At 41.4% G+C, this 128,367-nt stretch overlaps 8 protein-coding genes across 10 annotated transcripts; 2 read left to right on the forward strand and 6 right to left on the reverse strand.

The window, feature by feature from the left end:
* Nucleotides 1-14,523: 14,523 nt before the first annotated feature.
* Nucleotides 14,524-20,141, forward strand: LOC135474080 (neurogenic locus notch homolog protein 3-like). The gene is made up of 8 exons (XM_064754083.1): nt 14,524-14,656; nt 15,294-15,527; nt 15,891-16,031; nt 16,242-16,343; nt 17,025-17,162; nt 18,770-18,910; nt 19,213-19,314; nt 19,966-20,141. The coding sequence occupies exons 1-8, from the start codon at nt 14,572-14,574 to the stop codon at nt 20,085-20,087; spliced, it is 1,065 nt and encodes a 354-aa protein (XP_064610153.1). The 5' UTR covers nt 14,524-14,571; the 3' UTR covers nt 20,088-20,141.
* An 849-nt stretch (nt 20,142-20,990) lies between these two features.
* On the forward strand, nt 20,991-33,443 carry LOC135474053 (deoxyribonuclease-1-like). Of its 3 annotated transcripts, none has more exons than XM_064754044.1 (9): nt 20,991-21,108; nt 23,573-23,784; nt 25,277-25,365; nt 28,701-28,784; nt 29,234-29,331; nt 30,085-30,200; nt 30,567-30,721; nt 31,360-31,456; nt 33,297-33,443. In XM_064754044.1, exons 2-9 carry the CDS (start codon nt 23,620-23,622, stop codon nt 33,342-33,344), a joined length of 852 nt encoding a protein of 283 aa, XP_064610114.1. In that variant the 5' UTR covers nt 20,991-21,108; nt 23,573-23,619; the 3' UTR covers nt 33,345-33,443. The 3 variants fall into 3 exon arrangements, with proteins under 3 accessions (XP_064610114.1, XP_064610116.1, XP_064610115.1); XM_064754046.1 differs by having other exon boundaries at nt 21,043-21,108; nt 23,475-23,784; XM_064754045.1 differs by lacking the exon at nt 20,991-21,108 and having other exon boundaries at nt 23,449-23,784.
* A 1,655-nt stretch (nt 33,444-35,098) lies between these two features.
* LOC135473726 (uncharacterized) lies at nt 35,099-47,656 on the reverse strand. Its single transcript, XM_064753593.1, has 7 exons — nt 47,622-47,656; nt 42,280-42,664; nt 40,493-40,685; nt 39,819-40,060; nt 37,060-37,418; nt 36,275-36,530; nt 35,099-35,496 (listed from the first exon to the last, which is right to left on the reverse strand). The coding sequence occupies exons 2-7, from the start codon at nt 42,662-42,664 to the stop codon at nt 35,429-35,431; spliced, it is 1,503 nt and encodes a 500-aa protein (XP_064609663.1). The 5' UTR covers nt 47,622-47,656; the 3' UTR covers nt 35,099-35,428.
* A 1,228-nt stretch (nt 47,657-48,884) lies between these two features.
* Nucleotides 48,885-59,450, reverse strand: LOC135473973 (deoxyribonuclease-1-like). Its single transcript, XM_064753945.1, has 8 exons — nt 59,327-59,450; nt 58,735-58,823; nt 57,293-57,376; nt 56,081-56,193; nt 55,716-55,831; nt 53,599-53,753; nt 50,265-50,361; nt 48,885-49,007 (listed from the first exon to the last, which is right to left on the reverse strand). The coding sequence occupies exons 1-8, from the start codon at nt 59,426-59,428 to the stop codon at nt 48,960-48,962; spliced, it is 804 nt and encodes a 267-aa protein (XP_064610015.1). The 5' UTR covers nt 59,429-59,450; the 3' UTR covers nt 48,885-48,959.
* Nucleotides 59,451-64,823: 5,373 nt separating this feature from the next.
* On the reverse strand, nt 64,824-68,418 carry LOC135472911 (toll-like receptor 6). Its single transcript, XM_064752640.1, has one exon. The coding sequence runs from the start codon at nt 68,067-68,069 to the stop codon at nt 65,481-65,483; it is 2,589 nt and encodes an 862-aa protein (XP_064608710.1). The 5' UTR covers nt 68,070-68,418; the 3' UTR covers nt 64,824-65,480.
* A 12,694-nt stretch (nt 68,419-81,112) lies between these two features.
* LOC135472354 (protein artichoke-like) lies at nt 81,113-84,161 on the reverse strand. Its single transcript, XM_064751822.1, has 2 exons — nt 82,146-84,161; nt 81,113-81,928 (listed from the first exon to the last, which is right to left on the reverse strand). The coding sequence occupies exons 1-2, from the start codon at nt 84,159-84,161 to the stop codon at nt 81,272-81,274; spliced, it is 2,673 nt and encodes an 890-aa protein (XP_064607892.1). The 3' UTR covers nt 81,113-81,271.
* Nucleotides 84,162-120,874: 36,713 nt separating this feature from the next.
* On the reverse strand, nt 120,875-122,077 carry LOC135472358 (uncharacterized). Its single transcript, XM_064751830.1, has one exon. It carries the CDS (start codon nt 122,075-122,077, stop codon nt 120,875-120,877), a length of 1,203 nt encoding a protein of 400 aa, XP_064607900.1.
* A 278-nt stretch (nt 122,078-122,355) lies between these two features.
* Nucleotides 122,356-124,157, reverse strand: LOC135472976 (leucine-rich repeat-containing protein 15-like). The gene has a single exon (XM_064752730.1). The coding sequence runs from the start codon at nt 123,823-123,825 to the stop codon at nt 122,356-122,358; it is 1,470 nt and encodes a 489-aa protein (XP_064608800.1). The 5' UTR covers nt 123,826-124,157.
* Between the last annotated feature and the right edge of the window lie 4,210 nt (nt 124,158-128,367).

The raw sequence follows: 128,367 nt of genomic DNA on the forward strand, positions 1-128,367 counted from the left end.
AATGTAGAAGTTACATTGTCGGTCTGTGGTCCCATCTGCAATGTCCGTATAGATAATGATGTATGTGAGACAGAGTGTAGAAGTTACATTGTCGGTCTATGGTCCCATCTGCAATGTCCGTATAGATCATGATGTATGTGAATGTAGAAGTTACATTGTCGGTCTGTGGTCCCATCTGCAATGTCCGTATAGATCATAATGTATGTGAATGTAGAAGTTACATTGTCTGTCTGTGGTCCAAGCTGCAATGTCCGTATAGATAATGATGTATGTGATGGTCGAAAAGACATTGTCGGTCTATGATCCCAGCTGCAATGTCCGTATAGATAATAATGTATGTGAATGTAGAAGTTACATTGTCGGTCTATGATCCCAGCTGCAATGTCCGTATAGATCATGATGTATGTGAATGTAGAAGTTACATTGTCGATGTATGATCCCATCTGCAATGTCCGTATAAATCATGATGTATGTGAGACAGAGTGTAGATCTTACATTGTCGATCTGTCATCTCATCTGCAATGTCCGTATAGATAATGATGTATGTGAGACAGAGTGTAAAAGTTACATTGTCGGTCTATGGTCCCATCTGCAATGTCTGTATAGATAATGATGTATGTGAATGTGGAAGCTACATTGTCGGTCTATGGTCCCAGCTGCAATGTCCGTATAGAAAATGATGTTTGTGAATGTAGAAGTTACATTGTCGGTCTATGGTCCCATCTGCAATGTCCGTATAGATCATGATGTATGTGAATGTAGAAGTTACATTGTCGGTTTATGATCCCATCTGCTATGTCCGTATAGATCATGATGTATGTGAATGTAGAAGTTACATTGTCGGTCTGTGGTCCCATCTGCAATGTCCGTATAGATCATGATGTATATGAATGTAGAAGTTACATTGTCGGTCTGTGGTCCCATCTGCAATGTCCGTATAGATCATGATGTATGTGAATGTAGAAGTTACATTGTCGGTTTATGATCCCATCTGCAATGTCCGTATAGATCATGATGTATGTGAATGTAGAAGTTACATTGTCGGTCTATGATCCCATCTGTAATGTCCGTATAGATCACGATGTATGTGAATGTAGAAGTTACATTGTCGATCTATGATCCCAGCTGCAATGTCCGTATAAATCATGGTGTATGTGAGACAGAGTGTAGATCTTACATTGTCGATCTGTGATCTCATCTGCAATGTCCGTATAGATAATGATGTATGTGAGACAGAGTGTAGAAGTTACATTGTCGGTCTATGGTCCCATCTGCAATGTCTGTATAGATAATGATGTATGTGAATGTGGAAGTTACATTGTCGGTCTATGGTCCCAGCTGCAATGTCCGTATAGAAAATGATGTTTGTGAATGTAGAAGTTACATTGTCGGTCTATGATCCCATCTGCAATGTCCGTATAGATCATGATGTATGTGAATGTAGAAGTTACATTGTCGGTCTATGATCCCATCTGCAATGTCCGTATAGATCACGATGTATGTGAATGTAGAAGTTACATTGTCGGTCTGTTGTTTCAGTTGTGATGTCCGTATAGATCATGATGTATGTGAATGTAGAAGTTACATTGTCGGTCTGTGGTCCCATCTGCAATGTCCGTATAGATCATGATGTATGTGAATGTAGAAGTTACATTGTCGGTCCATGATCCCATCTGCAATGTCCGTATAGATCATGATGTATGTGAATGTAGAAGTTACATTGTCGGTCTGTGGTCCCATCTGCAATGTCCGTATAGATCATGATGTATGTGAATGTAGAAGTTACATTGTCGGTCTGTGGTCCCATCTGCAATGTCCGTATAGATCATGATGTATGTGAATGTAGAAGTTACATTGTCGGTCTGTGGTCCCATCTGCAATGTCCGTATAGATCATGATGTATGTGAATGTAGAAGTTACATTGTCGGTCTATGGTCCCATCTGCAATGTCCGTATAGATCATGATGTATGTGAATGTAGAAGTTACATTGTCGGTCTGTGGTCCCATCTGCAATGTCCGTATAGATCATGATGTATGTGAATGTAGAAGTTACATTGTCGGTCTGTGGTCCCATCTGCAATGTCCGTATAGATCATGATGTATGTGAATGTAGAAGTTACATTGTCGGTCTGTGGTCCCATCTGCAATGTCCGTATAGATCATGATGTATGTGAATGTAGAAGTTACATTGTCGGTCTATGGTCCCATCTGCAATGTCCGTATAGATCATGATGTATGTGAATGTAGAAGTTACATTGTCGGTCTATGATCCCATCTGCAATGTCCGTATAGATAATGATGTATGTGAATGTGGAAGTTACATTGTCGGTTTATGGTCCCATCTGCAATGTCCGTATATATCATGAATGTGAGTGTTGTAGAAGTTATATTGTCGGTCTGTGGTTCCAGTTGTGATGTCCGTATAGATCATGAATGGTGAGTGTTGTAGAAGTTATAGTGTCGGTCTGTGGTTCCAGTTGTGATGTCCGTATAGATAATGAATGTGAGTGTTGTAGATGTGGTATTGTCGGTCTGTGGTTTCAGTTGTGATGTCCGTATAGATCATGAATGTGAGTGTTGTAGATGTGGTATTGTCGTTCTGTGGTTCCAGTTGTGATGTGCGTATAGATCATGAATGTGAGTGTTGTATATGTGGTATTGTCGGTCTGTGGTTCCAGTTGTGATGTGCGTATAGATCATGAATGTGAGTGTTGTAGATGTGGTATTGTCGGTCTGTGGTTCCAGTTGTGATGTGCGTATAGATCATGAATGTGAGTGTTGTAGATGTGGTATTGTCGGTCTGTGGTTCCAGTTGTGATGTCCGTATAGATCATGAATGTGAGTGTTGTAGATGTGGCATTGTCGGTCTGTGGTTCCAGTTGTGATGTGCGTATAGATCATGAATGTGAGTGTTGTAGAAGCTATATTGTCGGTCTGTGGTTCCAGTTGTGATGTGCGTATAGATCATGAATGTGAGTGTTGTAGATGTGGTATTGTCGGTCTGTGGTTCCAGTTGTGATGTGCGTATAGATCATGAATATGAGTGTTGTAGATGTGGTATTGTCGGTCTGTGGTTCCAGTTGTGATGTCCGTATAGATCATGAATGTGAGTGTTGTAGATGTGGTATTGTCGGTCTGTGGTTCCAGTTGTGATGTCCGTATAGATCATGAATGTGAGTGTTGTAGATGTGGTATTGTCGTTCTGTGGTTCCAGTTGTGATGTGCGTATAGATCATGAATGTGAGTGTTGTAGAAGTTATATTGTCGGTCTATGGTTCCAGTTGTGATGTGCGTATAGATCATGAATGTGAGTGTTGTAGAAGCTATATTGTCGGTCTGTGGTTCCAGTTGTGATGTGCGTATAGATCATGAATGTGAGTGTTGTAGATGTGGTATTGTCGGTCTGTGGTTCCAGTTGTGATGTGCGTATAGATCATGAATGTGAGTGTTGTAGATGTGGTATTGTCGGTCTGTGGTTCCAGTTGTGATGTCCGTATAGATCATGAATGTGAGTGTTGTAGAAGCTATATTGTCGGTCTGTGGTTCCAGTTGTGATGTCCGTATAGATCATGAATGTGAGTGTTGTAGATGTGGTATTGTCGGTCTGTGGTTCCAGTTGTGATGTGCGTATAGATCATGAATGTGAGTGTTGTAGATGTGGTATTGTCGGTCTGTGGTTCCAGTTGTGATGTCCGTATAGATCATGAATGTGAGTGTTGTAGATGTGGTATTGTCGGTCTGTGGTTCCAGTTGTGATGTGCGTATAGATCATGAATGTGAGTGTTGTAGATGTGGTATTGTCGGTCTGTGGTTCCAGTTGTGATGTCCGTATAGATCATGAATGTGAGTGTTGTAGAAGTTATATTGTCGGTCTGTGGTTCCAGTTGTGATGTGCGTATAGATCATGAATGTGAGTGTTGTAGATGTGGTATTTGTCGGTCTGTGGTTCCAGTTGTGATGTCCGTATAGATCATGAATGTGAGTGTTGTAGATGTGGTATTGTCGGTCTGTGGTTCCAGTTGTGATGTCCGTATAGATCATGAATGTGAGTGTTGTAGATGTGGTATTGTCGGTCTGTGGTTCCAGTTGTGATGTGCGTATAGATCATGAATGTGAGTGTTGTAGATGTGGTATTGTCGGTCTGTGGTTCCAGTTGTGATGTGCGTATAGATAATGAATGTGAGTGTTGTAGATGTGGTATTGTCGGGAAAGCTTCCATGAGGAGATTTATAATAATGTGATTACTTTCACTTAGACTGGACGTTCCGGTTTCGGATCAAAGAGCTCAATGCCTCTCAATGTCGCACATATGGCAAATGCCTGTAAAGACAGGCATTTGCTATATGTGCGACATTGATTCGAGTCATGGCATCAACAGCTAGGGTTTTTAAGTTCTGGTGTCCGCCTTTTCAGGAATTTCCACACTATTTTTATGGTATGGACTTTCATGCACTCATACCAAATCTACACAGACAAAGATCAGAGCTTGACCATACCGTTATCTTTAAAAAACGTTCTGCGGAACGTTAGCTGCGAAAACTTTGGGAATATGTGCTGCCCTTTCTTCGGTTACTCTGTCATTCTGGGGTTTATGGAATTGCCGTTAACCTTACTGCATTGTTTCTGTACTTACTGCTGCATAGACCGTGGATTGCTACTATAAATTTCCAGATTACTGACATGTATCTGACTTTGAATGGACTAAGAAATGTTTAGTTTTATCAGGGGTTTATGAGCACTCAAGTGGATATATTTCGAGACATGGCTGAGGATTGATTTGTTTGGCTGGATTAGGCGTACCCACCCTTGTAGTGTAGACAACGAGAGATGTTTAACAAACTTGAAATGTCAGACATGGTGTTGTGTTGTAATTATGCGCCCTTCCATGTAACTTCAGTTCTGTCGTACAGATTCGTTGGGAATTACGAATACTTTATACTTCATGGCGATAGAAATGCAGATCGTATTTGGTAGACTATTAATTCGCTTTCAGCACACAAAGTTGTTGTTTTACCCGGAAGCTTTCCAGCTGTGTTAATCTGTACGTACATTCCGTGTTTACTTTTTTCAGCTGGTATACAACACGACTGTGCGAGTTGGATGTGGATATGCTAAATGCAAGATTTCTGAGTACTTGGAAATGCCATTTTACTTCTGCAATTACGCCCCTGGGTAAGGATTCGTCATTCGTTTTTCTTGAAAACAATTTTCATCCACGTAATGCTAAAAGTGCGAACATTCTAAACAGTAGGTTACGATCACAAATAGTAATTTGGCAGTGAGAGATGTGATAGAGGAGTTTGCTACGATAAGAATTTTACTGGCGTTCGGAAACATGACAAATGTAGTTTGAGAAGATGAAAAGAATTTCAGATTTTGCCTTAACATGCTATTGCATGGTATGAGTTAGGAATTTGTCGGTCTTTGCAGATTTTGGAATCTGTTATAACTTGGCCTTGTTTGTTGAATGTACTTTTGATGTGAAGTGCTCGACTTTTGTTCATTTTTCAGTCAAGGCTTGAGATCGGACTACCCTTATATTCAATGGTACACAGTGTAGCGCCTGTCCGGATAACTGTGAAAAGGGCGTCTGTCGTAAGTCTCTTATAAAGGACAATGACGACAAATACTACAGATTGCTGTATTGACTAACCTAGTATGCGATGGACAAAATGATTGATGAAGTATGGTATATCGGATAAACAGAGCGTGGATAAAAAGACACTTTTACCAAACACTGACCGAAGTGTTCTCAGCGTCACATTAAGAGTGGGCACTTTTTCATAACTCTCACCAAAGTTTGTCCTTCAAAGACTTGAAGCCGATTTGCTGCACCGACGACTTTGACTAGTCGAATGAAAATGAATTACCAATATTTCATAAAATGTGTAGAACTCGGCATATGATAAATCACACAGTAGGACCTGAGCTTTCATATATCAGTCACCAGTGACGGCAGTTCTCTCAACACCCTGTTTATTGTTTAATTTATTCATTTTTATTGGTGTTTTACTCCGTACTCAAGAATATTTCATTTATACGACGGCGGCCAGCATTATGGTGAGAGGAAACCGTGCAGAGCCCGGCAGAACCCGCGAGCATCCGCAGGTTGCTGGCAAGACCTTCCCACTTAAGGCCGGAGAGGAAGCCAGCATGAGCTGGACTTGAACTCACATTCATCGCATTGGTGAGAGGCACCTGAGTCATTACATTGCGCTAGCGTGTTAACCAACTGAGCCACGGAGGCCCCCCTGTTCATTGCTTCAGCAAACGCGTATCTTTGTGTATAGGTTTACGACTAGCCCTACTTTAAAGGGGTTCTGTAAGGAAGTGTGATGTTTTAAAACCAAAAACTAACGTGTTGTCTGAGTTGATGTCACAAACCGTAGATTGTGGACGCTTACTATATAATGGGCCGATACCACGGTCTTAAACATTCAAACATTTAGTCAGGGCCTAACATATCTCGCTTCAGCAGCACTATCATCCTACACTTCTGGTATTATCCCTTTGTCATTGTTAATCCGGAATATATGATAAATAAAAAGACTTATTGCATCTGAAAAGGTTCAGATTATAGAGGACAATTATCCATCCGGAATCATCTCAGTGACGTCACACAGCTGAGTTCTGTAAGATGGATTTAGTAAAACTCTTAGGTAAACAAAAATCTTAAAAATCACCACACATTCTTGGCGTGGATACATTTTGGTATCCGATGAATTTTTCACACTGCGTGTTTTTCAGAATGTAATGGCAAACTTTGCCGCAACCACGGAACTCTTAACGTGACGACATGCCAGTGTGAATGTCAACCAGTGTATGGCGGGGAAGAGTGTGAACAGGGTGAGTACAGCATGAAACCTTTGATGTCACGACATGTCAGTGTGAATGTGAACAGGGTGAGTACAGCACAGAACACTTAACGTCATGACATGTCTGTGAATGTCAACCAGTGTATGGCGGGGTGTACTGTGGAGAGGGTGAGTACAGCACAGAGCCCTCAACGTCATGACATGTCTGTGAATGTCAACCAGTGTATGGCGGGAAGGAGTGTGAACAGGGTGAGTACAGCATGGAACCCTTAACGTCATGCCATGTCAGTGTGAATGTCAACCAGTGTATGGCGGGAAGAGTGTGAACAGGGTGAGTACAGCATGGAACCCTTAACGTCATGACATGCCAATGTAAATGTCAACCAGTGTATGGTGGGGAAGAGTGTAAACAGGGTGAGTACAGCATGGAACCCTTAACGTCATGACATGTCAGTGTGAATGTCAACCAGTGTTTGGCGGGGAGAGTGTGAACAGAGTGAGTACAGCACAGAACACTTAAGGTCATGACATGTCTGTGAATGTCAACCAGTGTTTGGCGGGGAAGAGTGTGAACAGGGTGAGTACAGCACAGAACCCTCAACGTCATGACATGTCTGTGAATGTCGACCAGTGTTTCGCAGGGAGGAGTGTGAACAGGGTGAGTACAGCACAGAACACTTAACGTCATGTCATGTCAGTGTGAATGTCAACCAGTGTTTGGCGGGGAAGAGTGTGAACAGAGTGAGTACAGCATGGAACCCTTAACGTCATGACATGTCTGTGAATGTCAACCAGTGTTTCGCAGGGAGGAGTGTGAACAGTGTGAGTACAGCACAGAACCCATAACGTCATGTCATGTCAGTGTGAATGTCAACCAGTGTAAGGTGGGGAAGAGTGTGAACAGGGTGAGTACAGCATGGAACCCTTAACGTCATGACATGTCAGTGTGAATGTCAACCAGTGTTTGGCGGGGAGGAGTGTGAACAGGGTGAGTACAGCACAGAACCCTCAACGTCATGACATGTCTGTGAATGTCAGCCAGTGTATGGCAGGGAGGAGTGTGAACAGGGTGAGTACAGCACAGAACCCATAACGTCATGTCATGTCAGTGTGAATGTCAACCAGTGTAAGGTGGGGAAGAGTGTGAACAGGGTGAGTACAGCATGGAACCCTTAACGTCATGACATGTCTGTGTGAATGTCAACCAGTGTTTGGCGGGGAGGAGTGTGAACAGAGTGAGTACAGCATGGAACCCTTAACGTCATGACATGTCTGTGAATGTGAACCAGCGTTTGGCGGGGAAGAGTGTGAACAGGCTGAGTACAGCATGGAACCCTTAACGTCATGACATGTCTGTGAATGTCAACCAGTGTTTGGCGGGAAGAGTGTGAACAGTGTGAGTACAGCATGGAAACCTTAACGTCATGACATGTCTGTGAATGTCAACCAGTGTTTGGCGGGGAAGAGTGTGAACAGGCTGAGTACAGCACGGAACCCTTAACGTCATGACATGTCTGTGAATGTCAACCAGTGTATGGTGGGGAGGAGTGTGAACAGTGTGAGTACAGCACGGAACACTTAAGGTCATGACATGTCTGTGAATGTCAACCAGTGTTTGACGGGGAAGAGTGTGAACAGGGTGAGTACAGCACAGAACCCTTAACGTCATGACATGTCAGTGTGAATGTCAACCAGTGTATGGCGGGGAGGAGTGTGAACAGGGTGAGTACAGCATGGAACCCTTAACGTCATGACATGTCTGTGTGAATGTCAACCAGTGTATGGCGGGGAAGAGTGTGAACAGGGTGAGTACAGCATGGAACCCTTAACGTCATAACATGTCTGTGTGAATGTCAACCAGTGTATGGCGGGGAGGAGTGTGAACAGGGTGAGTACAGCACAGAACACTTAACGTAATGACATGTCCATTAACGTCAACCAGTGTATGGTGGGGAAGAGTGTGAACAGGCTGAGTACAGCACAGAACACTTAACGTCATGACATGTCTGTGAATGTCAACCAGTGTATGGCGGGGAGGAGTGTGAATAGGGTGAGTACAGCACAGAACACTTAACGTCATGTCATGTCAGTGTGAATGTCGACCAGTGTTTGGCGGGAAATAGTGTGAACAGGGTGAGTACAGCATGGGACCCTTAACGTCATGACATGTCTGTGAATGTCAACCAGTGTATGGCGGGGAGGAGTGTGAACAGGATGAGTACAGCACAGAACACTTAACGTCATGACATGTCTGTGAATGTCGAGCAGTGTTTGGCGGGGAGGAGTGTGAACAGTGTGAGTACAGCACAGAACACTTAACGTAATGACATGTCCATTAACGTCAACCAGTGTATGGTGGGGAAGAGTGTGAACAGTGTGAGTACAGCACAGAACCCTTAACGTCATGACACGTCTGTGAATGTCAACCAGTGTTTGGCGGGGAGGAGTGTGAACAGTGTGAGTACAGCACAGAACACTTAACGTAATGACATGTCCATTAACATCAACCAGTGTTTGGCGGGGAGGAGTGTGAACAGGGTGAACTAGAACCGTTAGAATCTAACCCTAAATGAGGTAAACTGAGCCAGATTTGTTAACCATCAGACTGGTGGTAGCAGACTGAGACTTTCGTTGCATTATCTGGTGGTTACCACTTGATACTTGCTCAGTTACATCTTGATATTTTCTCAGTTACAGCTTGATACTTTCTCAGTTACAGCTTGATGCTTGCTCAGTTACAGCTTGATGCTTTCTTAGTTACAGCTTGATATTTGCACATTTACAGCTTGATACTTGCTCAGTTACAGCTTGATACTTTGTCAGTTACAGCTTAATGTTTGCTCAGTTACATCTTGATACTTGCTCAATTACAGCTTGATACTTGCTCAGTTACAGCTTGAGTCTTTCTCAGTTACGGCTTGATGGTTGTTTAGTTACAGCTTGATGCTTGGTCAGTTACAGCTTAATGCTTGCTCAATTACAGCTTAATGCTTGCTCAGTTACATCTTGATACTTGCTTAATTACAGCTGGATACTTGCACAGTTACAACTTGATACTTGCTCAGCTACAGTTTGATACTTGCACAGTTACAACGTAATGCTTGCTCAGTTACAGCTTGATACTTGCTCAGTTACAGTTTGATGCTTGCTCAATTACAGCTTGATGCTTGCTCAGTGGCAGCTTGATACCTGCTCAATTACAGCCTGATGTTTGCTCAGTTACAGCCTGATGCTTGCTCGGTTACAGCTTGATACTTGCTCAGTTACAGCTTGATACTTGCTCAATTACCGCTTGATACTTGCTCAGTTACAGCTTGAGTCTTTCTCAGTTACGGCTTGATGCTTGCTCAGTTACAGTTTGATGCTTGCTCAATTACAGCTTGATGCTTGCTCAGTGGCAGCTTGATACCTGCTCAATTACAGCCTGATGTTTGCTCAGTTACAGCTTGATGCTTGCTCAGTTACAGCTTGATGTTTTCTCAGTTACAGCTTGATACTTGCTCAATTACAGTTTGATGTTTGCTCGGTTACAGCTTGATACTTGCTCAGTTACAGCTTGATGCTTGCTCAGTTACAACTTGATGCTTGGTCAGTTCCAGCCTGATACTTGCTCAGTTACACCTTGATGCTTGGTCAGTTACAGCTTGATACTAGCTCAGTGACAGCTTGGTTTAGGTCGGTTGATAACCATTTATGTTTTACTGTAATCATGAATGCAAATTGGTGACTAATAAAAGAGTTCTACGTTGGAAGATACCAATCTGCTCCATTTGGTAACTGATTGGTTACCAAGTACTTACACTTTAATTTTCAACTTGATAAAACATGTAAACCAGTGTGTGACAGTCTATTTTATTGTATTTTGCAGTGTTTTGTCCCCCGGAAGACGCTTGGTTTTGCGGTTCCTCATGGCTCCAGTCTTCCTGTAGCGAGTACGCCAACGCCCCGTCCCTCTGCCCGTACCTATGTGGACTGTGTCCAGGTAATCAACTATCCTCTTCCTCTCAACAACCCGTCCCTCTGTCCTGTGTGGACAGTGTCCAGGTAATCAACTATCCTCTTCCTCTCAACAACCCGTCTCTCTGTCCTGCGTGGACAGTGTCCAGGTAATCAACTCTCCTCTTCTCCCGTCCCTCTGTCCGTATTTATGTGTACTGTGTCCAGGTAATCATCTCTTCTCTTCCTCTCAACAACCCGTCCCTCTGCCCGTACCTATGTGGACTTTGTCCAGGTAATCAGCTCTCCTCTTCCCCTCAACGCCCCGTCCCTCTGCCCGTACCTGTGTGGACTGTGCCCAGGTAATCAGCTCTCCTCTTCCTCTCAACGTCCCGTCCCTCTGTCCTGTGTGGACACTGTCCAGGTAATCAACTCTCCTCTTCCTCCCAACGCCCCATCCGTCTGTCCTTACCTGTGCGGACTGTGTGTCCAGGTAATCAGTATGTTTCACCGTCGTCGTTACATAAACTTTGGTCCTTTTTTCCTTTTTATGTCAGCCTTCTTTGACAGGATGTCTCAGTGAGTCAGTTTTAAGGCTGTCACAATAAAAACCTGGTTGACAACAAACGTAATGTTGAAAAACGATAATTAATCCAAATTAGTATACAAGCCGTCAGTCGACATTCTTTGGCTGTGTTAAGTAGTAAATTTTTAATACACATAGTAACCATAAATTAAACAGGGTTTAATTTGGGATTCTAGTCTTGTGTGTGGTCACTACAAGAGCAACTGACAGGTGTGTAGATGGGACGTTTCTTGTACATATAACCTCAGATACCTTCACACAATACGGTAAGATCAGCAATTGTGGATTTGCCCTTGGCAGTGCTTGACTATATATGTCTGCAACAGCAGCATCTCAAATAGACCCATTTTAGGGAATACTAACTCAAGCCCATCTTACCTTATGCATAAGACTTTGAAATTAGTAACCTTGGTGCTTCTCTGGCATTGTACTGAGAATAATTGGATGAGACAAGAACTGGTCAGCAGCTAGGTTATGTCTAACATGTTCAAGTATATCCATAAGAACAATTTTTGTCTCATGTATTCGGCATCACGTTCCATACATAATGCATTGAACGTGCCTGCGAAAGGGTGATCGTCATAAGACAGAAACATTCCGCAAGTCTTTAAACTTTGTAATTCTTCATTCTGTTTAACAGTGAATGGTTCAGACGCCAACTTCACCACAACAGCTGATGTGGCGTCAACGGAACTCGCTCCGGATGTTATGTCATCTATAGAAGTCAGTTCGGCAGAAGTTACAAAATCTATGACTTCATTACCTACAACCTTCAGAAGCACGTTGCCAACATCAGACACAAAGTCCACACAGACAACAACATCAACACCTATAGTCGAAACAACGCTAGTTATCACAACAACAACAACAGAAGAGACAACAACAACGATACAGCTTCCTGTGACGACATCCTCGCAAACTGCGTCGACGGTAGCCATCACGGACGCGATGTCTGTAGGTTCAACATTATCAGAGGCGCCATCAGAAACTGTCATATCTGGAACTACGTCGACACTGGAGGACAAAGGTACGATGTCTAAAACAACACCACCACCAGGTGAGCTTTATACGCCTGTTTTCACCAAATGAATGCACGTGATCTCTTACACATGCTCGTACCACTTTGTTTAATCTTGGATCATATACTTTTTCGACAAAGGTAACGGAAATTAAAAACAGACCTAAGGAAATGAAATGTCACAAAAGCGATGGATTCATTGGCGGAGCTAAATAGGTTCAGTTCAACTTGCACTGCAAGTAGCCTACACCAGTGTGCTCGTTTGTTCTTCTCAGGTGTTACTTGTCACAAAGAAATACCTTTCGGTTTGTTACCCAGTAATTTTAAATACTCTTTCAGATTCAACAAACCCCACGGCAACTGTTTCGCCAGGTATTCCAGAAGTGACGGCTACAAAATCAACAGCACAGCCAATTATCACTACCACCGAGAGAGAGGTGACGATTTGCCACTATTCCGGGAAGAAACATGACTCGGGTACTGTGTGTAGCCCTTTACGTCGAGATGGAGATTGAAGAATTCGCAGGAATGGGAAATATTAGCATCATACTGATAAAATGTTACAAACGTTTTACCTAACTGACATGGTTTGGTGTGGCAAAATCTTTCTGAAACTGTCTTTTTATCATAAATATTTCTCACCCACCATCAATGGCGTTTTGGTAAAAAATTTTTTCTGAAGTCCAACATTCCTGCCCAATCATGTCGCGTGTCCCAGTGTGACGTCATTGCCGGAAGTTCGTCACTGGCCATGCGCGTTGTGGAATGTTTCCCTAGTCCAAGCTCTTTCATCTTTAACGTGATCTCACATTTAAGCTTAATGCATAAAATAAATAAATCGTACATAAATAATTTTACGTTCAGGATATCCCCACATTCATCAGAGATGTATATTGTGTTTCTAAACCAGACACGTGTTTGGGGTTCGGGACCTGGGGTCAGGATCGTGGAGATTGCTTATCACGTGGTGGACCGTGGGGGTGCGAACAGTGTGTTGCAGACCCGGAGTTTGCCAGGGGATTCTGCCCTGTGATGTGCGGAATCTGTGATCGTGAGTATCAAGCCACGGAAGGTCTTTGGGAACAGGGTTGGCTTACTGGTGTCCAGCAAAGATCGAAGTTTCGGGGTGTTGTTCAACAAAGCGATCGTAACTACGAAAGGCAACGTATATGTATCGTAACAACCATAGGCCCGCTAGTTACAATAAACAACCAACAATCAGCCATCCAATGGGGGCTGTGTGGCCGATGTGGTTAGCGCGCCAGCTTGGCGCAATGACACAGGAACCTCTCACCAATGCGGTCGCTTTGAGTTCAAGTCCAGTTCATGCTTTCTTCCTCTCCGGCCGTACGTCGGAAGGCCTGTTAGCATTCTTGGGATGGTCGTGGGTGTTCTCATGGCTCTGCAGAGTTTCCTCACAACATAATGCTGGCCGTCGTCGCATAAGTGAGACATTCTAGAGCTCGGAGAAAATACGAATCAAATAGATAAATAAATAAATCATACAATCAACAAGGCCTGCAATCAGTCACACAATCAACACCACTTACAATCAGTTGTACAATCAACGCGGCTTAAAATCAGTCGTAGGGCCTACAATCAGTAATACAATTAACACGGCTTACAATCAGCCATACGTCTTACAATCAGTTATACAATCAACTCGGGTTACAACCAGTCTTATGGCTTACAATCAGTTGTACAATCAGCATGGGTTACAATCAATCATACGGCTTAAAATCCGTTATACAATCAGCACGGCTTACAATAAAGCATACGGCTTACAATCAGTTGTACAATCAACACGGCTTTCAATCAATCATACAGGCTTACAATCCGTTAACACAACTTACAATTAACCATACGGCCTACAGTCAGTTATACAATCAACACGGGCTACCACCAATCATACGGCTTACAATCCGTTATACAATCGAAACAATTTACAACCAATCATACGGCTTATACAATCAACACGAGTTACAATTAATCAGACAATCAACAAGGTCTACAGTCAAATATTTTGTGAGAAATGAATCCAGATTTGCTTATCTCTCCCTATTGGAACATGCTGCAAGATTAAGACCTAGGAACTTCTGGGGTCGTAGTGTGCGTGTTGTATTTTTTGTTGCAGCTATGTCAAAAATCTTGTGGAATACAACTCAGTTATCCTAAAGATGTAACTGATGTTATTGTAGCCCAGTGTGACGGGTTGATGTGCGAACATGGCGGCACGCTGAACATAGACGAATGTGAGTGTATCTGCCCGAGGTATTTTAGCGGAGACCGATGTCAGACAGGTATGTAAAACATTATCATAACGGCATACAGACTAGAATCGCTTATCACACTTACACTGTGTGCACGGGTTTTCTTAGATGAAATAACTGTAATGTCTATTGATGGGTTAGGTGTAGACGAAGCTGACAAATGTGTAAGTTGTGAACCTGTTTTTGTATTCACATGAATTATTACAACCAATTATACGGCTTACAATCAGTTGTACAATCAGCATGGGTTACAACCAGTCTTACGGCTTACAATCAGTTGTACAATCAGCATGGGTTACAATCAATCATACGGCTTAAAATCGTTAAATACATTCATGTGACCTGCCTTAGAAAAGGGGTGTAAATATATTCCGGTTCAGACGCAGACTCTGATAATAATGTCGTGGGTTCGAATCCAGCTGTCACGTCGTTTTTACAAACTCAGCGTACTTTCTCATACATTCTCTCTTTGTCTAATCTCGGAAGGTATATTAAATACATAAGTGCTTTATCGATGGGGAGGGTAAATAGTAACTAAAGTCATAAATCTAATGACGTGCCTTTGAAGTAAAGCACTTGTTGAGGGAGAGATATAAATTCGTCTGCGCTACTGCGGTACATACAAATGCCGCTTTCGAATTGATGGACTTGCGGAATGCGGTTTCAGATTCCAGATCAACAGTCTCCGCAGGTGAGAAAAAAGTGACAACAACAAGAGCAGCACAAACAACTACCCAGACAACAACACAGGCAACAACAGAGACAACAGTACAGGCAACACCCCAGACAGCAGCACAGGCAACAACCCAGACAACAGCAAAGGCAACAACCGATATAATGACTACCATCACAGAAAGAGAGGTGACGATTTGTCCCTATGCCGGGGAGAAACATGACTCAGGTACTGTATGTAGTCGTTCACGCAATCAGTCATAATATCAGTATTGATCCCATACTGATGGTATTTACTATAATTGCATCTGTTTGACTTGGACTGGTGAGCTATAAACATTAAGTTTACAAACTTAAGCCCAATGAGGTAGCTTGTTCCAACCTAGCGTTTATTTCCGGAAGTTTGTGGGTTGTCTTGTGCTTGGAGGTTTGCCCGGTCCACGCTCCAAAACATGAAGTCCATCATAGGAATAAAATCCACTTCGGCACATCGTAAAACATGAAAAGATAAATACATGAATAAAGATAAGCAGATTCACTTTCAGAATACCCCCGCATTTATCAGAGATGTATACTGTATTTTCCAAACCAGACACGTGTTTGGGGTTCGGGACCTGGGGTCAGGATCGTGGAGACTGCTTATCACGTGGTGGCCCGTGGGGGTGCGAACAGTGTGCTGCAGACCCGGAGTTTGCCCGAGGCTTCTGTCCTGTTATGTGTGGAATCTGTGATCGTGAGTCTCGGGACCCGATTGTTCATTTGTGTATTACCTAATAAACGTCTTAAATTACATTATAGATGAAATATTTTATCGGAACTCAGCAGCCAGTGCGTTTGTCCAACGCCTAAGTGTAACAAGTGTAGATTTAGTTCATGTTTAAATGTAAAGCTCTTTGTTCATAGTGGTACTGGTAGTTTAAACATGTAACTGATGTCATTGTAGCCCAGTGTGACGGGTTGATGTGCGAACATGGCGGGACGCTGAACATAGACGAGTGTGAGTGTATCTGCCCGAGGTATTTTAGCGGAGACCGATGTCAGACAGGTATATACAACATTATCATAACCCGTTCGGACTAAACTAACGGTTACCACTCCGATACTGTGTATTGGGGTTTACCGGAAATTACTTAGATCGATGTACCTGGAAGCACATTGTACACAATGACGTGAGCGTTTTCTAACATTTTACACCGACGATAAAGTCCAAATATTCGGGGTATTCTTTTCTTAGCGGGGTATGAAGCCTTACTGTTCGGACATGAGGTTAAGTGTTCAAAGACTCTCCCCGTTGAACCGTGCACAGCTCTCATTTTCATAGCAAAGGCTCCCTTTAACGTTCTTACACAGGAAGATCTTCCACCAACGTGCGGATATCCTCCCACCATTATGCTGACCGTCCTACAATATGTGAAATATAAGTACGACGTAAAGCACCAATCAAATAAATAAATAAATAAGTAAATATCGAATCAAATAAAGAAAAAAAGTTGTCACTGGAGGAAATGTTTACCTCCAACAGCCACATTATCAGGTGATCTCTGGTCACGGGCGGTTTTACAGAAAGAGGATGCTTTCTCACTTTGTTTGATCTGGAAAAGCATGCTAATTTAAGTTTCAAATCTGAATTTTTTGCTTGACATAATACGGAAGAAAAGCACAAGAGTCATCACGACACATAAATATCATCCGGTTTTCGATTAAGTGATCTGGAATGCGGTTTCAGACACAAGAGCCACTATTTCGTCAGGTATTCCAGAAGTGACCACTATAACAACAGCCCAGACAACAACCCAGGCAAGGGCTACAACCATCGCGAGAGAGGTGACGATTTGCCCCTATTCCGGGGAGAAACTTGACACAGGTACTGTATATGCCGGGGGAAAAACATGCCCATGTAATGCATGTGCTGGGGCGAAAACATGACCCAGGCACTGTATATGCCAGGGAGAAACACGACCGAGGTACTGCATATGCCGGGGAGAAACATGACTCAGGTACTGTACATGCTGGGGAGAAACATGACTCAGGCACTGTATATGGCGGGAGAAATATGACTCAGGTAGTGCATATGCCGGTCAGAAAAATGACTCAGGTACTACATATGCCGGGGAGAAACATGACCCAGGTACTGGATATGCCGGCGAGAAACAAGACTCAGATACTGTATATGCCGGGAAGAAACATGACTCAGGTATTGTATACGCCAGACAGAAACATGACTCAGGTACTGCATATGCCGGGAAGAAACATGATACAACCACTGTATATGTCAGGGAGAAACATGAAGCAGGTACTGTATATGCCAGCGAGAAACTTGACTCACGTATTGTATATACTGGGGAGAAACATGATTCAGGCACTGTATATGCCGGGGAGAAACATGATTCAGGACTGAATATGCCGGGAAGAAACATAACTCAAGTACTGTATATGCCGGGAGAAACATGACCAAGGTTCTGCATATGACGGGGAGAAACATGACTCAGGTACTGTATATGCATGGGAGAAGCATGACTCGGGCACTGTATATGCCGGGGAGAAACATGACTCAAGTACTGTATATGCCGGGAAGAAACATGACTCAGGTACAGTATATGCTGGGGAGAAACATGACACAGGTATTGTATATGCCAGCGAGAAGCATGACTCAGGTAATGTGTATGCCGGGGAGAAACCTGACTCAGGTACTGTATATGCCGGGAAGAAACATGGCTCAGGTACTCTATATGCCGGGGAGAAACTTGTCTCAGGTACTGTATATGCCAGGAGAAATATGCCTCAGGTAGTGCATATGCCGGGGATAAACATGACTCAGGTACTGTATATGCCGGGAGAAACATGACCGAGGTACTGCGTATGCCGGGAGAAATATGACTCAGGTACTGCATATTCCGGGGAGGAACATGTCCCAGGTACTGTGTATGCCGAGAAGAAACATGACACAACCACTGTATATGCCGGGAGAAACATGAATCAGATACTGCATATGTCGGGAAGAAACATGACTCAGGTACTGTATCTGCTGGGAAGAAACATGACTCAGGTTCTGTATGTTGCCGTTTACGCCCTAGAGATGGTCCACTTTTCTAAACTTTCTACTAATTTTATCTAACTGACTTGTTTTGTTTTTGACGAAATGGTTTGCATGCTAGCGCTGAGCCAGGAGCCTCGTTGAAATGGTTTGCATGCTAGCGCTGAGCCAGGAGCCTCGTGGGAAGGTCTAACGGATAGTCATGGGTTTCCCCTATATAAGTCAAAATGATTTTGAGTAGGTCGTAAAATACTATTCAAGCCAGACAAATAAATTGTTTTCTAAAGTTCACAAATCCCTGCCCATTAAATCGCTTGTAGCCGATCTTCTTGGCGTTTGGGTTTACATTAAGCCATAAATAAGTGATTCTTGGCAGCAGATTCACGTTCGGAATATCCCCACATTTTCAAATATGTATATTGTATTTTCCAAACCAGACACGTGTTTGGGGTTCGGGACCTGGGGTCAGGATCGTGGAGACTGCTTATCACGTGGTGGCCCGTGGGGGTGCGAACAGTGTGCTGCAGACCCGGAGTTTGCCCGGGGCTTCTGTCCTGTTATGTGTGGAATCTGTGATCGTGAGTCTCGGGACCCGATTGTTCATTTGTGTATTACCTAATAAACGTCTTAAATTACATTATAGATGAAATATTTTATCGGAACTCAGCAGCCAGTATCTGAGATGTCTGAGATATTGTCTTTTTTCTCCGTTATGGGCGATCTAAGTACATATGTTTTCAACGCACATTTTCCCTTCAGTGACAGAAAATAAAACGCAAGCATATTTAAAGCAGTGCACGTTGAACATGCCACTTTCTCATTTTTGTGAGGCGTCCATAGTAGTACTGGTAGTTTAAACATGTAACTGATGTTATTGTAGCCCAGTGTGACGGGTTGATGTGCGAACATGGCGGCACGCTGAACATAGACGAGTGTGAGTGTATCTGCCCGAGGTATTTTAGCGGAGATCGATGTCAGACAGGTATGTAAAACAGTAGTAAAACAGTGGCGTGCTGGATAATACGAGTTACTGTAGGCAGAAGTATGCCACTGCTCTTCATGATAGTTGGCATATTTGTTCTCTAACCGTCAGACAGGTCATTGAAAATTATTACTGAAATTAGACAATGGAATTCCAGTTCTACTGCATTTCTTGACTCGATCGTCATGTTGCAGTTTACTATAGCTATGCCACAGTCGAATCAGGCGAGTCAAGTGTCTCGCCTGAGTTAGTACGTGGTGCAGAACCATACGCTTCGCGTCGCGTGGTCGAATCAAGCCCTCACCTCGTGGGCGCTGGTCTAAGGGTCTGGAGTATAATTGTAAATACGTTTATCACAAGACTGATCAAGCAGCAAATCAACTAACCAGAGTACTGAACCACTAAATAATGACGTCAAAGACAAGATCTTCGTTGAAGATCACCTGTACTCTATAAATGTTCCTCACCTGTGGAAAAGTTCGCCTGTAACGTTCCAAAAGTCGGGTGTTTACGCCAGGCATTCTGGTTTCCTCCACCCATAAAAATGACCGCTACCCTAGAAGCAAAAAATTTATGTGAGTATGGCGTTAAACATGACAAAAATAAAAAATAAACAGGATGTGAAGAGGGCTGTATGTGTGTGTGTTTCAGCAAACTGCCCTAGCCGCGACCCCTGGTACTGTGGGGTCCACCCACCCCCAGAGTACTGTGACGTGCACCCGTTCAGCCTGACCACCCGACAGCAGTGTCCCCACATGTGCGGAATTTGCTGACACTTCTGCAGACCATGCAGGACCAGCCCTTTCGGTTAACTCAGGAATTTTCTACACCAGTATTACCTTGTCAGTTGTAATAATACGTCAATTAATTATAAATATACGCTGTATGATAAGATATGAATTTTAATGGAATAAAGCCATCTCTTTACACTGTTCCCGGGAGCAGAATATGTACTTGAGTTTTCTGTGATATTTATTTCACTTTGAGGACTACTTTAAAGCACGATCTACGACATGATACAAGAACCTTCTATTTCCCGATCTACGAAATGATATAAGAACCTGCCATTTTCCGATCTACGAAATGATATAGGAACCTTCCATTTTCCGATCTACGAAACGATACAAGAACCTTCTATTTACAAGCCTACGAAATGATATAAGAACCTTCTGTTTACCGATTTATGAAATGATACGAGAACCATGTATTTACCGATCTACAAAATTATGTAAGAACCTTCTATTTATCAATCTGCAAAATTATACAAGAACCTTCTATTTATCGATCTATGAAATGATACGAGAACCGTATATTTCGTGTTCTACGAACCCATACCAAAACCTTCAATTTACCGATGCACGAAATGATACAAAAACCTTCTGTTTACCGATGTGCGAAATGATACAAGAACCTTCTATTTACCGATCCATGGAATGATACGAAAACCTTATATTTCGCGTTCCACGAAGCCAAACAAAAACCTTATATTTACCGATGTATGAAATGAAGAAAAGAGCCTTCTATTTACCAATCTATGAACGTTTCAAAAGCCTTTTATTTACCGACTGGAAGCAAATTCATAGTGTTTCTAGGCTACCATAGGGTTATTGACCTATTTCATTTTACAACGCTTCCACAGTGTTTTGCAGGCCACCCTACTTGTACGTGTAGTATTCATACGGTTCACACATATGTTTATTCTCACAACACCGCCGTAGACAGCTGATACAGATGGGATACTACGTGAGTCACTGGGGATGTTTCACATAAGCAGCACATCTAATCGAAAGTCAGGTAATGTAATTTATTGACGTGTTTGACATTACGAGAGTGGTGCAATTTACGGATACTTGTTTTTAAACCGTTGGATACACGAGGTGTTGGTTCAGTCCAAGATATCGGCCAACATTGGTCCTACCTGACGTTCTCTAGTTTTGTCTGTGGAGATTTGGAGGCCATCTTTAGGCATTTCCTTGGCTCGGGTCTCCAGTTTTGTCTGTGGAGATTTGGAGGCGATCTTTAGGCATTTGCTTAGCTCGGATGTCAAGTTTTGTCTGTGGAGATTTGGAGGTCAGCTTTAGTCATTTGCTTGGCTCGGGTCTCCAGTTTTGTATGTGGAGATTTGGAGGCCATCTTTAGGCATTTGCTTGCCTCGGGCCTTCAGTTTTGTCTGTGGAGATTTGGAGGCCATCTTAGGCAATTACTTGGCTAGGATCTTCAGTTTTGTCTGTGAAGATTTGGAAGCCATCTTTAGGCACTTCCTTGGCTCGGGTCTCCAGTTTTGTGTGTGGAGATTTGGAGGCCATCTTTAGGCATTTTCTTGGCTCAGGTCTCCAGTTTTGTGTGTGGAGATTTGGAGGTCATCTTTAGGCATTCGCATGGCTCGGGTCTCCAGTTTTGTCTGTGGAGATTTGGAGGTCATCTTTAGGCATTCGCGTGGCTCAGGTCTCCAGTTTTGTCTGTGGAGATTTGGAGGCCATCTTTAGGCATTTGCTTGGCTCTGGTCTCAAGTTTTGTATGTGGAGATTTGGATGCCATTTTTAGGCATTTCCTTGGCTCGGGTGACCAGTTTTGTCTGTGGAGATTTGGAGGCCGTCTTCGCTTGGCTCAGGTCTTCAGTTTTGTCTGTGGAGATTTGGAGGCCATCTTTAGGCATTTTCTTGGCTCGGGTCTCCAGTTTTGGGTGTGGAGATTTGGATGCCATCTTTAGGCATTTCCTTGGCTCTGGTCTCCAGATTTGTGTGTGGAGATTTGGAGGCCATCTTTAGGCAATTCCTTGGAATGCACTGGTTATGACCGGTGTCCCGAACATGGCGTTACAGTGAGACAGCACTGTATTGGTGTCCTCATTGAGACCCGTCTGCGACAGACTCCTAATATGGTCAAAATATTGCAGAAAACAAGGTTATGTCCAAAGTAAACCATCAATAATGATAAAAATTTCCGTTATATCATACATGGATTCATTTCTATAATGAAATAGATGATATGAAATTCAGGGACATAATCTTCCATCATGGCTATCCAGAAATCAACAAGCGTGCAGAACGGCTGAGTGAATAGGACTGCGTCATCAGGGAATTCTTGAGTGTCAAGAACAATCAAATTATTAAAAATAAGTAAATTACTAACACACAACACGTACAAAAATTATATCGGTACGTACAACGTATTTTGTCGTTACATAAAAGATATTCCATATTTTGAGAGATTCTTTGCCAAACTATGTGTAAAGGACCCCTAGCAACCACATATGAAATCGGTGCAGCAGTGAGGTGTAATTTTTTTCATGCTGAAAAACAGGTTAACCTGAAGAACAAATATGTGCAAAGTTGATGGGAGTGATGGGAGGTATACTGTTTGTGTTATCAAAGAACAAAAGTAGGAACAAAAGCAGATTTTGAATTCCCGTGATAATAAAAATATGATCACGTGAACCAAAATCATTTCCACACATTTGGTGTCTAGTTACATAGTAGTAAGCTATAACCAAAAGTATCTTGTAGGTTCATGTTATCATATTTTTATAAATCAAGGAAAAAAGGAATAATAAGAGGAACTCTACATTCACCATAATATTTCATGGCCTTTAAGGCTTTGTCTGCCTCGGCCCAATGGTAACATTCGTGCCTCGTAATCAGTGGGGCGATTAGGATAAGTTCGATTCCTATAATTGGATATTTTTTGGGTGTTTATCAAAGTGAGGTAATGGATGGCGAGAGAATGATTTAACGTCATAATCTGAACAACACAAGAAATTTTTCAAAATATATTTCTTCATATATTGTCAGGCTGTATGGTAGATAAGTTTAAATATATGATTGTAAATCTATACAGATTATATATAGTATTCTTCCAAGGAAAGCTCAACGCTATTTACTTCAGCTAACAGCATATCGTACAGTTACATTGAGAAAGGGGGCACCTGTTTATCAGTTTAGTTTCGTGATAAATGTTTATTAAAGACACTGTCACATATTCACGATACAATTCGTAAGACAAAGCTTATTTCAAATATCAACGTTAGACGGAAAAGGGTGTTACTTATGCATTTAACGAAACGCAGTAGGCTGATAATCAGCAACGAATATTTCATCAGCTACACCTGTTACATAATAACTTCAGTTGGTTATTGGGGATGCCCATGTGTCATTTCGCAGACAATATTTCACTGTAAACAGGATGGCAATTTCTCATCTAAACACCCGGTATATCAGCTCGGGACTTTCCTAACTGGCGGTTGACACCATTCAAACAGGAATACCAGCTTTCGCCACGCTTGAGAGAACCACCATTTTGTGAATCATGGCTAGCGGCATGGACATCTCGGTAGCGGTTCTAATTGTCATGGGAGTTTTCCTAGCCACGGCTCTCACTCACGGCAGTCCTCTTAAAGTGGCCTCCTTCAACATCAAGTGGTTAGATGAAAGAAAAGTTACAGACCATTCTATTCTCGATGTTCTGGTTAAGGTAAGAAATCAAGGTGGTTAAGGTAAGACAGCAAGGTGGTTAAGGTAAGACATCAAGGTGGTTAATGATCAAGGTGGTTAATGTAAAACATCAAGGTGGTTAAGGTAAAACATCAAGGTGGTTAATGTAAGACATCAAGGTTGTTAAGGTAAGACATCAAAACATCAAGGTGGTTAATGTAAGACATCAAGGTGGTTAAGGTAAAACATCAAGGTGGTTAATGTAAGACATCAAAGTTGTTAAGGTAAGACATCAAGGTGGTTAAGGTAAAACATCAAGGTGGTTAAGGTAAGACATCAAGGTGGTTAAGGTAAGACATCAAGGTGGTTAAGGTAAGACATCAAGGTGGTTAAGGTAAGACATCAAGGTGGTTAAGGTAAAACATCAAGGTGGTTAATGTAAGACATCAAGGTGGTTAATGTAAGACATCAAGGTGGTTAAGGTAAGACATCAGGGTGGTTAAGGTAAAACGTCGAGGTGGTTAAGCATTTTTTTTGTAACAATAATTAGATGATGATGATGATAATTAGAGGAGGGTAGTGAGTTTTCTCCGGTTTCTGCCGGTTTCTTCCCTCCATAATGATGGCGGCCGTCATATAAGTGAAATATTCTTGAGTACGGTGTAAAATAACAAGAAAGTAAAATAAAAAATAAATTAAAGAAGGGTATGTATGTTGAAGCCTTACTGTGGTTCCTACCAGGGGCCATTGTTCAAATGCATGAAAAGTTAGGTCAAATTTAAATATGTCACCTTAAAAGACAAATGAAGAAATTTTAGCCCAAAATAATGCTTATACAATGTGGCTGAAAAGTAAAAACGAGGAAACTTGCTATCTTTGCCTCGCAGCAAAGCCAAATTTTCAGAAATTCAAAATGACCAGCAGCCGGTGATGATGGTCATTTTTGGCCCCCAAAAAAGGTCAGGTGACGAAATCATCAAAAATCTCAATGTGACTTCTGAAAAGTAGTTACATGGCGCTGAGTTGTCACAGAAGGGAATATTATACAGTTTGATGAAAAGTTTGGTTAATGGGATGGTGAGGTCAGTAACAGAGACATGTTACTGTATTCCCTGAATACACGTGCCATCCTAAACCTAACCTATCCAGTTTGACAGAAAGTGTGTTGTCTGAATGATGTTAAAAATTATGTTACTGTTGTAGTAGATCATTGTGTTAAGTACTAGTACAGCACAAATATTGTGTATGTTGACACACTAACTGTGTTAGATTAGCAGCATCTTATGTTAAATATGACACAGTATTATGTTATAATAACAGCATACAATCTTACATCACTTAAATAACAAACTTTTTGTTAAATTAACATATTATTTTGTTATTTTTGCATTGAAATTCGTGTGAATTAGATGCTTAACAGCTGAATAATTGTCGTTTGTTTCAGTCTTGTTGCTCGTATAAGTAACAGAGTAGAAGAACTGTTTGATCCTAAATGATCCCATAACATATGACTTTTGTCTTAACTGTTTTAGGTTCTAGGACGTTATGATCTCATCCTGATAGAGGAGTTGAGAGGAAATCCCCAGGACGTCATATCAAAGCTTGTTGCTGAGCTAAATATGTAAGTTAGTGAAACACTCTGGTTAGCAAAATTCTAGGACGTTACTGTCTCATCCTGGTAGAGGAGTTGAGAGGAAATCCCCAGGACGTCATATCAAAGCTTGTTGCTCACCTCAATATGTAAGTTAACTGAACACTCTGGTTAGCTAAGTTCTAGGACGTTACTGTCTCATCCTGATAGAGGAGTTGAGAGGAAATCCCCAGGACGTCATATCAAAGCTTGTTGCTGAGCTCAGTATGTAAGTTAACTGAACACTCTGGTTAGCTAAGTTCTAGGACGTTATGATCTCATCCTGATAGAGGAGTTGAGAGGAAACCCCCAGGACGTCATATCAAAGCTTGTTGCTCACCTCAATATGTAAGTTAACTGAACACTCTGGTTAGCTAAGTTCTAGGACGTTATGATCTCATCCTGATAGAGGTGTTGAGAGGAAACCCCCAGGACGTCATATCAAAGCTTGTTGCTGAGCTAAATATGTAAGTTAGTGAAACACTCTGGTTAGCAAAGTAGTTCTAGGACGTTACTGTCTCATCCTGATAGAGGAGTTGAGAGGAAATCCCCAGGACGTCATATCAAAGCTTGTTGCTGAGCTAAATATGTAAGTTAGTGAAACACTCTGGTTAGCAAAGTTCCAGGACGTTACTGTCTCATCCTGATAGAGGAGTTGAGAGGAAATCCCCAGGACGTCATATCAAAGCTTGTTGCTCACCTCAATATGTAAGTTAACTGAACACTCTGGTTAGCTAAGTTCTATGACGTTACTGTCTCATCCTGGTAGAGGAGTTGAGAGGAAGTCCCCAGGACGTCATATCAAAGCTTGTTGCTGAGCTAAATATGTAAGTTAGTGAAACACTGTGGTTAGCAAAGTTCTATGACGTTACTGTCTCATCCTGGTAGAGGAGTTGAGAGGAAATCCCCAGGACGTCATATCAAAGCTGGTTGCTGAGCTCAGTATGTAAGTTAGTGAAATACTCTGGTTAGCAAAGTTCCAGGACGTTACTGTCTCATCCTGACAGAAGAGTTTGAGAGGAAATCCCCAGGACGTCATATCAAATCTTGTGGCTCAGCTTAATATGTAAGTTAGCGGAACAGTATTGGTAGCTAAAAATCATATCACGGATCGTCGGCATAATGTTATTTATTGCTTTATTTGGTAAGTCATCGTTTATCTTGTTTATTCTCTATCATATCGGGATCTCACAGATATGGTATGTTTATTGTTAAGTGATATTTCTCGTGATGAACAAGATGGCCTCATTGTATACACGCACAACTACTTTCTCGGGCGACTGAGACTGATATTCTGACTGACAATAACTGATCAGTTAGTGTACTTAACTATCATTGTACACGATTTGAATATACTTATTCAATTCATTGAAGAGCTTTCCTTGCGTCTTTTCATAACAATTAAAAATTGTCATGATTCCGTACTCCGTGCATTACTTCTTTGTTGGTTTGTGTTAAACGCTGTTTTGAAAATTGATGTTGAAATTATTGATGACATTTAGGATGACAACTGGTATACGAATGTCTATTTCGATGCCTATATTAGATACACAATTGTTTCTCCAATTTTGGTATAAATCAGTGCAGTTGACATATTTGTCTTAGTCGTGGTAACCCTTACTCTTCAGGTGTCAAGTCGGGCATGATGATATCACTTCTGTACTTAAAAGGGCGTGCAATGATCAGTAATTAATAATCAGTAATGGAGTAGAGATCTATTTTCCCAACAGTCCTTGAAGGCTCTGACTATATCTACCAATAAAGGTGTTGTGTTTGTTAGATTGTGTAAGAAGCTTAGAATTAAGAGGTTTGAATTTTCGGATTTCTCTGATTTTTCTGGGGTACGTCAGTTTGCTTAAGTTAGGTTTTTTTTTTTTTCAACTGTTCATGTAAATGTTGAAATAGTAGTAAATTACACGCCCCCTAGCACCATGGTTTACCCACAATTAGGTCAAAAATGTGCAGCGATGTAATTAATGTCACTAACAACGTGGTGAATGTATTTACATCATTTATTTGAAAATTTAAAGAAAAATTATTTCCGTTTTCTGACATAATATTAAAAATATTTTACTTATTTGTTAGAGATCGTGTTTATGGAAGGCAAAAATAAACCGCACTCTTTCTGGTTCATGATGTCCACCCGACATAAGGCCGCAGCCTGGTTAGCTAGAACTCTATTCAAACACTGTAAGCCATTGGACGTATAACAAATTGCCAGTTACTGTATTCAAACCCTATAAGCTATCGGTAAATGCCTAGTGGCCTGATCATGAGTTGTCAGTTACAGCTGCATTCAAACTCCATAGGCTATCGGTAAATGGCTAGTGGCTTGATCATGAGTTGTCAGTTACAGCTGTATTCAAACTCCATAGGTTATCGGTAAATGCCTAGTGGCCTGATCATGAGTTGTCAGTTACAGCTGTATTCAAACTCCATAGGCTATCGGTAAATGATTAGTGGCCTGATCATGAGTTGTCAGTTACAGCTGCATTCAAACTCCATAGGCTATCGGTAAATGGTTAGTGGCCTGATCATGAGTTGTCAGTTACAGCTGCATTCAAACTCCATAGGCTATCGGTAAATGCCTAATGCCCTGATCATGAGTTGTCAGTTACAACTGCATTCAAACCCTATAGACTATCGGTAAATGGCTAGTGGCTTGATCATGAGTTATCAGTTACAGCTGTATTCAAACCCTATAGGCTATCGGTAAGTGGCTAGTGGCCTGATCATGAGTTGTCAGTTACAGCTGTATTCAAACTCCATAGGCTATCGGTAAATGCCTAGTGCTCTGATCATGAGTTGTCAGTTACAGCTGCATTCAAACCCTATAGACTATCGGTAAATGGCTAGTGGCCTGATCATGAGTTGTCAGTTACAGCTGCATTCAAACTCCATAGGCTATCGGTAAATGCCTAGTGCCCTGATCATGAGTTGTCAGTTACAGCTGCATTCAAACCCTATAGACTATCGGTAAATGGCTAGTGGCCTGATCATGAGTTATCAGTTACAGCTGTATTCAAACTCTATAGACTATCGGTAAATGGCTAGTGGCCTGATCATGAGTTATCAGTTACAGCTGTATTCAAACTCCATAGGCTATCGGTAAATGGCTAGTGGCCTGATCATGAGTTGTCAGTTACAGCTGTTTTCAAACTCCATAGGCTATCGGTAAATGGCTAGTGGCCTGATCATGAGTTGTCAGTTACAGTTGTATTCAAACACCATAACACATTAGAAAATTGAATTTTGGTGCATCCATCTTCAAGATGTACACAGCCAGAGTTATACTTATGTTGACAAGAACAATATCAATTTTCCAGACATACCAGTAGCCCGTACGCATTTAAAATCAGCCCGCCTCTGGGACGTACCAGTTACAAGGAGGAGTATGTTTATATTTACAGGTAAATGCTACCAGTTATTGTTATTAAATGGCTTACAAGGGAATCTCAGTCTTCCTGAACCAATCAGGACGCTACGAATTCCAGTTCATGCTAGTTTCCTTTCCGATAGTAGATGGGAAGGTTTGTCGGCAAATTTGTGAAGGCTGATAGGGTTCCCTCGATCTCGGGTTCTGCCTGGTTTCCTCCCACCGCAATACTGCCGGCCCGGCTTCCTCCCACCATAATACTGCCGGCCCGGCTTCCTCCCACGATAACACTGCCCGCTGTCGTGTAATTGAAATATTCTTGAGTAAGGCGTAAAACCCCAATCGAATAATAAATAACTAAATTCAGGCACGTTCAATAGTTCCTACATCTTGAAATTGTTACACTAAAACACATTATTGATTGACGTGTGCAGAGTGTAAGTACCATGAGATGTACTGCGTTTTGCTGATTTGTCTGTGCAGGATAAGTATGGTGGTGATTCACGGCGTGGAACACTACAGCGACCCCGGCGACCTGTTCGAGAGGGAGCCGTTCATTATCCAAGTACATCTACCCTACCGTAAGCTCCTGATATAGCCTCAATAGTCTAGCCAGAACACTGAAGAACATTTATAGCCTCAAGACGTCTACCCAGAACACTGAAGAACCTTTATAGCCTCAATACGTCTAGCCAGAACCCTGAAGAACATTTATAGCCACAATACGTCTAGCCAGAACACTGAAGAACCTCTATAGCCTCAATACGTCTAGCCAGAACACTGAAGAACATTTATAGCCTCAATACGCCTAGCCAGAACACTGAAGAACCTCTATAGCCTCAATACGTCTAGCCAGAACACTGAAGAACCTTACGACTAGCCAGAACGCTGAGGTATAAATTCAGATTCCACACTTTAGGAAAAAGATTTATTTATTTATTTATTTGGTTGGTGTTTTACGCCGCACTCAAGAATATTTCACTTATACGACGGCGGCCAGCATTATGGTCAATGGAAACCGGGCACAGCCCGGGGGAAACCCACGACCATCTGCAGGTCGCTGACAGACCTTCTCATTTACGGCCGGAGAGGAAGCCAGAATGAGCTGGACTTGAACTCACAGCGACCACATTGGTTAGAGTCATGGGTCAGTACGTTGCGCTAGCGCGATAACCAACTGCGCCACGGAGGCCCCTTAGGAAAAACAAACATTTTGAGGAACAGCAGCAAAAGGATAAACCAGCATGTTGGGTGAGGAAAATTTAACATTTCATAGCCGAATACAACGGACTGTGTCGCACTGATCCATTTTTATCTTATTTTGTCACCCACAGAAACACTGAAAGATTTTGTATTTATTGGAATTCACACAAAACCTGATAAAACCAAGGAAGAGATTGGTCATCTTGTCCAGGTCTATGAGCACGTGGTGTCCAAATATGGAATAAAGGTAAATATGCAATGAAGGTAAATATGGACGAATGGTGAATATGGAATGAGGTAAATATGGACTAATGGTGAATATGGAATGAAGGTAAATATGGAATATTGGTAAATATGCAATGAAGGTAAATATGGACTAATGGTGAATATGGAATGAAGGTAAATGTGGAATATTGGTAAATATGGAATATTGGTATATATGGAATTAAGGTAAATATGGAACGAAGGTAAATATGGAATATTGGTAAATATGGAATATTGGTATATATGGAATTAAGGTAAATATGGAATTAAGGTAAATATGGAATGAAGGTAAATATGAGATAAAGGTAAATATGGAATGATGGTAAATATGGATTTTTCTCGTTGATAGGATGTTCTGCTGGCGGGTGACATGAATGCCGGATGTCATTACATGTCTGAGAGTGAAGTCATGGCTTCTCCTCTTCACGGTTCCAGATTCACATGGCTTATCCCAAGCTCGGTGGACACGACAGTCAGTACTCACACCGACTGTGCCTACGACAGGTAAGCTGACACGACAGTCAGTGTTCACATGGACTGTGCCTACGACAGGTAAGCTGGCTGACTGACAGCATTCACATGGATTGTGCCAACGACAGGTAAGCTGGCTGACTGACAGCATTCACATGGACTGTGTCGACGACAGGTAAGCTGGCTGACTAACAGCATTCACATGGACTGTGTCGACGACAGGTAAGCTGGCTGACTAACAGCATTCACATGGACTGTGCCCCCCAGCGGTAAGTTGGCTGACTGACAGCTCCGGTAATATGACTTTCAATATACATAGCTTCACAAACAATTTGTTATACCGCTGTTCATGTTAAGCCCACCAGTTGACTTCCGCTGGATAACAAAGTGACTCATGGTCATGCATCCCTGGCGTATGGTGACCTCGCTGACGTATGGTGACCTCGCTGGCGTATGGTGACCTCGCTGGCGTATGGTGACGTCGCGACTTGATTACTTGTTCGTTGTTACGAAAAGCTGCTGAATAAAAATCGAATGTTGCATTAGATTTAACTCAGAATTCTTTGGTATAATAGTCAAAATGCTGGTTTCATAACCCTTTTGCCGTCTCTGTACTCATCCCAGTTTGTCAGTATTTTAGTCACATCCTAGCAGTGTTTGTCTCCTATCAGGTTTGTGGTGGCCGGCGACAAGATGAGAGGTTCCATCATCCACGGAAGTGCCAAACGTTATAACTACCAGCAGGCTCTGGGGCTCAGTTTTGACCAGGTATATATACTAATGGAAAAAAGTAACTGTGCATCACAGAAAATGGGACAAAACAAAAGATGTTTGAAAAGTTATAAACCTAACCGTCAATAAACATTTAGCCAAGCATTTTTCATGAAATGTCATGTCACGTATCGCGCGTGGTACGTGCACTTCGTGTATAATGACATGACTCACATTCTGCATGATGTTTGACACATGAAGTTCACACACCTGATTTCGAAAATTGAAGAACTGTTGGTTATTCTTTAGCCTCTAAATGTTGTGGAAAACACGTTAACTTCAACATAAACTATGCGTACAACATGCCACGGCTTACAGAAAATCAGCGTCTCCGCGCCGTGGGTATGCTGGAGATTGGAATGGCCCAGAATGAAGTTGCCAGACATTTTGGTGTCCATCGAAACACGATATCCTCTCTATGGCGACGTTTTCAACAGAATGGGAACACGAGAGATTTGCCCCGGTCCGGCCGTCCACGTGTGACGTCACGTCAGCAAGACAACCATATTCGGCTGACCCATCTAAGGAATCGATTCCAGAGTTCCAGTTTGACTGCTCGGACCATTCCTGGCTTACGCCCAATCAGTTGCAGGACTGTACGGAAACGACTGCGGGAGCGCAACATCCGGCCCAGACGTCCTGCCATACGTCCGATTTTGCTCCAACGTCACCGATAGGCACGTCTTGTCTGGTGCAGACAACATGTACGGTACAGGAGACAAGATTGGGATGGTGTTCTGTTCACTGACGAGTCGAGATTTCACCTGGACGGCTCTGATGGCAGGGCAAGGGTGTACAGACGTCCTGGTGAACAGTATGATGACGCGTGCGTTGTTCAACGTCGAGCGTTTGGTGGCGGCAGCGTTATGGTATGGGGAGGCATCACATCTCATGGGCGGACCCAACTTGTCATTGTGAATGGCAATCTGACAGGCCTGCGATACAGGGACGATATCATTCTGCCTCATGTGCAAGCGTTCATTCAAGGACATGGACGTAACATCACACTTCAGCAAGATAATGCCCGTCCACATGTCGCTCGTGTTGTGACGGATTTCTTGAGACAGCACAACATTCCGGTACTCCCTTGGCCAGCAGTTTCTCCTGACCTGTCCCCTATCGAGCACGCATGGGATGAAATGGAACGGCGATTACGTCAGGGCCCGAATCAGCCATTGATGTTAGCTGATTTGGGACAAATGTTGCTTCAGACATGGAACAACATTCCCCAAGCTTTCTTCACTCGCTTAGTGTCGTCTATGCGTCGTCGTTGTCAAGCCTGCATCAACGCCAATGGTGGACACACACGATATTGAGTTTGTGAACTGACTTTTGACACCACATCTCTTCGAGGGCGTGTCATGATGCCTAGTGTCAAATCATAAAGATTTCGAGATTATCCTGTCAGCAGTTAAACAGTGATTAAACAGAATACGAAATATCATATTCTTATCTTAATTCATTAGAACATGGCATAACTGCAGATGATGCACAGTTACTTTATTCCAGTAGTATAGTACCCTACATACACAGGACTGGTTTACTATTTTACCTATATATGTATTTTACACCGCGCAAGAGGATGTTTTACACGGTATGGTACGTGGCTTACGACGGTGGGGTTTGTGGGTGGAGTGGGGTTTATCCAGGCATTTCACCACATAGCTGCACACTAATTCTCTTGATCGTTCTCATTCGTAATAAATAGGCCAATATTAATTTACAAAACTTTCTGCAATTAATGTGTGATTTTTTTTCTCTTGTCATGCATACATGTGATATGGAACGGTTATAACTAGAAGAATGGCTACTGTCATTGATACCTTTTCTTTATCAGGCTTGGGCCGTAAGTGATCATTTCCCCATCGAGGTAGAGATCTCCTAGAGAACGTGGTATTACCCAGACATGCGCAGAGAGTGCATACCGGCGAGTCTTCAACAACTGCAGTCCGAGTGTTTAAGTCGAATCAAATAAAGTAAAAATCCAGCAGATTCTTTTTATTTCATTCTTTCTTCGAATGTCGTTTATTTTAAGGACATATTCCCCTATTGCTTGGTATTATGGCTTGTTTTACTGCCTAGAGCAGTGTAAAATTTCTAGGGAAAGTCCATTAATTCTTGTACTATTCTACAAGTACAAATGTGGTAATGTAATACATAGGTGAACGACGTGCTATATCCCCAAGATAGGTGAAAGACGTGCTATATCCCCTAACATAGGTTTTATTTATTTATTTATTTGCTTGGTGTTTTACACCGTACTCAAGAATATTTCACTTATACTACATATCCATATCCAGCATTATGGTGGAAGGAAAGCGGGGGGGGACTGCCCCCGTGCTGTCGGAGAGGACGCCCACATCAGCTGGACTTGAACTCACTGTGACCGCATTTTTTTGAGGCTAATGCATCATTATGCTGCGCTAGCGCCGTAATCAACTGAGCCACCGAGGCCCCTTCCTAAGATAGGTTGAAGACGTGCTACTTCCCCTTAGACAGGTGAAAGACGTGCTATATGCCTTAACATAGGTGAAAGACATACTATATCCTCTAACATAGGTGAAAGACTTGCTATAACTTGGTGTTCCAGTGTGGCCCTTAAACCAGACCTCCATGGTATAAGTGAAAACTCCCTGAGATCGGCGTTAAACACCGGGTCTGGGAGACAACAGGACCTATTTAAGTACTCGGTAACCTTCCTGATGTAGGACGACCAGTGAGAACTGGATTGAACTTTGTATATTATTCTGGTCATTTAACGGTGTGTGTGAGGACGTACGATAATTAATCCCTGATGTATCTAGAACCTTCAGGGGACGGTGTGTGTGAGGACGTACGATAATAAATCCCTGATGTATCTAGAACCTTCAGGGGACGGTGTGTGTGAGGACGTACGATAATAAATCCCTGATGTATCTAGAACCTTCAGGGGACGGTGTGTGTGAGGACGTACGATAATAAATCCCTGATGTATCTAGAACCTTCAGGGGACGGTGTGTGTGAGGACGTAAGAGGATAAATCCCTGATGTATCTAGAACCTTCAGGGGACGGTGTGTGTGAGGACGTACGATAATTAATCCCTGATGTATCTAGAACCTTCAGGGGACGGTGTGTGTGAGGACGTACGATAATAAATCCCTGATGTATCTAGAACCTTCAGGGGACGGTGTGTGTGAAGACGTACGATAATAAATCCCTGATGTATCTTGAACCTTCAGGGGACGGTGTGTGTGAGGACGTAAGAGGATAAATCCCTGATGTATCTAGAACCTTCAGGGGACGGTGTGTGTGAGGACGTACGATAATAAATCCCTGATGTATCTTGAACCTTCAGGGGACGGTGTGTGTGAGGACGTAAGAGGATAAATCCCTGATGTATCTAGAACCTTCAGGGGACGGTGTGTGTGAGGACGTGCGATAATAAATCCCTGATGTATCTAGAACCTTCAGGGGACGGTGTGTGTGAGGACGTACGATAATAAATCCCTGATTTATCTAGAACCTTCAGGGGACGGTGTGTGTGAGGACGTAAGAGGATAAATCCCTGATGTGTATTATACACCCTTCACAATGCACATAAATATGAGAGCACCTGACAGTCCAAAGATAACTTGTCACACATGACAAAAACAAGGAAATAATCTTTTTTGACAATTTTATTTCAAGACAGATGAAGCTAATAACACACATATATTGACAAAATGGGGGAACCGTTATGGTAAAAACAAGAAAATAAATACATTTATATATACATATAGATATATATGCTGCCCGTTGTTGCTGCCATGTACATTGTATTGATATGAAAAAACACATTTTATTTATACATATTTTCACTGTGACAGACTATCACATCAAACGTTGGAGAAGCATTTTCCTTGTTGTTGTTCTTAAAGCTTCTCAGATCTATGTTGTTCTTGGAACAGTCAGTGGTGTCGGTGAATGACAAACTGACCGAGTGGACAGTTTTACTGTCGGGCACAGAAGCAATCTTCTCTTGGCGGAAGGTTGTCCAATGTGGCACCATATGTCCAGCCTACGGGAAAGGGAAGAAAGCAAACAGTCATTGTACATATGCTGTATATTTCACTGATACAATGCAGCCCGATGCCTGGGCGATAGTGTTTGTGTGATTGTTACATTTTTATCCACATTTTCTGTTAGCAGTATCATTTACTCTTTTTGTTTTTGTCTTTTGAAGACAAACAACCAATGCTACCCGCCTAGCGCTACACAGATTTCATCTGCCAACACTACCAGTGTTCACCGTGATGGAAGTCTGGTTCTAAAATGACTGAAGTCGGGTATTAACGTGATGGAAATCTGTTGTCAGTGTGATGGAAGTGTCGTGTTCATGTGATGGAAGTGTGATATTAGTGTGGTGCAAGTGTGGTGTTAACGTGAAGGAAGTCTGGTTTTAACATGATTGAAGTCTGGTGTCAACATTATGGAAGCCTGGTCTTAGCGTGATGGAAGTCTGGTGTTAGCGTGATGGAAGTCTGGGTTTAAGATGATTGAAGTCTTGGGTCAAAGCGATGGGAAGTCTATTTGAAAGTGATGGAAGTTTGGTGTCATGGTGATGGAAGTCTGGGGTCAACGTGATGGGAAGACTGGTGTGAAAGTGATGGAAGTTTGGTGTCAAGGTGATGGAAGTCTGGGGTCAACGTGATGGGAAGTCTGGTGTTACCGTGATGGAATTCTGGGGTTAACGTGATGGTTAGTGTGATGAAAATCTGGTGTCAAGGTGATGGAAGTCTAGTGTTAACGTGACGGATTTGTGATGTTAGCGTGATGGAACCAGATGTTAATCTTACCCAGAGAGCCGTCGCCTCCCCCACCGCTAGCTGCTGCCCCACTTACAGCTCCCCCGCGGCTTGCATTTTCATAGGCCTGTTGGCTTAGCTTCACTGACACAGAGCCGTCAGCCTTCCTGGGCGTATAGATTTTGGCAGAACCTGCCTCAAAGCCGTACGATTCAAAAACCTTTGGAGAGTAGATCCCAAGCTGGTAAATTTTGGAGATTAGGTTTGCATTGAGGTCAGGATATTGCTTCACGATCTCGTTCACCGTCTGCAAAACAAAAGGTCAAAGGCAGACATACAGAATGGCTGATTTACCTCTGTCCCGTTATTACAGGGGTTTCTCACGTGACACATTGGGTACATTCTTTTCTACAACTGTAATCAAGCATCACAGTCTGGTATTTTTCGCCTTATTTTACATACAACCCGAGTGAGGGGTGCAGCTAATTTTTGGTTTGTAGTCATTGAGAGTGGAACTCAAATCAGAAACTCAACAGTCATGTCATATATCAGATTCTTTATTTTGTAACATATTACTGAAAAAGTTTTCACGTATACAACGACAGTCAGGGACATGACTGTAAGATACCTGAGTCCCAGACGCCGCGTCCTTCACCTGTCGAACTCCTGACCATGTCGGTCCACAGCTGTATTCCAGCCTGCGATTGATAACGGACGGGTTGGTAGAGAAGAGAACAACTTTGTAATAGCCGAATGTATCGCTGAATATAGTGAAATATACCTGATATGTCTAAAAACTATGCATAAATCATTTTAATAAGAAGTAATTAATATACCTTGGAGCTAAATTCCTGCGTCTTTTGCTTGAACAGGCTCAGGTCTACTTTGCCCTGAGCGTCGATCACACCCAAGGCTCTGAAGGCAGCGTCATATTCCCCCATCACGAAGAAGGTTGTGTCGGCGACAGAAGGCACGACTTTGCCGCCTATATAGCCTGAGCTTCCCCCGGAGCCCCCAGCGAATCCTCCCAGACCGACATAGCCCCCCAGCCCACCAGCACCGGCACCGTCACCGCTACCGTACACCTTCTGTAGTTCTCCCCAGTAAAACTCCACCTTGGCGGCACACGCTGCGTAGTCACCACTTCCGGTCACGCGGTAGTGTCTTCCACTCAACTCGATCATGTATTCATCTCCTGCAGAACCGAGATGGAATCATCTAACTGAGGTTAGCTTGTACATACACACAGACTTTCTGTTACATTACGTTGATCGGGTTTAGTATGAGTTGAAGAAACTACACAGAGCCCGGGGAAAGCATCTGTCCTCACCTATTACATGTACCTGACACAACCCCTGATTTAAAGACGCCATCGCCCCAGCGAGAGCTGGATTCGAGCCTGCGATCTAATTGCAGAGAGTTTGGAAGCGTTCGACAGAAACCATCGAGTGCCCAAGATGTAATAAGAAGTAATAAAGGCTATTTCTCCAAATATGTAAATGAACAAAGAACCACAGTATCACCTCTATATAAGCAGAACTAGTAATAGGTACTAAGTACACGTGAGGCAGTAGTTGATACAAAACAGGAAAAACGTCTTCTCAACTTTCCACATGCAATTTCGAGCTTTTCTGGTCTCATCAGGGAATGTTCATGTTCCCTGATTCATTTCCCCTGATGAGGCCACTAAAGATCGCAACGGCAGTCGGAATCATGTGGAAAGTAGAGAAGGTGTTTTCTTTATTAATTTAACTATAACTATATATTGAAACCCACTACTTCTAAACATTTTCAAAGCTTGTATTGGCTTGCACATATTATTAGTATTAACAATGGCATTAAAACCTTTTTTATCAGTCCCGACAGTCTGCCAGAATTCTGACAACTACTCACCATTACTGTGTCACAGCAGGGGACGGAAAAAACCCTGTTTACAAAAACCCCTGGAACAAAAGCTCCGGCGGACAAAAGCCCCTCGATCAGTAGTAAGTGTATAAATGGTAAATGGCGTAAGTTGTGTGAGCAAACTTGACACATTCTTCCTGAAGTGACGTTTCAGTTTTCAGTACATGTTTGCAATATATAGAACCTGTTCTTACTCGTTCAAACTCGATGCATTCTAACCATTTTTGACGATATCGGAAAGAGCTATCTCTCGGCATACAGAATGTTCAATCGCCATTCCAGGCTTATCTGAAAACTAAAGAAGTCTACACGTATGGTAAGCAATTGCTGTATTGCAGCTTGTGTTAGACTTTTTCCTATTCACACACACACACACACACACACACACACACACACACACACACACAAACACACACACACACACATATAGATATATATATATATATAGCATGGACATTATTTTTCTGGGATAGGAAAAATTGACACAAAATTGTCCATGCTACAGCCTAACACCTCTAAAGAAAATGATTAATTCCAAATACTTGTAGCGGTGATGGTTTTAACCTCAGAAACCAAAAGAAATAAAAGTTGCCTTTTTCGATCTTTTTAGAGTGTAGATGTTCAAAAATATGCAGCCAACATTCATTTTCCGGATTTCGGGAAATAATACATAAATTTTAATTTACGCAATTATTATAGAATGCTCTCGATTTCACTTTAAGACCAACGATTCCTTTTGTATATCATATACATCTACGTAAGGCATATGGAATAGAACAAAATACACAGTGACCTGTAAAAATAAATTATTACTTTTTATCCTTTTTAATAGTATTCAAAGATATAGATATTTCCTTGTGAACTATAATATGATTTGCTTTAAATTTCTAAATAATAGAAATTTTAAATACATTTGTTAGAGTGAACATATAAAATACGTAAGATGCCTGTCAACCGACTCAAAATGCATATCTTACATCAGCCGTGAGGTGATACAATGAATCATAGTTAACTATAACATTTACGCCATGCTGGAATATTTCAGCCAAACAAATGAGGTATACATGTAGTCGTACTACGTACAATGAACTTATATTTGCTCGACTGAAAGCATTCGATATTAATATCAGGTACATCAGTGACTGTCATTTTGACGATATTGTTTTGAAATGTACTTGTACAACGCTTATGAGAGGAAAGCTTTTGAACCCAAGTGACAGACTGGGATACGCTTTGATGACAAATTTTTAGATCGAAAACAAAGTCACTCTTTATCAAATCCCGTCAACAAATATTTGACATCATTTTTGTTAGACTGTCAGGTATGTCTAGTGAGACCACGGGGTTTTTGTCCTCCGGGGTTTTTGTCCTCCGGGGCTTTTGTTCTCCAGGGTTTGTCCTGCATTGTTCTACACTTATCTGAGGTTAAATCACCCCAAACCTTCCTGCCTTAAGCCAACATGTAAGAAAAAACTCTTATTTTTCTCGTCTTGTTCTTGAGAGTGAGTGAGTGAGTGCTTAAGGTTTAATGTCGTACTTGTGGAATTGTGGAATTGATTAGACTATGACTGGCCTCCGAATTGGAGAGTGCTGGGGGCACTGACTGATTCGGCAACATAGACCAAGATTGGCTTCCGCCAGCTTGCACAACGACACTTCCGGTCGCGGAGAAGTGAAGGTTGCCACTCACCCTTCATGACGCACGGAGATGTGATGACCTTAGCATCGGGATTCTCTTCAGCCAAAGAACTGAGAAGAAGGAAATGAAGGAAGTCCCAGCCGTAGCCGTCGTTGTTGGCGGAGTAGAGTGGGTAGCGTCTTCCGCCAGCGTATACAGGGTAATGGCCATCATACGCTCCGCTGGATGGGACAAACGAGATCTGGGTGGATCCACGTGATTGGCCAAGGACGCCGTAACTGTCCGTGATGGCGCTGAAGGCGGAAGAAAAAATGGAAGGATTGACTACAAGGCGGATGATGACATATCACACATCATTGCTCTTTTGTGCTTATTGTACGTAAGGTCCTGCAGCAACCTGCGGATGGCTGTGGGTGCCCGGTTTCCTCTCACCATAATCTTGCTGGCAGTATTATTAGTGAAATATTCTTAGGTACTTTGAAAAACACCAATCAACGAAATAAAAAAAATGAGTGAAATCCACTTAGGAAATGTCTGAGAAAAAAAGTCTTCTATCATGCATTAGTTTTCCAAGAAAACGAAGTATTAAATGTTCAACAGAAAAAATGAAAAGAAGGTTTTCTTTTCATTTTCGATAGTTGGGTGGTATGAGTTCAAAATAAAGACTGAAAGGTTTCCACACTGTATTTCAGTAGCAAAGGGTCAGGGGACTCAGAGAAACTTACCCGTTCGAGTTGAAATAACCGTCAGATCTGAGAGAGTTAAGCCCGAGCCACCAGTTAGAGGCGGCCTCCTCCCCGGAGACTACCCTCACCCACTCGCCCTGGCTGTAGAATGGATTAAGATCCTTGTTATTGTACCACTCCATCAGCCATTGGTACCACGTGGTCATGTAACTGTCGTTCAAAGCGAATAAATCTGTAAACAGCAAGTAAAACACGAAGGTTACACGGGTGTATCTAACACTTTGTACTCTGGGCGTAAGAAGCTGTTTGTTCATTTGTACACCGTGATTTCGTTATACACATTGCCCATCCCGTATTCCTATTCACGCTTTCGCCAGCAAAGTGTTTCATATTTGACTCTTGAGATGTGGCATTAAACGATTTCCTCACCAATATAGAATTTTACAGACTACAACATAGAGAGAAAACCTGTTGCAGAGGCGACAGTGTCATAAGTGCCAAATTGTCATACATAGCAGGTGAGAACCGTTCAATTTATCTCATTTAAGTGTTTTTATACAACTGTTCATGTCATTGCTTAAATAGTAGCCACTTACACTTCCGTAGTCTGGTCGGAATTAGCCACTTACACGTTCATAATCTGGGCAGAATGGGGTTCTTTACCTAGAAAGGTACATTACCTGAGGAATGGAGATACTTTGCCTGAGGAATAGAGGTACTTTATCTGGAGAAAGGAGGCACTTTACTGGAGGAGAAGAGGTGCTTTACCAGAGGATACCAGGTACTTTACCTAAGAAAATGGAGGTACTTTACTTGAGAAATGGAGGTACTTTACTTGAGAAATGGAGGTACTTTACCTGACGAATGGAGGTCTTTTACCTGACGAATGGAGGTCCTTTAAATGAAAAACGAAGGTTCTTTACCTGAGGAATAGAGGTCCTTTAAATGAGGAATGGAGGTACTTTACCTGAGGAATGGAGGTCCTTTACCTGACGAATGGAGGTCTTTTGCCTGATGAAAGATGATACTTTACTTGAGAAAAGGGAATACTTTACTTGAGAAAAGGAGGTTCTTTAACTGAGGACTGGAGGTACTTTACCTGAGGAATGGAGGTCCTTTACCTGACGAATGGAGGCACTTTACCTGAGGAATGGAGGTCCTTTAAATGAGAAATGGAGGTACTTTACCTGAGGAATGGAGGTCCTTTACCTGACAAATGGAGATACTTTACCTGAGGAATGGAGGTCCTTTAAATGAGAAATGGAGGTACTTTACCTGAGGAATTGAGGTACTTTACCCGAGGAATGGAGGCCCTTTAAATGAGAAATGGAGGTCCTTTACATGAGAAATGGAAATACTTTACCTGAGGAATGGAGGTACTTTACCTGAGGAATGGAGGTACTTTGGAGGTACTTTACCTGAGAAATGGAGGTGCTTTATCTGAGGAATACAAGCATTTTACCAGAGGAAAAGAGGTAGAGGTACTTTTCCTGAGGACTGGAGGTACTTTACCTGAGGAATGGAGGTCCTTTAAATGAGAAATGGAGGCACTTTACCTGAGGAATGGAGGTCTTTTACATGAGAAATGGAGGTACTTTACCTGAGGAATGGAGGTCCTTTACCTGACGAATGGAGGTCTTTTAAATGAGAAATGGAGATACTTTACCTGAGGAATGGAGGCACTTTACTTGAGGAATGGAGGCCCTTTACCTGAGGAATGGAGGTCCTTTAAATGAGAAATGGAGGTGCTTTACCTGAGGAATACAGGTATTTTACCAGAGAAAAAGAGGTAGAGGTACTTTTCCTGAGGACAGGAGGTACTTTACCCGAGGAAAGGAGGTACTGGAAGTAGACGTATCCCCAGTCGGAGAAGTCGGCGTCGTTGTCCTGGATGGCTCCCTGAATACGCTCTACCAGCTGCGCTAGGAAGGCGTAAAAGGCGTCCTTATCGGTGAAGATGGTGTCCGCAGCGGATACGAACTCTGAGTAGACAACAGTAGACGCCGGTGCTTGCGTGGGCGATTCAATGCTCTCCCAGTCTAGGTGCATAATCTGCAGGTAGGCGCCTCCACAGGTGTGTTCCACAACCACGCTGTATGCGTCATAGTTCCCTACTTCCCTCTTTTCCCTTTCCCCTGCCGGCACACATGTTGCGCATGTTGCTATCACTAGGGATAGCAACACACCAGCCCAGATATGCAAAGATATCATCTGGTAGAAGAAAGATCAGGAAATCTTAATTAACACTGCGGATGCCAAACCAATAGACCCTTTAATTTTATTAACTAGCTGCAGTTTATCGAAGAGTAATTTTGAAAAAGGGTACCGTTGTACAAAGATGTTGCAACCCTGCCTCAAGCACAATTACCATGCTGACATCTTTCTTCACTGTATGTTATCATTAAAATTGCGCCAGGTGCATTTTGCGACTGCTGCGTAGAACGAAGCCCAAAGACGTGAAGTCGTAAGATGATAAGAAGTTACAAATGTAAAATTTCCAGCACATTTCTGTAAATTATCTGAGTTATAAAACTTGGCCGAAGGGCCCATGTAAGTTACATGGCCAATAACGAGATGAGTGCCTAGTGACTCACAAAAATGCACTCTTGATCAGAAATGGGGGGTTTTGGTCGAAACAGAGGGCAGTGCTTTTTCTTAAAATAAAGACCGACCTTGACCAGAAATACAGTTTTGCTAACTTTGCTGTATGAATTTGTCAAAGATTTGGTTTGGTTATTGTTTGTTTTTTGTTTACAATATGAACTCTTCAATGTGCGCAGTTTTATCACATTTGGCAAGTTTATAATCTGTATTTCTGTCCATTTTCAGATGGCTTCCTTCCTAGTACAGTGTGTTAACGATGCCACCGTGGAGAATAGGGTAATCTTTGAGAAGATTTCGAATCTAGGAATATTTTTGTTAGGGAAATATTACTAAAGACACACGTGTGCATAAAGATATACGCCAAGCCTAATAAGGTTTTATCATATATAAATATATATATATATCTATATTTGTTTGGTAACATGCGTGACGTGCCACCATTATACCGAAATCATACGTGAATCCTGCTGGAGAGCACTTGTTGTCTATCATTAACATGTCATGCTTTATGTAGACCTGTAGCAGGGACACACAAGCCATCATTCTCCCTTTGCCCTAAACTCCCTCTTAGATTAAACAATTTTGACCTTTACAAAAATCAGTGTTATAATGAGCTTTGCAGTCTTTAGCTACGACAAATAGCTGTAAAATGTTGAACTGTTTGTCTGTTCGTCCGTCCGTCCTTGTGTTGGTCGCATATTTGGCGGCCTATCTTTTACCATGAGCCATTCCTTTAATGAGAGGCTTAAGTGGAAGTTGGCCTCGACTTATGAGGTGTCGCAACTGTTTCGAATTTGCGCTCATTCCATTACATGCTGAAACAGTTTGTTCGTTATTCCTTAAGATTCAAGTGAATTTTAGAAGCTGCACTATACAATAAATACAACTCGATTTTAATAAATTTTGTTTTATTTTCATTCGAATTTTGACTTTCAGGGAGCTGATACGACATACACGGCCACGTGTGGATGCATCTTTAGCATCTGTGTCAAAGCAGTTATTGAGACAATATTAATAAATGAGGACCTGCCATCAGTTTACATAAGGAACACGGGTTATGTGGTTTGAATGTAAATCTGATTTCTTCACCTCCATAGTTCCGGCCGTCAGTTTCCATGGAACAGAGCTTAAACCATCTGGATGTAGATCTGATTCCTTCACCTCTGTAGTTTCGGCCGTCAGTTTGAATGTAGCACGGCTCATGCACTTTCTGTTTGGTGTATTTAGTTGGTGTTTACAAACTTAGTCAATATAACGTTGTCTTATTCTAGTTTCGAACAACATGTAAGTGTTTTTTGAAACCTGCGCGTCAAACTGTGCTAGCTTATAAACATACTTTGAAGTACATGTAGGCCTATATTACAGTAACAAAAGAAATTGTCCACCGTTCTCACTGAAAGAACTGAGAGCCTTTGTGTATGTATAGCATGAATAGACTCCCTAATAGGTGTGGTATTCACGACAATTGTTGTCGGAGACAACTGGCACTACCCGAACTGCTGGATCATGTCATCGATAATATCCATTGTGGGTCCGGCAACATCTTGTGGGGAACAAGACTGCGCCCTGACACCATATGCCAGTCTCTGTCACCCTAAATGGAGGAGAGAATTCTAACGACGTAAATGTCGTATTCTCGTTAAGGGCGAGATGGTTGCTGATGTCGTTACCGATACACAACTGCCGTAATGTGCATAGCAGAGAGAAAAATAACCATTTTTCGTCTAAATTAGTGTTTAAAACTGTCAACATCTGCCAGCAACCTGTGGATGGTCGTGGGTTTCCACCAGGCTCTGGCCGGTTTTCTCCCACCATAATGCAGGCCGCCGTCGTGAAATATTCTTGATTACCGCGTGAAAACACAAATCAAATAAATAAAATAAATAAAACTGTCAACAGGTCAACTATCTTCTACTAGAGCAGTTCTCTGGTGTCAGTGATAGTGGTGTCAACGGTAGTGGTGTCAGTGATAATGGTGTCAATGATAGTGGTATCAGAAATAGCGGTGTCAGTGATAAAAATGTAAATAATAGTGGTGTCAGTGATAGTACTGTCAACGATAATCGTGACAATGGTATCAATGTCATTGATAGCGGTGTCAGTGGTAAAAGTATTATTTATTTATTTATTTATTCGATTGGTGTTTTATGCCGTACTCAAGAATATTTCACTTATACGACGGCGGCCAGCATTATAGTGGGAGGAAACCGGGCAGAGCCCGGGGGAAACCCTCGACCATCCGCCGGTTGCTAGCGGACCTTCCTACTTACGGCCGGAGAGGAAGCCAGCATGAGCTGGACTTGAACTCACAGCGACCGCATTGGTGAGAGACTCCTGGGTGATTACGCTGTGCTAGCGCGCTAACCGACTGAGCCCAGTGATAAAAGTGTAAGTAATAGCTGTGTCAGTGATAGTACTGTCAATGATAATCGTGACAATGGTTGTGGTGTCAGTGATAGTGGTGTCAGTGATAGTGTTGTCAGTAATGGTGATGGCAGTGCTAGTGGTGTCATTAATAGTGGCATCAATGATAATGTTGTCAATGACAGTACTGTAAATGATAATGATGCCAGTAATAGTGATGTCAGTGACAGTAGTATCAATGGTAATCCTGACAACGGTAGTGGTGTCAGTGATAGTGTTGTCCATGATAGTGGTGTCACTGATAGTAATGTGTTTGATTTTGGTGTCAATGATAGTGATGTCATTGATAGTAGTATGAATGATTATGTTGTCAATGGTAGTGGTGTCAGTGATAGAAGTGTCAATCACAGTTGTGTCATTGATAGTGGTGTCAATGATAGTGATATCAATGGCACCGATGACCTTGGCAGTAGTGTCAACGCTAGTGAATTCAATGTTAGTGATGTCAATGATAGTAGTGTCATTGATAGTGGTGTCGATGGTAGTTATGTCAATGATAGTAGTGTCGAAAGTATTGGTGTCAATGATAGTAATATCAGTCATAGTGGTATCAACGATAATGGTGTCAGTGATAGTGGTGTTAGAGATAGTGGTGTCAGTGATAGAAATGTCAATAAAAGTGATGTCAATGATAGTACTGTCAACGATAATTGTGCAATGGTTATGGTGTGAGTGATAGTGATGCCAATGATAGTGGTGTCAGTTGTAGTGGTGTCAGAGATAGTGGTGTCAGTGATAGAAGTGTCAATGGTAGTGGTGTCAGTGATGGTGATGTCATTGATAGTGGGGACAGTACAGTGTGACAGCGTATCAATTCAGGCATGGTAAAAATGGTCACAATAGTACAAATACATTCAACAGCTTGCATGTGAAGAGAGATTTTTCACGTGTAATATTTTGTCACTTACTATGATATAATGCAGCTTCTCTAATATTTAGTAAGATCTTCCAGCAACCCGTGGATGGTCGTGAGTTTCCAGCGGGTTCTGCCCGCTTTCCTACCACCATAATGCGTATAAGTGAACTATTTTGAGTACGGCGTAAAACACCAATGAAATAAATAAATAAAACAATATTTGGTGAATCTCAGCTTTGGGCGGGGAATTTGTCTTCCCCAATTCAAACTGCCTGTTGGGCCTTGGCTGGTATGTACGATGGCTCGTATGTACGATGGTCGGTATGTACTGTGGCCCGTATGTACAATGACCCGTATGTATGATGGCCCTTATGTACGATTGCCGGTATGAACGATGGCCCGTATGTGCGATGGCCCGTATGTATGATGGCCCGTATGTGCGATGGCCCGTATGTACTATGGCCCGTATGTACAATGGCCCGTATGCATGATGGCCCGTATGTACGATGGCCGGTATGTACGATTGCCCAGTCTAATTAACCTTTGCTGAAGACCATCTATTTTCCATTACTGTGGTGATTCAGTATGGCATTATTTTATTTATTTATTTATTTAATTGCCCCTTTACGCCGTACTCAAGAATATTTTACTTCTACGACGGCGGCTTGCATTATGGTGGGAGAAAACCGGCCAGAGTCCGGGGGAAACCCACGACCATACGCAGGTTGCCGGAAGACCTTCCCACGTACGGCCGAAGAGGAAGCCGCCATGAAGCAAGGCGTTAACCAACAACCAATAAACAGATATTCATATATTTGGATTATAAATTTCATATAAAAACTTTTTCACATAAAAGAAAACCCCAGTCAGCATATTTTCAACCTGCGCAAGGGCCTAGATTTCAGACAGAAAGCTAATGAACAAACCAATGGATAAGAATATCTCAAATATTGATGTAAAACTAATAACAACAAGTTACTGAGATGACATCAAATGCGAATTATTAGTGATACACTAGGGCATTCTGAAACTAACAAAGTAATTAAGTAAGTTAGACGATGCGGTCGCTGACAGCTTAGCTTTTGATAAAGGCTACACGAGGCCTACTGTGGTATGTTTTTTGTGAAGCCAATGATCAAAGTAAGCCAATGATCCAAGTCATTACTAACCAACCCTTAAGGACAGGGTTTTAGGAATCATGGTGTAACGTTTTCACAGAAGGTATCAAAACGCAATGTGATCTCGGTAATGATGACGATTATCAAATGACTTACTGTGCTTTACCTGTAATTCCCCTGTTGGATTCTCTTTTGACGACACCCGCTATCTAGCACAACTGTGCCCAAGATATCAAAGGGCGAAATGAGACAGTTACTTGCGCTTAAGCGACTTTGTCACGTGATGAAATTTGAATACATAAGTAAGACTTTACCCCCGCAGATATCGACTCCTATTATGTTGTAAATATTATATAGAATTCGAGAAAGAAACTGTTCGATATCTCGACGGGGAGTGGTTGTCTTTTGTCAGCTATCTCTTACCTATTATAATTGCAAAGGGATAGAGACATTACATCAGGCGAATGTATTGATGAAGAATTGCAGAAAACCGGGAGAGGTTAGCAGAGTGGGTTAACCTCTGCCCCTGTTATTGTCAGGCTGTCCCCACCTCACTGTACTCCCTACCCCCGGGAAGCAGGTGCCTGACCTCGCACTCTTATAGATTATTGTATTCGACGCATATAAAACGCGATCAATGATCGGTGTATTGTTAATTTTCACGACCAAGATCGAATAGAAAGTTAAGTCACTCTCCAGCTCTTGTGAATGAAAGAATTTGAGTTCACAAGGGCCATGAAGGTGTCTTGACGGGTATGGGTTTTAATAAACAAGCAAGCTCCTTTCATCCACAGCGGCTAAGCCGTAGATATGGCTCAGAGCTGAATGCATTTGTATGATTATGGAGATCAGTTTCAACATCAGATATATTATTCGCCTTGTTCATGCTGTGTTTTGTGAAAAGAAAATATCTGAAATTTTAAATTTGAATACGAATTAAACCTGTGTAAGAGGTGCCTTCGTCAGGAAATCACCTCCTTTCACACCCCGCCACCTCCAACCTCCTTCCCTCCCGCCTAACCCTCCCACCCATTATAGGTACATCGTGTTTCTTGTATTAATGGTATGGACAAGATTTATTATCTGTTGGCGTGGACGCTAAAAACAAACCGGTTTTATAATGAAGGGGGGCCCTCTCACCAATGCGGTCGCTGCGGGTGCAAGTCCAGCTCCTGCTGGCTTCCTCTCCGACCGTAGGTGGGAAGGCCTGCAATCAACCTGCGGATGGTCGAGCCTTTCCCCTGGGCTCTGCCCTGTTTCCTCCCATCATAATGCTGGCTGCCGTCGTATAAGTGAAATATTCTTGAGTACGACGTAAAACACCAATCAGATAAAAAATAAATATTATAAAGTGAAAAAACTGTAAAAGAATATAGGTAGGTCATTTTTTAACTGCACAGAAGCTGTTTTATTGCAATAAGCCAAATATCACAAACTACGGTAAAATACACTCATAATTTGCGAGCAAGTATCCTCCGATGGAAAGGGCAGATTTCTTCAGATTCTATACAATTTCTAGTTCTATGGGATAATGGTCACTAACAGCCCAGGCCTGAAAAGTTGAACAAAACAAAGAAAAATATGAGTTTAATATGAATGGATTTATTTGATTTTTCCTGAACACCACACTGAAGAATCTATGATTTATGCAATGGCGATCTGTTTAATCGTTGAGGATATACCTCCACCGGCTTGTCATGAAATTGCCTTTTCACAATAATGAAAGGAAAAACCCAAATGACCATTGTTAAACATCAGTGTTTACTGAGGCACCAGTTACTATAGACTAGTGTTGGTCCAAAGCGATATATTTGTGTGTACTTGATTTCACTTCATACAGATCTATTTGTGTGCGCCTAATCTTACTTCATAGAGATCTATTTGTGTGTACCTAATCTTACTTGACAGGGATCTTATTATGTATACTTGATCTCAATTCATAGGGATTTATCTGTTTCTACTTGATCGCAATTCATAAGGATCTATTTGTGTGTACTTGATCTCAGTTCACAGGGATCGGTTTGTGTGTACTTGATCTCACAACATCCGAGGTTGGATTACAGAGGCCCATTCGTTATACTTGACTGCAGCATTCGCTGCCAGCAGAGTGGAACGCCTAGGACACCTTAATCATTCTGTTGATTAATTGATTAATTGACTGATGATTATGGCTGTGCCAAAGAACTGTTTACTTATAGGACGGTAGTCAGGTTTATCAGGAGAGGAAACCTGAGTTCCACAAACAACTGACCTTTGATAGATTCTTGACAAGCCCCCTGATTCAAAACCGCGGCCGAAACAGCCACTGCTGGATTTGAACACACGGCTTCATCGGTGAAGAGCCACCGCTTCAAAAACTTTACATATCTTTTTGGATGCGTCGAGTTTTAGGGGGTTGATACATACAAGTATCTCAAATAGTATAAAAAGAACACTAAACTTATGTATGTGGTGATTGTCAGTCACTAAAATAAAAGAACTCTTAAATGTTAATAGTTTGTGTTACCTGTTTAAATGTTAATAGTTTGTGTTACCTGCTTAAATGTTAATAGTTTGTGTATCTGGTTAAATGTTAATAGTTTATGTATCTGGTTAAATGTTAATAGTTTGTGTATCTGGTTAAATGTTAATAGTTTGTGTTACCTGGTTAAATGTTAATAGTTTGTGTATCTGGTTAAATGTTAATAGTTTGTGTTACCTGGTTAAATGTTAATAGTTTGTGTATCTGGTTAAATGTAAATAGTTTGTGTTACCTGCTTAAATGTTAATAGTTTGTGTTACCTGGTTAAATGTTAATAGTTTGTGTTACCTGGTTAAAACTTAAGCCCATCGTCTGGTGAAAGTTGTACGGCCTGGCACTGCCGGGGACAATGGCCGCCTTCAGCTTACCTCCTGAGATGATAAATCTAAAACCAGCATATGAGATTGTATCTGATGTGTTAGATGAAGAGATAGCCATTGATGGTTAATGATGTGATGAATACAATATTTTGTATTAAGGTAGTGATGAATTTTACCAAACTGAAGTCAGCCAGGGAAGTGTAAGGTACATGACCGTTAAATTTTTCTGTAGAACTTTATATACTGGTGTGATGGTTTTACGACTAAATCTAATATTCTTACAGAATTTTTGCGTTAAATTCCAGACAGAAGCGATTTTAAAGAAAATCGGTGACTAGTGACAAAAAGCAGAATTATGTATTGGATAGGGGCCTGCTGTAGGTAATGAATTAATCCATTAACAGAAAAAGCTAAATAAACGAAAATGTATGTTATTGTTATTTGCTTGTGTGAATGGCGCAGTTGTTCTGTGGGAACCAAATAACCAATCTTGACTCCCTTCATTTCTTATCCATAACATAACAGCTGTTAACTGGTAAACTGTGATGTTCAGGTGGCTGTAGCAGGGACTCGCTACACAATGGTCATAACTGCTCCACTCTTGAGCCCGTCAGGAAATCAGATTTTCCCACATAATATATTCGTATATTGAACTAATGACGTATTCGAACTATATAGTCACAGGGAAGAAACCAAGTCGAATGGACTTTTTTTATTGAATTTCAAAAATGCTCTGAGGTATACACGTATTTCTAAATCGTCACTTGCATCTCTACAGAGCTGACAGTGAGTTTACCTGTCGTAGACACGGTCCTTTCTATCGAACTGTCAGTCAGTCAGATCAGCTGTCACAGACACAGTACTGTCCACATAGCCGTCAGTCTGTGACTTCAGCTGTCGTAAACACAGTCCATGTAAGCTGGTCCAGCTGTACGGTCAATCAGCACACTCGCCAGGCGTAGGCCCAGTCCGTGTTCTTACTCGTGTCAGCTGTACTCTCAATCAGCCTACCCACATGACGCAGGCAGTGTCCGTGTGAGTACAGTGTGAGTACCGCCGTTCAGCCTACTCACCTGTCGTAAGTTCAGTTCGTAAAAGTACTAACCATCGTGTCAGCTGTACTGTCAGATGGTCTACTCACCTGTCGGAGGCACAGTTCAGCTGTACTTTCATTCAGCACACTCACCTATGGTAGACACAGCCCGTGTGATTACAGACCATCGTGTCGGCTGTGCTGACAACCAGTACACTCACCAGTCGTAGGTACAGTGCATGCAATTGCTGGCTGTCGTGTAAGCTGTACTGTCACTTAGCCTAGTGACTTGTCGTAGACCGTGTGAGTGCTAATTGTCGTGTCAGCTAAAGTGTCATTCAACTTACTCATCTGTTGTAGACACAGCCCGTGTGAGTGTTGATTGTCGTGTCAGCTAAAGCGTCATTCAACCTACTCATCTGTCGTAGACACAGTCCGTTTATGTTCCGTTCATGTACAGTCAGTGTATGTACAGACCGTGTGAGTTCAGAATGTTGTGTCAACTGTACTGTCAATCGGCACACTCACCTGTCGTAGGCCCAGTCCGTGTGTGTTCAGAATGTTGTGTCAACTGTACTGTCAATCAGCACACTCACCTGTCGTAGGCCCAGTCCGTGTGTGTACTGACTGCCATGTCAGCTGTACTGTCAACCCGCCCACACACCTGTGGTAGACAGTCCGTGTGAGTGCTGACCCGTGTCAGTACTGTCAGTCAGCCCATTCACCTATCGTAGGCACACTCAGGTGTGTGTACTGACTGTCGTGTTATCTGTACTGTCAAACAGCACACTCACCTGTCGTAAGCACTGTCCGTGTGAGTTCTGACTGTCTTGTCAGCTGTACTTTCATTCAGCCCATTCACCTGTTGTAGGCAGACTCAGGTGTGCGTACTGACTGTCGTGTTATCTGTACTGTTAGTCTGCCCACTCACCTGTCGTAGACACAGTCCGTGTGTGTACTGACTGTCGTGTCAGCTGTACTGTCATTCAGCCTACTCACCTATTATAGGCACAGTTCGTGGGAGTGCTAATTGTCGTGTCAGCTGTACTGTCAGATGGTCTACTCACCTGTCGTAGGCACAGTTCGTGGGAGTGCTAACTGTGGTGTCAGCTGTACTGTCAGATGGCCTACTCACCTGTCGGAGGCACAGTTAGTGGGAGTGCTGACTGTCGTGTCAGCTGTACTGTCAGATGGCCTACTCGCTGGTCGTAGACACAGTCCGTGTGATTACAGACCATCGTATCGGCTGTGCTGACAATCAGTACATTCACCAGTCGTAGGCACAGTGCATGCAATTGCTGGCTGTCGTGTCAGCTGTATTGTCAATCAGCCCACTGACATGCCGTAGACACAGTCTTTGTGAGTGTTGATTGTCGTGTCAGCTAAAGTGTCATTCAACCTACTCACCTGTCGTAGGCCCAGTCCGTGTGTGTACTGACTGCCATGTCAGCTGTACTGTCAATCCGCCCACACATCTGTGGTAAACACAGTCCGTGTGAGTGTTCACTCGTGTCAGCTCTACTGTCAATCAGCCTACTCACCTGTGGTAGACACAGTCCGTGTGAGTGCTGACCCGTGTCAACTGTACTGTCAGTCAGCCCATTCACCCATCGTAGGCGCATTCCGTTTGAGTGTCGTGTCAGCTGTACTGTCAATCCGCCCACACAACTGTGGTAGACGCAGTCCGTGTGAGGGCCAACTCGTGTCAGTTGTACTGTCAATCAGCCCACACACCTGCCGTAGGCACAGTCCATGTGTGTACTGACTGCCGTATCATTTGTACTGTCAGTCAGCCCACTCAACTTTGGTAGGCACAGTCCGTGTGTGTACTGACTGTCGTGTCATCTGTGCTGTCAGTCAGCCCACTCACCTGCCGCAAACACAGTCCGTGTGAGGGCCAACTCGTGTCAGTTATACTGTCAATCGGCCCACACACCTGTCGTAGGCACAGTCCATGTGTGTACTGACTGCCGTGTCATCTGTACTGTCAGTCAGCCCACTCAACTTTGGTAGGCACAGTCCGTGTGTGTACTGACTGCGGTGTCATCTGTACTGTCAGTCAGCCCACTCAACTTTGGTAGGCACAGTCCGTGTGTGTACTGACTGTCGTGTCATTTGTACTATCAGTCAGCCCACACACCTGTGGTGGACGCATGTAAGTGCTGACTCATGTCAGCTGTACAGTGAATCAGTCTACTCACCTGGCGTAGGCACAGTCCGCGTATATACTGACTGTCGTGTCATCTGTACTGTCACTCAGTCCACTCACCTGTCGTAGGCACAGTCCGTGTGTGTACTGACTGTCGTGTCAGCTGTACTGTCAATTAGCCATGTAAAGTTTCCGCCATGCAGAGGAGACGATGCCAGCTGATTGGCGGACATGTAAGCGCAGTCAGCATTCATATCACCTGCTATAAGAATGTTCTGAAACACAAACGACAGTAGGACATACATTGTGGTACACTCATTGTCATTCCCACTGATGAAAACCAGAAACACAAACGACAGTAGGACATACATTGTGGTACTGTCATTGTCATGCCCACTGATGAAAACCAGAAACACAAACGACAGTAGGACATACATTGTGGTACTGTCATTGTCATGCCCACTGATGAAAACCAGAAACACAAACGACAGTAGGATGTACATAGTGGTACGGTAATTGTCATTCCCACTGATGAACACCAGAAACACAAACAACAGTAGGATATACATTGTGGTACGATCATTGTCATTCCCACTGATGAAAACCATAGACAGAAATGACAGTACGACATACACTGTGGTACACAATTATAGATTTATCAATCCTGAAAATTATATTTAAAAAAATAAAGATTTATCAACATTGATTTATCTTGGAAAGAGATATATTAACGAGAATGTACCACATTGGACCATGTAATTGTTGTTATTATTATCGATATCAACAATGTAATTATAGATATAGTTATCCAGAATGTCATATTCCACATATTTAATTATTAATGTCTGCCATGTAATAACTCCTATCGACATTGTGATTATTAATATTAAACATGTATTTATCGATATGGATAAACGTAATAAACATTACCAACAAAGTAATTTTTAGAATGAATATCGACATATATCGACAGCATGGTTTTCGATGTCCACATTTATATCGATATGAGGTAGTAATTTGTACATACAATGACATTATCGATATCAGAAATGCACTTATCGATCATGGAAATGTAACTGGTAATGCCGATATTGTAATTCTTGTAAGAATTCAGTAATTTAAGGTTATATGTAGCATTCATTAGGTTATGTAAATGCGCTCAGTAATTAGTTTACTTAGAGTTATGCCCCTTGTAATATGACACAGTTGTAGCCCCTTTACTAAGCATAGTGTTCTGAATGACCACTACGATGAGATCAGATTTCCCATGACACGTGATTAGTGTATCGTAAATGACCCATCCTCGATTTGCCAGACAACATACACACTGTACATGTAAACATCATTGTGATGAAATGTTACCGCCGAACAAATAAAGGTTACGAATATTGTTTCAACATCATCACATCTAACGACTGCGGCTTGTGTCAGCGGATTCGATTATATATCTAGATAAATTTACAAATCCTTTTTTGGTTTCACGTATTTTATCGGATCGAACTAATTTCCCGGTTCAATTTGTCAACTAACTGTCGTGGCTGATGACAGAAAGAATTCATTCGCTCGTTCGGTTTAGTGATAAAGTAACATGACTGATACGGTGATGAATTTAGTGAGCATGTTTTCAGCGTCTAAACTGGAGATATTACGTGAAACCAAATTATTTTTATTTGTTAATTAAAAGTAAAATCTATTATGCATACAACATTGAACGTCCAGGCGTCTGGGGGTCTCTGTGGCTTAGTCGTTAACATGTTTGTGCAGCACAATGACCCAGGAGATGGTCATAGCCCGCTGGCTCTGCCCGGTCTTCTCTCACCATACTGTGGCTAGCATCGTATGAGTAAAATATTCTTTAGTGCGACGTAGGATACCAATCGAATAAATGAACGCGTCTGAAATGCATGCATCGAGGATACAAGCAAACATACTCGCATCACGAGACTCAATCTCGGGCAACGCCATCTTGCAGGGCACACTGCCCCAAGTGGCATCCCGTTCAGTTGTCAATGAAAATCATTAGCACAGACAGCAGATCAATAAACAAGACAACACGGCTCATAGGCCAACATATAAATTCATAGGAACACCACTAAGAAATTTAGAAAAGAATTAAACAAGAATTGTTTTGCTGGCAACATGCTCCCGTTCCGAGGAGAGATGATCTTTTCCACATTTACTGCGCTGAAATGGACAACAAAGGCTTGAAAAAAATCGTTATTTCTCAAATGAAGTACCTGAGTGTGGTATGTGGCGGCAACATGGCGATAGACGTCGACAAGATGAGAAATTTCCGCTGCAGCATCAGAAGGCTTGATATGGACGCCGATGAAGACAAACGTGGTCAGTGAGACTGTAGGGTAAGACAGAATGACACCAGCGTCAAGTTCATGATAATGTCTTACTGCAAGAATGGAATGGAAGCAAAATAGAGAAGATCAAGTCGGTGTATATTTATGTCCGGTATTCTCATGTGTAGGGTGTAACTTGGACGATTCTGCGATCTCACGTGGAATGTGTAAATTTGAAGGTTCTGCGATCTCATTTAAACGTGTAAATATTTGTGTAAATGAGTCTTCTCAATGGTAAGAGTTACACTCACAGGTGTTGGGCAGACGAAGCTCGATTATAAAAGGCTCTCTCTCAAAGGCGTCTGTGTGATCGTCGGGACCGTCGTCATACTGCTCGACCGACTGGATGGTCACTTTACTGAACCTGTCAGAAATCAGCATACACCTGTGGATGATCTGCTTACTAAACCTGTCAGAAATCAGCATACACCTGTGGATGATCTGCTTACTAAACCTGTCAGAAATCAGCATACACCTGTGGATGATCTGCTTACTAAACCTGTCAGAAATCAACATACACCTGTGGATGGTCTGCTTACTAAACCTGTCAGAAATCAACATACACCTGTGGGCTGTCACCTTACTGAACACATCAGAAATCAACATACACCTGCGGACTGTCCCCTTACTGAACCTGTCAGAAATCAACACACATCTGCGGACTGTCCCCTTACTGAACACATCAGAAATCAACATACATCTGCGGACTGTCCCCTTACTGAACACATCAGAAATCAACATACATCTGCGGACTGTCCCCTTACTGAACCTGTCAGAAATCAACATACACCTGTTGGCTGTCACCTTACTGAACATATCAGAAATCAACATACATATGCGGACTGTCCCCTTACTGAACCTGTGAGAAATCAACATACACCTGCGGACTGTCCCCTTACTGAACCTGTCAGAAATCAACATACATCTGCGGACTGTCCCCTTACTGAACACATCAGAAATCAACATACATCTGCGGACTGTCTCCTTACTGAACATATCAGAAATCAACATACACCTGCGGACTGTCACCTTACTGAACATATCAGAAATCAACATACACCTGCGGACTGTCCCCTTACTGAACCTGTCAGAAATCAACATACACCTGCGGACTGTCCCCTTACTGAACACATCAGAAATCAACATACATCTGCGGACTGTCCCCTTACTGAACCTGTCAGAAATCAACATACACCTGCGGACTGTCCCCTTACTGAACACATCAGAAATAAACACAGACCTTATTTTTTTAAAGAAGGCAAAAATTAAAATACTTAAAGAGGAAGAAAGGTTTAAACCTTAGCGACATTGACAGAACCAGCCCGACTGACTTTGGCGAGTAGTTGACGAATTTTAAACTTCTCTCTGAAAGTTAAAATAAACCCCTGTTTGACTAATTAGAATTCAGTGGTACGAGTGTCAGGAGGAATTCACGTCTCCTACCCTGACGAAGATTTACATACCGATATACAAAGGCATACTCTTCCTTGTAGCTCGTGCGTCCCAGTGGCTGGCTGACTTTGAAGCCATAGGGTGAGGTAGATAGCCTGAAAAATTACAGTTCACAGTCTTAGGTTACACAGATCAGGGTTGTAGGATGTACAGTCCAGAGCTATAGGCTACAAAGCTCACAAATATAGGCTATGCAGTTCAGTTACTAGTTATGCAGTTATAGGCTACATCATTCATATCTATAGGCTTTACAGTTCAGAGTTATAGGCTATACAACATACAGTTATGGGTTACACCGATCACACTTACAGGCTACATAGTTCACAGTTATAGGCAACAAAGTTCCCAGTTATAGGCCACACAGTTCACACCTATAGGCCACACAGTTCACAGCTATAGGCTACACAGTTTCCAGTTATAGGCAACACAGTTCACACTTATAGGCCACACAGTTCACAGCTATAGGCTACACAGTTCCCAGTAACAGGCTACACAGTTCATCGTTATAGGCAACACAGTTCACAGCTATAAGCAACACAGTTTACAGTTATAGGGAAACACAGTTCACAGTTACAGTCAACAAAGTTCACAGTTATAGGCAACACACTTCACATCTATAGATAACACAGTTCACAGTTACAGTCAACAAAGTTCACAGTTATAGGCAACACAGTCCACAGATATAGGTAACACAGTCCACAGTTATAGGTAACACAGTCCACAGTTATAGGCCACACAATTCACACTTATAGGCAACAAATTTCACACTTACAGGCAACATAGTTCACATCTATAGGCAACACAGTTCACAGTTACAGGCATCTAACTTCACATCTATAGGTTACACAGTTCACAGTTATAGGCAACACAATTCACACCTATAGGCTGCACAGTTCACAGGTATAGGCTACACAGTTCACAGTTATAGGCAACAAAGTTCACAGTTACACTCTTACAGAATACATACCCGGCAGTCTCAAATATATTGGAGAGATCTTAAGTTAAATACATCAATGAGAAAGGTGAACATATGGTCGCGTTTGGACATAGTAAGGTTTAAAACTACTAAGAAGAGATGAGGTACATGCAGTGTGAATCGGCGTAACCTATACAAGTGATATGTGGATGTGTGGACTTGGTAGGCTCTGTTACGATTGTCTTTTAATCATTGGTCCCAGAAAGTTGAGATATTTTTTAAAAACAGAAGATATTATTCACGCGAGTGCTGAACAAAGATGACGAACAGACAACACCATTATCTATGCTTGTTTTCCTAGAGTTTTACACTGGACATCTCTGGGTATTGCATGTCATCACCTGTAGACCTACTATCATCACCGTGGCTAAATGCTAACGTGTATCCATGACCTGTGCTCACCAGACTTACATAATTATATGTCTGACCTGCGCACACAAGGTTCACATATATGCCTGACATGCGCACATGGCTTACATGTTCATATCCGCCACAATCCGTGACATGACGTCTGTAGCGTTACTCCGCAGTTCCAGAATAAGAACCAGATCGTAGCGCAACAAAATCTAAAACAGACAAAATTCAGAATACGATTCTGTAGGCCCACAATTTTCAATCAAATAAATCAGTGAATAAATAAATAAATATTTTGAGCCCTATTGGTCGATACCTTCATTATATTGACAGAAGTCACCCCCTTTGTGATTTCAGAATTGATCCCTTTGTTGTTATTCCTACCGTCTTGATAGAGCTAGAAATCGCTGACTTGGTTGTCATTTCTGTCGTCGTGATAGTGGCAGAAAACACTTACGTATTTAGCTGTCATTTCTGTCGTCGTAATAGCGCCAGAAAAGACTTATTTACTTGTCATTCCTGTCGTCGTGATAGCGCCCGAAAACACTTATTTGGTTGTCATTTCTGTCGTCGTGATATCGCCAGAAAACACTTATTTAGTTGTCATTTATGTCGTCGTAATAGCGCCAGTAAACATTTACTTAGTTGCCGTTTCTGTCGTCTTGATGATGTCAGAAATCGCTGACTTGGTTGTTATTTTTGTCGTCACCCTTACCTTCGTAATGACGGTCATGATGTCTGGGTCATGGACTTTTCTCTCACTTAACCACTTGATGTTGAAGGAGGCCACTTTAAGCGAACATTCTCTGACGGCCATTAAGCTACTGACGAGCAGAAGCCCAAACGCGACCGTGTTCAGCGCCATCTTGCTGTACATGGAACCAAACCTGGTAGGTATTGATACTATCGTGAGAAGGTCACAGCTGTTTTGTGAATTCACTTTGTCGTCACGATCCATTTATGGTGGCTCTTTTATGACATATACAACGTTTCACGACATCTTTTTAACACTTATCTAAATGATTGGAATTATGCAATTTTTCTCTTTGAGATTAATGTTTTTATACCAACGCGGTGTACGAGGTCCATTTTCTTCTTTGTTGAGTTAAAAGTGTTTATTTAAAATGTATTTCTCATGGCATTATCCCCACTGAACTGTTTTAAAAAATGTCCTTACAGAATTTAAACTACAACTTGAAAGTAGAGGTGTTTGACCTAAACTTTAGTTCTGTGCAGGTGCTTAAGATCTTGTGTTGACCCGGACGAGCCTTTAATCGTTGGTATGTGAATGTCTGCTTCGATGCCTGATTTGTGACGTGACAGGAGTCTGACCATGACAGTGAGACACAGTGCTCCTCTGTTTACAAGGTTCAGACCGCATTTTTTCCCTTCCACATGGACGTTTGATGAACAATGATAGTGTTTATACAGTACACAGTCATGACACGTATACGTGTGATAGTGTTTATACAGTACACATTTATGACATGTATACGTGTGATAGTGTTTATACAGTACACAATTATGACATGTGTACATGTGATTGTGTTTATACAGTACACAATTATGACATGTATACGTGTGATGATGTTTATACAGTACACAATTATGGCATGTATACTTGCGATGGTGTTTATACAGTACACATTTATGACATGTATACGTGTGATTGTGTTTATACCGTACACAATTATGACATGTATACGTGTGATAGTGTTTATACAGTACACAATTATGACATGTATACGTGTGATGATGTTTATACAGTACACAATTATGACATGTATACGTGTGATGATGTTTATACAGTACACAATTATGGCATGTATACTTGCGATGGTGTTTATACAGTACACAATTATGACATGTATAGTTGTGATGGTGTTTATACCGTACACAATTATGACATGTGTACATGTGATAGTGTTTATACAGTACACAATTATGACATGTATACGTGTGATGATGTTTATACAGTACACAATTATGGCATGTATACGTGTGATTGTGTTTATACCGCACACAATTATGACATGTATACGTGTGATAATAAAACTGTGAGGATACATTTATATTAGACGTTTCCATTTTACTGTGTATGGGACAGCTTTGGCATGGCATATAGGAGAACTTTGATATGGCACACAAAAGAACAATTTTCTATTGTCCAATTAGATCAAGACATCTGCAACTGCTTTCATCTGTCCCTTGTCTGCCATTGCAACACCATTTGTTGAACAGACAAAATGTCCCCACTTTACTGGTACCTTGCAACCTCCAGAAAGCTTTGAAGAACACTTTAAGGACTGATTCATTTTACAGGAATAAATTATGTGCTCACAACCATACAATTATAATAGGGAGCGTCACAACCCACGACCGTAATAGGCCTGTCACAAACCCACGATAGTGATGGGGCCCGTAACAAACCCACAACAGTGATAGGGATGGTCACAAACCCACGATAGTAATAGTGCTCGTCACGAACCCACGACTGTAATTTAAGGGTATTTAACACTAGACAGGATGGTTGTGGGGTTTCCCCGGACTCTTCCTCGTTTTGTACAGTTGATAAAAGACACAAAATTAGATGCCTACCATTGAGGGTGATGGCTAGGGTTACAGTTCTTTATGAATACACTACCTTTCAACGCATACCCCCCAAGCCCCCCCACCCACCAACCACCCACCCATAACAATAGGAAGTTAGAAACTGTGGTACAAATCTGCAGGCTATGGCAAACCCGGTGAGGCTCACAACTCGTTACTTTTTCACGGTATATAAATATACCAGTATCATTTTTCCCCATAAGACCAAACTTACTTTTATACACGCACATGATGCCGATAAACTACATGTGAATTGTGAAAAACGATCCGCACCACTGTGTTTTAATGATGTTTAGCCATATTTCACTGTAGCAGTCAGGTTTATGGCTGGAGAAAACCGCGGTATCTTGTGATATTACTGCTAGGAGACATCAGCTTTATAAGAACCTATAGTCCTACAGTGCCCACGGCATTTATAAAAGTGTCCAAACTAAAACGCGTACGTGACTGCAGTACAACCCCTCTGACGCACACTTACCCATTCGCGCATTATTAGGGATTCAAGCCATTCAGACTTCAGAATTCGTTTTGAAATCGTTGGTATTGTTATCATTGTTATTCTCACAAATTTTGTGATACATTTTGCGAGGAAACGACAAATGGTGTATTCCTAAAACTTCATTATGTTTTAGGAAGGGACCTGAAGTTGTGCTTTTTAACTTTTTGAAACATTTAGTCGCGTGACTTGGAGTTCATGAGGTAGTAGATCTCGAGATGAACATTAGCAAAAATTTGGATGACATGAGTCACGTACGTGACATGGCGGCCATTTTTTGTTGATATGAACACATTTGAGAGTCATTTTCATCACAACCACATGTCCGATTAAGCTGAAAGTTTTTCTCTCGTTGTATACATTTGTCGCAAATTTGGGTAAACAGGGCTAGTCTATATATCTACTGTGTGTATGCTGAAAATCGTTGAGCTGTGTTAAAAACCACAGCATATGCACATCTTTAAATATTGTCCAGAGGCCAATTTACCACATTTGGCAGATTTACATGTACACGCTATATGGTGTACATCCAATGTATTGAAGACTACGAGGAATTTATGCTTTCGTAACTGGCTCTACAACCGTGTTTGTGTATCTTCATTCTATAACTGTCGATGTCAGAATATAAACTACCGGGCAAAAGAAATGTATAACTTTTAAATGCAGTGTTTTTCTATAGAAAAATAAGTTTGAACGTTGTGCGAATACATTTGCACATAAGCACCCTGTGTACACGTCACTTTTTAACGAGATTCATTGAAATTGATGTAAGACATCATGAAAAATCGGAAAAACAGAGTTTCGGGCCCTGTTGAAAATTCTCGATAATGACCGCCGTATAAATACCGATGAAGCACATGGTAAGAGATTCACACAAGCAGAACGTGATAGAGCCACTGGTATGGCCGACATGGGGGCCAGCCAACACCACATTGCCAGAACATTCAATTGCAGTCAAGCCACCATCAGCAGACTGTTGGGTCGTTACCGCTTAACAGGCAGGACACAAGATCGTCCAAGATCGGGCAGGCCAAGTGTTACAACGCCTGGCGAAGACCGGTACATCCGCACAATCCACCTGCGTAACCGGTTTGTGACGGCGACGTCAACGGCGAAAACGGCAGAAACGACACTGGGACACCCCATCAGCAGACGCACAGTCTTACGACGACTCCGCGTGAGTGGTATCAGAGCCTATCGCCCCTTCCGTGGAATGGCATTGACCTCTCTACACCGTCAAAACAGGCTGCGTTGGGCAAGAGTTGTACGTCGATGGCAGCGACGAGACTGGGAAAGGGTGCTGTTCACTGATGAAAGCCGATATAACCTCTTCAGAAATCATGGTCGAATTCGTGTGTATCGACACAGGGGAGAGCGATTGGCACACAACTGCATTCAGAATGTCCACCCTTTTGGTGCTGGTGGGGTGCTTGTATGGGGCGGAATTTGTGGACAGGTGAGAACGAGATAGGTCATCATCCACGAAAATCTGACTGGCCAAAGATACCGAGATGAAATATTGGAACCTGTTGTGGTGTCATTCGTGCATCAACAGCAAAGGGGTATCCTTTTGCAGCAGGACAATGCACGACCTCATACCGCCAGAGTTGTACTAAATTATCTGGATACCGTTGATGTCAACGTACTGCCTTGGCCAGCACGATCGCCAGATATGAATCCCTTAGAGCATCTGTGGGATCATCTTGATCGACGTCTGAGACAACGCGTCCCTCCCCCACAAAACAGGCAACAGCTCGAACAGGCTTTATTTGAGGAGTGGGACATCCGGCGGCTGACGACTTCCATGAGGAGACGTATTTTGGCTTTAATTGATGCAATGGGTGCTCACACACGCTACTAACGATCTGTCTTATGACATGACAGAACATTAGGTACACCTTTTTAAGGGAGTCCCTTTACTTGCATTTGTGTAATTTTTCAGATTTACCCCATGCCTTCTTTACTCGGCCTGACAGCAAGTGTAATATCCATATGGCTTTGAATTTTTGAACAGAACTTGGAAAATGGTTTATTGCAATATATTGCTTATCATGTTGATACTGTCTGTCTTTCTTTCTCTTTCTTGTGGTGCTGAACAAGGTTATACGTTTCTTTTGCCCGGTAGTTATTTTATATATTCCATCACAGATTAAGAGTCATCTCTAGAGCATCAAAATTATAACACAATCTATGTAATCTTAATCATAATTGTAAACCTTCAAGATGTAACTCAATTGCAGATAATACACGTACACTTTCATAATGTAACGTTATTCTGTAACACAAAGTATATATTCACAAGGTATACCATAGAATACAGTGATATCAAAGGTCTCATACCTTTACAATATAACAGACAATACAGATATTTCTGCAGAGAATGTACACATTATTAGCCAATAGCAAGCATAGGAAGATATTGATGAAGCCAGTTTAATTCACAATTAGCGTGGATTCTTGGTACCATTCGCTGAATAATTGTCCATTTTCCAACAGGCTTTAAGGAATTTAAATGTGCTATAAATGCCTTGGACTGGTCATGTACTCATGTGCAGCAAAGTGACAGTGTTTAGACAAGGCAATTGGCTTCAGTTGGAATACACTCCTGTGGACAGATTATATGAATAATCACCAGTTTGACTGATTAATTGATTGATTGATTTATTTGATCGGTGTTTAACGCTGTACTCTGTATATTTTACTTATACGACGAAGGCCAGCATTATGGTAGGAAGCATCAAATTCAGGTCGGGTCATACCACAGGTCAGAAAATGGTACTCTCGGCCTCGCTTGGCGCCTAGCACTCAGACGATAGAGCAAGGAAACAGGACTGCTTGGCACGATGACAGTAGAATGTGACTGGATGGGGTGTCATGTTTGGTGTCGTCGGCATGATACTTCATGGCATGGACTCGCCCTGCTACAAGAAGACACGATAAATGTACACAAACCTAATCACTCCAGGTTCTCATATGGTTGAAAATTTGTTGAAGTAAAAGAAAACTAAAATATGAAGCTAAGTTCATCATAAAGGCAACTAAAAACTATGCGTAAAATTATATCATTTATTTATTTATTTATTTATTAAATTTTTTAAAAGTGTTAATAAACATTCAAATATTTGAATTCTACGGTGGCTTTTGTGAGCCATAATGACCATATCAAGCAACGACACAACACCTTACGAATATTACATGTTACATAATAATTAAACATCTTACGAATATTACATATTATACAAAAATGAGTGAATCAACTTACGAATGATACATGTACATATAACACAATAATCAGTCAAACATCTTATTATATTATTACATATTACATACTACACGACTATTAGTCAAGCATATTACCAATATTACATATCACACAAGAATCATTTAAACATTATAGTTTTCCCAACATTGTTTGTTAAATGTGACGACAACAAAGAATTTTGACTAATTCCAGACCAGTGACATTTAATAAATTGTTAGGGACAACGCTGCATATCTGTACCTCAAATTTTGTCGATAGAGAGGCTTGTAACATTCCACTTTATAAGCACTTACGTAAGCAGATTTCACCGGTTACACGTGATTTTAGGAAACTACGACACTGTGGTTCATGATTACTCGTTATGCTGTGGTCTCTTATATTACGAATAGCACCCATCGCTTCGTTACATTATCATTTAATGTTCTGATTACCTGTGCATATGTTATCTGATATAACACCTTAAGATGCCGGTAGGTCGGCTTCTGACATGACATAGTTATATTACTCTATATTCTCATACATTAAGTCAACACCAGGTGTGTTTCCAACCTCTCCCTGAGCGTGAGAATAGAGATTTCCTCGCCGGGCAAGGGTTTCACCAGACTTCTTGTTCACATCCCTCTTTGACCTGACGATCAGACAAGCCACGAGCACGATAATAATCAACACAGAAACACCTAGTGCTATTCCCAGAGCCATAATTTCTACATTAATGTTAGCAACGCTCTCTACATGCACACAGACCGGTTCTGTAGTCGGGACCGACTCGGGGTATACCTCTACATGCACACAGACCGGTTCTGTTCGGGAGTCGGGGTATACCTCTGCCCATATGCAGACGTTGTAACTGTGACCAGACTCCAGATCGAACAGGACAGCAGAGCGCTTCTCTGGATGGTACAGATTCTCCTTGTCGTCGTCAGATCCAGCGTCTTCCCTGTATGTCAGCCGGAAACCAGTAATGGTACCTGGACCATGCACTGACCAATGGATGACAACATCGTCACCGGCGGTGTCAGTGGTGACATCCCGAAGCACAATGGCGGAGTCCTCTTTACAAACAGTTGGTATGGAGTAGGACACAGACACTGACGTCCTGTTCGCCTCACAATCCGTCACATTGTAGCACTGTACAAGGAGTAACTCTTTGTCAGGAGGCGAGTGGCAGCGGGCGTGGTCAATTTTGTAACTGATAGGTGTATACCTCAGCCAGGCTGCACTACAGTCACACTGCAGTGGATTACCTAAAAGGTAGAGATTTCTAAATGTGTTGTTAGACACAAGTCTCTGTAAACTCGGGGCTACAGTGAACTCATTGGAACGAAGGTCAAGGACTCGTAGTGTATTAGCTGCCATGAACGTTTCTGGCGACACAGCGTGTAGCTGATTACCCGCTAGATAAAGGTCATTCAGTTTGAACACCGATATCCTGTTTACCGGAATCAAAGCCCCGAGAGTCTGTAGCTGGTTGTGACTCAGATCCAGAGTCAAAACGCCTCCTAGACAAGCGTCAGGTGAGATAACGTGTATAGCATTTCGAGAGAGATTCAGGGTGCTGACATTCCGTAACGCACATGGATCCAGGGACTGGGTGAAATTAACTGGGGGACTTTCCACACTGGTAAATCTGTTACTAGACAGGTCGAGGAGGTAAACCCTTGTTATATTCGTGGTAATCCTGATGGGTGAGCTGATCAGGTTTTTGCTCATACTTAATCTTGCGCTTGCTCCGTTTACTGTATTACGTCCAGTTACTGTCAGATTTCGGATATTATTATTATCCGCGTAGATGTAGATCCACTGACCACTGGAGGCAATGACGTCCAGCGTCTCAAGGGCGTTATTAGAGACATTGAAAGTGACAGAACTACCGAAGACTTTTACCTGAGTGTTTTTACCAAAACCTTTTAGGTTATTATTGGAGAGATCTGTTTTTCCGGGTAGACTGATTCTGTTAAGCGGAAATTCACCATTTAGAGAACAGTTCCTCAGGCTGAGTTCTGTCGACAGCCTACCGAAAGCAGTAAAGACATCTGCTGATAAGGGAGGTAACTTTGTGTCAGAGAGACGGAGAGTACGTAGACCAGTCCACTTTGGTAATCTTTCAAACAAGGGTACGATTGAAGAAGTGAGCAAGTGATTGTTGTCCAAATACAGAGTATATATACGAGATGACAGTTGTTCAAAGAAATCTCGAGGTATGTCCCGTATCTGGTTATTATCCAGATAGAGATACTGCAAACTAGATGAGTTTGTTAGAGCTCCCGGTGGAATCGCAGTCAATTTATTCTGGCTCAAACCTAAATTTCTGAGAGAAATTAAATTCCTGAATGCTCCTGGTTGAATCGTCGATAAACTGTTGTTTTGCAGATAAATATAAGCGATGCTGGCTGACTGGCTAAAGGCATCAGTCATCACAACATTCATGAGGTTGTCAGAGATGCCAGAGATTCTGTTGTTTCGCAGGTTTATGGTCTTAAGTTTTGTGAGTGGTCGTAGTAATTCGGGTTTAAGATACGTAAGCATGTTTGATGAGAGATCTAGAGAATTCAGATTGGGACATCCTTCAAACAGCTTCAGGGGTAAATCCGACAGACGGTTATAGCTAGCTACCAAAGTCTGTAGTTTATCCAGTCCCTTGAATATTTCCTCCGGTAGACTCGACAGCTGGTTCCTTAGTAGAGAAATGGTCGATAAATTAGAATTGCGTGAGAAGAGGGTTTCCTCTAACTCCACGATGTGATTGTAGGCCACATACAGTTGTTGCAGATTGATTAATTCGTCAAATAATCTTACAGGCAGACTGGAAATCGCATTATTCTGTAATGATAGTGTTTTCAAAGAAGTAAGACCTCTGAAAGAAAAATCGTCTAGCCCTGCAATCTTGTTGGCATAAAGATTTAGAACGGTAAGATGGACAAGTGCACGGAATGCCCTGGGCTCGATCTTCTCAATGTAGTTACTTGTGAGCTGAAGACTTTCCAGCAAGGTGATGTTTGAAAAGTCGTCTGGACGAATTGTAGGTATTCTGCTTCCAGTCAACGTAAATGACGTCAGTTTCTTCAGATTTCTCATCGCACAACTGGGCATGGAAGTAAGTCTCGAATAAGAAACTGTCAACTGGGTTAATGAGTTTTTCTAGTCCGGCAAAAACCTGGCACTCCAACTCAGATATCTGTATTCTTGACAATGTCAGTCTTGTTACAGGCATCTTCTTGAATGCCCCTTCTGCAATGGAATAAATTCCATATCCGTATATTGTTAAGGATCGAAAATACACATCATCTGGGGGCAAAAGTGTTGGTAGTTCTCCGGTGAAAACTTTACCACACGTTATGTCGGAATTGTTTCTGGGTTGACACGTGCAACGTGGGTCAACTGGACACTGACCGAGGCCCTCCTCCGGTAGGACAACCAGCGGGACGAGTGTGACCAGCAGTCCGTAGTGAAGTCCGCCCATCCTTTGCTGGTGGCGAAGTTGTCCTCCGTGCGACTGCGACCTACAGGTAGCTCGGATAAGGATAATATCTGAGAAACTATACTCTATAAGTGGTGATATGACGTGGGCGAAGTCACGAGAATCTCTAAAACCGCACATAAAGACATGGCTGGATCACAGCCCGGGGCTTTTGTTATCAGGTTTCCTGTTTACCTACTTGATAGTTGAATTAAGATGTATTACGAATCAGCGCACAGGTTTGGGGGGAGCTGAATTCAGTCTAGTCTGTGTTTTTGACCGTCCTTCTACGTAGTCGTGCTAGACATGTTTGTCTACGCCCAGTTTTGTGTACGATACGTGTACACGGAGCTCTGTAAGAAAAGAGCCAGAATTCACAGATGACTGAGACACACTCTAAAAACCGGGCCTACGCCATACAAAATAGGACCGTGAGCAAACAAGGATTCGTCCAGAGAAACCAGGACTTACGGATAAGTCTGATACACTCTAAGGAACCAGGATATACAGCTGAATTTATTACACCATAACAGGTTTAGCTGTAACCCTGCTATACCTTAAGGAACCAGGACTTACAGCTAAGCCTGATACACTCTAAGGAACCATGACATACAGCTGAATTTATTACACCATAACAGGTTTAGCTGTAACCCTGCTATACCTTAAGGAACCAGGACTTACGGATAAGCCTGATACACCCTAAGGAACCATGACATACAGCTGAATTTGTTACACCATAACAGGTTTAGCTGTAACCCTGCTATACCTTAAGGGACCAGGACTTACAGCTAAGCCTGTATCACCATCAGGAACCAGGACTTACAGCTAAAAATGTTACACCACAAGGAACCAGGACTTACAGCTAACTTTGATACATCCTAAGGAATCAGGACTTACAGCTCCTTTGATATATACCAAGCAACGAGAATTTATATCTAACTTTTATGTACGCTCATACACGTGGGAAGTCCTCAAATCAGACCATATGTATGTGTGAAAGAAAAGATCTTCAAATCAGAACGTATGATACGTATGAAAGACTAAGTCTTTAAATATAATCGTCAAGTCCGACATTCATGTACCGTTCGTAGTTTATAAAAGGCGTTCCAAGTCGATAATCGCAAGATCCATTTCCAAAGCAACGTTTAACACTAACTCCCAAAGACAAAGGTATGTAAGAAATTATACAAATAAGAAATAAAGCCCGTAACACACAAGAGAGAAGCGGTCATCAGTTTTCAATGATGCCGGGCAGACAATGAATATTCCAGGCATGAATTCCATATCAAAGTTCAAATTCGTAGTCCGTGAATGAGTTCCAGGTCAAATAACAATTAAACAAGTATCTCAGTCGTGCTTTGATTGCAAATGTTCATAAAGGCATCATGCTGATGTAATGAGCATGACTACTTTCACGGCCCCTAGCCCCAGGTTAAGCGGTATTAGATACATTTTGAAAATGACGAGTGTTACAGGCCGTATGATAAATCACACCATATGATATATGTGAAAGACAAAGTCTTTAAATCAGACTTTATTTTCTATCCTATTATATAGGAGAAGACAGTGGGGCCGTCAACACTGGTAAATACCAGACACTAAATGGCTACTATGTAACTGTCAGACAATTTCATGTGACATCCTGGCTATCACACCCATTTAACAGGATTTGTTCAAAAGTCCAATAATCAGCCATTTGGAGTATGTGAAAGCCTGCTATCACTGTACTGCGGAAAATCCAGTTCCCAGGTATGACACCTTTGGGCAAATGGATACGTGTTTAATTCATGCTCTTAAACACCTGCTATATACACATGATATCTTTTTATATGATGTAGCTTATCGCTTGGACGTGTTCTTTATATCCCCTCTGCAACTTATCGCTTGGATGTAGGAGGTATATCCTCTGTGCAACTTACCGCTTGAACCTTTGAGGTATATCCTTTGTGCAACTTATCGCTTGGGTATATGAGGTGTATGCCCTGTGCAACTTACCGCTTGAACCTTTGAGGTATATTCTTTGTGCAACTTATCGCTTGGGTATATGAGGTGTATGCCCTGTGCAACTTACCGCTTGAACGTTTGAGGTGTATCCTTTGTTCAGTTTATCGCTTGGATGTATGAGGTGTATCTCCTTACCACTTGAAAATCTCCGTGTATCATATTTTTCACCATTTTAAAACAAACACGTGAATAGACCTCATGACAAATAAGGCAACAGCTGGGGACTTCTAAACCTTTATGCAGTAAGGAAAATACTAACGACCACTATAGTTGTCACAAAAAATAATAACAAGCACTGTAGGTTTAACAAAAAATAATGACAAGCACTGAAGTTGTCACAAAAAATAGGAACAAGCACTGTAGTTATCACAAAAAATGGTAACAAGCACTGTAGTTGTCACAAAAATACTAACGGCCACTATAGTTGTCACAAAAAATACTAACAAGCACTGTAGTTATCACAAAAAATGGTAACAAGCACTGTAGTTATCACAATAAATAGTAACAAGCACTGTAATTGTCACAAAAATGGTAACAAGCACTGTAGTTATCACAAAAAATGGTAACAATCACTGTAGTTGTCACGAAAAATAGTAACAAGCACTGTAGTTGTCACAAAAAATGGTAACAAGCACTGTAGTTATCACAAAAATGGTAACAAGCACTGTAATTGTCACAAAAAATAGTAACATGAAGTAGTACGTTTACACAGTGTGTACACATTACTACTATGCAAAACTAGACTGTGTCAACAAACTTTGGAAATGAGACCATATGATACATCTGACAGACAGTCTTCAAATCCTAGAACGTGGCTGGACTGATCATATGATATATGTAAAAGACAGTCATTAATTCCATAAGATACGTGTGAAAGACAATGTCTTTAATTCAGACCAAATGATACGCGTAAAAATAAAGTCTTCTAATCAGACCATATGATATATGTGAAAGACTGATTTCAAATCTGAGAATATGGCTAGACTGATCATATGATATATGTGAAAGACAGACTTTAAATGAGACAAAGTGAAAGACAACCCCCTCATATTAGATCATATGATACTTGTGAAAGACAAAGACTTCCAAACAGACCATGTGATAGGTGTGAAATAGAATATAAAAGATTTACACCATATAGAGAATAAGTACCAAATAGTACCAAACCACACGCCACTAGTACCTTTGTTTATAGTACCAAATCACACGCTACTATCACCTTGGTTTATAGTACCAAATCACACGCCACCACAACCTTAGTTTATAGTACCAAATCACACGCTACTAGTACCTTTGTTTATATTACCAAATCACACGATACTAGCACCTTGGTTTATAGTACCAAATCTCAAGCCACTACATATACTGTATGTGTCTGTGCACAAGACAATGTACCAGTGAGAATGTATCACATCTGGGACTACCCAAATCCAGCACCATTTAGCATCGGAACATTTGTCTTAGGAAGAACACACAATCCCTACCACTAACCACTCAAGATTTTAACTTGACATGTTTGAGCACATCCCTACTCACTTACGACGTTGTCTTGATCCCATACCACTTCTCACTCACGATTACATCTCAAAGACACATCCCTACCCACTCACGATGTTATCTTGAGCACATCACCTCTCACTCACGATTGCATCTTGAGCACATCCCTACCCACTCACGATGTTATCTTGATCACATCACCTCTCACTCACTATGTTATCTTGAGCACATCACTACCCACTCTCTATGTTATCTTGAGCACATCCCTACCCACTCACGATGTTATCTTGAGCACATCACCTCTCACTCACGATTGCATCTTGAGCACATCCCTACTTACTCACGATGTCATCTTGAGCACATCACCTCTCACTCACTATGTTATCTTGAGCACATCCCTGCCCACTTACGATTGCACCTTAAGTGGTCAAAATCATTGTTCCTATGTGCTAGGTGTGACGGTCAGGAAATCCAAGATGACCGACAATAAACACACTGGGTTACGTAGAGTGGTCAAAACCAATCCTAACCATTCTTAGGCTAATCCTAAGCCGTTGTGTAATTATGAGCTATGATTAAAAACTTGTTGGTAGGACATCTGGTAAAAAAAACTTGTTTATAGATTTAACATATAAAAACGTAAACATAAACAAATATCAGAATAATGAGATAAGGTCATCTGTTTATCATACAGTTCCTCCTGTGCAGCATAAGAATACAAACTAGACGTACACCATACACGTGTAGTTAACAACAGTCAAAACATGCTTTGCAAAGAACACTTCATCCAAACATTAAACTTTAAGAAAACAGAAATCACTTAATTCAGAACAATGTTTTTTTTTTCATCCTCTCTGGGGATGGGCTTTCAAATAGCATCTCTTCAAATAAAATTCCAGGGCTAAAACCAAAATGCCGGCTGCCATTCCAGGGCTAAAACCAAAATGCCGGCTGCCATTCCAGGGCTAAAACCAAAATGCCGGGTGCCATTCCAGGGCTAAAACCAAAATGCAGGGTGCCATTCTAGGGCTAAAACCAAAATGCGGGTGCCATTCCAGGGCTAAAAAGAAAGGTACACCCACCAGTGTGTCAAACCTACATGAGCATCTACATGAGTTTACTGTTTGTATTTGATCTATTTCATTTACTTGTCATACTTATGCAATTATACACAGCATTCAGCAATACTTTACCCTGTAGAAATACGAAACAGTTTTGTCTGTAGTTAATAGGAGGAGAAAGCCACACACAGGAAACCACACAGCCGAGAGTAAACTGTAAAAAAAAAAGCGGACAGGAAACCAAACTGTTCCCAGAGGAAACGCGGCAGAATAAACACGAAACCTCACAGAGTTCTAAGGAAACTGTTCAGAGCAAACTTGAAACCACTGCTTCATCCTGCAGTGTTTAGCCAACCCTCTCACGTAACAATCGTTCTGCTGAATGTTTTAATGTGGTTAATCACTTCTGAATGTTTTAAAGAGGTTAAACACCTCTGGTGAATGTTTTAATGCGGTTAAACACTTCTGTTAAATATTTAAATCCTGTAAAAACTTTTGCAGCATGTTTTAATGTGGTTAAGCACAACTGCTGCATGACTTAATGTGGTTAAACATTTGTACTGCATGTATTAATGTGGTTAAACACTTCTGCAGAATTTAATGTGGTTAAACACTTGTACAGCATGTACTGATGTGGTTAACACTTCTGCTGAATGATTTAATGTGGTTAAACACTTGTGTTACATGTTTTAATGTGGTTAAACATTTTGCAGAATTTAATGTAATTAAACACTTGTACTGCATGTAATGATGTGGTTAGACACCTCTACTGAATCATTTAATGCGGTTAAACACTTCTGCAGAATGTTTTACTGTGGTTAAACGCTTCCCCTGGGTGTTTTACTGTGGTTAAACGCTTCAGCTGGGTGTTTTACTGTGGTTAAACGCTTCGGCTGAGTATTTTACAGTGGTTAAACGCTTCAGCTGAGTGTTTTACTGTGGTTAAACGCTTCAGCTGAGTGTTTTACTGTGGTTAAACGCTTCAGCTGGGTGTTTTACTGTGGTTTAAACGCTTCTGCTGAGTATTTTACAGTGGTTAAACGCTTCAGCTGGGTGTTTTACTGTGGTTAACGCTTCAGCTGAGTGTTTTACTGTGGTTAAACGCTTCAGCTGGGTGTTTTTACTGTGGTTAAACGCTTCAGCTGAGTATTTTACAGTGGTTAAACGCTTCAGCTGAGTGTTTTGGGGCACCCTTTATATATATGTACATGCAGTACACATCAGTTTTGTATGGGACAGAAAACTGCATTCTTACATATATTAAAAAAACTCCCAGAGCATGCCGTAAAATAACGAGAGAGCACTACAGACAAGACCTCCAAACAACATCGCCACGGACATATCAGCTACGCTTCTCTGCTTAATGCAGTCAACTGAAATAGAAAATACCCCCTCTGTCAGTCTACATCTTCAGGCTCGTTTTCACTACATCTGAACTATTAATTCTGACAACTGTCAGGTAGTAGGCCAGGCCTATCAACCAACCGGCCCCCAACATCAACTGAAACAAGGCACTTTTCTCAGTAATAATATTCCCATCACAAGATGGCTATGAACAGAATCGATTAAATTCAACAGCGTTTGTGTTCTGCAGTAAATTGACAGGGGAATGAAGTAATCTACTACCTAAGTGTAAAGTATAACCCCGAGGTGACCCCCTCAAAATACGTTTTACAAAATAAAAATACCTATGTAATATGCCATTCTGGAAATGTCCATGTCCGTGACTACCTGTATGAATTGGTGGAATAACAGCTACAGGTGGGACGCAATCCACAACTGAACAAATACATGTAGGCCTACTGGCACGATTCAGTCCAAAATGGACGAAATAACACAAAACAATCTTGGTCTGTTGCGATAGTAATTTGTATATACAATGACATTATCGATATCAGAAATGCACTGATCGATTATGAAATGTAACTTTTGATGTCGATGTGCGAGAATTCAGTAACTTAAAGTTATATTTAGAATTCATTAGGTTATGTAAATGCTCTCGGTAATATGTTTACTCAGAGTTATGCCCCTTGTAGACGACACATTTGCGGCCCCTTGACCAAGCATAGTGTTCTGAATTACCACTATGAAGATATGAGATTTACCTTGACACGTGCTTAGTGTGTTGTAAATGACCTGTCCTCGCTTTGCCAGGCGACATACACACTGTACACGTAAATATCATTGTGAGGAGATGTTACGCCTGAATAAATAAAGGCCAGGAGTATTGATTCAACATCACCACATGTAACGACAGCGGATTGTCAGTGGATTCGATTATATACCTAGATACACTTATTAATCCTGTTTTGGTTTCACGTATTTTATGGGATCGAACTAACTTCCTGGTTCAGTTTGTTAACTCACTGTCGTGGATGATGACAGAAAGAATTCAATCGCTCGTTGAGTTTAGTAACCAAGTAACATGGCTAATACAGTGATGAATATAGTGGTCATATTTTTAATGTCTAATCTGGACATATCACGTGAAACGAAATTATTTGTCAATTTAAATTAAATCTATTACACATACAACATTAAACGTCCAGGCGTCTGTGGGTCTCTGTGGCTTAGTGGTTAACATTTTTGTGCAGCACAATGACCCAGGGGATGGTCATGGGTTTGCCCGAAGGCTCTGTCCGGTTTCCTCTCACACAGCTCACAGTTATAGGCAACACAGTTCACAGTTATAGGCAACAAAGTTCACAATTATAGGTAACACAGTTCACAGTTATAGGCTACACAGTTCACAGTTTTACTCCTTTTACAGAATGCACACCCGGCAGTCCCAATACATTGGAGAGGTCTTAAGTTAAATACATCAATGAGAAAGTGGAACAAATGGTCGCGTTTGGAAATAGTTAGATAGCTGAAGTGGTTAATAAACTACTAATATGAGATGACGTACGTGCAGTGTGAATAGGCGTAACTTAGACAAGTGATGTGTGGATTGTGGTATATTTAACTTGGTACGCTCTTTTACGGTTGTCTTTTAATCATTGGTCCCCAGAAAGTTGAGAAATTTTTTAAAAACAGAAGCTTGTAGTTGTTGTTATTCGCGCGAATGATGAACGAATATGACTAACACACGACGCCAACATCTATTATTATTTTCCCAGAGTTTTACGCTGGACATCTCTAAGTTTTGTATGTCATCACGTGTAGACCTACTATCCATGACCTGTTTTCACAAGACTTACATAATTATATGTCTGACCTGCGCACACAAGGTTCACATATATGCCTGACATGCGCACATGGCTTACATGTTCATATCCGCCACAATCCGTGACATGACGTCTGTAGCGTTACTCCACAGTTCCAGAATAAGAACGAGATCGTAGCGCAACAAAATCTAAAACAGACAGAATGCGATTCAGAAGGCCCACAATTTTTAAATCAATTAATAAATAAATATTTTGAGTTCAATTGGTCGATACCTTCATAATGTTGACAGAAGTCTTGATAGTGCCAGAAATCGCTGACTTGATTGTCATTGCTGTCCGCGTAATAGTGCCAGAAAACACTTACGAATTTATATGTCATTTATGTCGTCGTAATAGCGCCGTAAACACTTATTTAGTTATCATTTATGTCGTCGTAATAGCGCCAGAAAACATTTACTTAGTTGTCATTTCTGCTGTCGTAATAGCGCCAGAAAACATTTACTTAGTTGTCATTTCTGTCGTGGTAATAGCGCCAGAAAACACTCATTTAGTTGTCATATCTGTCGTGGTAATAGTGCCAGAAAACACTTATTTAGTTGTCGTTTCTGTCGTGGTAATAGCGCCAGAAAACATTTACTTAGTTGTCATTTCTATTGTCATGATAGTACCAGAAATCGTTTAGTTGTCGTTTCTGTCGTCTTGATAATGTCAGAAATCGCTGACTTAGTTGCTATTTTTGTCGTCGTCATATCAACCTTTGTGATCACCCTTACCTTCGTAATGACGCTCATAATGTCGGGGTCGTGGACTTTCCTCTCTCTTAACCACTTGATGTTAAAGGAGGTCACTTTAAGCGAACATTCGCTGACGGCCATTAAGCTACTGGCGAGCAGAAGCCGAAAGGCGACCGTGTTCGGCGCCATCTTGCTGTACATGGAACCAAACCTGGTAGGTGTGGATACTATCGTGAGAAGGTCACAGCTGTTTTGTGAATTCACTTTGACTTTGTCGTCACGATCCATTTATGGTGACTCTTTTAGACATATGCAACGTTTCACAACATCTTTATTAAACACTTATTCTAAATGATTGGAATTATGCGATTTTTCTCTCTGAGATTAATGTTTTTATACCAACTCGATGTACGCGGTCCATTTTGTTCTTTGTTGAGTTAAATAGTGTGTATTTAAAATATATTTCTCATGGTACTATCCCCACTGAACTGTTTTAAAAAATGTCTTCACAGAATTTAAACTACGACTTGAAAGTAGAGGTGTTTGACCTAAACTTTAGTTCTGTGCAGGTGCTTAAGATCTTGTGTTGACCCGGACGAGCCTTTAATTGTTGGTATGTGAATATCTGCTTCGATGCCTGATTTGTGACGTGACAGGAGTCTGACCATGACAGCGACACAGAGCGCTCCTCTGTTTACGAGGTTGAGACCGCTTTTTTTCTTCCACATGGATGTTTGATGAACAGTGATAGTGCTTATACAGAACACAATTATGACATGTATACGTGTGATAATAAAACTGTATGTGTCCGTGAGAATACATTTACGTTAAAACGGAGAATTTTCATTTTACTCTGCATGGGACAGCTTTGGCATGGCATATATGAGAACTTTGATCTGGCATACAGAGAACAATTTTCTAAGTTGTATAAGTTGATCAAGATATCTGCAACTGCTTTTATCTGTCCCCTGTCTGCCATTGCAACACCATTTGTTGGACAAACAAAAAGTCCCCACTTTTCCGGTTCTCACAACAACACAACTATATTACGGAACACCACAACCCAGGACAGTAATAGGCCTGTCACAACCCACGACTGTAATAGGGATGGTCACAAACCCACGACATTGATAAAGCTGATCACAAACTCACGATAATGATAGGGCCCGTCACAGACTCACGACTGTGATAGAGATGGTCACAAACCCACGAGTGTAATTTAAGGGTATTTAACAGTGGAAAGGCTGGTTGTGGGGTTTCCCCGGACTATTCCTCGTTTTGAACATTTGATAAGATTTGAAAAATAGATACCTACCATTGAGGGTGATTGTGCCTACTGTTAAGGGTTGTGGCTTTTTGAAAAACACGTAGGCCCTATCTTTCATTGCTAGCTGTGGCCTGTCACCAGTCGCCTTGGGGCTTTCGCAGAACACTTCACACATGAGAGACCACCTGAAGCTGTTGGTACAGAAGGCTTGCCAATGTTGACAATATCAGAAAGTCTAGCAAACGGCAAGCCCCCTCTCGCCTCTGTACCTATTGACAGTCACATCAACAGGAATAGAGCTTTCCCACAAATAAATGTATTGACTGAAAATCTTTACAGTTCTTTATGAAAACACAACTTCTCAACGCAACTTTAGCAAGTAAAAATTTGGATGACATGAGTCACGTACGTGACATGGCGGCCATTTTTGGTTGATATGAAAACATTTGAGAGTCATTTTCATCAAAACCCCATGTGCGATTTAGTTGAAATTTAATACACATAAAAACCGTGAACGCTATTTGGAAAGAAAACGAAAACAATGTGCATGCAAATTAGGTACTGCTGAAGTTATGTGATGTGAAAAGGAAAAATTTGAATTTGAAGATTATGAACACGTCACCTGATATAGTTTGATAACATCCTGATTACAAAACCGCTCTTATTTTTTTCTCTCGGTGTATACATTTGTTGCAAATTTGGGTAAAAAGGGCAAAATCGTTGAGGTGTGTTAAAAGCACTGCATATGCACGCCTTCCTATATTGTCCAGAGGCCAATTTACCACATTTGGCAGATTTACATGTACATGCTATATGGTGTACATCCAATGTATTGAAGGCTACGAGGAATTTATGCTTTCGTAACTGGCTCTACAACCTTCTTTGTGTATCTTCATTCTGTAACTGTCAATGTCAGAATATATGTATTTCATCACAGATTAAGAGTCATCTCTAGAGCATCAAAATTGTAACACAATCTATGTAATTTTAATCATAATTGTAAACCTTCAAGATGTAACTCAATTGCAAATAATACACGTTCACTTTCATAATGTAACACAAAGCGTTATTCTGTAACACAAAGTATATATTCACAAGTTATAACGTAGAATACAGTGATATCTGTATCCTTTACAATATATCCTTTACAATATAACAGACAATACAAATAATTCTGCAGAGAATGTGCACATTATTAGCCAATAGCAAGCATAGGAAGATATTGATGAAGCCAGTTTAATTCACAGTTAGCGGGGATTCTTGGTACTATTCGCTGAATAATTGTCCATTTTTCAACAGGCTTTAAGGAATTTAAATGTGCTATAAATGCCTGTTTATTTATTTATTTGATCGGCGTTTTACGCTGTACTCTGTATATTTTACTTATACGATCGAGGCCAGCATTATGGTAGAAAGAAACAGGCCAGGGCCGACATAAAACCTACAACCATCCGCAGATTGCTGGAAGACCCTCTCACGTGCAGAGGAAGAAGACGCCATTTTGAAGCATTCTCTTTGTACATGGACAATATTTGACACATGAAACCTACAAAATTGATCGACGCCAAATGAAATGTCAGCTTTTTTTGAAAGAATTATTAGTTAAGTAAATTCCTGTTGGCAGCTGTACATGTTTAACATATAGGCCTATACATGTTTAACAAATGTGCAGATTTACGTATAAAAGATTTGTAGGCTTCACAGGCACATTTAACAGATATGCATGTTCAATTGATGTGCATGCTTTGCAGATGTTTGCTAAGTATGTTGCGTGTTAAAACATTAAACAATAATTGGTTAGACAGCTTAATAGACCGCCGCGGTGGCTTAATGGTTGGAGCGTCCGCCTTGAATTCGCGAGACACCGGCATCAAATTCAGGTCGGGTCATACCACAGGTCAGAAAATGGTACTCGCGGCCTCGCTTGGCGCTTAGCACTGAGACGTTAGAGCAAGGAAACAGGACTGCTTGGCACGATGACAGTAGAATGTGACTGGATGGGGTGTCATGTCTGGTGTGGTCGGCATGATACTTCATGGCATGGACTCGCCCTGTTACAAGAAGACACGATAAATGTACACAAACCTAACAACTCCACGTCCTCATATGGCTGAAAATTTGTTGAAGTAAAAGAAAACTAAAATATGAAGCTAAGTTCATCATAAAGGCAACTAAAAGCTATGCGTAAAATTATTTCATTTATTTTTTTTAGATCTTTTAATAATGTTAGTAAACATTCAAATATTTAAATTCTATGGTGGGTTTTGTGAGCCATATTTGTGAGCCATATTGACCATATCAAGCATGGTGTTCACCAGAAGGAAGGAATTTTTGAAAACATTCTTTCAGTAATGAATATTCCAATATTTAATGAAAGTATATTTATGCTTAGTTTTAAGTAGCCTGTTAAGTGATGCCTACTTCTATTTTTACAGGTGTTTCCTTTAAGCACGACGTTAAACCCCAAGCATACATCCATGAACGTGCATACACCTTACGAATATAGCATATTACACAAAAATCAGCCAAACACCTTACGAATATTACATGTTACATAATAATTAAACATCTTAAGAATATTACATATTATACAAAAATGAGTGAATCATCTTACGAATGTTACATGTACATATTACACAATAATTAGTCAAACATCTTATTATATTATTACATATTACATACTACACGACTATTAGTCAAGCATATTACCAATATTACATATCACACAAGAATCATTTAAACATTATAGTTTTCCCAACATTGTTTGTTAAATGTGACGACAACAAAGAATTCCAGACCAGTGACATTGATTGGATTGCTAGGGACAACACTGCGTATCTGTACCTCAAATTTTGTCGATAGAGAGGCTTGTAACATTCCACTTTATAAGCACTTACGTAAGCAGATTTCACCGGTTACACGTGATTTTAGGAAACTACCACACTGTGGTTCATGATTACTCGTTATGCTGTGGTCTCTTATATTACGAATAGCACCCATCGCTTCCTTACATTATCATTTAATGTTCCCTTGATTACCTGTGCATATGTTATCTATTAGAACAGCTTAAGATGCCGGTAGGTCGGATTCTGACGTATAGTTTTGTTAGTCTATGTTCTCATACATTGAGTCAACACCAGGTGTGTTTCCAACCTCTCTCTGGGCGTGATTATAGAGGTTTCCTCGCCGGACAACGGTTTCACCAGGCTTGTTGTTTACATCCCTCTTTGATTTGACGATTAGACAAGCCACGAGCACGATGATAATCAACACAGAAACACCTAGTGCTATTCCCAGAGCCATAATTTCTACATGAATGTTAACAACGCCATCTACATGCATACAAACCGGTTCTGTTCGAGAGTCGGGGTATACCTCTGCCCATATGCAGACGTTGTAACTGTGGCCAGACTCCAGATCAAACAGGACAGCAGAACGCTTCTCTGGATGGTACAGATTCTCCTTGTCGTCGTCAGAGCCAGCGTCTTCCCTGTATGTCAGTCGGAAACCAGTAATGGCACCTGGACCATGCACTGACCAATGGATGACCACATCGTCACCGGCGGTGTCAGTGGTGACATCCCGAAGCACAATGGCGGAGTCCTCTTTACAAACAGTTGGTATGGAGTAGGACACAGACACTGACGTCCTGTTCGCCTCACAATCCGTCACATTGTAGCACTGTACAAGGAGTAACTCTTTGTCAGGAGGCGAGTGGCAGCGGGCGTGGTCAATTTTGTGACCGACAGGTGTATACCTCAACTAGGCTGCACTACAGTGGATTACCCAACAGGTAGAGATTTCTAAATGTGTTGTTAGACACAAGTTTCTGTAAACTCGGGGCTACAGTGAACTCATTGGAACGAAGGTCAAGGACTCGTAGTGTATTCGCTGCCATGAACGTTTCTGGTGACACAGCGTGTAGTTGATTACTCGCTAGATAAAGGTAATTCAGTTTGAACACCGATATCCTGTTTACCGGAATTAATGCCCCGAGAGTCTGCAGCTGGTTGTGACTCAGATCCAGAGTCAAAACGCCTCCTAGACAAGCGTCAGGGGAGAAAACCTGTATAGCATTTCGAGAGAGATTCAGGGTGCTGACATTCCGTAACGCACATGGATCCAGGGACTGGGTGAAATTAACTGGGGGACTTTCCACACTGGTAAATCTGTTACTAGACAGGTCGAGGAGGTAAATCCTTGTTACATTCGTGGTAATCCTGATGGGTGAGCTGATCAGGTTTTCGCTCATCTCTAATCTTGCACCGTTTACTGTATTACGTCCAGTTACTGTCAGATTTCGGATATTATTGTTATCGGCGTAGATGTAGATCCACTGACCACTGGAGGCATTGACGTCCAGCGTCTCAAGGGCGTTGTTTGAGATATTGAAAGTGACAGGACTACCGATGACTTTTACCTGAGTGTTTTTATTAAAGCCTTTCAGGTTATTATTGGAAAGATCTTTTTTTCCGGGTAGACTGGCTCTGTTAACCGGAAATTCACCATTTAGAGAACAGTTCCTCAGGCTGAGTTCTGTCGACAGCCTACCGAAAGCAGTAAAGACATCTGCTGATAAGGGAGGTAACTTTGTGTCAGAGAGACGGAGAGTACGTAGACCAGTCCACTTTGGTAATCTTTCAAACAAGGGTACGATTGAAGAAGTGAGCAAGTGATTGTTGTCCAAATACAGAGTATATATACGAGATGACAGTTGTTCAAAGAAATCTCGAGGTATGTCCCGTATCTGGTTATTATCCAGATAGAGATACTGCAAACTAGATGAGTTTGTTAGAGCTCCCGGTGGAATCGCAGTCAATTTATTCTGGCTCAAACCTAAATTTCTGAGAGAAATTAAATTCCTGAATGCTCCTGGTTGAATCGTCGATAAACTGTTGTTTTGCAGATAAATATAAGCGATGCTGGCTGACTGGCTAAAGGCATCAGTCATCACAACATTCATGAGGTTGTCAGAGATGCCAGAGATTCTGTTGTTTCGCAGGTTTATGGTCTTAAGTTTTGTGAGTGGTCGTAGTAATTCGGGTTTAAGATACGTAAGCATGTTTGATGACAGATCTAGAGAATTCAGATTGGGACATCCTTCAAACAGCTTCAGGGGTAAATCCGACAGACGGTTATAACTAGCTACCAAAGTCTGTAGTTTATCCAGTCCCTTGAATATTTTCTCCGGTAGACTCGACAGCTGGTTCCTTAGTAGAGAAATGGTTGATAAATTAGGATTACGTGAGAAGAGGGTTTTCTCTAGCTCCACGATGTCATTGTAGTCCACATACAGGTGTTGTAGATTGATTAACTCGTCAAACAATCTTACGGGCAGACTGGTAATCCCATTATTCTGTAATGATAGTGTTTTCAAAGAAGTAAGACCTCTGAAAGGAAGATCGTCTAGCCCTGTAATCTTGTTGGCATCAAGACTTAGATCGGTAAGATGGACAAGTGCACGGAATGCCCCGGGCTCGATCTTCTCAATGTAGTTACTTGTGAGACGAAGACTTTCCAGCAAGGTGATGTTTGAAAAGTCGTCTGGACGAAGTGTAGGTATTCTGCTTCCATTCAACGTAAATGATGTCAGTTTCTTCAGACTTTCGATCGCACAAATGGGGATGGAAGTTAGTCTGGTATTATTAACTAACAATTGAGTTAATGAGTTTTCTAGTCCGGCGAAACCCTGGCACTCCAACTCAGATATCCGTATTCCTGACAATGTCAGTCTGGTTACTGGCAACTTCTTGAATGCACCTTTTGCAATGGAATTAATTCCATATCCGTATACTGTTAAAGATCGAAAATACACATCATCTGGGGGCAAAAGTGTTGGTAGTTCTCCGGTGAAAACGTTATTACACGTTATGTCGGAATTGTTTCTGGGTTGACACGTGCAACGTGGGTCAACTGGACACTGACCGAGGCCCTCCTCCGGTAGGACAACCAGCGAGACGAGTGTGACCAGCAGTCCGTAGTGAAGTCCGCCCATCGTGTACTGGTGGCGGAGTTGTCCTCCGTGCGACTGCGACCTACAGGTAGCTCGGATAAGGATAATATCTGAGAAACTCTACTCTATAAGTGGTGATATGACGTGGGTGAAGTCACGAGAAGCTCTAAAACCGAACATAAAGACATAGCTGGATCACAGCCTGGGGCTTTTTGCTATCAGGTTTCCTGTTTACCTACTTGATAGTTGAATTAAGATGTATTACGAATCAGCGCACAGGTTTGGAGGGAGTTGAATTCAGTCTAGTCTGTGTTTCTGACCTCCTTCTACGTAGTCGTGCTAGACATGTAGTTATATTACAAACCAGTTTGTCTACGCCCAGTTTTGTGTACGATACGTGTACACGGAGCTCTGTAAGAAAAGAGCCAGAATTCACAGATGACTCAGACACACTCTTAAAACCGGGCCTACGCCATAAAAAATAGGACCGTGAGCAAACAAGGATTCGTCCAGGAAAACCAGGACTTACGGATAAGCCTGAGAAACCCTAAGGAACCAGGACATACAGCTGAACTTGTTACACCATAACAGGTTTAGCTGTAACCCTGCTATACCTTAAGGAACCAGGACTTACAGCTAAGCCTGTATTACCATAAGGAACCAGGACTAACAGCTAAAAATGTTACACCACAAGGAACCAGGACTAACAGCTAAAAATGTTACACCATAAGGAACAATTACTTACAGACAACCCTGATATACCCTAATGAACCAGGACTTACAGCTAAACTGTTATACCACAAGGAACCACGACTTACAGATAACCCTGATAACCCTGCAAGGCACAAGGGCTTGCAGCTAACTTTGATACATGCCAAGGAATCAGAACTTACAGGTATAAGTGATTCAACCTAAGGAGCCAGGACTTGTCGTCACCCCTGATGGAACAAGGATTTACAACTAAACGTCCTACACCATAAGGAACCAGGACTTGTCGTCACCCCTGATGGAACAAGGATTTACAACTAAACGTCCTACACCATAAGGAACCAGGACTTATCGTCACCCCTGATGGAACAAGGATTTACAACTAAACGTCCTACACCATAAGGAACCAGGACTTGTCGTCACCCCTGATGGAACAAGGATTTACAACTAAACGTCCTACACCATAAGGAGCCAGGACTTGTCGTCACCCCTGATGGAACAAGGATTTACAACTAAACGTCCTACACCATAAGGAACCAGGACTTGTCGTCACCCCTGATGGAACAAGGATTTACAACTAAACGTCCTACACCATAAGGAACCAGGACTTATCGTCACCCCTGATGGAACAAGGATTTACAACTAAACGTCCTACACCATAAGGAACCAGGACTTGTCGTCACCCCTGATGGAACAAGGATTTACAACTAAACGTCCTACACCATAAGGAGCCAGGACTTGTCGTCACCCCTGATGGAACAAGGATTTACAACTAAACGTCCTACACCATAAGGAACCAGGACTTACAGCTAACTTTGATACATACCAAGTAACGAGAATTTATATCTAATTGTTATGTACGCTCATACACGTGGGAAGTGCTCAAATCAGACCATATGTATGTGTGAAAGAAAAGATCTTCAAATCAGACCATCTGTATGTGTGAAAGAAAAGATCTTCAAATCAGACCATATGTATGTGTGAAGGAAAAGATCTTCAAATCAGACCATATGTATGTGTGAAAGAAAAGATCTTCAAATCAGAACGTATGATACGTATGAAAGACAAAGTCTTTAAATATAATCGTCAAGTCCGACATTCATATACCGTTCGTAGTTTGTAAAAGGCGTTCCAAGTCGATAATCGCAAGATCCATTTCCAAAGCAACGTTTAACACTAACTCCCAAAGACAAAGGTATGTAAGAAATTATACAAATAAGAAATAAAGCCCGTAACACACAAGAGAGAAGCGGTCATCAGTTTTCAATGATGCCGGGCAGACAATGAATATTCCAGGCATGAATTCCATATCAAAGTTCAAATTCGTAGTCCGTGAATGAGTTCCAGGTCAAATAACAATTAAACAAGTATCTCAGTCGTGCTTTGATTGCAAATGTTCATAAAGGCATCATGCTGATGTAATGAGCATGACTACTTTCACGGCCCCTAGCCCCAGGTTAAGCGGTATTAGATACATTTTGAAAATGACGAGTGTTACAGGCCGTATGATAAATCACACCATATGATATATGTGAAAGACAAAGTCTTTAAATCAGACTTTATTTACTATCCTATTATATAGGAGAAGACAGCGGGGCCGTCAACACTGGTAAATACCAGACACTAAATGGCTACTATGTAACTGTCAGACAATTTCATGTGACATCCGGTCCAGTGAAGCTGGCTATCACACCCATTTAACAGGATTTGTTCAAAAGTCCAATAATCAGCCATTTGGAGTATGTGAAAGCCTGCTATCACTGTACTGCGGAAAATCCAGTTCCCAGGTATGACACCTTTGGGCAAATGGATGCGTGTTTAATTCATGCTCTTAAACACCTGCTATATACGCATGATATCTTTTTATATGATGTAGCTTATCGCTTGGACGTGTTCTTTATATCCCCTCTGCAACTTATCGCTTGGATGTAGGAGGTATATCCTCTGTGCAACTTACCACTTGAACCTTTGAGGTATATCCTTTGTGCAACTTATCGCTTGGGTATATGAGGTGTATGCCCTGTGCAACTTACCGCTTGAACGTTTGAGGTGTATCCTTTGTTCAGTTTATCGCTTGGATGTATGAGGTGTATCTCCTTACCACTTGAAAATCTCCGTGTATCATATTTTTCACCATTTTAAAACAAACACGTGAATAGACCTCATGACAAATAAGGCAACAGCTGGGGACTTCTAAACCTTCATACAGTAAGGAAAATAATAACGACCACTATAGTTGTCACAAAAAATAATAACAAGCATTGTAGGTTTAACAAAAAATAGTGACAAGCACTGTAGTTGTCACAAAAAATAGTAACAAGCACTGTAGTTATCACAAAAAATGGTAACAAGCACTGTAGTTGTCACAAAAAATAGGAAACAGCACTGTAGTTGTCACAAAAATGGTAACAAACACTGTAGTTGTCACAAAAAATAGTAACAAGCACTGTAGTTGTCACACAAAATATTAACAAGCACTGTAGTTATCCCAAAAAATGGTAACAAGCACTGTAGTTATCACAAAAATGGTAACATGAAGTAGTACGTTTACACAGTGTGTACACATTACTACTATGCAAAACTAGACTGTGTCAACAAACTCTGGAAATGAGACCATATGATACATCTGACAGACAGTCTTCAAATCCTAGAACGTGGCTGGACTGATCATATGATATATGTAAAAGACAGTCATTAATTCCATAAGATACGTGTGAAAGACAATGTCTTTAATTCAGACCAAATGATACGCGTAAAAACAAAGTCATCTAATCAGACCATATGATATATGTGAAAGACTGACTTCAAATCTGAGAATATGGCTAGACTGATCATATGATATATGTGAAAGACAGACTTTAAATGAGACTATATGACACGTGTGAAAGACAACCCCTCATATTAGATCATATGATACTTGTGAAAGACAAAGAATTCAAAACAGACCATGTGATAGGTGTGAAATAGAATATAAAAGATTTACACCAATAAGTACCAAATAGTACCAAACCACACGCCACTAGTACCTTGGTTTATAGTACCAAATCACACGCTACTATCACCTTGGTTTATAGTACCAAATCACACGCCACCACAACCTTAGTTTATAGTACCAAATCACACGCTACTAGCACCTTGGTTTATAGTACCAAATCTCAAGCCACTACAACCTTAGTTTATAGTAACAAAACACACGCCACTAGTACCTTTGTTTATAGTACCAAATCACACGCTACTATCACCTTGGTTTATAGTACCAAATCACACGCCACCACAACCTTAGTTTATAGTACCAAATCACACGCTACTAGCACCTTGGTTTATAGTACCAAATCTCAAGCCACTACAACCTTAGTTTATAGTACCAAATCACACGCCACTAGAATCTTCGTGATTGTACCAAGTCACACGCCACCAGCACCTTGGTTTATAGTAGCAAATCACACGCTACTAGCGGCGTGGTTTATAGTACCAAATCACACGCCACTACAACCTTAGTTTATAGTACCAATTTACACTGGCACTTTGGTTTATAGTTACCTTGTGCTTCACAAAGTTTTCCACAACCGATAATGCAGGCCATTACAGAGGGGTGAATTAGAACAAAAAATAGCGCCATCTAGATGAAACGACTGTGCTGTGTCGAGCTTTAATGGTTATAGTAAAAATGTATTGTCCATATAAAAAGATGCCAGTTGTACACTAAATGTATAAACCAGGGGGAAAAACTAGAAAACGCAACTTCAGTGTACCGGTACAATAACTTGCTTCAAGGTATGAAATATCAAAACTATTATGTCCTCGAATGGCTGACATGAATATGCGGTGACATACTCTATGTGTCTGTGCACGAGACAATGTACCAGTGAGAATGTATCACATCTGGACTACCCAAATCCAGCACCATTTAGCCTCGAAACATTTGTCTTAGGAAGAACACACAATCCCTACCAGTACCCACTCAAGATTTTAACTTGACATGTTTGAGCACATCCCTACTCACTCACGATTGCATCTTCAGCACATCCCTACTCACTCACGATTGCATCTTCAGCACATTCCTACTCACTTACGACGTTGTCTAGATCTCATATCACTTCTCACTCACGATTACATCTCAAAGACACATCCCTACCCATTCACGATGTTATCTTGCGCACATCCATACTCACTCCAGATTACATCTTGAGCACATCCCTACCCACTCACGATGTTATCTTGAGCACATCACCTCTCACTCACTATGTTATCTTGAGCACATCCCTACCAACTCACGATGTTATCTTTCGCACATCTCAACTCACTCCCGATTGCATCTTGAGCACATCACTACTTACTCACGATGTTATCTTGAGCACATCACCTCTCACTCACATCCCTACCCACTTACGATTGCACCTTAAGTGGTCAAAATCATTGTTCCTATGTGCTAAGTGTGACGGTCAGGAAATCCAAGATGACCGACAATAAACACACTGGATTACGTAGAGTGGTCAAAACCAATCCTAACCGTTCTTAGGCAAATCTTAAGCCGTTGTGTAATTATGAGCTATGATTAAAAACTTGTTGGTAGGACATCTGGTAAAAAAAACTTGTTTATAGATTTAACATACAAAAACGTAAACATAAACAAATATCAGAATATTGAGATAAGGTCATCTGTTTATCATACAGTTCATCCTGTGCAGCATAAGAATACAAACTAGACGTACACCATACACGTGTAGTTAACAACAGTCAAAACATGCTTTGCAAAGAACACTTCATGCAAACATTAAACTTTAAGAAAACAGAAATCACTTAATCCATAACAATGTTAGAATTTTTTTTCATCTCTTTGGCTTTCAAATAAAATCTCTTCAAATAAATAAATTCTCAAATAGATGGAGGTTAGGTGATTTCCAGTATTAATTCAGCTTCTTGCTTGTTTTTTCTGTCCTTTCCCCTCCCCCGTAGTTGACCAGCAGTACTAGTTTACCCACACCAGTTGCCACTCCTAGAAAGTTTGGCGCCTGTAACCAAAACAAGAAAACATATCAACTATGAAACTTCATCAACATATCTCTTTATTTTCATTTCTTGTAAAGATAGTGTAAATTTGAAGGATATATAATATTGTAGTCTGCTTATCGATGACACTAACACAAGGTTTCATTGTCAATTATACGAAAAAGGGGAGTAACTCCTGCCCCAAGCACTTAGGCGTAGGGTATTCTAAGTGTTAAGTAGAATCATGGCCAAGAGCGAAACCAAGGTGCCTCCATTCTTCAGAAATTTACTGTCCACAATATCACCACATCTTCATATTTTCACTGTCATCAATATCACCGCATCTTCACAGCTTTACTGTCATTAAAATAACCACATCCTCACAACATTACTGTCATCAATATCACCATATATTTACAACTTAACTCTTATCAATATGACCACATATTCAGAGATTTATTATCAACAGCATCTCCACATCTTCAGAACTGTAATGTCATCAATATCACAACATCTTCACAACTGTACTGTCAACAATATGACCACATCTTCTCAAAATTACTGTCAACAATATAACCACATTTGGTGTGAGTACTGATTATCGTGTCATCTATACTGTCAGTCAGCTCACTTACCTGTCGTGGGCAGAATTTGTGTGAGTACTGACTGTCGTGTTATGTGTAGTGTCAGTCAGCCCACTTTAGAGTCTTGTGTGTATTGACTGTTGTATCAGCTGCAGTGGCATCCGACGTACTCATCTGTCGTAGGTACATTAAGTGTGAGTACTGCTTGTCGTGTCAGCTGTTCTTTAAATCAGACTAATCACCAGTGGTAGACACAATCCGTGTGTGTATTGACGGTCATGTCATCTGTACTGCCAATTAGTACAATCACCTTTTGTAGGCACAGCCTGTGTGAGTGCTGACTGTCGTGTCAGCTGTACTGTCAACCGTTACATTCATATGTGGTAGGTACAGTCTGTATGAGCGCTGACTGTTATGTCATCTATACTGTCAATCAATACATTAACCTGTCGTAGCTACAGTCTGTGTCAGTACTGACTGTCGTGGCGGCTGTACTGTCAATCATTACATTCACCTGCCGTACACAAATCCTGTGTGTGCTGGCCGACGTATCGGCTGTACTGTCAATCAGTACGATCACCTGTCGTACGCAGAGTCTGTGTCAGTGCCGACTGTCGTGTCAGCTGTACTGTAAAATACTGCATTAACCTGTTGTAGGCACAGTCTGTGTGAGTGCTGACTGTCCTGTCAGCTGTACTGTCAATCAGCCCACTCACCATTCGTAGACACAGTCTGTGTGTATATTGACTGTCGTGTCGTCTGTACTGTCAGTGAGCCCACTCACCTGTCGTAGGCACAGCCCGTGTGAGTGGTGACTGTCGTGTCAGCTGTACTGTCAACCATTACGTTTATTTGCGTTAAGCACAATCCATGTGTGTACTGACTGTCGTGTCATCTGTGCTGTCAATCAGTCCACTCACCTGTCGTAGGCACAGTTTATGTGTGTTGACCGTGCTGTCAGCTGTAATGTTAATCGGCCTCATAACCTGTGATGGACACAGTATGTGTGAGTGCTGACTGTAGTGTCAGCTGTACTGTCAATCAGCCCACTCACCTGTCGTAGGCACAGTTTATGTGTGTTGACCGTGCTGTCAGCTGTAATGTTAATCGGCCTCATAACTAGTGATGGACACAGTATGTGTGAGTGCTGACTGTAGTGTCAGCTGTACTGTCAATCAGCCCACTCACCTGTCGTAGGCACAGTTTATGTGTGTTGACCGTCGTGTCAGCTGTACTGTCAATCAGCCCACTCACCTGTCGTAGGCACAGTTTATGTGTGTTGACCGTCGTGTCAGCTGTAATGTTAATCAGCCTCATAACCTGTGATGGACACAGTATGATGTGAGTACTGACTGTAGTGTCAGCTGTACGGCTAATTAGCCCATTCACCTGTCGTAGGCAAAATCCGTGTGAGTACTGACTGTGGTGTCATCTGTACAGTCACTCAGCCCTCTAACCTTTCGTAGGCACAACCTGTGTGAGTAATGACTGCCTTGTCATCTGTACTGTCTGTCAGTCCTCTCACTATTCGTAGACACAGTTTATTTGTGGTGACTGTCGTTTGAGCTGTAATGTCAATCAGCCTAAAAAACAGTTGTAGACACAGTATGTCTAAGTACCGACAGTTGCGTCGACTGTACTGTCAGTCAGCCCACTCACCTGTCTTAGGCACAATCGGTGTGATTACTGACTGTCATGTCATCTGTGCTGTCATATTTCCTCTCACCATAATGTGGCTAACATCGTATAAGTGAAATATTTTTAGTACGACGTAGGGCACCAATCAAATAAATGAACGCGTCTGAAATACATGCATCGAGAATACAAGCAAACATACTCGCGTCATGACACTCAGTCTGGGGCAACACCATCCTGCACGGCACACTGTCACAGGTGGCATCCCGTTCAGTTGTCAATAAAAATCATTAGCACAGACAGCAGATCAATAAACAAGACAACACGGTTCATAGGCCAACATATTAATTCATAGGAACACCAATAAGAAATTTAGGAAACAGGTAAACTAGAATTGATTTCTGGCAACATCCTCCACTTTCCAGGAAAGATGATCCTTTCCAAAGTCTACTGTGCTAAAATGAACAACAAACCCTTGAAAAAAATTGTTATTTCTCAAATGAAGTACCTGAGTGTGGTATGTAGCGGCGACATGGCGATAGACGTCGACAAGATGTAAGATTTCCGCTGCAGCGTCAGAAGGCTGATGTGGACGCTGATGAAGACAAACGTGGTCAATGAGACTGTAGAGTGAAAACAGAATGACACCAGCGTCAAGTTCATGATAATGTCTTACTGCAAGAATGGAATGGAAGCAAAATAGAGATACCCAGTATGCCTTTGCTAGCGATCAGAAATAATGAAAGGTGGGTGAGAAAACTGCCAACATTTAATTTTTTCTGACTGTTACTGTCACACCTAAGACATTTTCACATATGTCTCTCCATGGAAACAACGGCCCTTGTCTATGGGTTCGTCCGCGCAGGCGAACAACCGGGAAAGGCTACTGATCAAATCGGTATATATTTATGTCCGGTATTCTCATGTGTAGCGTGTAACTTGGACAATTCTGCGATCTCATGTGGAATGTGTAAATTTAAAGGTTCTGCGATCTCAATTAAACGTGTAAATAATTGTGTAAATGAGCCTTCTCAAAGGTAAAAGTTACACTCACAGGTGTTGGGCAGACGAAGCTCGATTGTAAAAGGCTCTCTCTCAAAGGCGTCTGTGTGATCGTCGGGACCGTCGTCATACTGCTCGACCGCCTGGATGGTCACTTTACTAAACCTGTCAGAAATCAGCATACACCTGTGGATGATCTGCTTACTAAACCTGTCAGAAATCAACATACACCTGTGGATGATCTGCTTACTAAACCTGTCAGAAATCAACATACACCTGTGGATGATCTGCTTACTAAACCTGTCAGAAATCAACATACACCTGTGGATGATCTGCTTACTAAACCTGTCAGAAATCAACATACACCTGTGGATGATCTGCTTACTAAACCTGTCAGAAATCAACATACACCTGTGGATGATCTGCTTACTAAACCTGTCAGAAATCAACATACACCTGTGGATGATCTGCTTACTGAACCTGTCAGAAATCAACATACACCTGTGGATGATCTGCTTACTAAACCTGTCAGAAATCAACATACACCTGTGGATGGTCTGCTTACTGAACCTGTCAGAAATCAACATACACCTGTGGATGATCTGCTTACTGAACCTGTCAGAAATCAACATACACCTGTGGATGATCTGCTTACTAAACCTGTCAGAAATCAGCATACACCTGTGGATGATCTGCTTACTAAACCTGTCAGAAATCAACATAGACCTGTGGATGATCTGCTTACTAAACCTGTCAGAAATCAGCATACACCTGTGGATGATCTGCTTACTGAACCTGTCAGAAATCAACATACACCTGTGGATGATCTGCTTACTGAACCTGTCAGAAATCAACATACACCTGTGGATGATCTGCTTACTGAACCTGTCAGAAATCAACATACACCTGTGGATGATCTGCTTACTAAACCTGTCAGAAATCAACATACACCTGTGGATGGTCTGCTTACTAAACCTGTCAGAAATCAACATACACCTGTGGATGGTCTGCTTACTAAACCTGTCAGAAATCAGCATACACCTGTGGATGATCTGCTTACTAAACCTGTTAGAAATCAACATACACCTGTGGATGATCTGCTTACTAAACCTGTCAGAAATCAGCATACACCTGTGGATGATCTGCTTACTAAACCTGTCAGAAATCAACATACACCTGTGGATGGTCTGCTTACTAAACCTGTCAGAAATCAGCATACACCTGTGGATGATCTGCTTACTAAACCTGTCAGAAATCAACATACACCTGTGGATGATCTGCTTACTAAACCTGTCAGAAATCAACATACACCTGTGGATGATCTGCTTACTAAACCTGTCAGAAATCAACATACACCTGTGGATGGTCTGCTTACTAAACCTGTCAGAAATCAGCATACACCTGTGGATGATCTGCTTACTAAACCTGTCAGAAATCAACATACACCTGTGGATGATCTGCTTACTAAACCTGTCAGAAATCAACATACACCTGTGGATGATCTGCTTACTAAACCTGTCAGAAATCAGCATTGACAGAACCTGCACGACTGGCGAGTAGTTGATGTATTCCAAACTTCTCTCTGAAAGGTTAAAATAAATCCCTATTTGACTAATTAGAATTCAGTGATACGAGTGTCAGGAGGAATTCACGCCTCCTACCCTGACGAAGATTTACATACCGATATACAAAGGCATACTCTTCCTTGTAGCTCGTGCGTCCCAGTGGCTGGGTTACTTTGAAGCCATAGGGTGAGGTAGATAGCCTGCAAAATTACAGTTAACAGTCGTTCGTTACACAGTTCAGGGTTGTAGGCTGTACAGTCCAGAGCTATTGGCTACAAAGCTCACAAATATATGTTATACAGTTCAGTTACTGGTTACACAGTTATAGGGTACATCATTCATATGTATAGGCTTCATGTTCAAAGTTATAGGCTCTACAATATACAGTTGTTGGTTACACCGATCACACTTACAGGCTACACAGTTCACAGTTATAGGCAACAAAGTTCCCAGTTATACTTCACAAGTATAGGCAACACAGTTCACAGTTATAGGCTACACAGTTCACAGTGATAGGCAATCCAGTTCACAGCTATAGGCAAACACAGCTCACTGTTATAGGCAACAAAGTTCACATTTATAGGCAAACACAGCTCACAGTTATAGGCAACACAGTTCACACTTATAGGCAACAATGTTCACACTTACAGGCAACATAGTTCACAGTTATAGGCAACACAGTTTACAGTTATAGGCAACTAAGTTCACATCTATAGGCTACACACTTCACAGTTATAGGCAACACAGTTCACATCTATAGGCTGCACAGTTCACAGGTATAGGCTACACAGTTCACAGTTCACAGTTATACTCTTACAGAATACATACCCGGCAGTCCCAAATATATTGGAGAGATTTGAAGTTAAATACATCAAGGAGAAAGGTGAACATATGGTCGCGTTTGGAAATAGTAAGTTTTAAAACTACTAAGAAGAGATGAGGTGCGTGCAGTGTGAATCGGCGTAACCTATACAAGTGATATGTGGACGTGTGGACTTCATGCGAGTGCTGAACAAAGGTGACGAAGAGACGACACCAACATCTATGCTTGTTTTCCTAGAGTTTTACACTGGACATCTCTCAGTTTTGTATGTCATCGCCTGGCCGCCTACTATCACCACTGTCACTAAATGTTAACGTGTATCCATGACCTGTGTTCCCAAAACTTACATAATTATATGTCTGACCTGCACACACAAGGCTCTCATATACACATAATTTGACAGATTTACGTGTACATGTTATATAGTGTTCATGCAATGTATTGATGTACACGTACACTTTCATAATGTAACACAAAGCCCAAGCTCACAAGCTATAACGTAGAATACAGTGATATCTGTACGTCTCATATCCTTTACAATTTAACAGACAATACAGATATTTCTTCAGAGAATGTGCACATTACTAGCCAATAGCAAGCATAGGAAGATATGGATGAAGCCAATTTAATTCACAATTAGCGTGGATTCTTGGTACCATTCGCTGAATAATTGTCCATTTTCCAACAGGTTTTAAGGAATTTAAATGTGCTATAAATGCCTGTTATGAGCATTGAACTAGTCCTGTACTCTAAGGCGGCAAAGTGACAGTGTTTAGACAAGGCTATTGGCTTCAGTTGGAATACACTCCTGTGGACAGATTATATCAACAATCACCAGTTTTATTTATTTATTTGTTTGGTGTTTACGCTGTACTCAAGAATATTTTACTTATACGACAGAGGCAAGCATTATGATAGGAAGAAACCGGGCAGAGCCCGAGGGCAACCTACAATCATTCGCAGGTTATTGGAAGACCTTCCCACGTGCGGCAGGAGAGGCCACCAGTTTGAAGTATTCTCATTTCGCAGGAACAATATTTGACAAATGAAACCTACAAAATTGATCGGCACCGAATCAAATGTCGGGCCTTTCCCAGTTATTAGTTAAGTAAGTTTCTTATACATGTTGAACACATATACATGTTGAACACATATACATGTTGAACATATGTCCAGATTTAAATATAACAAATTTGTATGCTTCACAGACCAGCACATTTAACAGATATGCATGTTTAATTGATGTGTGTGCATGGCGTATGTTTGCGTATTAAAACATTAAACAATAATTGGTTATGCAGATTAATAGACAGCCGCGGTGGCCTAGTGGTTGGTACTTGCGGCCTCGCTTGGCGCTTAGCACTCAGACGTTAGAGCAGGGAAACGGGACTGGTTGGCACGATGAAAGTAGAATGTGACTGGATGGGGTGTCATGTCTGGTGTCGTCGACATGTTATTTCATTGCATGGACGCCCTGCTACAAGAAGACACGATATATGTACACACATAATGACTTCTCGTCATCATATGGCTGAAAAATTGTTAAAGTAAAAAAAAGCTAAAATATCACGGAAAGTTCATCATAAAGGCAACTGAAAACTATGCGTAAAATTACTCATTTATTTTTGAAAAAATTTTAAAGAGTGTTGATAGAAATTCAAATATTTGAATTCTGTGGTGGGTCACAGCATCTCTTTTTCTTGATGTTCATCAGAAGGAAGGAATTTTTGAGAACAATATTTTAGTAATCATCTGTCTATCTGTCTATCTATCTATCTATCTATCTATCTGTCTTACGAATATAGCGCATTACACAAAAATCAGCCAAACATCTTAAAAATATTATATGTTACACAAAAATCAAACATCTTAAGAATATTACATATCATACAAAAATGAGTCAATCATGAGTCATAATGAATGTTAGATGTGTACGTACATGTACATATTACACAATAATCAGTCAAACATCTCATTGTATTATTACACATTACATAGGCCTATTACACGACAGTCAGTCAAGCATATTACCAATATTACATATCACACAAGAATCATTTAAACATTATAGTTTTCCCAACATTGTTTGTTAAATGTAACAACAACAAAGAATTTTGAGTAATTCCAGACCAGTGACATTGATTGAATTGCTAGAAACAACACTGCGTATCTGTACCTCAAATTTTGTCGATAGAGAGGCTTGTAACATTCCACTTTATAAGCACTTAAGTAAGCAGATTTCACCGGTTACACGTGATTTTAGGAAACTACCACACTGTGGTCCATGATTACTCGTTATGCTGTGTTCTCTTATATTACGAATAGCACCCATCGCTTCGTTACATTATCATTTAATGTTCTGATTAACTGTGCATATGTTATCTGATATAACACCTTAAGATGCCGGTAAGTCGGCTTATGACATGTATAGTTATGTCAGTCTATGTTCTCATACATTGGGTCAACATTAGGTGTGCTTCCAGCCTCTTTCAGATTGTGAGTATAGAGACTTTCTCGTCGGACAACGGTTTCACCAGGCTTGTTGTTCACATCCCTCTTTGACTTGACGATTAGACAAGCCACGAGCACGATGGTAATCAACACAGAAACACCTAGTGCTATTCCCAGAGCCATAATTTCTACATGGATATTAGCAACGCCCTCTACATGCACACAGACCGGTTCTGTTCGGGAGTCGGGGTATACCTGTGCCTGTATGCAGACGTTGTAACTGTGGCCAGACACCAGATCGAACAGGACAGCAGAACGCTTCTCTGGATGGTACAGTTTCTCCTTGTCGTCGTCAGAGCCGGCGTCTTCCCTGTATGTCAGCCGGAAACCAGTAATGGTACCTGGACCATGCACTGACCAATGGATGACGACATCGTCATCGGCGGTGTCAGTGGTGACATTCCGAAGCACAATGGCGGAGTCCTCTTTACAAACAGTTGGTATGGAGTAGGACACAGACACTGACGTCCTGTTCGCCTCACATTCCGTCACATTGTAGCACTGTACAAGGAGTAACTCTTTGTCAGGAGGCGAGTGGCAGCGGGCGTGGTCAATTTTGTGACCGATAGGTGTATACCTCAACCAGGCTGCACTACAGTCACAGCGCAGTGGATTACCTAAAAGGTAGAGATTTCTAAATGTGTTGTTAGACACAAGTTTCTGTAAACTCGGGGCTACAGTGAACTCATTGGAACGAAGGTCAAGGACTCGTAGTGTATTCGCTGCCATGAACGTTTCTGGTGACACAGCGTGTAGTTGATTACTCGCTAGATAAAGGTCATTCAGTTTGAACACCGATATCCTGTTTACCGGAATCAAAGCCCCGAGAGTCTGCAGCTGGTTGTGACTCAGATCCAGAGTCAAAACGCCTCCTAGACAAGCGTCAGGGGAGATAACCTGTATAGCATTTCGAGACAGATTCAGGGTGCTGACATTCCGTAACGCACATGGATCCAGGGACTGGGTGAAATTAACTGGAGGACTTTCCACACTGGTAAATCTGTTACTAGACAGGTCGAGCAGGTAAAGCCTTGTTACATTCGTGGTAATCCTGATGGGGGAGCTGATCAGGTTTTCGCTCATCCGTAATCTTGCAGCGTTTACTGTATTACGTCCAGTTACTGTCAGATTTCGGATATTATTGTTATCGGCGTAGACGTAGATCCACTGACCACTGGAGGCATTGACATCCAGCGTCTCAAGGGCGTTATTAGAGACATTGAAAGTGACAGAACTACCGATGACTTTTACCTGAGTGTTTTCACCAAAGCCTTTTAGGTTATTATTGGAGAGATCTGTTTTTCCGGGTAGACTGGTTCTGTTAACCAGAAATTCACCATTTAGAGAACAGTTCCTCAGGCTGAGTTCTGTCGACAGCCTACCGAAAGCAGTAAAGACATCTGCTGATAAAGGAGGTAACTTTGTGTCAGAGAGACGGAGAGTGCGTAGACCAGTCCACTTTGGTAATCTTTCAAACAAGGGTACAATTGAAGAAGTGAGCAAGTGATTGTTGTCCAAATACAGAGTATATATACGAGATGACAGTTGTTCAAAGAAATCTCGAGGTATGTCCCGTATCTGGTTATTATCCAGATAGAGATACTGTAAACTAGATGAGTTTGTTAGAGCTCCCGGTGGAATCGCAGTCAATTTATTCTGGCTCAAACCTAAATTTCTGAGAGAAATTAAATTCCTGAATGCTCCTGGTTGAATCGTCGATAAACTGTTGTTTTGCAGATAAATATAAGCGATGCTGGCTGACTGGCTAAAGGCATCAGTCATCACAACATTCATGAGGTTGTCAGAGATGCCAGAGATTCTGTTGTTTCGCAGGTTTATGGTCTTAAGTTTTGTGAGTGGTCGTAGTAATTCGGGTTTAAGATACGTAAGCATGTTTGATGACAGATCTAGAGAATTCAGATTGGGACATCCTTCAAACAGCTTCAGGGGTAAATCCGACAGACGGTTATAGCTAGCTACCAAAGTCTGTAGTTTATCCAGTCCCTTGAATATTTTCTCCGGTAGACTCGACAGCTGGTTTCTTACTAGAGAAATGGTCGATAAATTAGAATTGCGTGAGAAGAGGGTTTCCTCTAACTCCACGATGTCATTGTAGGCCACATACAGTTGTTGCAGATTGATTAACTCGTCAAACAATCTTACAGGCAGACTGGAAATCGCATTATTCTGTAAATATACTGTTTTCAAAGAAGTAAGACCTCTGAAAGAAAAATCGTCTAGCCCTGCAATCTTGTTGGCATCAAGACTTAGATCGGTAAGATGGACAAGTGCACGGAATGCCCCGGGCTCGATCTTCTCAATGTAGTTACTTGTGAGACGAAGACTTTCCAGCAAGGTGATGTTTGAAAAGTCTTCTGGACGAATTGTGGATATTCTGCCTCCAGTCAATGTAAATGATGTCAGTTTCTTCAGATTTCTGATCGCACAGATGGGGATGGAAGTTAGTCTGGTATTATAAACTAACAACTGAGTTAATGAGTTTTCTAGTCCGGCGAAAACCTGGCACTCCAACTCAGATATCCGTATTCCTGACAATGTCAGTCTGGTTACTGGCAACTTCTTGAATGCACCTTTTGCAATGGAATTAATTCCATATCCGTATATTGTTAAGGATCGAAAATACACATCATCTGGGGGCAAAAGTGTTGGTAGTTCTCCGGTGAAAACGTTATTACACGTTATGTCGGAATTGTTTCTGGGTTGACACGTGCAACGTGGGTCAACTGGACACTGACCGTGGCCCTCCTCCGGTAGGACAACCAGCGAGACGAGGGTGACCAGCAGTCCGTAGTGAAGTCCGTCCATCGTGTACTGGTGGCGAAGTCGTCCTGCGTGCGACTGCGACCTACAGGTAGCTCGGATAAGGATAATATCTGAGAAACTATACTCTATAAGTGGTGATATGACGTGGGTGAAGTCACGAGAAGCTCTAAAACCGCACATAAAGACATGGCTGGATCACAGCCCGGGGCTTTTTGTTATACGGTTTTCTATTCACCTACTTGAGAGTTGAATTAAGATGTATTACGAATCAGCGCACAGGTTTGGGGGAAGCTGAATTCAGTCTAGTGTGTGTTTCTGACTTCCTTCTACGTAGTCGTGTTAGACATGTAGTTATATTACAAACCAGTTTGTCTACGCCCAGTTTTGTGTACGATACGTGTACACGGAGCTCTGTAAGAAAAGAGCCAGAATTTACAGATGACTGAGACACACTCTAAAAACAGGGCCTACGCCATAAAAAATAGGACCGTGAGCAAACAAGGATTCGTCCAGAGAAACCAGGACTTACGGATAAGCCTGATAAACCCTAAGGAACCAGGACATACAGCTGAATTTGTTACACCATAACAGGTTTAGCTGTAACCCTGCTATGCCTTAAGGAACCAGGACTTACAGCTAAGCCTGTATCACCATAAGGAACCAGGACTTACAGCTAAAAAAAATGTTACACCACAAGGAACCAGGACTTACAGCTAACTTTGATACATCCTAAGGAATCAGGACTTACAGCTCCTTTGATATATACCAAGTAACGAGAATTTATATCTGACTGTTATGTACGATCATACACATGGGAAGTCCTCAAATCAGACCATATGTATGTGTGAAAGAAAAGATCTTCAAATCAAAACATATGATACGTATGAAAGACAAAGTCTTTAAATATAATCGTCAAGTCCGACATTCATATACCGTTCGTAGTTTGTAAAAGGCGTTCCAAGTTGATAATCGCAAGATCCATTTCCAAAGCAACGTTTAACACTAACTCCCAAAGACAAAGGTATGTAAGAAATTATACAAATAAGAAATAAAGCCCGTAACACACAAGAGAGAAGTGGTCATCAGTTTTCAATGATGCCTGGCAGACAATGAATATTCCAGGCATGAATTCCATATCAAAGTTCAAATTTGTAGTCCGTGAATGAGTTCCAGGTCAAATAACAATTAAACAAGTATCTCAGTCGCGCTTTGATTGCAAATGTTCATAAAGGCATCATGTTGATGTAATGAGCATGACTACCTTTACGGCCCCTAGCCCCAGGTTAAGCGGTATTAGATACATTTTGAAAATGACGAGCGTTACAGGCCGTATGATAAATCACACCATATGATATATGTGAAAGACAAAGTCTTTAAATCAGACTTTATTTTCTATCCTATTATATAGGAGAAGACAGCGGGGCCGTCAACACTGGTAAATACCAGACACTAAATGGCTACTATGTAACTGTCAGACAATTTCATGTGACATCCGGTCCAGTGAAGCTGGCTATCACACCCATTTAACAGGATTTGTTCAAAAGTCCAATAATCAGCCATTTGGAGTATGTGAAAGCCTGCTATCACTGTACTGCGGAATATCCAGTTCCCCGGTATGACACCTTTGGGCAAATGGATACGTGTTTAATTCATGCTCTTAAACACCTGCTATATACACATGATATCTTTTTATATGATGTAGCTTATCGCTTGGACGTGTTCTTTATATCCCCTCTGCAACTTATCGCTTGGATGTAGGAGGTATATCCTCTGTGCAACTTACCGCTTGAACGTTTGAGGTGTATCCTTTGTGGAATTCATCGTTTGGATGTATGAGGTGTATCTCCTTACCACTTGAAAATCTCCGTGTATCATATTTTTCACCATTTTAAAACAAACACGTGAATAGACCTCATGACAAATAAGGCAACAGCTGGGGACTTCTAAACCTTCATGCAGTAAGGAAAATACTAACGACCAATATAGTTGTCACAAAAAATAGTAACAAGCACTGTAGGTTTAACAAAAAATAGTGACAAGCACTGTGGTTGTCACAAAAAATAGTAACAAGCACTGTAGTTATCACAAAAAATGGTAACAAGCACTGTAGTTGTCACAAAAAATAGTAACAAGCACTGTAGTTGTCACAAAAATAGTAACAAGCACTGTACGTTTCACAAAAAATAGTGACAAGCACTGTAGTTATCACAAAAAATAGTAACAAGCACTGTAGTTGTCACAAAAAATAGTAACAAGCACTGTAGTTGTCACAAAAATGGTAACAAGCACAGTAGTTGTCACAAAAATATTAACAACCACTGTACGTTTCACAAAAAATAGTGACAAGCACTGTAGTTGTCACAAAAAAATAGTAACAAGCACTGTAGTTATCACAAAAAATGGTAACAAGCACTGTAGTTGTCACAAAAATGGTAACAAGCACTGTAGTTGTCACAAAAATATTAACAACCACTGTAGGTTTCACAAAAAATAGTGACAAGCACTGTAGTTGTCACAAAAAATGGTAACAAGCACTGTAGTTATCACAAAAAATGGTAACAAGCACTGTAGTTGTCACAAAAATAGTAACAAGCACTGTAGTTGTCACAAAAATAGTAACAAGCACTGTAGGTTTCACAAAAATAAATGACAAGCACTGTAGTTTTCACAAAAAATAGTAACAAGCACTGTAGTTGTCACAAAAAATAGTAACAAGCACTGTAGTTATCATAAAAAATGGTAACAAGCACTGTAGTTGTCACAAAAATGGTAACAAACACTGTAGTTATCACAAAAAATAGTATTAAGCACTGTAGTCGTCACAAAAATAGTAACAAGCACTGTAGTTGTCACAAAAAATGGTAACAAGCACAGTAGTTGTCACAAAAATGGTAACAAGCACTATAGTTGTCACAAAAAATAGTAACATGAAGTAGTACGTTTACACAGTGTGTACACATTACTACTATGCAAAACTAGACTGTGTCAACAAACTTTGGAAATGAGACCATATGATACATCTGACAGACAGTCTTCAAATCCTAGAACGTGGCTGGACTGATCATGTGATATATGTAGAAGACAATCATTAATTCCATAAGATACGTGTGAAAGACAATGTCTTTAATTCAGACCAAATGATACGCGTAAAAACAAAGTCTTCTAATCAGACCATATGATATATGTGAAAGACTGACTTCAAATCTGAGAATATGGCTAGACTGATCATATGATATATGTGAAAGACAGACTTTAAATGAGACTATATGACACGTGTGAAAGACAACCCCTCATATTAGATCATATGATACTTGTGAAAGACAAAGAATTCAAAACAGACCATGTGATAGGTGTGAAATAGAATATAAAAGATTTACACCAATAAGTACCAAATAGTACCAAACCACACGCCACTAGTACCTTGGTTTATAGTACCAAATCACACGCTACTATCACCTTGGTTTATAGTACCAAATCACACGCCACCACAACCTTAGTTTATAGTACCAAATCACACGCTACTAGCATCTTTGTTTATAGTCCCAAATCACACGCTACTAGCACCTTGGTTTATAGTACCAAATCTAAAGCCACTACAACCTTAGTTTATAGTACCAAATCACACGCCAATAGAATCTTTGTGATTGTACCAAGTCACACGCCACCAGCACCTTGGTTTATAGTAGCAAATCACACGCTACTAGCGGCGTGGTTTATAGTACCAAATCACACGCCACTACAACCTTAGTTTATAGTACCAAATTACACTGGCACTTTGGTTTATAGTTACCTTGTGCTTCGCAAAGTTTTCCACAACCCATAATGCAGGCCATTACAGAGGCGTGAATTAGAACAAAAACTAGCGCCATCTAGATGAAACGACTGTGCTGTGTCGAGCTTTAATGGTTATAGTAAAAATGTATTGTCCATATAAAAAGATGCCAGTTGTACACTAAATGTATAAACCAGGGGGAAAAACTAGAAAACGCAACTTCAGTGTACCGGTACAATAACTTGCTTCAAGGTATGAAATATCAAAACTATTATGTCCTCGAATGGCTGACATGAATATGCGGTGACATACTCTATGTGTCTGTGCACGAGACAATGTACCAGTGAGAATGTATCACATCTGGACTACCCAAATCCAGCACCATTTAGCCTCGAAACATTTGTCTTAGGAAGAACACACAATCCCTACCAGTACCCACTCAAGATTTTAACTTGACATGTTTGAGCACATCCCTACTCACTCACGATTGCATCTTCAGCACATCCCTACTCACTCACGATTGCATCTTCAGCACATCCCTACTCACTTACGACGTTGTCTTGATCTTATATCACTTCTCACTCACGATTACATCTCAAAGACACATCCCTACCCATTCACGATGTTATCTTGCGCACATCCATACTCACTCCAGATTACATCTTGAGCACATCCCTACCCACTCACGATGTTATCTTGACCACATCCCTGCTCACTCACGATTGCACCTTGAGCACATCCCTACTTACTCACGATGTTATCTTGAGCAGATCTCAACTCACTCCCGATTGCATCTTGAGCACATCACTACTTACTCACGATGTTATCTTGAGCACATCACCTCTCACTCACTATGTTATCTTGAGCACATCCCTACCCACTTACGATTGCACCTTAAGTGGTCAAAATCATTGTTCCTATGTGCTAAGTGTGACGGTCAGGAAATCCAAGATGACCGACAATAAACACACTGGATTACGTAGAGTGGTCAAAACCAATTCTAACCGTTCTTAGGCTAATCTTAAGCCGTTGTGTAATTATGAGCTATGATTAAAAACTTGTTGGTAGGACATCTGGTAAAAAAAACTTGTTTATAGATTTAACATATAAAAACGTAAACATAAACAAATATCAGAATATTGAGATAAGGTCATCTGTTTATCATACAGTTCCTCCTGTGCAGCATAAGAATACAAACTAGACGTACACCATACACGTGTAGTTAACAACAGTCAAAACATGCTTTGCAAAGAACATTTCATAAAAAACATTAAACTTTAAGAAAACAGAAATCACTTAATCCAGAACAATGTTAAAATTTTTTTTCTCATCTCTTTGGCTTTCAAATAAAATCTCTTCAAATAAATAAATTCTCAAATAGATGGAGATTAGGTGATTCCCAGTATTAATTCAGCTTCTTGCTTGTTTTTTCTGTCTTTTCCCCTCCCCCGTAGTTGACCAGCAGTACTAGTTTACCCACACCAGTTGCCACTCCTAGAAAGTTTGGCGCCTGTAACCAAAACAAGAAAACATATCAACTATGAAACTTCATCAACATATCTCTTTATTTTCATTTCTTGTAAAGATAGTGTAAATTTGAAGGATATATAATATTGTAGTCTGCTTATCGATGACACTAACACATGGTTTTATTGTCATTTATACGAAAAAGGGGAGTAACTCCTGCTCCAAGCACTTAGGCGTAGGGTATTCTAAGTGTTAAGTAGAATCATGGCCAAGAGCGAAACCAAAATGCCTCCATTCTTCAGAAATTTACTGTCCACAATATCACCACATCTTCATATTTTCACTGTCATCAATATCACCGCTTCTTCACAACTTTACTGTCATTAAAATAACCACATCCTCACAACATTACTGTCATCAATATCACCATATATTTACAACTTAACTCTTATCAGTATGACCACATATTCAGAGATTTATTATCAACAGCATCTCCACATCTTCATAACTGTAATGTCATCAATATCACAACATCTTCACAAGTGTACTGTAAACAATATGACCACATCTTCTCAAAATTACTGTCAACAATATAACCACATCTTCAGAGGTTTACTGTTAAGAATATCACCACATCTTCAGAATTTCACTGTCATCAATATCACTACATCTTGAGAGCTTTGCTATTATCAACATCACCATATTAATATTAATAATATTACTACATTTTCACAATCTAATTGTTATCATTAATATAACTACATCTTTACAAACTGTTATCATCCAGAGGACTTATGCATTAAATGTTCTGAGGTATACACGTGTTTCTAAATCGTCACTTGCATCTCCACAGAGCTGTCAGTGAGTTCACTTGTCGTAGACATGGCCTTTTCCATCGAAGTCTCAGTCAGTCAGATCAGCTGTAACTTCAGCTGTCACAGACACAGTACTGTCCAAAGGCACAGATGGTGGGAGTACTAACCGTGGTATCAGTGCAAGTGCTGGCTGTCGTATCCGCTGTACTGTCATTCAGCACTATCATATGTGGTAGACACAATCCGTGTGATTACAGACCGTCGTGTCAGCTGTACTGTCGGCCTGTACACTAACCTGTCGTAGGCACAGTCCGTGCAAGTACTGGCTGTCGTGTCAGCGGTCGTGTCAATCAGCCCACTGATTTGTCGTAGACACAGTCCGTGTCAGTGCGCTCTGTCGTGTCAGCTAAAGTGTCATTCTACCTACTCACCTGCCGTAGACACAGATGGTGGGAGTACTAACCATGGTATCAGTACAAGTGCTGGCTGTCGTGACAGTTGTCGTGCCAATCAGCCCGCTGACTTATCCTAAACACAGTCCGTGTAAGTTCTGACTGTCGTGTCAGTTGTACTGTCAATTAGCATACTCATCAGTGGTAAGCCCAGTCCTTGTGTTGACAGCTGTACTGTCAATCGTAGGTACGGTCCGTGTGAGCACCAGCTATCGTGTCAGCTGTAGTGCAAATCTGTACACTCACCAGTGGTAGACACAGTCCGCGTGAGTGCTGACTGTCGCGTCAGCTGTAGTGTCAGTCAGTACACACACCTATCGTAGGCACAGTCCGTGTAAGTGCTGACTGTCATGTCAGCTGTAGTGTCAGTCAGTACACACACCTATCGTAGGCAGTCCGTGTAAGTGCTGACTGTCATGTCAGCTGTAGTGCCAGTCAGTACACACACCTATCGTAGGCACAGTCCGTGTGAGTGCTGACTGTCGCGTCAGCTGTAGTGTCAGTCAGCACACACACCTATCGTAGGCAGTCCATGTGAGTACTGATTATCGTGTCATCTATACTGTCAGTCAGCTCACTTACCTGTCGTGGGCAGAATTTGTGTGAGTACTGACTGTCGTGTTATGTGTAGTGTCAGTCAGCCCACTTTAGAGTCTTGTGTGTATTGACTGTTGTATCAGCTGCAGTGGCATCCGACGTACTCATCTGTCGTAGGTACATTAAGTGTGAGTACTGCTTGTCGTGTCAGCTGTTCTTTAAATCAGACTAATCACCAGTGGTAGACACAATCCGTGTGTGTATTGACGGTCATGTCATCTGTACTGCCAATTAGTACAATCACCTTTTGTAGGCACAGCCTGTGTGAGTGCTGACTGTTGTGTCAGCTGTACTGTCAGTCAGTCCACTCACCTGTCGTAGGCACAGTCTGTGTAAGTGCTGACTGTCGTGTCAGCTGTACTGTCAGTCAGTACATTCACCTGCCGTAGGCACAGTCTGTGTAAGTGCTGACTGTCGTGTCAGCTGTACTGCCAACCGTTACATTCATATGTGGTAGGTACAGTCTGTGTGAGCGCTGACTGTCATGTCATCTATACTGTCAATCAGTACATTAACCTGTCGTAGCTACAGTCTGTGTCAGTACTGACTGTCGTGGCGGCTGTACTGTCAATCATTACATTCACCTGCCGTACACAAATCCTGTGTGTGCTGGCCGACGTATCGGCTGTACTGTCAATCAGTACGATCACCTGTCGTACGCAGAGTCTGTGTCAGTGCCGACTGTCGTGTCAGCTGTACTGCCAAGCAGTACATTACTGTCGTGTCAGCTATACTGTTAAATACTGCATGAACTTGTCGTAGGCACAGTCTGTGTGAGTGCTGACTGTCCTGTCAGCTGTACTGTCAATCAGCCCACTCACCATTCGTAGACACAGTCTGTGTGTATATTGACTGTCGTGTCATCTGTACTGTCAGTCAGCCCATTCACCTGTCGCACGCTGTTCTTGTAAGTGGTGACTGTAGTGACAGCTGCACTGTCAATCATCCTACTCACCTGTTGTAGGCAAGTCTGTGTGAGTGCTGACCTTCGTGTCGTCTGTACTGTCAGTGAGCCCACTCACCTGTCGTAGGCACAGCCCGTGTGAGTGGTGACTATCGTGTCAGCTGTACTGTCAACCATTACGTTTATTTGCGTTAAGCACAATCCATGTGTGTACTGACTGTCGTGTCATCTGTGCTGTCAATCAGTCCACTCACCTGTCGTAGGCACAGTTTATGTGTGTTGACCGTGCTGTCAGCTGTAATGTTAATCGGCCTCATAACCTGTGATGGACACAGTATGTGTGAGTGCTGACTGTAGTGTCAGCTGTACTGTCAATCAGCCCACTCACCTGTCGTAGGCACAGTTTATGTGTGTTGACCGTCGTGTCAGCTGTAATGTTAATCAGCCTCATAACCTGTGATGGACACAGTATGTGTGAGTACTGACTGCAGTGTCAGCTGTACTGCTAATTAGCCCATTCACCTGTCGTAGGCAAAATCCGTGTGAGTACTGACTGTGGTGTCATCTGTACAGTCACTCAGCCCTCTAACCTTTCGTAGGCACAACCTGTGTGAGTAATGACTGCCTTGTCATCTGTACTGTCTGTCAGTCCTCTCACTATTCGTAGACACAGTTTATTTGTGGTGACTGTCGTTTGAGCTGTAATGTCAATCAGCCTAAAAAACAGTTGTAGACACAGTATGTCTAAGTACCGACAGTTGCGTCAACTGTACTGTCAGTCAGCCCACTCACCTGTCTTAGGCACAATCGGTGTAATTACTGACTGTCATGTCATCTGTGCTGTCATATTTCCTCTCACCATAATGTGGCTAACATCGTATAAGTGAAATATTTTTTAGTACGACGTAGGGCACCAATCAAATAAATGAACGCGTCTGAAATACATGCATCGAGAATACAAGCAAACATACTCGCGTCATGACACTCAGTCTGGGGCAACACCATCCTGCACAGCACACTGTCACAGGTGGCATCCCGTTCAGTTGTCAATAAAAATCATTAGCACAGACAGCAGATCGATAAACAAGACAACACGGTTCATAGGCCAACAAATTAATTCATAGGAACACCAATAAGAAATTTAGGAAACAGGTAAACTAGAATTGATTTCTGGCAACATCCTCCACTTTCCAGGAAAGATGATCCTTTCCAAAGTTTACTGTGCTAAAATGAAAAACAAACCCTTGAAAAAAATTGTTATTTCTCAAATGAAGTACCTGAGTGTGGTATGTAGCGGCGACATGGCGACAAGATGTAAGATTTCCGCTGCAGCGTCAGAAGGCTGATGTGGACGCTGATGAAGACAAACGTGGTCAATGAGACTGTAGAGTGAAAACAGAATGACACCAGCGTCAAGTTCATGATAATGTCTTACTGCAAGAATGGAATGGAAGCAAAATAGAGATACCCAGTATGCCTTTGCTAGCGATCAGAAATAATGAAAGGTGGGTGAGAAAACTGCCAACATTTAATTTTTTCTGACTGTTACTGTCACACCTAAGACATTTTCACATATGTCTCTCCATGGAAACAACGGCCCTTGTCTATGGGTTCGTCCGCGCAGGCGAACAACCGGGAAAGGCTACTGATCAAATCGGTATATATTTATGTCCGGTATTCTCATGTGTAGCGTGTAACTTGGACAATTCTGCGATCTCATGTGGAATGTGTAAATTTAAAGGTTCTGCGATCTCAATTAAACGTGTAAATAATTGTGTAAATGAGCCTTCTCAAAGGTAAAAGTTACACTCACAGGTATTGGGCAGACGAAGCTCGATTGTAAAAGGCTCTCTCTCAAAGGCGTCTGTGTGATCGTCGGGACCGTCGTCATACTGCTCGATCTGCTTACTAAACTTGTCAGAAATCAACATACACCTGTCGATGGTCTGCTTACTAAACCTGTCAGAAATCAACATACACCTGTGGATGGTCTGCTTACTAAACCTGTCAGAAATCAGCATACACCTGTGGATGATCTGCTTACTGAACCTGTCAGAAATCAACATACACCTGTGGATGATCTGCTTACTAAACCTGTCAGAAATCAGCATACACCTGTGGATGATCTGCTTACTAAACCTGTCAGAAATCAACATACACCTGTGGATGGTCTGCTTACTAAACCTGTCAGAAATCAGCATACACCTTTGGATGATCTGCTTACTATACCTGTCAGAAATCAGCATACACCTGTGGATGATCTGCTTACTAAACCTGTCAGAAATCAACATACACCTGTGGATGATCTGCTAACTAAACCTGTCAGAAATCAACATACACCTGTGGATGATCTGCTTACTAAACCTGTCAGAAATCAACATAGACCTGTGGATGATCTGCTTACTAAACCTGTCAGAAATCAACATACACCTGTGGATGATCTGCTTACTATACCTGTCAGAAATCAGCATACACCTGTGGATGATCTGCTTACTAAACCTGTCAGAAATCAACATACACCTGTGGATGATCTGCTTACTGAACCTGTCAGAAATCAACTTACACCTGTGGATGATCTGCTTACTGAACCTGTCAGAAATCAACATACACCTGTGGATGATCTGCTTACTGAACCTGTCAGAAATCAACATACACCTATGGATGATCTGCTTACTAAACCTGTCAGAAATCAACATACACCTGTGGATGATCTGCTTACTAAACCTGTCAGAAATCAACATACACCTGTGGATGATCTGCTTACTAAACCTGTCAGAAATCAGCATACACCTGTGGATGATCTGCTTACTAAACCTGTCAGAAATCAACATAGACCTGTGGATGATCTGCTTACTAAACCTGTCAGAAATCAACATACACCTGTGGATGATCTGCTTACTAAACCTGTCAGAAATCAACATACACCTGTGGATGATCTGCTTACTGAACCTGTCAGAAATCAACATACACCTGTGGATGATCTGCTTACTGAACCTGTCAGAAATCAACATACACCTGTGGATGATCTGCTTACTAAACCTGTCAGAAATCAACATACACCTGTGGATGATCTGCTTACTATACCTGTCAGAAATCAGCATACACCTGTGGATGATCTGCTTACTAAACCTGTCAGAAATCAACATACACCTGTGGATGATCTGTTAACTAAACCTGTCAGAAATCAACATACACCTGTGGATGATCTGCTTACTGAACCTGTCAGAAATCAGCATACACCTGTGGATGGTCTGCTTACTAAACCTGTCAGAAATCAACATACACCTGTGGATGATCTGCTTACTGAACCTGTCAGAAATCAGCATACACCTGTGGATGGTCTGCTTACTAAACCTGTCAGAAATCAACATACACCTGTGGATGATCTGCTTACTGAACCTGTCAGAAATCAACATACACCTGTGGATGGTCTGCTTACTAAACCTGTCAGAAATCAACATACACCTGTGGATGATCTGCTTACTAAACCTGTCAGAAATCAGCATTGACAGAACCAGCACGACTGGCGAGTAGTTGATGTATTCCAAACTTCTCTCTGAAAGGTTAAAATAAATCTTTATTTGACTAATTAGAATTCAGTGATACGAGTGTCAGGAGGAATTCACGCCTCCTACCCTGACGAAGATTTACATACCGATATACAAAGGCATACTCTTCCTTGTAGCTCGTGCGTCCCAGTGGCTGGGTTACTTTGAAGCCATAGGGTGAGGTAGATAGCCTGCAAAATTACAGTCAACAGTCGTACGTTACACAGTTCAGGGTTGTAGGCTGTACAGTCCAGAGCTATTGGCTACAAAGCTCACAAATATATGTTATACAGTTCAGTTACTGGTTACGCAGTTATAGGGTACATCATTCATATGTATAGGCTTCATGTTCAAAGTTATAGGCTCTACAATATACAGTTGTTGGTTACACCGATCACACTTACAGGCTACACAGTTCACAGTTATAGGCAACAAAGTTCCCAGTTATAGGCAACAAAGTTCACAAGTATAGGCAACACAGTTCACAGTTATAGGCTACACAGTTCACAGTGATAGGCAATCCAGTTCACAGCTATAGGCAAACACAGCTCACTGTTATAGGCAACAAAGTTCACATTTATAGGCAAACACAGCTCACAGTTATAGGCAACACAGTTCACACTTATAGGCAACAATGTTCACACTTACAGGCAACATAGTTCACAGTTATAGGCAACACAGTTTACAGTTATAGGCAACTAAGTTCACATCTATAGGCTACACACTTCACAGTTATAGGCAACACAGTTCACATCTATAGGCTGCACAGTTCACAGGTATAGGCTACACAGTTCACAGTTCACAGTTATACTCTTACAGAATACATACCCGGCAGTCCCAAATATATTGGAGAGATTTGAAGTTAAATACATCAATGAGAAAGGTGAACACATGGTCGCGTTTGGAAATAGTAAGTTTTAAAACTACTAAGAAGAGATGAGGTGCATGCAGTGTGAATCGGACGTGATATGTGGACGTGTGGACTTCATGCGAGTGCTGAACAAAGGTGACGAAGAGACGACACCAACATCTATGCTTGTTTTCCTAGAGTTTTACACTGGACATCTCTCAGTTTTGTATGTCATCGCCTGGTCGCCTACTATCACCACTGTCACTAAATGTTAACGTGTATCCATGACCTGTGTTCCCAAAACTTACATAATTATATGTCTGACCTGCGCACACAAGGCTCTCATATACACATAATTTGACAGATTTACGTGTACATGTTATATAGTGTTCATGCAATGTATTGATGTACACGTACACTTTCATAATGTAACACAAAGCCCAAGCTCACAAGCTATAACGTAGAATACAGTGATATCTGTACGTCTCATATCCTTTACAATTTAACAGACAATACACTTTTATCAGAAAACAGTGCAAATAATATTCCCATCACAAAGATGGCTATGAACAGAATTGATTAAATTCAACAGCGTTTGTGTTCTGCAGTAAATTGACAGGGGATTGAAGTAATCTACCACCTAAGTGTAAAGTATAACCCCGAGGTGACCCCCTCAAAATACGTTTCACAAAATAAAAATACCTATAATATGCCATTCTGGAAATGTCCATGTCCCTGACTACCTGTATGAGTTGGTGGAATAACAGCTACAGGTGGGACGCAATCCACAACTGAACAAATACATGTAGGCCTACTGGCACGATTCAATCCAAAATGGACGAAATGACACAAAACAATCTTGGTCTGTTGCGATAGTAATTTATATATACAATGACATTATCGATATCAGAAATGCACTGATGGATTATGAAATGTAACTTTTGATGTCGATGTTGTGAGAATTCAGTAACTTAAAGTTATATTTAGAATTCATTAGGTTATGTAAATTCTCTCGGTAATAAGTTCACTCAGAGTTATGCCCCTTGTCGGACGACACATTTGGTAAAAACTTTGCTGCATGTTTTAATGTGGTTAACCACAACTGCTGCATGACCTAATGTGGTTAAACATTTGTACTGCATGTATTAATGTGGTTAAACACTTCTGCAGAATGATTTAATGTGGTTAAACACTTCTGTTACATGTTTTAATATGGTTAAACACTTTTGCAGAATTTAATGTAATTAATCACTTGTACTGCATGTACTGATGTGGTTAGACACTTCTACGGAATAATTTACTGTAGTTAAACACTTCTGCAGAATGTTTTACTGTGGTGGGACGCAATCCACAACTATGAAGATATGAGATTTCCCTTGACACGTGCTTAGTGTGTTGTAAATGACCTGTCCTCGCTTTGCCAGGCGACATACACACTGTACATGTAAATATCATTGTGAGGAGATGTTACGCCTGAATAAATAAAGGCCAGGAGTATTGATTCAACATCACCACATGTAACGACAGCGGATTGTGCCAGTGGATTCGATTATATACCTAGATACACTTACTAATTCGTTTTGGTTTCACGTATTTTATGGGATCGAACTAATTTCCTCGTTTAGTTTGTTAACTCACTGTCGTGGCTGATGACAGAAAGAATTCAATCGCTCGTTGAGTTTAGTAACCAAGTAACATGGCTAATACAGTGATGAATATAGTGGTCATATTTTTAACGTCTAATCTGGACATATTACGTGAAACGAAATTATTTTTATTTGTCAATTTAAATTAAATCTATTATACATACAACATTGAACGTCCAGGCGTCTGGGGGTCTCTGTGGCTTAGTGGTTAACATGTTTGTGCAGCACAATGACCAAGGGGATGGTCATGGGTTTTCCCGCAGGCTCTGTCCGGTTTCCTCTCACACAGCTCACAGTTATAGGTAACACAGTTCACAGTTATAGGCAACAAAGTTCACAATTATAGGTAACACAGTTCACAGTTATAGGCTACACAGTTCACAGTTTTACTCCTTTTACAGAATGCACACCCGACAGTCCCAAATATATTGGAGAGGTCTTAAGTTAAATACATCAATGAGAAAGTGGAACAAATGGTCGCGTTTGGAAATAGTTAGATAGCTGAAGTGGTTAATAAACTACTAATATGAGATGACGTACGTGCAGTGTGAATAGGCGTAACTTAGACAAGTGATGTGTGGATTGTGGTGTATTTAACTTGGTACGCTCTTTTACGGTTGTCTTTTAATCAATGGTCCCCAGACAGTTGAGAAATTTTTTAAAAACAGAAGCTTGTAGTTGTTGTTATTCGCGCGAATGATGAACGAATATGACGAACACACGACGCCAAAATCTATCATTATTTTCCTAGAGTTTTACGCTGGACATCTCTAAGTTTTGTATGTCATCACCTGTAGACCTACTATCATCACCGTGGCTAAATGCTAACGTGTATCCATGACCTGTTTTCACAAGACTTACATAATTATAGCCTATGTCGGACCTGCGCACACAAGGTTCACATATATGCCTGACATGCGCACATGGCTTATATGTTCATATCCGCCACAATCCGTGACATGAAGTCTGTAGCGTTACTCCGCAGTTCCAGAATAAGAACGAGATCGTAGCGCGACAAAAACCCGACAGAATGAGATTCAGTAGGCCCACAATTTTTAAATCAAAGAAATCAATTAATAAATAAACATTTTGAGTCCAACTGGTCGATACCTTAATAATGTTGACAGAAGTCTTGATAGTGCCAGAAATCGCTGACCTGGTTGTCATTGCTGTCGTCGTGATAGTGCCAGGAATCGTTGACCTGGTTGTCATTTCTGTCGTCGTGATAGTGGCAGAAATCGCTAACTTGATTGTCATTGCTGTAGTCGTAATAGTGCCAGAAAACATTTACTTAGTTGTCATTTGTGTTGTCGTAATAGCGCCGTAAACACTTATTTAGTTATCATTTCTGTCGTCTTAATAGTGCCAGAAAACATTTACTTAGTTGTTATTTCTGTCGTCGTAATAGCGCCAGAAAACATTTACTTAGTTGTCATTTCTGTTGTCGTAATAGCGCCAGAAAACATTTACTTAGTTGTCATTTCTGTTGTCGTAATAGCGCCAGAAAACATTTACTTAGTTGTCATTTCTGTTGTCGTAATAGTGCCAGAAAACATTTACTTAGTTGTCATTTCTGTTGTCGTAATAGCGCCAGAAAACATTTACTTAGTTGTCAATTCTGATGTCGTAATAGCGCCAGAAAACCTTTTCTTAGTTGTCATTTCTGTCGTCGTAATAGCGCCAGAAAACATTTACTTAGTTGTCATTTCTGTTGTCGTAATAGTGCCAGAAAACATTTACTTAGTTGTCATATATGTCGTCGTAATGGCGCCAGAAAACATTTACTTAGTTGTCATTTCTGTCGTCTTAATAGCGCCAGAAAACATTTACTTAGTTGTCATTTCTGTTGTCTTAATAGAGCCAGAAAACATTTACTTATTATCATTTCTGTTGTCGTAATAGTGCCAGAAAACATTTACTTAATTGTCATTTCTGTTGTCGTAATAGCGCCAGAAAACCTTTACTTAGTTGTCATTTCTGTCGTGGTAACAGAGCCAGAAAACACTTATTTAGTTTTCGTTTCTGTCGTGGTAATAGCGCCAGAAAACATTTACTTAGTTGCCATATATGTCGTGGTAATAGCGCCAGAAAACATTTACTTAGTTTTCGTTTCTGTCGTGGTAATAGCGCCAGAAAACATTTACTTAGTTGCCATATATGTCGTGGTAATAGCGCCAGAAAACATTTACTTAGTTGTCATTTCTGTTGTCGTAATAGCGCCAGAAAACATTTACTTAGTTGTCATTTCTGTTGTCGTAATAGCGCCAGAAAACATTTACTTAGTTGTCATTGCTATTGTCATGATAGTGCCAGAAATCGCTTAGTTGTCGTTTCTGTCATCTTGATAATGTCAGAAATCGCTGACTTAGTTGCTATTTTTGTCGTCGTGATATCGACCTTTGTAATCACCCTTACCTTCGTAATGACGGTCATGATGTCTGGGTCATGGACTTTCCTCTCACTTAACCACTTGATGTTAAAGAAGGTCACTTTAAGCGAACATTCGCTGACGGCCATTAAGCTACTGACGAGCAGAAGCCCAAGGGCAACCGTGTTCGTCGCCATCTTACTGTACATGGAACCAAACCTGGTAGGAATGGATACTATCGTGAGAAGGTCACAGCTGTTTTGTGAATTCACTTTGTCTTTGTCGTCACGATCCATTTATGGTGACTCTTTTACGACGTATACAACGCTTCACGAAATATTTATTAAACATTTATTCTAAATGATTGGAATTATGCGATTTTTCTCTCTGAGATTAATGTTTTTATCCCAACGCGATGTACGCGGTCCATTTTTTTCTTTGTTGAGTTAAAAGTGTTTACTTCAAATATATTTCTCATGGTACTATTTCCACTAGTTTGAAAAAATGTCCTTACAGAATTTAAACTACAACTTGAAAGTAGAGGTGTTTGACCTAAACTTTAGTTCTGTGCAGGTGCTTAAGATCTTGTGTTGACCCGGACGAGCCTTTAATTGTTGGTATGTGAATATCTGCTTCGATGCCTGACTTGGGACGTGACAGGAGTCTGATCATGACAGTGACACAGAGCGCTCCTCTGTTTACAAGGTTGAGACCGCTTTTTTTTCTTCCACATGGATGTTTGATGAACAAGGATAGTGCTTATACAGTAAACAATTATGACATGTATACGTGTGATAATAAAACTGTATGTTTATATGAGGATACATTTATGTTAGAAGAGAGAATTTTCGTTTTACTCTGTATGGGATAGCTGTGGATTGGCATATAGGAGAACTTTGATGTGGCATACAGAGAACAATTTTCTATTGTCCAATTAGATCAAGGCATCTGCAACTGCTTTTATCTCCCCCTGTCTGCCATTGCAACACCATTTGTTGAACAGACAAAACGTCCCCAATTTTCTAGTGTTCACAACCACGCGCCTAAATTAAATACACATAAAAACTGTGAGCGCTATTTGGAAAGAAAACGAAAGTAATGTGTATGCAAATTAGGTACTGCTGAAGTTTTGTGATGTGAAAAAGAAAAATTTGAATTTGAAGATTCTAAAAATGTCACCTGATGTAGTTTGATCACATCCTGATTACAAAACCGCTCTTACTGTTTTCTCGCGATGTATAACATTTGTTGCAAATTTTATCAAATTCCGACAAACCGCAAATTCCCTCCATATTTGTAGGGCATGTGAGGGAAACTGTTATAGCTGTAAAACTGAACATCCCTGGGTAAACAGGGCTAGCCTAAATATCTACTGTGTGTATGCTGAAAATCGTTGAACTGTGTTAAAAACCACAGCATATGCACACCTTCATATATTGTGTCGTCGTCATATGACTGAAAAATTGCTGAGTACGACGTTAAACCCCAAGCACTCACTCACTCACTCATATATTGTGCAGAGGCCAATTTACCACATTTGGCAGATTTACATTTACATGCTATAAGGTGTACATCCAATGTATTGAAGGCTACGAGGAATTTACGCTATCGTAACTGGCTCTACAACCGTGTTTGTGTATCTTTATTTTATTACTGTCAATGCCAGAATATATATATTCCATCACAGCTTAAGAGCCATCTCTAGAGCATCAAAATTATAACACAATCTATGTAATCTTAATCATAATTGTAAACCTTCAAGATGTAACTCAATTGCAGATAATACACGTACACTTTCATAATGTAACGTTATTCTGTAAGACAAAATATATATTCACAAGCTATAACGTAGAATACAGTGACATCTGTAGATCTCATACCTTTACAATATAACAGACAATGTAGATATTTCTGCAGAGAATGTACACATTATTAGCCAATAGCAAGCAAAGGAAGATATTGATGAAGCCAATTTAATTCACAATTAGCGTGGATTCTTGGTACCATTCGCTGAATAATTGTCCATTTTCCAACAGGTTTTAAAGAATTTAAATGTGCTATAAATGCCTGTTATGAGCATTGAACTAGTACTGTACTCTAAGGCGGCAAAGTGACAGTGTTTAGACAAGGCAATTGGCTTCAGTTGGAATACACTCCTGTGGATAGATTATATCAACAATCGCCAGTTTTATTTAATTATTTGATCGGCGTTTTACGCTGTACTCTGTATATTTTACTTATACGACCGAGGCCAGCATTATGGTAGAAAGAAACCGGCCAGAGCCGGGGTAAAACCTACAACCATCCGCAGATTGCTGGAAGACCCTCCCACGTGCAGAGGAAGAAGACGCCATTTTGAAGCATTCTCTTTGTACATGGACAATATTTGACACATGAAACCTACAAAATTGATCGACGCCAAATGAAATGTCCGCTTTTTTGAAAGAATTATAAGTTAAGTAAATTCCTGTTGGCAGCTGTACATGTTTAACATATATACATGTTTAACAGATGTGCAGATTTACGTATAAAAGATTTGTAGGCTTTACAGACACATTTAACAGATATGCATGTTTAATCGATGTGCATGCTTGGCAGATGTTTGCTAAGTATGTTGCGTGTTAAAACATTAAACAATAATTGGTTAGACAGCTTAATAGACCGCCGCGGTGGCTTAATGGTTGGAGCGTCCGCCTTGAATTCGCGAGACACCGGCATCAAATTCAGGTCGGGTCATACCACAGGTTAGAAAATGGTACTCTCGGCCTCGCTTGGCGCCTAGCACTCAGACGATAGAGCAAGGAAACAGGACTGCTTGGCACGATGACAGTAGAATGTGACTGGATGGGGTGTCATGTTTGGTGTCGTCGGCATGATACTTCATGGCATGGACTCGCCCTGCTACAAGAAGACACGATAAATGTACACAAACCTAATCACTCCAGGTCCTCATATGGTTGAAAATTTGTTGAAGTAAAAGAAAACTAAAATATGAAGCTAAGTTCATCATAAAGGCAACTAAAAACTATGCGTAAAATTATATCATTTATTTATTTATTAGATTTTTTAAAAGTGTTAATAAACATTCAAATATTTGAATTCTACGGTGGCTTTTGTGAGCCATAATGACCATATCAAGCAACGACACAACACCTTACGAATATTACATGTTACATAATAATTAAACATCTTACGAATATTACATATTATACAAAAATGAGTCAATCATCTTACGAATGTTACATGTACATATAACACAATAATCAGTCAAACATCTTATTATATTATTACATATTACATACTACACGACTATTAGTCAAGCATATTACCAATATTACATATCACACAAGAATCATTTAAACATTATAGTTTTCCCAACATTGTTTGTTAAATGTGACGACAACAAAGAATTTTGACTAATTCCAGACCAGTGACATTTAATAAATTGTTAGGGACAACGCTGCATATCTGTACCTCAAATTTTGTCGATAGAGAGGCTTGTAACATTCCACTTTATAAGCACTTACGTAAGCAGATTTCACCGGTTACACGTGATTTTAGGAAACTACCACACTGTGGTTCATGATTACTCGTTATGCTGTGGTCTCTTATATTACGAATAGCACCCATCGCTTCGTTACATTATCATTTAATGTTCTGATTACCTGTGCATATGTTATCTGATATAACACCTTAAGATGCCGGTAGGTCGACTTCTGACATGACATAGTTATATTACTCTATATTCTCATACATTAAGTCAACACCAGGTGTGTTTCCAACCTCTCCCTGAGCGTGAGAATAGAGATTTCCTCGCCGGGCAAGGGTTTCACCAAACTTCTTGTTTACATCCCTCTTTGACCTGACGATCAGACAAGCCACGAGCACGATAATAATCAACACAGAAACACCTAGTGCTATTCCCAGAGCCATAATTTCTACATTAATGTTAGCAACGCTCTCAACATATCCCGGTTCTGTAGTCGGGACCGACTCGGGATATGCCTCTACATGCACACAGACCGGTTCTGTTCGGGAGTCGGGGTATACCTCTGCCCATATGCAGACGTTGTAACTGTGACCAGACTCCAGATCGAACAGGACAGCAGAGCGCTTCTCTGGATGGTACAGATTCTCCTTGTCGTCGTCAGATCCAGCGTCTTCCCTGTATGTCAGCCGGAAACCAGTAATGGTACCTGGACCATGCACTGACCAATGGATGACCACATCGTCACCGGCGGTGTCAGTGGTGACATCCCGAAGCACAATGGCGGAGTCCTCTTTACAAACAGTTGGTATGGAGTAGGACACAGACACTGACGTCCTGTTCGCCTCACAATCCGTCACATTGTAGCACTGTACAAGGAGTAACTCTTTGTCAGGAGGCGAGTGGCAGCGGGCGTGGTCAATTTTGTAATTGATAGGTGTATACCTCAGCCAGGCTGCACTACAGTCACACTGCAGTGGATTACCTAAAAGGTAGAGATTTCTAAATGTGTTGTTAGACACAAGTCTCTGTAAACTCGGGGCTACAGTGAACTCATTGGAACGAAGGTCAAGGACTCGTAGTGTATTAGCTGCCATGAACGTTTCTGGTGACACAGCGTGTAGCTGATTACCCGCTAGATAAAGGTCATTCAGTTTGAACACCGATATCCTGTTTACCGGAATCAAAGCCCCGAGAGTCTGTAGCTGGTTGTGACTCAGATCCAGAGTCAAAACGCCTCCTAGACAAGCGTCAGGGGAGATAACGTGTATAGCATTTCGAGAGAGATTCAGGGTGCTGACATTCCGTAACGCACATGGATCCAGGGACTGGGTGAAATTAACTGGGGGATTTTCCACACTGGTAAATCTGTTACTAGACAGGTCGAGCAGGTAAACCCTTGTTATATTCGTGGTAATCCTGATGGGTGAGCTGATCAGGTTTTTGCTCATACTTAATCTTGCGCTTGCTCCGTTTACTGTATTACGTCCAGTTACTGTCAGATTTCGGATATTATTGTTATCGGCGTAGATGTAGATCCACTGACCACTGGAGGCAATGACGTCCAGCGTCTCAAGGGCGTTATTAGAGACATTGAAAGTGACAGAACTACCGAAGACTTTTACCTGAGTGTTTTTACCAAAACCTTTTAGGTTATTATTGGAGAGATCTGTTTTTCCGGGTAGACTGGTTCTGTTAACCGGAAATTCACCATTTAGAGAACAGTTCTTCAGGCTGAGTTCTGTCGACACCTTCCGAAAGCAGTAAAGACATCTGCTGATAAGGGAGGTAACTTTGTGTCAGAGAGACGGAGAGCGCGTAGACCAGTCCACTTTGGTAATCTTTCAAACAAGGGTACAATTGAAGAAGTGAGCAAGTGATTGTTGTCCAAATACAGAGTATATATACGAGATGACAGTTGTTCAAAGAAATCTCGAGGTATGTCCCGTATCTGGTTATTATCCAGATAGAGATACTGCAAACTAGATGAGTTTGTTAGAGCTCCCGGTGGAATCGCAGTCAATTTATTCTGGCTCAAACCTAAATTTCTGAGAGAAATTAAATTCCTGAATGCTCCTGGTTGAATCGTCGATAAACTGTTGTTTTGCAGATAAATATAAGCGATGCTGGCTGACTGGCTAAAGGCATCAGTCATCACAACATTCATGAGGTTGTCAGAGATGCCAGAGATTCTGTTGTTTCGCAGGTTTATGGTCTTAAGTTTTGTGAGTGGTCGTAGTAATTCGGGTTTAAGATACGTAAGCATGTTTGATGAGAGATCTAGAGAATTCAGATTGGGACATCCTTCAAACAGCTTCAGGGGTAAATCCGACAGACGGTTATAGCTAGCTACCAAAGTCTGTAGTTTATCCAGTCCCTTGAATATTTCCTCAGGTAGACTCGACAGCTGGTTTCTTACTAGAGAAATGGTCGATAAATTAGAATTGCGTGAGAAGAGGGTTTCCTCTAACTCCACGATGTCATTGTAGGCCACATACAGTTGTTGCAGATTGATTAATTCGTCAAATAATCTTACAGGCAGACTGGAAATCGCATTATTCTGTAATGATAGCGTTTTCAAAGAAGTAAGACCTCTGAAAGAAAAATCGTCTAGCCCTGCAATCTTGTTGGCATAAAGATTTAAATCGGTAAGATGGACAAGTGCACGGAATGCCCCGGGCTCGATCTTCTCAATGTAGTTACTTGTGAGCTGAAGACTTTCCAGCAAGGTGATGTTTGAAAAGTCTTCTGGACGAATTGTAGGTATTCTGCTTCCACTCAACGTAAATGACGTCAGTTTCTTCAGATTTCTGATCGCACAAATGGGGATGGAAGTAAGTCTCAAATAAGAAACTGTCAACTGGGTTAATGAGTTTTCTAGTCCGGCAAAAACCTGGCACTCCAACTCAGATATCTGTATTCTTGACAATGTCAGTCTGGTTACTGGCAACTTCTTGAATGCACCTTTTGCAATGGAATTAATTCCATATCCGTATATTGTTAAGGATCGAAAATACACATCATCTGGGGGCAAAAGTGTTGGTAGTTCTCCGGTGAAAACGTTATTACAGGTTATGTCGGAATTGTTTCTGGGTTGACACGTGCAACGTGGGTCAACTGGACACTGACCGTGGCCCTCCTCCAGTAAGACAACCAGCGAGACGAGGGTGACCAGCAGTCCGTAGTGAAGTCCGCCCATCGTGTACTGGTGGCGGAGTCGTCCTGCGTGCGACTGCGACCTACAGGTAGCTCGGATAAGGATAATATTTGAGAAACTCTTCTGTATAAGTGGTGATATGACGTGGGCGAAGTCTCGAGAACCGCTCTAAAACCGCACATAAAGACATGGCTAAATAAACAAAGTGCGGGACATTTTGTTATAAAGTTTTCTGTTTACCTACTTGAGAGTTGAATTAAGATGTATTTACGAATCAGCGCACAGGTTTGGGGGGAGCTGAATTCAGTCTAGTCTGTGTTTCTGACTTCCTTGTACGTAGTCGTGCTAGACATGTAGTTATATTCCAATCCACCTGAGTGTCCACGCCCAGTTTTGTGTACAGTACATGCACACGGAGCTCTGTAAAAAACGACAAAGAGCCAGAATTTACAAATGACTCAGATACACTAAAAAAGGGCCTACGCCATAAAAAATAGCACTAAGAACAAACGAGGATATATCCAAATGAGCCAGGACCAGCTTACTCCAATACACCCCAAGGAACCAGGTCTTACAGGTAACCCTGTTACACCATGAAGAACCAGGACTTACAGTCACCCCTGATGGAACCAAGATTTACAACTAAACAAGCACTGTTGCACCCTAAGGAACCAGGTCTTACAAGAAACCCTGTGACGCCCGAAGGAATCAGGACTTACAGCTACCCCTGATACACCCTAAGGGACCAGGACGTACAGTCATCCCTGATGTAACCAGGATTTACAACTAAACGTGTTACATCCTAAGAAGGCAGGACTTACAGCTAACTCTGATACACCCCAAGGAAGCAGGAATAACATTTAACCCTGTTACACCCTTAGGAACCAGGACTTACAGCTACCTATAATATACCGAGTAGCCAGATCTTACATCTAACCTTCATGCACGCTCATACACGTGGGAAGTCTTCAAATCAGACCACATGATACGTGTGAAAGAAAAGGTCTTCAAATCAGAACATACGATCCATGTGAAAGACAAAGTCTTTAAATCAGACCATAGGATACATGTGAAAAAAGTCTTCAAATCAGACTTTATTTCCTATTTTATAATATAGGAGAAGGCAGCGGGGGCCATCAACACTGGTAAATACCGGCCAGTAAGTGGCTACTATGTAACTGTCATACGCCATAAAAAATAGGACTATGGGCAAATAAGGATACACCCAAAGAACCAGGACTTACGGTTAAACCTGTTACACCATAAGGAACCAGGGCTTAAAGGTAACCCTGATACACCGTAACAGGCTGTAACCCTGTAATGCCCTAAGCAATCAGGACTTACAGCTAACCCTGATACACAATAAAGAACCCTGTTACACCCTAAGGAACCAGGACTTACAGCTAAACCTGTTACACCGTAACAGGCTGTAACCCTGTAATACCTTAAGCAACCAGGACTTACAGCTAACCCTGTTACACCATAAGGAACCAGGACTTACGGATAACCCTGATACACCATACGAAACCAGGACTTACACCTAAAGCTGTTACACCATAAGGAACCAGGGCTTACGGCTAACCCTGATACACCATAAGAAACCAGGACTTACACTTAAAGCTATTACACCAAAAGGAACCAGGACTTACGGCTAACCCTGATACATAATAAGGAACCAGGACTTACATGCACAACTACCCCTGATACACCCTGAGGATACAGGACTTACAGTCATCCCTGTTACACCACAAGGACCCAATCTTACAAATATCCCTCATACAGCCTAAGGAACCAGAATTAACAGTTAACTCTGATATACCTTAAGGAACCAGAACTTACAGTTAACCCTGTTACACCCTAAGGAATCAGGACTTATAGCTAACCCTGTCACACCCTAAGGAACCAGGACTTACAGCTACCCCTGGTATACCCTAAGGAACAAGGCCTTACAGCTACCTCTAATATACCGAGTAGCCAGAATTTACATCTAACCTTCATGCACGCTCATGTACGTGGGAAGTCCTCAAATCAGACCACCTGATATGTGTGAAAGAAAAGGCCTTCAAATCAGAACATACGATCCATGTGAAAGAGTCTTTAAATCAGACCATAGGATTCATGTGAAAAAAGTCTTCAAATCATAGGACTTTATTTCCTATTCTATAATATGGGAGGACAGCGGGGGCCGTCAACACTGGTAAATACCGGACAGTAGGCCTAAGTGGCTACTATGTAACTGTCAGACAATTTCATGTCACATCCGGGATAAGCCCCAATTACGCTGGCTATAACACCCATTTAACAAACAATCAGCCATTTGGAGTATGTGAAAGCCTGCTATCACTGTACTGTCGAGATATCCGGTCCCCATGTATGACAAATTTGGGCAAATGGATACGTGTTTAATTCATACTCTCAAACCTGCTATATACACATCATGTCTTCTTATTTGATGCAGCTTATCGCTTGGGCGTGTTCGTTATATCCCCTCTGCAACAGTATATCCTCTATGCAACTTATCGCTTCAACATATGAGGTGTATCCTTTGTGTAATTTATCGCGTGGATGTATGTGGTGTATGCCCTGTGCAACTTACCGCTTGAACGTGCAGGTATATCCCTGTGCAACTTACCACTTGAACGTGCAGGTATATCCCTGTGCAACTTACCACTTGAACGTTTATTCCGAGTGCAACGACCGTTATAAACATGAATACATTCTCATGTGACAACGTATGCAACCTGCTCCATTTTAAAACAAACACGTGAATAGACCTCATGACAGATAAGGCAACCGGTGGGGGTGGGGGTGGGGGTGGGGGGGGGAGGATTCTAAACCTTTATGCAGTAAGAAAAATAGTAACCAGCTCAGTAGTTTTCACAAAAAATTAGCAACCTAAAGTAGGACGTTTACACAGTATGTGCATGTCTCCACCTTGCACAACTAGACTGTGTCAACAAGCCCCTGAAATGAGAGCATGTGATACATCTGGACGACAATCTTTAAATCCGAGAATGTGGCTTGTTTGAAAGGCAAAGTTTTTAAATATGATCATATGATACATGTAAAAGACATTCATTAAATCCATAAGATACGTGTAAAAGTCTTTAATTCAGACCAAATGATACGCGTAAAAGACACAGTCCTTCATCAGGGCATATAATGTACATGAAAGACAGTTTCAAAGATACGCGTGCAAGACGAAGTCTTCAAATCAGACCATGACAGATGTGAAAGACAGCCTTCAAATCAGACTATATGACACGTCTGAAAGACAAACCTCTCATATTAGATCATATGATACGTGTGAAAGACAAAAGTCTTCAAATCAGATATATGTGATATGTGTGAAATATAGTATAAAAGATTAACACCATATAGAGAATAAGACCAGTGCCTCGACGACAGCTTGAAAATTGACAAACAGTTATGCATAACCCATGAAATACGGTCTCTTTTTCAACATACCTCAGTTGGGCTTTTATTCTAGGCGGGGGGCCTTTGTGGCCGAAGGGTTTAGCGCGTATGCGCGGCGCAATGACCCAGGAGCCTCCCACCAATGCAGGCGTTGTGAGTTCAAGTCCAGCTCAAGCCGGCTTCCTCTCCGGCCGTGTGTGGGAAGGTTTTCCAGCAACCTACGGATGGTCGTCGGTTTCTTGTGGGCTTTCCTCCGGTTTCCTCCTCCCATGATACTGGCAGTCGTCCTCTACGTGAAATATTCCTTGACTGTGGCGTAAAACAGAAATCAAATAAATAAATAAATAAAACTAATTTTCTAGGGGTTCATGTATCGCGTGGAACTTTCCGGACTGGGAAAAACAACAGAACAGGACAAGTTGCTGAGGATTGACAAGCATCATCCATTTTATTACGCTGTACATGACTGAACGACCTGATGAGAGAAAAATACCAATGTTAGCAAAACTAATTTCAGAGAGGTTTGGTAGAAACTGCCGAAACGAAAGAATCTGTCGAATGAAATACGACAGTCGGTTCCTAGGCATAGAGCATCGTACCTGACGAGAGGAAAACTAATGACAGAGGTTTGGTAGAAACTGCACCTTTCACATATCAGGCAAGTGCTTTTATTTCTAACTAAGCTCTAAGTCCTAGTGCATCCAATCAGAAACAACCTTCTTGCGTACACATTGTCTACCGTCAGTAGTCTTGTTAAATTATACGAAAATCTGCAACTGGCTAAGAAAAAAGTGAACCGACTGCGTGCAACGCGAGATTAAAGCAAATGTTAAACAAGATTTAGTAGAATAAAGTGTTGAATTAATAGAGGCATAGGTGAAACAGAAATTACTGTGACATGCTACCGGGCTGGAGGAAATATCGTCCCGAAATTTAAGTTCTGCTAAGTTCCACTGAACAAGTGAATCAGCAATGAAATCCATCCATCAATAAATAAATATTATACGGTTTCATGTAAATGCTTAAATCTTACCAAGTCACACGCCACTAGCACCTTGGTTTATGTTACCAAATCACACGCCACTAGCACCTTGGTTTATAGCACCAAATCACACGCCATTAGCACCTTGGTTCATAGTACCAAATCACACGCCACTAGAACCTTGG

Source organism: Liolophura sinensis, chromosome 8 (assembly GCF_032854445.1).
Source record: "Liolophura sinensis isolate JHLJ2023 chromosome 8, CUHK_Ljap_v2, whole genome shotgun sequence".
Lineage (NCBI taxonomy): Eukaryota > Metazoa > Mollusca > Polyplacophora > Chitonida > Chitonidae > Liolophura > Liolophura sinensis.

What these genes read in the sequence shown, in the direction of transcription:
- LOC135472911 (XM_064752640.1), bottom strand. Translation starts at nt 68,069, where the DNA reads ATGCCCAGTTGTGCGATGAGAAATCTGAAGAAACTGACGTCATTTACG.
- LOC135472354 (XM_064751822.1), bottom strand. Translation starts at nt 84,161, where the DNA reads ATGGGCGGACTTCACTACGGACTGCTGGTCACACTCGTCTCGCTGGTT. An exon ending in CTCTCGGGGCATTAATTCCG is followed by an intron (nt 81,929 to 82,145) that starts GTAAACAGGATA and finishes AGTGCAGCCTAG; the next exon opens with TTGAGGTATACACCTGTCGG.
- LOC135473726 (XM_064753593.1), bottom strand. Translation starts at nt 42,664, where the DNA reads ATGATATCTTTGCATATCTGGGCTGGTGTGTTGCTATCCCTAGTGATA. An exon ending in CCAGTACCTCCTTTCCTCGG is followed by an intron (nt 40,686 to 42,279) that starts GTAAAGTACCTC and finishes TGCTGTTTACAG; the next exon opens with ATTTATTCGCTTTGAACGAC. An exon ending in GGTTATTTCAACTCGAACGG is followed by an intron (nt 40,061 to 40,492) that starts GTAAGTTTCTCT and finishes TTCCGCCTTCAG; the next exon opens with CGCCATCACGGACAGTTACG.
- LOC135474080 (XM_064754083.1), top strand. Translation starts at nt 14,572, where the DNA reads ATGTGCGAACATGGCGGCACGCTGAACATAGACGAATGTGAGTGTATC. An exon ending in TATGTGTGGAATCTGTGATC is followed by an intron (nt 16,032 to 16,241) that starts GTGAGTCTCGGG and finishes ATGTCATTGTAG; the next exon opens with CCCAGTGTGACGGGTTGATG. An exon ending in CGGAGACCGATGTCAGACAG is followed by an intron (nt 16,344 to 17,024) that starts GTATATACAACA and finishes ATGCGGTTTCAG; the next exon opens with ACACAAGAGCCACTATTTCG.
- LOC135474053 (XM_064754044.1), top strand. Translation starts at nt 23,620, where the DNA reads ATGGCTAGCGGCATGGACATCTCGGTAGCGGTTCTAATTGTCATGGGA. An exon ending in GAGTATGTTTATATTTACAG is followed by an intron (nt 28,785 to 29,233) that starts GTAAATGCTACC and finishes TTGTCTGTGCAG; the next exon opens with GATAAGTATGGTGGTGATTC. An exon ending in TGTCCAAATATGGAATAAAG is followed by an intron (nt 30,201 to 30,566) that starts GTAAATATGCAA and finishes TCTCGTTGATAG; the next exon opens with GATGTTCTGCTGGCGGGTGA.
- LOC135472358 (XM_064751830.1), bottom strand. Translation starts at nt 122,077, where the DNA reads ATGAGCAAAAACCTGATCAGCTCACCCATCAGGATTACCACGAATATA.
- LOC135472976 (XM_064752730.1), bottom strand. Translation starts at nt 123,825, where the DNA reads ATGGGCGGACTTCACTACGGACTGCTGGTCACCCTCGTCTCGCTGGTT.
- LOC135473973 (XM_064753945.1), bottom strand. Translation starts at nt 59,428, where the DNA reads ATGGCCGTCAGAGAATGTTCGCTTAAAGTGGCCTCCTTCAACATCAAG. An exon ending in ATTGTGGCGGATATGAACAT is followed by an intron (nt 57,377 to 58,734) that starts GTAAGCCATGTG and finishes GTAATTTTTCAG; the next exon opens with GCTATCTACCTCACCCTATG. An exon ending in ACGGACTGTGCCTACGACAG is followed by an intron (nt 50,362 to 53,598) that starts GTGAGTGGACTG and finishes TGCTGGTTTTAG; the next exon opens with ATTTATCATCTCAGGAGGTA.